This window comes from Argiope bruennichi, chromosome 7 (genome assembly GCF_947563725.1).
Source record: "Argiope bruennichi chromosome 7, qqArgBrue1.1, whole genome shotgun sequence".
NCBI lineage: Eukaryota > Metazoa > Arthropoda > Arachnida > Araneae > Araneidae > Argiope > Argiope bruennichi.
This window is the reverse complement of record NC_079157.1, coordinates 43,802,591-43,926,128: the sequence shown is the minus strand read 5'-3', so window position 1 is coordinate 43,926,128 and position 123,538 is coordinate 43,802,591. Positions and strand designations below refer to the sequence as shown.

The 123,538-nt window shown below is 29.1% G+C and overlaps 2 protein-coding genes across 4 annotated transcripts; both read right to left on the bottom strand.

Moving 5' to 3' along the window:
• Positions 1-3,355: 3,355 nt before the first annotated feature.
• Positions 3,356-43,389, bottom strand: LOC129974854 (arginine kinase). Of its 3 annotated transcripts, none has more exons than XM_056087618.1 (7): positions 43,311-43,389; positions 18,473-18,646; positions 14,598-14,857; positions 10,477-10,625; positions 9,271-9,436; positions 5,103-5,286; positions 3,356-3,719 (listed from the first exon to the last, which is right to left on the bottom strand). In XM_056087618.1, the coding sequence occupies exons 1-7, from the start codon at positions 43,372-43,374 to the stop codon at positions 3,574-3,576; spliced, it is 1,143 nt and encodes a 380-aa protein (XP_055943593.1). In that variant the 5' UTR covers positions 43,375-43,389; the 3' UTR covers positions 3,356-3,573. The 3 variants fall into 3 exon arrangements, with proteins under 3 accessions (XP_055943593.1, XP_055943595.1, XP_055943594.1); XM_056087620.1 differs by lacking the exon at positions 43,311-43,389 and adding an exon at positions 29,432-29,477; XM_056087619.1 differs by lacking the exon at positions 43,311-43,389 and adding an exon at positions 20,758-20,902.
• A 12,170-nt stretch (positions 43,390-55,559) lies between these two features.
• On the bottom strand, positions 55,560-82,313 carry LOC129976527 (uncharacterized). The gene is made up of 3 exons (XM_056090147.1): positions 81,953-82,313; positions 58,705-58,779; positions 55,560-56,461 (listed from the first exon to the last, which is right to left on the bottom strand). Exons 1-3 carry the CDS (start codon positions 82,026-82,028, stop codon positions 56,229-56,231), a joined length of 384 nt encoding a protein of 127 aa, XP_055946122.1. The 5' UTR covers positions 82,029-82,313; the 3' UTR covers positions 55,560-56,228.
• Between the last annotated feature and the right edge of the window lie 41,225 nt (positions 82,314-123,538).

The following is a 123,538-nucleotide window of genomic DNA, read 5'->3' as shown; positions in this document are numbered from 1 at the left end:
TTTCATAATAACACAATTAGGAAATGCAGTAAAGAACAATGGAAATCAGAAATAAACTCTTATAAATTATTCTTTTACTTCCGAAAGAGAAATTCGAAGGACATGGTAGTAGCGAAAACCGACGATGCAAACACTTTTGGAGATATAATTTATTCCATACATTCCTTTATTTAGCGCTCTGTTGTTATTTATGATTATATGTAATATTTCATTGAGGGAGAAAAAAATGAATGCTATTTCCGTATCTTCATCCGAATATCCATTGTGTAGCGATGAACAATAAAAAGACTAAGTTTCATTCTTCAGTTATGTGATTGGGTCTTTCGGAAATCATATTTTTATTTATGACTAGCCGCCTTTGGCGACCAGCCGGTTCGCCAATCTTAATGCTTCGTCAAAATTTTAATAATTAAATATTTTATGTAATTTCTACTTTAATAGCTTCTTCATCAAATATTTTAAAACTTCAAATTTTAATAGTCACATAATTCACTCATAATATTATAAAAGCCTTCAGCCATAACTAAATATGTATCTCTCTAATTTTCTGTTAGCTCCCGTAGAATTTATGCTTTAAATTAAAGTGGAAATGATTAATCTGCAATTAATATAATAATATTTTTTACTAAAGCAAAGAATTTTTTTTAATAATATGATTATTGAAAACAGAGTCACTAAGCATTTAAAACTTATGGGCACTAAAGAATATCTTTCTTAATTTATGTAATATCTCAAGAAATTGCCAACAAAATTTTCTCAGATTCATCATGAGCAGATCGATTAATTAACAATGTTTAAGTTTAAATGCATCAAACACGCAGAAAATAAACATGATCGTTTAAAATAGTCGGTCGAAAGCAGGTTAAAAAATTACTTAAAAAACGATGTGCTTAAAACTATAAGCATATACAAAAATATATATATATAGCTAACATAAATACAATTTAATTGCAAAAGCACACAACTAACTAACTTAAGAATAATTTAAATCAATTCAACATCCGTTGAAAATTTTTGTCAACAATCAGAACACAATGCGCAAGCTTGAATTTTCAACGCCAGTTACGCAAATGCGTGAATTTTTCTACGCCAGTTGGGGTAACCCTACGCAGATTAGAAATTTTTAATTTCCTTTATTCTGTATTATTTTAATTCAAAAGTACTTCAAAATGAATCTGAAAAATCGATTAATTAACAATGTTTCATTTTAAATGCATCAAACATTAGGAAAATAAACAGAATCGTTTGAAATAATCGGCCGAAAAATAGCCTGATTACTGTTGGAAAAAAAAAAAAAACTGAAGCCTTACTCATTTGGCGGTGGGGGAAATAAAAAGATTTTTTGGCGGGAAAGTTAGTTTTTAATTAATAATTAAAATTCTAATTAAAAATTCAAAAAAGCGACTTCAGGTGCACATTCCCGACCTCCAAGGTATACATGTACCAAATTTGGTAGCTGTAGATCAAATGGTCTGGCCTGTAGAGCGCCAAGGCACACACGCATTGAGCTTTATATAAGTGTAGAAAAGTACAGTATTCTATGATTTGTGATTATAAGATTTTTATGAACAGAATGTCTTCTTTAAGGCTCTTGCGAAAAACAGTTTAAAAAAAACTATTGAAATTCTTCAGTAATATCTTTCCAGTAGAATGCTGAGAGATAGTCGCACATGTAAATTTAAAAAATTCTAGTCACTTTCGGCGACCATCTGTTTGCTCATCAAGCTAATATTATTAATTTGGTTATGTCAAGCGACTTTTATAAGCTAAATCTTATCACACCAAATGAAATAATTATTTTAAAATATAATAAATATAGAACATTCTAATTGACTTGCTATATTTGCAAATTAGAGGAATCATTTGGTGAAATCGGTCTAATTGTTGAATATGAGGGGTTTATTAAAGTTTTATTTAGCGATATATCCAGAAAATTGAATGTCAGAGAGCAGACGAATGATAACTGTTGATGTATCTAGGGATCATGGATTTTCGAAACAAATAAAAATTGACGAAATCGGATCAGTGGTTTGGACTGGCTGCTGGTTCTATGGTTTTTATAATTATTTTAAATATGTTGATATTCATTTTTCATTTTTGTCAATGTGTTGGAATTTAAAAGGAATGTTCTTTATTGATTCTTAACTTCCGGATATTATTGCCATTGCTGAAAAAAAAAAGTCGTATTACAAATTCTTATTATTTAATTAATTAGAAAAGATCAAAGTTGTATGTATTAAATGTTATTGTGCAAACTTAATTAATTAATATGTATTAAATATTATGCGCAAACGTTTTTTAAAGACATTTTTAGAAATATGTAAACAAAAAAAAAAAAAAAGAAAAAAAAGAAGGAAATAATTTTGTGTCTTAGGACAGTTGCCCTGTATAACAACTGATGCTCTGGGTAACGGTTATCTTAGTGACCAAATCGTTTTCTCTATTGAATAAGAAAAAGCAAGAAATAGTGAGAGAGATTGACCATACATACTATTGCTATTCATTGTCGGTAACGAATAAGTTAGCAAGGGAAATCGGTGTCCGGGTAATAATATATTTTTTCATTCCCAGTCATCATTAGTGAATTAGCAAGTGCAATTGGTACCGGGAAAATTATTTTTGAACCATTTCATGATGTTTCACTCGCAAGTGGCATATGCGGGCTAATTTTTTATCTTCACAGTAGTAAGAGCATCTACGATACTCAGTTGCTTCACTACTTTTAGTCTCAGTTGCTGATCTTTGTCGATATTTTCTTAAACCGGTATTTTTTTAAAGAGAAATAAATTCGAATAGATGTAATTTAAATAAGCAGTGAAGTTTATATTTTTTTACAGCCAATTGGTAGCAAAGTCTGATAATATACTGGCATGGCCAACCTTGTTACAGTTTTAATTAAGTTCTAAATGCATTCTAAAAGAATCGATGTGTAGGGCACGGTTTAATTTTAAGCTTCAAATACTTTATCGTATAATCTAATTAAGTATTTCAATTGAAAGTTGCTTAATCTCAAACAACTTTTTGCAGAAATTTTAAAACATTTAGAAATGGCTATTTCGTTAAAAACTGTCCAGTTGTTTGCATATCGGTTGTTCAAGCAATACTGCGAAATTTGTATTTCTAGTTCTTTTGTAGATAATTTAATGTCGCATTTCAAATGTAATAATGTTAAATGATATCTCATTAGATGCTGAGAAAATAGCTACACATGTAAAAGAAAAAAGATATATATTTATTTCTCATACTTCTTTACAGAACTGGTTACATATTTTGGTAAATTGTAGTACTATATGTAAGGTGTAATAATGGCTATATAACACAATGTTTTTTTACTGCACAAAAAAATAACCACATCTGTACACAAAAAGAATCTTTATTTCCCCCCTCTTTTTTAAATATAATAAGATCTCTAAATAAATAAGTTTTTAAATAACATAAATGACTTTAGTTTTCTTTTGCCGACGGTTAAGAGTGGTTCTCTTCCCTCCTTCCCCAGAAAGAAATGTCCTTGATATGAGAGGCCGCAAATGTTTTCGTATGAAAGGTTTTTACATCGTGTGACTGATAATGAACTTAGGCAGCAGCCTTCTCCATCTTGATCATCTCGAGGATGCCGTCCTGCATCTCCTTGACGGCCTGGTACTCGGTCAGACCCATTCGCCTCTTGTTGGAGATATCATAGACACCACCCTCGCTTTCGGTGTGCTCACCACGGGTGCCTGTGGGGAGGAAAAAATACTTAATTTAGAATCATGCCATCTTGTACAAAACATGACAAAATACTTAGAACATAAATTTTATATATATAATGATATTTTAATTCTAATTTCAATTTAATTAATTTCCAAAACTTTATCTTAATTTAGCCCATTGTAACTTCATTCTAAAATATTCTCTTATTTCGTGATCCAATTCCACTTTCGGTTTAATTAATTCCTTTGTAAAAATAATGCGCCATCAGTAGTACTACGTATCAAATGAAAGTGATCTCTTCGGTGCCCTTGAAAAGGTGTCAAAGGTCATCACGTGTAATGAATTGGCGTGTGGTCGGAAATCCCATGTTATATAAGACTAGTGATCATTTGTTTCGTCCCTCTTTGCTCTTTCTTACTTCTGTTTTTGTGCCTCACTGCGTCTGCTTGTAAATAAATTGCTTTCCCGAGATGGATATTAAAGAGAGAATAAAACGAAAGTAAAAATACAATGTCTCATCTATGTCTTCAAACCTTTACTCTGCTTCAACCAAAATAATGTTATATATATATATATATATATATATATATATATATATATATATATATATATATATATATATATCAAAGGACTCCCTAAAAGAATCTCCTATTGGAAAAACTGGGGTAATCCACTTTCAGAGTTGTTAGAAAGTTGCCATTTCCTATTTCACCCTCTTTTTGATATGAAATTCTCGTTCAATGCGTCTCTCCATCTTTAACCCTCTAAGTTGCAAGTTTAAAATAAGCTTGATACTTTTAAGCTAAAAAATGCCGGCGTCCTGGCATAGGGGTAGCGTTTCTTCCCCGTGATCTGGATGTCCTGGGTTCGAGTCCCGGTTCAGGCATGGTTGTTCTTCTTCTGTTCTATCTGTGAGATGTGTAAATGTGCCCCCTGTAAAAAGGGGTTGTGCAAGTGAATGTGATGCGTGAGTAGCTAAGACGGACTCTTGGCCCTAGTTGGCGCTACTAAAAACAAGAGACGCTCCCTTGGCTTAAAATCAAGCCAAGGGAGCTTGTCCATGGCAAGTGCCATTATAAACAACAACAAGCTAAAAAATGATTGATGGTGAAGGAAACTATATTGCACAGCACAATACATTTTATCCATTTACAGATTTATTTTAAAAAAATCCACCCACTACAGTTTTAAAATCATTTTTATGATTATATATTGTTATTAAATGAACATTTATTTTTTGGAAACATTTTTCGTCATAGTAATAGTTGAGGTGTTGCACGTTGGATGAAAAGTGTACATGACTGTTTAAATCATCTGCTAGAATGAAAACCTCTTTTTTTCAATCTGTGGCAATGAATATATTAGAAAAAGTTTAATATTCTTAGAAACAGAAATAGACTTATTCTCACCTCTGACTTGGAGATTGAACTTAGCTGCGATGTCATCCAAAACCTTCTTGTCCTTGGCGAGCTTGGGCAGGGCGATATGGACTGAAGCACGGATGGTGGTTCCCAAGTTAGTGGGGCAGAAAGTCAAGTAGCCCAGACGGTCATCCCGAGAGAATGGAAGCTTGGCTTCAATAGTTTTCACAGCCTGTTGGAATACAATGTAAAATAATTGTTAAAAATGATGTAAATCAATAGTAACATAAAAATTGCTCAATAATATATAAAAACTAATTGTGGAAGGAATTTAATAAACTTCGAATTTTAAATTGATATTTACTATTAATGTTAGCAATTTAGATATCTATCTCTGTTTCGGTTAAATCTGTGAATCTCTGAATAGATCGTCTGTTATTCTACAGATTCACTTGTATGTGAGAGTAGTAATTCGAAAATTTCATTCAAGCTAGATAGTTTCCATCTGAATTGTGAATAATTTTAGACTCAAAAGGCGAAAAGGATTTATTTTTATGTCCATGCATATGTGAATATGTTTTATTTGTTAAAATTCAATGTGCTTTGTCAGTCTTTTCATTCGAAAGCTTTGTTTGGGAACAAATTAGAAAAATTAAATTTTGTATGACATTTTGGCAACAAAATTGTTGATATATATTGGATTTTCGATGCAATCGATTCATTGTTAGATGTCTAAAATGTAAGTTGGACTAAATGTAAGTTTTTACTGCAATGCGAAGTTAAAATAAAATGCACCTCATTACAAAAATGCGTGAAATACTCGAGGGAAAACAACTCCATTGAATGAATACAACACATTCCTAAATCCGCTAGCCGAAGAGTGATACAATCCCTATTAGCTCAAGATATTTTTCGGCACCTCCACGATGCTTTTCGATATTTTTAATGTTGGATATAATCGTAGAGATATCATTTTTGAGCCTTTTTGCTAATAGGGGAAAGCTGTTACAGCGTTCAATTTTTTATGTTCTCTTTTACTAAATAATTTTTATCAAATAAATTGTAAAATCTCTATTTATCTATTTAGTGAGGCTTTATAAATTGCATTTTAACATATCTGTCACCAAAGAATTTTTGCATCCATTATATTTTATTTGCCTGATACTAAAAATGTCTTCTCATTTACATCTTCGCATTGTTTCCGAAAAACTATTTCTAGAAGTGCTATGACAAAGACACAAAGTTTACAATTGAAGTTTGTGGAACAAAAGCACCTGTTCAAAATCAAAAATGAAACTCTTTCAGCAGTTGTTAGTAGTGGTATTTGGGCCATTACCTATCAAGAAAGATGGAACAGCGCTGAAATTAACTGAGATAAGGACTTAATCGCTTAGTGGGCTCGCAGCCAAAGGAACGAATGCAAGTGTCTTAGAATAGTTTTACAATGTCAAGAGAAGCACAGACACCTGATGGAGTCCGCGTTTTTGCACTGGTGTTCTTATTGGCATGATTTCAAATTCCATTGAACTTGAAGTTTCATTTTACGGTTCTGGCTTGAGATTATAAACTGAGAAATGTTAACAGCTGCTTTTTAACTAGAAAATTACTGAAAAGTTCTTTATTTAGCTTTTTTACTGGCAAAACATTTTTACACTGAATCAATTGCTCTACAAGAGTTTTATTGTTTGTATTCAAATCTAAATGAATTAATTATTTTCTAACTTTATGTTGAAGACTTCCTTTCTTTTTTAAAAACTCTTTAGTGATATATCCGTAAACTTCATTATCCATTTTTAATAGAAAAAAGGTATTAAAAAAGAGATGCTACAATAGAATCTTATTTTTATGACAAATTTGCCTGAAAGAAAAACTGATAATTCTCGAAATGTTATATGAAATTCTGCAGCTGTATCGTATTTATTGTAACACAGAATCATATTATAATAAATACGATACCATCCAGAACTGCCTGACGTTTTAATTAATTCCCAATGAATTGCAGATTAGTATCACCAGTTTTCCTTTAATATCAGCTTATATATGAAATTTTTCTTGTAACTGGATATTAAAATCCTATTTTTATATTTAAAGATACTTCATTTTAATCAGCTTATACATGGAAATTTTTCAGGTAACTAGATACTAAAAATTCTAAATAAACATAAAATCCTATTTTCATATTTAAAGATACTTCGTTTTAATCTGAATTAGTATTCTTTGCAATAATGCTTGTCCGTGTTTATACACAGGAGTGATTTGCCTTCGTTTTCAAAATCAACGCGCTCAATAATTATCTTTAAGATCTATATCCTTTTTGAGGAGGGGAAACCATGATTATGTGAATAAGAAATGGTCAGCCGGCGACCTGGCATAGGGGTAGCGCGTCTTCCCCGTGGTCTGGCGTCCTGGGTTCGAGTCCCGGTTCGGGCATGGTTGTTCTTCATCTGTTCTATCTGTGAGATGTGTGAATGTGCCCCCCGGTAAAAAGGGGGTTGTGCAAGCGAATGTGATGCATGAGTAGCTAAGATGTACTCTTGGCACTAGTTGGCGCTACTAAAGCAAGAGATGCTCCTTTGGTTTAAAATCGTTGACTTCGTCAGCGAGCTTGTCCATGGTGAGTGGACAAGCTCGTTGGACATCTGTTGTTGTTTATAATGGCAAGTGCCATTACAAACAACAAACAACAACAGAAGCTGTCGGATAATTAATCGGCTCTTTGTAAAGACTTCTCTGAAAAGTCTGGCAATAATGGTGTGGTTATGTTGAGTATATCTAGATAGCGTGTTGTAGTTTCCTACGTGGGAAGCTAGTTCACGGACTAGTGATTCTGTAATATAGCCAACCTTAGTACTGGTGTCGGCTAGTCTTTCATATGCACCAAATCGGAGGCATATTTTGATTTCATTAGGAGTCCTATTTAATATCCAACTTCAGTCTGGCCAATGTTGGACTGTATCTTTATAAAGGGACTTCAGAGAGGGAGAGGAATAAGAAATATACAGTACACTCCCGAGTATTCAGTCCAATGTGATGGATGCGGAGGCTGAAAACGAAACAAACCGGAGGTCTATGAGCTCATTTCTTTGCCCACCAATACCAAATGACAAAGTTTTTTATACCAAAACTCATATTAAGTATTTTCTCACCTCTTATTGAGTCCTCCATTAATCTCAAGACACGTAGAAAGTGAACGCAGCAGCGGCAAGGTGAATCATAGAAGCAGTTGCCGGTAACGTGTCGAGTTAAAATAGAAGGCTCTGTACTGGCAGTTTATATATTACGCTTCACATTTCAAGAATTTAATAGAGGAAAAATAAGTTAAAGGATATAAAGTGTTCACATTTTAACATAAATTCTGTAATGCCTAACTTCCATGCAGGAAAGATAAGCAAAACATTAACGTAAATATAAGAGCCAAAACTTACAGATTTTACTTATCCCCCCGGGGGCACCTCGAAATAAGGATGAGATGCTTCCGGTATGATGGTTGGATCTCGCCACCCTGGAGGGTACACTAATAGGTGGGAGATCTCACTCCTCCCATCAATGACGGGACGTATTTCCTTCGGGGAGAGTTGTACCGTGGCCGGTGATGGCCCTTAGGACTCAACCACAGTTCCCACCAGTGTTGCTGTTGCGGCGGTCCGGTCATTCAGCCTTATGGATTAAATCCGTGTGCCTTCGTGGCAGGTAGGAGAGTTAGTTGGTTGACTTACAGATTTTATTTTTTGAAAAAGTCCTTAATACATGATTGCTTCTGCATTTAAGTTCAACCTTAGGGCTAAAATGCATTGGCAACATTTCCAGGACTTTAGCAATGTTGCCAATGCCCTCCTCATTTAATTACGATAAAATAAAACGGCCGGATAATAAGGAAGCGGATAATCGCGAATCTGTTACTCGGGATTGTACTGTATAATTATTGGATAATGAAAAATAATTTATGAAGCGATTGTCGAAGAAATAAGTGGAATAAATTCCAGAGTTTCATAAGTGCTTAAAGGTGATTTTGTGTATCACTTGGTTACAAAAATAAACTAAAAAGCAAATTTTAATATCCTACTCAACCATTTTTAGTTAGAGAATATTAAAAAAAAACTTCAATTCATTTTTTTGTCAATGATAACTGGGGTGTGACGTAGAGTCACTGAAGTCATCTAGTGCCTTTTACAGAAAATCAAAGAATTGACGGAGAAGAAGTCTTGGGACAACTTACTTTGACTAGACGTTCGAATACGGCCTTGAGGTCACCTCCCTTCTGCATGGAGATGATGCGGAGATGATCCTCTTCATTGCACCAGACCAAGAAGGTCTTGGCGTCATTGTGGAAGATACCACGGCCGGTGGGCCAGTATCGGCAAGCGTTAGCAGCTTGCAAGAATCTAAAAAGAAGAGAAATTCGTTTTAGTTTTTAAGAATTTTAAATTGGCTGCATCAAAAGTAGACTCGATATGTTTAAAGAATATGCGCGTAATGTTGTCATTTACTTAAACAGGATCATATGGGAAAAGAGATCTCGAGTTTTTGTTATATATTCAGGGAAACCCTTTTTGTCATTTGATTTGATTTGTAAGAGCTTTTATTTGATAATTACAAGCATTTTAGGGAGCTTTAACTTGATTTTTGCACTCACACAGTTTTATAATATGTTGAAGAACGAGTACAAGTGTAAATAAATTAAAATGCATTTTCCATGTCTTTATATCAAGCTTCCATCTTAAAAATTACATTTTAGAAAAATTATCAAAAAAAAAAAAAATCTTTCTCAAACCAATAATTAAATGTAATTACTTTTTATTTTATTGTTAAGTGTTGCATTTCATATATTAAATGTAATTATTTGGATTTGCTCTAAAAATTATAAAATGGTACTTTAAAATTTTTTTCTAAGGGAAAAAACATAATTTTTAATTAATTATCCATAAAGATTATAATGTATTCGCTGAGAATTTGTAATGGCGGTAATGCAGAAATAAGACAACAAGGTGTGAAAGAAACGTCTATAGTGGCATTCAAAATAGGTTAATATAAGATTAAAAAATAATTGATCATGTTACTGTGAAATATTTCCATATATAAACGTTAAGCCCAATTTTTCATATTTATTAGTTATTTTTCATGTTATCCAGGCAATATTACAATTATTCAATTATCCAGACAAATATGTTATCCAGTTATTTTTCCCAATTTTTCATGTTATCCAGGCAGAACTATAGTATGACAAATATCATATACATTGTGAAGTATATAAATTCGAAAATCAAAAATTTATTTTGTTTGAGAGATTCGACAAATTGCCCAGATCTCTGGTTTATAACATAAGCTTTTTTAATCTGCTTTATTTCTTTAATTATCCATTCTTCCCTGAAATATAATTATGTTTGTATCTTTCTTTTCATTTTACACTCATTCAGATCCTTACCTGTCACCCTCCTTGAAGAGGAAGTGGTCATCAATAAGTTGTTGCTGAGTTGCCTTGTCCATGCCGGTCAAGGGGTAGTACTTGCCCTTCAGCTCACCTTCGAAAGTATTGAAGATGGCGACGACCTTCTCTTCCATTTCTTTGTAGTTCTGAAATGATAACAATTTTGCTTCATCATACACTTAATCAATATAATCTAATTTTCCCATTTATAAAAACAAAAGAATTTCATGCATGAGGATGATAAAATTAATTTCATCCTCATCATAGAATACCAATTGATTGTTTAAAATTAATTTCATCCTCATCATTGAATACTAATTGATTGTTTAAAATTAATTTCATCCTCATTAACAAACATCAATTGATCGTTTGAAACAATTAAAAGTTACTACGGAATATGAACTTATTGAAGTATCCGAAATAATATAGTCCCTTAAAGATATAAACTTAATAATTATTAAGACATCTGGAAGCAAAACTTTAATGTTGATCGTTTTGTTGCGAGACTGTATTTACAAATTAGTAAACCTTACTGAATGCAAAACTATTTTTAAATTGTGATAGATCGTGCACAGGAAAGTTTAAGCGGTCTTACACTTATTCAGGATATGTTGATAGCCATAAATATAAGAATAAATAATTGATAGATATTAATAGTCAGAAGTTAGAGTCAATGCGTACGACAATAAATATATAATTGTCAAATAATTAAACGTTTAGATAAATTTGCTTGTTTTAAAATGTTATTGTACTACTGTGAGCAAAAATTATTTAGATAATTTATTTGATTGAGTCTTTAAGATGCGATTGCTGCTTCCTAAAAATAAAATTTTCTGCGAAGACATGATTGATAGATGGCAATGCTGTAACCCATATTGACTGCCTCGAATGTTCGTAATTCATAAAAGCGTGAAAAAAAATGTAACTTTGTTGTGGTTGCAATGCGAGGGCAGAAGTCGCAACGTTAGGGTTCGTAGTCGCGTAACTTAACCACTAGACAAAAGCGATCACTTGTATTCGGAACTTGTTAACTGGCTTATGAATCTACCACCACAACTTCTCTATAATAAACATCTTTTGAATCTCTGCATTACGGGAGCCTTATTATTTAAATAAGTAAGGGCTTGAAGTAAGTGAATAAAATTTCGTCATTAATTTGTACGTTTGTAAAAGACGTACAATCCAAGTAGCACATAATATCGTATAATATAAAATCTTCAAAAGAAATATTATAAAATGTTTTTACAATATTGAAACAATGAATTTTATAATAAACAGTATTTTTTTAGTTGATATTAAACAATGTTATGTAATACTGCATAATATTACACAGTATTATATAATATTATATGATGCCGAAAATCCAAAATTTACTTAAGCGGATGGCGAATATTTGTTAAATCCGAATTTGCTTCTCTTGAATATATCACGAGATATTATTTGTCACTGGGTGGATTTGTATTATATTTATAAAGTTTTTATTGGTGTTAAAACACCTCTACGTAACATTTTATAATTCGGAATTTGTAAATATTACCTTACCAAAAAATTATTCCCAAAGTTTTCAATAAATGCTCCAATAAGTGAAAATCAATGATTCTGAGGGTAAAATATATATTATTTGTGGAAATAATTATAAAAAGAAATAGGCACGATCCCCTACAGCCGATCTAGGTGGGGCTCTGGGGTGCAGTACTAGCATTTCCTTCTTCATTGAGTTGGATCCATACTCATATCTGCTTCACTCAAGGAATTTTCACCCTCCCTACCATCTTTCTCCCGTTAAGGTCGAAGAAAAATGCAGATAAATAAAATATGCAAAACTTCTCTCAAAGTGATATTTATTTTACCGAAAATATTACGATTCATGAATAGGGACTTACTGATTAGCTCTCGAGTTTAATATTAGAAATTACCATTGCAATCAGTCTCTGTAAATCTATGTTTTTGTCTGGACCAGAAACCAGAAATCATAACAAATAAAATTTATTTACAGACGTCGAACATTTTTGTTATATTTAAATGATAAATTACATTCAGTAGTTACTGTTATTTTATAAAAATAAATGTAATCATTCCAAATGACGAAGGTGAACTAAACATAAAATGAAAAAAGATATATCGGATTTTTAAATTTCAATTCGTTTAATGTATAAACCTACATTCGAGATATTTGATAGCTCAGAGTCATAAATTCATAGCCACGTTGTATATACACAACTTGCTGCTATTCAAGAAACGCTTGGTGGCTAACTTAAAAATTTCAAAGCATATTTATTGCTTCGTGTGCACCAGACAATTGTTTCGGAGTATCGCATACCTCAGCTTTTTAGCATCTGCTGACGAGATTATTTATTCTCTATTGTCTGGTCTACAATAATACGCCGTCGTTTCAACAGCCAATGATTTCTGCACTGCCTGCCTTTCTTTAGAATGAGTTTCTACATTTTAATAAAAAACGAAACAATACGATGACAGTGATTCAACAGTCTTTCTAATTGACTTGTATGAGCATTTTGGATCATCTGTATTTCTTCGTCAGTCATTTTGTAAATTTCCTGTCAGTCACTTAGAATACACTGGAACATATAAATTCATTCCAGGAAGAATTACCTTGTATAAATCATCTTTGCAGTTTTGTTTAGGTATTTGTTTTGTTTTCTTGGAGTCCAGGAAATGTTCCGTCTGGTCATAAAAAATAGTCATAAACTTTAATGTCTCGTTGCGCCATTTTGATTTTGAATCTACTATTCATTCATCATGTCGAATTTTAATAGCTGTATAAAAAAAGTTCCAAAATGCTGATGACGATTAAGTATAATTTAATTTTTCGAAAACAAATTAAAGAAAGCAAATGCAGTGTGGAATATAAACATTTAACATGAGATCTAGATTTTATCTAGATTCTCGGGTAACTTTAATGAAAGTAATGGCGATTGTCTGTGATTTTTAACAGAGAGATACTAAATTATTTTTCTATAAAGTTAACAGGAAAAAACTTTTGGAGATAAGAGACTGTGAAACATTTTGTTTAATCGAAGATTGTGAAACATTTAAGACTTAATACATAACAAAACAATTTGTTTTGTATTATTCAAAAACTTAAAATTTTAAAAACATATTAAAGTTCAAACTCATACTGCAGCTTGAATTTGTCGTTAAATAAACTGTTTTCTTTTTTAACGTAGTTGTTCATATGCACATAATTCTGAATATGGGTTTCAAGTATGGCCTATTGATGTGGTTTATGATGATTTTTTGCCCTGACTCTGGAGGAGCTAGCATTGTGTTTCGAGACCATGGGAGTCCTAGAATCTGCTAGATGTATATCACAGTACAACGGTACAATCCAAGCCAACGGCTGATTTTAAGACATTAGAAAGGGAGGTAGGTCTGAGATCAGTTTTATATGCCTTAAGATGTCAAAGTTCTCCATTGATGTATCTTTCTCTATTACTTTCCTGAAACGGTAATGAAAAGTTGATTCCATTCTTTTCACTCATCATCTCCAGAGCTCCTCAGAGATTATTCAGAGATTTCACCCTCATCCAGAACATCGTCATCATTAGGAAATTCAAACAAAAATTATTTACAGTGATGAATTTATTGCTTTTGAATTTACATCTTGTGCTTGGATAACGAAGTTAATCAAAACTTCAGATCCAATGTTGGGACGTCACATAATTGTTGGTGGTATCTGAATATTTAATGCATGGATTCTTTGTCGATTTGCGGCACAATAGCAGGAATTTGGTTAGCGAACTTTTCAGATGACATTTGTAGCATTCAATAATGAATAAATTTATCAATTTTATACAGTGAGCTCATAAAGGTCTCAGTTATTAAAACTTATTTGTAAGAAGGCAGAGATGTGTTATTCAGTAAATATCCCCAACAAATTAAGTACTTTGAATTCTAGTTTGGATTTGTTTTAATTAAGGATTTATTGTATTACATCGGTCATAGGTGGCCTTTATTGCTACCATTCGAGTCATGGAACCCGGTTTTAATTAATCTATGGAATGAATTAAAGATATATTGTTGAAATTTCTGTTCTAAAACTTCTTAAGAACAAAATATTTGTTTCTTAAACGTTTAAACTAATATTTTTAACTTACAGCTTCGGTGAGGCAAGGGTTGAAGGCATATCCCTTCAAGCTGCGACCGCATCGCACCCTGGTGGAAACGACATATTCTCCAGTGGGGTCGACATTGACTAGAGTGTTGGTGTCACCGAAATCGGTGGGTGGATGCTTGTCAGTGGGCTTGAATCCCTCATGGTAGTCTTCGATGATGGGGTTGAAAATTGGGGCGAAAAGAGTGTAGGCTTCGGCATCAGGGGCATAGATACCGACACCACTGTCTAAGTTCTCAACACCTGGAATAAAAATTGGAGTTAAAGTTTTCGATAAAACTATTTAATCTTTTAAATGGCGGATAAAATTTGCTTAAAAGTTTTAATAAGAGATAAATATTATGTCCAAATGCATTGTTATTTTGAGCAGAGAAATAATTCAATCAGCAGAAATAGAAATAAAATAATAAAAAAAGAATCGATGGACATTTTTCTTTTCTTTCAAGGGATTCCATTCTGAAATTGAGGAGTTCGAAAGATGTGGAATAATGGAGTTTAGAATCAGAAATAATAATCAGAATACTTTTTTAAATGCCAGATTATATCATTATTTATGTTCATGAAAATAATGTGCATTGAAATAATTTTTTATTTTATTTTGTAAAACAATTAAAATTGTAAAATAAATTTTTAATGTAGATTCATTAGTTGGTACATTAGTATACATGAAAAAAAAAAATTATGGACTGCCATTTTTTAATTCGCAGATGAATATTTAATGATTATAAAAATCAGAATCGCCCCTAAAATGATTCTATTTGAAGAATGATTTCGTTTTCTTTAAATAAGAATTGTTTGTTTAAATCTCATAAAAATTAAAATATTAGTATTCTTTGTGCAGTTATTATTAGCATAAATACTGCTTTGAAGGAAGTAAATTTAGAGATTGAATAAATTTGTTTATATTTCTGATTAAGAAATGGTTGAATCTTTATCTTATAAATTAAGATATTTAATATAAATAAGGTGCCATGTTATTTAGCCTCTGACATCGTACTTAAAGAATAATTTATTAATATTTCATATTTGCTGAATAAGAAATTAAATAATGAAATATATTTTAAAAAGTTAATAAAAGTTAAAAAAAATAAATATTGTATGCTAAATACTTTATTAACTTAGAACAATTTAATACTCACAGAGGATAAATCAATTAAATTTGGAAACATTAAAAGTTAATTTATTAACTTAATCAAATTAGAATGTTTTTTGGGGATAAATTCAATGGCTAAAATATTTCAGAGTTGAAATTCTTCAAGTCCCCTGCTTTGATGGTAATCTGACAGTTTCATGTAAAATTGTTAGAAATTAGGGATCTAATATAGGTGAGAGATCTTGATAAAATGATAAATCACTGAAAATAGCAGGATATAGAAACATAAAAGAGCTTTATTAAGTATTTGGCTAACAAAAAATTCGACGAAATAATAATTTTGACTGAATACTTTAATGATAACTCTGAACTGAATTATGAGACTAGTTAATTGTCTTTCAAATTCCAGATTTGTCGTAATAAAGTTTAACTTCATATTTCTTCATTTAGCAGACAAAGTTAATATGTCATAACCTATGAATTCCAGTTAAGTTATTCATTGTAAGTTTTGTGTGTCAGTGGCCTAAATGATAAATGGCTACCAGACTAATGACTAGCGATTTTCTTCTTCTTTTTTTTTTCTTTTTCCCTTCATTGTTCGTAGAATGGGCGTTTATATAGAACACGATTTTTTTTTTTTTTGTCTTTTTAAGAAATATGTCTCATATTACTTGGATAAATGTTCCGGTTCGAAGTATGCATTGTAAAACTTCTCTTTCTAGTCAATTTAAAATTTTGTTTTTGTTAATTTGTTTAGACAGCCGATATTTTGGAAATGCTTTATTTTTACAAAAAGACAGATCTTCCTACACACATTATTTAATCTGTCACTTTCATAGTTATTTTAAAATGTGTAAAATATTTTTAATTAACTAATTAAACCAGTTACAGAAATTAGTTCAGATAGCAAACTTATTGCATTCCATTATTATTATTGATTCAATGAATCTTTTACTAAACTTTTGTATCAAAATATTTTCCATCATTCAATTTTATTAACTACATTATCCTTTTAATATTATTTTTGTTTCTTCAATATTAATTTTTTATTATATTGTCATAATGAATATGAAAAATTATTGCGAATACGTAAAGCGCCGAATTCTTGTATGCTATTTACTTTTCGATCAGGATATTTTATTTTCCTATTCATTATGCAAAAAATTTGTCATTTTTCAAAGAAAATCAGGAAACTTACTTTCTAAGAATAACGTCTTTTGTGCAAAATATAGTTTTTTTAAAAAAAAAATAATGTTTAGTCTGTTGAAAATTTGAATGCTTTAGTTCACAATCTCTGATACATTCATTTACTTGAGTGATGAAAAAAAATTAATTTCTCACATAGAAATGTTAGTGATAAAATCACTTGAAGTATTTTGGAATTGGAAAACAGAAGTTTCAAATATTGAAACTAATTTCATGCTTAGCGATAATTAAATTATTAAATAAGCACATCTCTGAATTCCAAACTAGCAAAGAAATTTCAGTTTTAATGCCCTTTCGAATAATTAAAATTACTTTTTCAACACTAAAAACATTATTAGTTGTTCATTTAACTAATAATATATGTAATATCTGTTTAGTAATTGGCAAATAAAAATAAATTAATGCAAAAAAATTTTAATGCCTTATTTCATACGTGATTCCATTTCGATTCACTTGAAGAAATATATAAGAGATATAAAGAAATATATATTATAAGAGAGGGCACATTATTTAACTAAATGAAATCAGTATCTGTAATTAGTTAAAAATTAGACCTTTGATGCTAATAAAACAATTACATCAAAAATGCATTTATTAAGTATTACAAACGTTAAATACTCTTCATTATTATATTAGTTTTTTGATAGTAGTTAGTAAAATCATTTTTTTTTCGTCATCTTTCAAATCTCTTAAGTGAGAGCATGATCTATTTCATTGACATGATAAAGAATTCAATAACTATACAAAAAGACTGCATTTTAAGAAATAAACCACAAAATCTTTTTAATCATAAAGTAATAAAGAACAACAAGAAAAATGTAAAATCAAAAAAAAGTTTTCAATTTATATCAAGATATTGACAAAAAAAAAATGTTGATTCGCAATAACTGAAAGTAACGGAATAAAGACAATAATTTTTTTTTCATAGTATGTAAGAAAAATTCAAAATATTGTGGATAAAATATCTTCTGTAAGTAATTTTTATACTGAATGGAATTTTTAAATTATAATATTAGAAATCATACTATTATAGTAAGTTTGCTTATTATTAAATATTTAATAATAAACATATATTAAATATAATAGTATTATAATAAATATTATTATATTTATTATGATGCATTAATTTGCTATATTTTTATTATAATCTATTTAGTCTACTGATCTGTATTTATTTGTTAATCGAATATCTGAAATGAAATATCATATTTAATCTGAAAATTGAATTTTAAAATTAGAAGAGATTAAAAGACTAACTTTAAGTATCTCTTTTAATAATTTCCCTTTACTTTCTGAAGTAAATGACTAACCGGCACAAAAATGATCGATCTTTTCGAAATCACTAAAACGAAACTAATACCCATCCATTAGCACCGAAGTTTCCTTATCAAAGAAGTTTTAATAAACTTTCTCCAAAACCGAACACTTTACGAACATAACATAGAATAATTATATTAGTTTATCCGTTACGGAGTATCGAAATCAATAAACCGGCGATTCAGTTCCGCTCCGACCGAAGGCGGAAGGTGAAATTTGAAGGGTAAGAATTCGATCCTTACCGGATTGGATGCAGTCCAGCAGAGTAGCTCCGAGAGCAGTCTTCTTGTTTTTGCAGGCATCGAAGACTTCTCTGGTCAGATATTTCTTCAAGAGAGACTTGCAGTCGCTGGCCTCCTGCAATTTCTTGAATCCGGCTTCCAATTTATCGAGGGTGGCTTGATCAACCATGGTGGCTAGCGAAATGAAATAGAACTAAGTTGAGAGGCACTGATGTAAAAGCTCTGGAAGTTTTGAACGCTCTTTCACCAATGGTGTCGCCTCCGAGTGTAGGGGTCTTATTTATAGACTTATTGTCTCTGGTAAGGATTTGTGGGTAAATTTTCCCAGTCGTCTCCTCTACACCTTTTTCTGAACAGAACTGCGTCAGTGGGCACTTTTTTTTTGCATTGTTTTTAGTTTGTTTTTCTAACATTGAAATTGGAAAGCGATGGGGTCTTGTCTTTTAAAATTTGCTTTTGTTTATTTCGTTCAGACAACGTAACTTCAAGAATGCTATTGAGAGTGACAGCAATTGTTCCTTGTGCGACAATTGGCAGAAGTTAATAGTTGAATTATAGGGATAAATCATATAAATTTAGATTGTTTCATTTGGATATTTATAAAAAGAAACAAATAATGAGAAAATAAAATGTTATCGTTGGTATAAAATACATTAAAATATATTGGAAATGTATCGTTTTATTCTAATTTCTTCTTTGTATGGTATTCAGTTAAAATGGAATTGTGTTTAAATTATTAATTAATTATTACTACTCACATTATTCATTTAATTAATTAATTATTGCTATTTAGAATTTAGTATTTCATGTACTTAGTACTACATGTGAGTTTGTCATTATTAATTAATTATTGCTATTTAGAATTTAGTATTTCATGTACTTAGTACTACATGTGAGTTTGTCATTATTGTTAATTTATAACATACTTTAATATACAACAATTTTTTCCTTGGTTCTTATGGGATATCTACAATAAATGTTTTGCATGGATATTATAAGCATGCCTTGAAACATGGGCCTTTCTGGGTAATAATTAAAATAAAGTTATAAGAACCAATTAGATTAAAATTAATTAATTAATCAAAATAACTTTTTAATAACGCGTTAATATATTTTACATATTTTACTTATTTCGAATCTGCAATCGAAAAAGTTTTATTACTAAATTTCGCATTTGCCAACCAAAAGTGAAATTAAGATATTATTGTTAATTAAATGAATATTTATGTCAATTAATCCAAAGAATAAATATGAACTATATAAAACATTTTTACACTCGGAGGCAAGTATAAAATAACATAATAAAACTTGAAGAAATAATATGCACAAAACTTTTTTAGCTTCTCACTATTTGCCAATTAAAGACTAATTAAAAAGTATTTACGACAGCCAGCTAAAAAAATATATAATATATATAAAACATATAAAGACATTAATATAAGAAATAACATAATTATAAAATTTGAAGTTCGAATATACTAAATTCTCCATAAAGTATAAAATAGTTCGAACCCTTTCAACATTTACAAATAAATATTTTTTGATAGGTACTATAACCCTACCCTGTCTGTTTGCCTGGAATTTTTTGACTTTTTCCCACTTACTGACTTATTAAAAATTGTAATTTTATATATAACCCATTTCTTATTTTAAAAAAAATATTTATTTTATAAAATTATTTTATTTCAAATCATTCATACTTTTATGAATATAGTTGTTACTAAACAGTAAGTCACTATAACTTCTAAAAACATATTTTGTTACTCATTCTATGACATCTTAACAAATTCTAAATGTGGACTTTCGCTCAGATTTTTGTAATCTTCAGATAGGAAAGGCCCTCTAAGTTGTAAACAAAAAAATTAAAAATATAAATTTAAAATTATTTTATTATTTACTAGATTATTATATATGAATTAATTATTATTTGCTAGATTATTAAATACTAATTATTATTTGCTTGATTATTAAAATTAATTAATTATTATTTATTAGATTATTAAATATTAATTAATTATTATTTACCAGATTATTAAATATAGATTTTAGAAGAAAATTAATTAATAAAGTTTAAAATTATTAAAGCCTTATTTGATTAATCACATAAAATTATACTTAAAAAAGATTATGTCAATGATAAGAAAAATGTATGCATGTTCTTTTGTCATTTACTTGATGGAATTACTATATAAAAGCATTCTGGAGTTAATATATTATAAGACGTATTTAATAATTGCAAATAATTAAATGTCACAAACAAAGTAATAAGATAAAGCAATTATCACCTTCATCAGATCCTTCATCTTGTAAAGAAGAAATATTAGTAGCGTAACAAGGCATATATGAAAATAAAGTTGACGAATAACCTTCCAAAGACTAGGACAGACAGAGATAAAATATGCAGAGACGGAAACAGTCAGCACATTTGCATTACATTTTATAGTACAAAGTGCAAAGATATTGCACGTGGGTGGAGCGAAGGGGAAAACCATTAACCTTTTTTTCAACAACAACAACATCAACAAAAAAATGTAACTTTTCACTTAATACAGAAGTGAAAGCAAAATCTTGCGTATGTTTATTGATGTTAAAGTCAATGCTCGAATTCGATGAATGGTTGCATCGAATGAAGGAAATGAGAAACCGCAATATTTTCAAACGCAAACCGAAACCAGAAGGCGGAACAGATGCAAAATTCCAGACCTTATATGTAATAAAAACCACTTTTATCTTTTTCATGGAAGTTTACTGGAAAAAAAATTCTAAATACGAGTTTCCTATTATTACTCAAGAAATACTTCATAATAAGACATTGGTTTGTGGCTGCTCCATTTCAATGGAAGTAATATTATATAATATGGATCTTTAATAATTACTTAGAATTACTTAAAAATTCCCCAAAAAATTTAATTTCAAAATGTTGGCTTGAACATTCGATTGTCAGGAAGAATAAATTCATTAAATTTCGAGAAGGTCGAGGGGAGATAATGAGACTCTTTCGAAAGTGATGGTGAATGAAGTATGTAACTCATACAGATCGAAAGTTCTTTAAATCGTGAAAGGTACCAATTTTGTATTCGTTTTAGCTTCTAGAATGAGCTGTTTTAAAATCGTCGAAAAATTTGAAGCTTATAAAAACAACGAACAAAGAACCACAGATAGTGAATTAGATGAAATTAGAATAAAAAGAAAAATGTTAGTTTGTGTTAAAAGCCAATTTTTCATTAAAATAACTTTTTTTTTCAAATTTCAGATTAATGGTTATCAAACTTTCCTTTTTTTTCTTCTTTATGTTGTTTATATTCTTTTTTCTTATTATTTATGTTGCTTTTTTCTGAAACGGAAATAGAGGCAGGAAGTACGATAACGTTTTTTTTCTTAGTAAAAGTTAGATATATCAATTAAAAAAAATTATCCAATTATTATCTAGTCATTCGGTTGACTAGATATGATTCTTGTAGACTCTTTTGAAATATTTTTTTTTAATGTAAAGAGAGCTGCTACTTACTTTTCAGTTTCTTACAAATCTGAGAAACATTTTATTGAGCACATTTTATTTCCAATTAAAAAAAAAATCTTGTGTCATAATTTTGGTACAGCTAAAAATTTATTTTTTTAAAATAGTGTGGTTAATATTGATCACTAAATCGAAAGAAAAATGGAATATTTCAAGCAATAGATTTATAAATACTATTGCACTGATGTACAATAGTATTACCACTGATATGCAATTTATTGGCAGTAAAAACTTAAGAAATTTAAAAGAAATTAAAAGACTTGGTTACGATTATAGCAGATAATTAACTAATTGTAAATACGTATACAAAATATTCGTTGAAAAATTATAAATAATAGTAAGAAAACCTCAAAATCATATTCAAACATTCAAGGAAGCTCTCGTTATTTTAAACATTATTTAAAAATTATAAAAATTCGCCAATTCAGACACACTTTTTATTATAACAACACTTCAAACGTAGCTTTAATTCCTATGCTGATAGATCAATTCATAAACTGATTTAAAACTTGTTTTTAAATAATGCGTTAGACTTTTTATTTAAACTTTAGTCTGGTTTAGACTTTCATTTTCTTATTAAAATGACGAGACTGGTTTCAGATGACGTATTTAAATCGATGCCAGTTTTTTTAGTGAACTCAAAGTTCATTCAGCTGTTAGCAGTTCACGAAATCTTTATTTATTTTTTTATTTTTTTGCAAACGGAATGAAACGAATTTTGAAACCCAACTCATCCGATCACTTTTATTACAGTTTTGTATTCTCAACCCTATTTATTTTCGCTTTCTTCTTCAACTATTGTATAATGTCTGACGCTCAAAGATATTACCTAGTTGAATTCACTGACCTATTTAAAATGCCTATTGTAAAAACTTGTTGGTAAAATTCATACTTTCCTTTTTCCGGATTTTATTTTCATAAGAAACCGGCACGATATTTCAAAATCTAAAACTATTTTTCCCATGACCGACTTTCTTGGGGTGAAACTATTAATGTTTGAATGGACGTTAAATAAATGGAAGAATATTATTATTACTAGTTCTTCATCTTTTGCAATCAATCCTCTTCAGTGGCATTTATTTTCTTTGTACTATTGTCTATATATTTATATATGTTAAGAATGCTGTGTATTTTGTAATTTTTTCATATTTATTTGTTTATTGGCTTCTCTTTAAATGAAGACTTTTAACAGCAAAGTAGAATTTATGCATAATAAAAGACGTTTATGCCTTTTACACATTCGTTAGCTCTAATTAATTATGATACAAATTAAGTGGCTAAATATCTATAAAAAGTGGTAGGCTAAACGATTTTGCTTTTTATTTACTTTCCATTTTAATATCAAACAATTTTAGTCTTAGATAAACTATGTTGCTTCTCAAATAAAAGTCTATAATGCAGGGTGAGAATGCAGTAATTTTCCCTGTTTGAGGGTATCTGCTATTAAAATGAGTGAACGGAATAAAATCAAAGGTAAAATACAGAAAATTGAAAGCACAAGGAAATTAATTCTATACAAAATAAGTACCAAAATTTTCATTTTATTTTATATATAGGAAAAGTAAGTTTATTGAAAATGTTGCAAAAGGTATGGTAAGAATTAAAATATCATTAATGACTGTCTCTAAGTGCTTAATATTAATTAATGTTAGATTATTTTGTGTGAGTTTCATACTAAATACGGTTCTATTATTAGCCAACAATTAATAATTTTTTTTGCATTCTTTCTAATTATTGTTAATTATTAAAGTTTTCCTCCCAATAGATCTAAAAAAATTTCCTATTGGCGACTTTTGTTTCTACTTCTTCCATTCTTTTCTTTTTTGCGGTATTTATCGCGGTTTGTATAGAAAATTAGATTTATTGTATAGAAAATTTGCTTAATAGTTTTCACGGGAAACCTGCGGATACCTCCAATAAAAAAAAGGGGAAGTTATTTAAGAGCCAACCTCTTAACTTAGAAACTCTAAAACACAACAGTGTCTAATTTATAATTTCATGCATAGTATAGTAACAAGGATGCTTTACCATCTGTTATAGAATTGACAATTCTGATTATTCTGAACACCTAAAATTCTAATTACAGTTATACTATTGCAAAGCACCTTTATTGTCATTTAAGAATCTTTTGCTATTGTCTTCATAGTTATCTGGCCGTTCTTCTTAGTCTTGTAAACTTTGCGGTTGGCTCCTCATTGTCTGCATTTTACCGCAATGATGCAATAAAGTATGGCACTTCGTTTGTCATCTTGACTTATTTTATTCGCTTATTCGCGCCATTTTGAATCACGGTATGCAGTGTTCCAAACCATAAAGTTTGATTTCAGAAAATAAAGCTGTCAAATCATAATTCCATCTCCAATTTTCCAAGGACAAAGCAAGATAATGTCGTTAGGCTCAATGAATATTTATAATTTGGAGCTACGATTCACGTGGAAAAATAAAAGATCAAATCGAAATAATAAAAAGCTATACATTTTCGAATTATGAAACATTTTACAATTTTCAACATTATATTTCTACAAAATTATGTTGGCCATTCATCTTGACTCATTTAATCGCTGTATCATTGAAGAAGTAATAAACGTAAACTTTAAAATAGATATAATACACACAGCTCTTTCTTTATACTTTAAAATCACATCTTTATACTTTAAAATGATAATGAATATAGAATGGCCAATTACCTGTAATTATATTAACATTAGCAGGTGACGTGTTTAGTAAAAAAATTTCTATATGGTATAAAAGGCATTTTGTTGGACTTACAGGTATAAAATTTAGCACGAAAGTATTTCATATGTAGCTAGTGCTTGCAAAGAAACGTTTTTCAAAATTTAAATCAGGTTTTTAATTAAAAAAATAACACAAAATTTTTAAGTTTTTCTTAGAAATTTTTAAAGAATATTAAATATTAACGCTCAAAAAATATTTCGTATCACATTAAAGTTTATTTTGAAAAAATTGTAAGTATACTTTACTACAATATTTTGTTTCATTGTTTGCACAGAAGCTTGGTGCAACTATAATATATATGATATCCCATTTTATCTCTGCGATATTATTAAAAGAAATCCAAAGATAAAATGGAGGTGGACGAATCAAGCTTAAAATATTATCATGATACTATATTTCGGACTAGAAAGTTAAATCTTTCTTAATTTAAAAATAATAAACGTTATGTCTTTCTATTTGTCGACCTGAATACAATAAATGTGAAATCATTGAGAAACATTTTCTCCGAAATTGTATTGTCTGAATATTTAAGGTCTTTCCAGCTATTCTTAATAATTTAAAGTTCAAACAACTTATTTTTTCCGAAAAAGACAATAAAAATCGATTTTCCTTAAATCAATTTATGCATTTCATTTTTTTAAATATATTTTTGTGTACAGTATAATTTGAAGATGTAACATTTATTCAAATACTGTAGGGAGGCAAATTGAATTTATGTTTTTATAGCAATCACTAGAACACTTTAAGGCATGCATTATGCACGTTATTTTGTATTATAAAATGTTTTCTATGTCTTATTTTTGCCCTATGATATGAGTTCATTTTTATTATCTAGTCATATGTGATTTTTTAAATATAATAATAAAAGACGAATTTCTAATACTATTTAATAATTTTATATTATATTCATATCTATAAAATAAATATAAACTGATAGAAATAAAATTATTCATGAGAATTCCTTAGAATGTTAGCTGTATTTTCCAATTTGATAAACGGATGTTCTATTCTATCTCCCCCCCCCACACACACACTCACCATCAAAGCGGTTTGATGGAAGAAAAGTGGACTAAATGTCACGATCTTTTACATAGAATTTTCAAACTGACAGAAAGTTATATTTTAAAATAGTATTAAAGAATTTTAAATATAATATATTTTTTTTGTCTTTCAAGATACATTTATTTCAGTGTTGAAATGAAGCGTGCATGGAATATTAAATTATTTCTTTCTAATTTTCATCATAAAATTCAAGTCTGAAACTATTCGAGAATTACTGGAAAGAAACAATTTTGAATTTTCTGAAATATCCAGGATGGTACCTAACATCATTTGTCCACTGAAAAACGAATATAAATTATGAATGCTACCAGCTTGTAATATAAGACGTTTCAGAACTGAATTTTCCACTCTACCGGCATGGCAAATCTGTTTTAGACAGCAAATGGAAATTCAAGGTTTAGCATTACAGCATACTGATCTGACTGTTTCACGCAGTCATTACCATGCCGCTGGAATCATTACCAAATTCTTTGAAATTTCAATTGAAAAAGTGCTCAGCGACACGTGTAATGACTTAGACCAAGGCCAAAAGTGCATGTTTAAATGCGGGATAAAAATTCCGAAATTGCTCGGAGTAAGCACAGCCGCGGATGGATGGGTGGAAAAGAAACAGAAAGTTCCAGCTCGGATAAAAGGGGATAAATTTAGAATCTTCCGATGTGTGCACCTCTCCTTTTTTTCCTTCCTCTTCTCTTACGACGACCTCTGGCTGATCTCCACTGAGAGAGGTACCTAAGAATGGGATCTGCACCATTCTAAAAGAAAGGAAAATTTTCCCGTTGTTAGGGCCGGCGTCTCTTTCACTGGGTTTGGAGTGGATGTCAAATGGAGAATGAAAAAAGAACAGGCTGTGTACAGACAGATTTCGGCTTGTCTTTCATTAATTGTCTCTCTTTAGATGGTATCTAAATTAGAAGAGGTAATGCTACCAGGTGATCCCAGTTGACACAGAATCTTTTATCTTTTGGATTGTTGAACAATCAGTGCGGCTTGACAGGTTTCAAGACTTTTAAAATGCATAAGAAAGTTGAAATGTGAGACTTAAGTGATAATTGAATTGAATTAATTTCATATATTAATGAATTATTTATATAGTTTTAAAAGCAAAACTTTATTTCATTCATAATTAATATATGTTTAAATAAAGTAATATTTGAATTTGATTTGCGACTGCTTTTAAGAAAATAATTTTATTTATGCTTTAAAAAATATTGAAACAAAAAACATTTGAGGATAATTTTCGTGAATTATTTAGAACTTTGCGAAACAAGTGATATTATTTTATCAGAAATTTACAAACCAAAATAATTTCTTATGATATAAAAACTTTTTATAAGGAATTATGAATCAACATTAATTATTAATACTCTTATAAGAAATTATCTTTCAACAAAATTTATAAGTATTATTTTCTGAAAAAAATCTTATGATTTTGTTTGTTTATGAGTGCTGAAAAAGTTAAGTTTTAAATTTCAGATTTCTCATAAAGATCACACCAAAAAATATTATTCTAAAAATAATTTTTAATTTTTTTGGAAGGTCTAAAATGTCAATTTATGAAAATGTCCACGTTTTCATTAGCATGGTAAAGTTATAAAAACAAATATTTTCAGATATAAACCAAAAATTTGAACACTTTTACTTATGCTGCAAAATAATGCAAAAGAGATGTTACTGGTCATCCAAAAATTTTAAATTCTCGAAAATATTTAATTAGTTAATGTTCAAAAGTCTGAGAAAAATCAAATTTGTAAAGCATCATCAGAATATTTTATGAAAAAATAATTTTTTTAAAAATATTTTTAAATTAAATAAGAGAATTTCTATAGAAACTGTGCCGTTAAAAGTTTTAGAAAATATTTATTATGTTAAATTGAGAAGTATGAATTCGAATGCTGAAAAAAAATCCCACCTGTCTTTAAGATTAAGACTCAAAATATTAGAGATAAATGAACACAGAGCATAATAATACAATGCTTAAGTAAACGAAGAGAAAAACGATGTGCAAATATGTCTTATTTTTAAAAATACCTATACGTTTCAAAATTTCAGACAAAAATGCTAAATATTTTAAATTAAACTGATATAACTAACATTTATAAATTATTGCTATTATACAGTAAAATAGAAAATATAATAGCACAAAGTAAAATTTTATAAAAATTAATTTTTTATAAAGCATTTATTTATCAAGAGAATTAAAAACTTTGCTGATGTTTCCTTTTTCGAGCTCAATATCTAAAATTTTTCGCCAATATTTTAAAAAGCTTATATTCATTTAGTTAAAAAATTGAATAATTCATTCAGTTCAGAATTTCTGATATTCGCTTAATGACAAAAAGAATATTTTTTTTTTTTATCAAGAATCAGTTATAATGCCAATCCAAAAATATTATTACAATAAAAAAGTAATAAAAACTTGCTAAATTTAAGTTAATACTTATCTTCTGAAACGCATCGCATAAAAACTGAATCTTGAAGATACTTTATGAAGAGAAATCTTCCCACAAGAACTTATTTCATCTCTTCGTGTATCATTAAAATTAAGAATTTCTATCCTTTTTTAAAGTTAACTCAAGAAAATATTTGTTATTAATAGAAATGTAAAATATGCTATCAAATATGCACGAGTGAAACTTTATTTATTGACCTGATTTAGAAAGAATTTAACTAAAATTTCAGAGTAAAAGTGTAAATACAAATATTTTGTATTAATAAACTTGCCTACATCAGTATTTATTTAAAGTATTCGAAATATTTATGATTATTATTTTATTATTATTTCAAAAAAAATGTTTTTACTTTTTCTTGAGAAATTAATAGAAAAGTATCACATATCTTAAAATCAAAGCCGAATAAAAGTTAAAAATTCTTAAAATTAATTAAAATTTTCCCAATATTAAAAAACAACGTTTCATTTTAAAATTTCAATTTGCATGTGGCATTTAAAGAATATGAAGAGGAATTTCATTCATGACTATTACAGGATACTCTTAAAAATAGTTTGAATATAGTGAAAAATGTGCCCTTTTAAACAAAAGCAAAAAATAAAAATAATTCTAATAATTTAATAACAATTTACTTGTCTTTTTTTTTCAAATCGAGAAACATGTAGTTTGCACTAATTTTTAAGACGATACATTATTTCTATTATAAAATGCAAAAAAAAAAAATTTTAATGATCATTTCATAACTAAAATCAATTTAAACAAAGTAAAAATGAACTAATATCGATAAATAAAAATAAATAATAGATGATACTTTAAAAAAATGACGATGAAATTATTTAACAGTTTTCAAGAAACATAAATGATGTTAAAAATAAAGCATAATTTATTTTTTACGGTACAGTATAAAGGAAAACGAATACACATATAAATTCTCAAAATATGAAATAATTTTATATCACAATTTAAATTAAAATATTTTTTACGTTCATTAAAATTGAAACTTATTAATATACTTAAGAACCAAAGCTGCATTTAAAAATTCATTATTCATATAGATTTATAGAACAAATTTTTTATTAATCAATAAAATTCCTAAAAAAAAGTCTAAAAATGTAAAGTATATATAAAATAATCTTTCCCAAAATTACAACATAAAAATATTTGCCAAAAAATATGCTCTCAACTTTCACTTACCATCAATATAAATATCACTTATAGACCCCATTGTAAAGCCCAGTCAGTAGGACAACGATCTTTACTCTAAAGGCAAACTCTGTATTCTAAAGCGTCCACTATATTCACGCATTTAAAGAGGAATAGACCTTTGACAAGCAAAACATGACCTGGAAAGCGAACTGGTAATTATCCGAGACTTTCATGCATAGATCTGAAGGTGAAACCGAATAGTTAGGTAACTTTAGTAATATGAAAAACCTTCACTTGCAGTATTACAAAACGAGGTAGAAAGGTAGAAAGATTAGTTACGCCCTAATAGTGCCACAAAAAAATTGTAAATAAAAAGTTTATATAAGTAGTTCAGTTAGTCATAGTTTTTGTTTGTTAACATCAACATATCTATTAGATTCTGCAGACGATTTTAAAAATTACCTGTGAACAGACGATTTTTCGCCTTACGAAGTCTCTGAGAGCGTCAGAAGAGTAAGAAGATTCATTTTGTTCAAAAATATTTCTCGAAAATATATTCCGAGTATGAATGAATAACGAATTTATGATGTTTGACATTTATTCATTTCGAAACTCGTGGGAAAATTTACAGTTCCAGGCTCTTTTTTTATCGTCTGCCTGCTGAACTAAATATTCTGATTTTTATTTGCAATGTAAAAAAGGCAGAAAAGAAAAATCTGAACAACAATTCAATACAGTTATTCTACGAATTTTACAGTGCAGTATTGTATGCATGAATGAAAGCTTCCTAAGACTCCTTTTTTATGAGGCTTTTCAAAAAACATTTTGAATTATTCCATGGTTCATAGTTCCACATGGATTGATATACGGTGCAATGTTTCTTGGAAAAGATTCAATGAATTTTACTTTTGTTTGATAAGCTTACTTCCTGCTAAATATTTTAAAATGACTAATTATATATATATTTGATAAATTTAATAGATACACTCTGATGGTATGTTCGAGATTAATTTTACAATTAATGTGTGTTTTAACTTAAGAATATTTATGTTAATTTTGTCATTCTAGCTTAAGAAATTTTTATATTACATTATATTGACGCGTAAATAATATTTTTTTTTCTATTAAAAGAAATTATTTTTGAAATAATTCATTGACAATGCAAAAGATGATTATAAATACAGTTTGCGTCGAAACATTTTATCATCAGTAAATGAAATAATGAAATAAAAATCTTCTTTGTGAAAGCGATTATTTTAAAACTTGCTAAATATTCGTAATTTTATTTTTAAAATTAATTTATATTTCAAAATTCTTTGTATTATATTTTTGTAATGTCATCAAAATTGATTTTATTTATTCCAAAATAGTTTTGATGTTGACAATAAAAAAAACTTAATAAATGGAAATAGAATTAATAAGAAGCTTTTCATAGCTTCAATAAACGTATAAGTTGCATTTACTTTTATGTATTTCCCAATTAAACAAACACGGACTTTTTTTTAAAAAAAATATTTCTCCATCTAAAGGACAATCAAATTAATTGCGAAAACGGAATTGCAGTGAGTAATATTCGGAAATTTTATTCGATAAAAAACCTATGACGGCATTGAAAAGAAAATGGAACAGTAAATATTTTTTTAATTTGTTCTGACATTAAAATCTTCAGCAAAAAAAAGTTTATAAAGGCTTGATTTTGATGAGATACTTAGCTTGGTTTTTAAAACATTTATGAAACTAGCTAAAGTAATATAAGCTAAATAGTGTAAACCATATTGTAGAGTTCTTTATAGCTCTCTTGGCAATCTAGCTAATGATAGCTAATTATGTTCTAAAAAGAAATTTCGATACAATTTTGCCAATCGCTTTGGATATGTTAAACATTTGTCATTTTTATTATACCAAAGGTATCACAAATGAAATAATATAATATAGATAAATCAATGATCTGGATGAGTTTAAATATTATTACACAAGAATTTCCTCGAATTATAATTAGGATGATAATACTCACAGATTGTAGCGTAACAAGGGGAATGGCGAGCTGGAGAAGGAATAATTTTTGATTTTTCACTCAACTTAAGTGCTAAAATTTTGCTTTAATGAAATCTACCAAGATTAGGGGAATTGACTAGTTGTGTGGTCGAATACAAGAAACTTTTTAAATTTTAAACTTCGATTTTTTTTTTTCATAACAGGTGGCATAATTTTCATACAAAGAATAAGCAAGATGTCAATAAATCAGTCTACATCGCGATACACGAGAGCAGAAGAGACCAATATGTTTCCCTTCAGTGATTTTACTATGAGATTCTGATAGGGATTTCTTTGACACTTGTCGATTTAGGGGTGGGAATCATAAGTATCTTTAAAAGAATGTTGTAAGCATTAAGGATTTTTATTCCTTCACTCGGAGCATGAGAAAATGCTGAGGCCAACAGTTTTATAGAGCGCGTGTAGAAGTATTTAAATAAAAAGTGGGAATTTGATCTGCAAATAAGATAATATTTTAGAATGAAGTTAATATAGGCTAAGTTAAGATAAAAGTTAGGAAATTAAATAGGATTTAAATTATAGATATAAATTAAAAAATTTGATAACTTCAAGTTTGTTTTTTTCAAGTTGTTGTTATTCCTCTAATTGCCCAAGGATAAAAAGTATGAAACTTCAGTGTTAACGAAATGAGTGCTCAGATTTTCATTTTCTGAGTCCCACAACTGAACGTCTTGTACGCCGTAGTATAGTAAAAAAAAGTGAATAATTATTTTGTACGACTTGTTTCTACCCGGTTGAAATGAAAGTTTGACATAACACTGCAGTTTTAGAAACAAGGTAAAGTACCAAATTTCATTTATTTGTGTTTTTGTATTATCGCTTTTACATGCACGAGAAAGTGCAAGCGAACAGATTTAGTTTAGAATTTTATAAATGTAATAAAGTGTATCAAATTTTATTCATTGAATTTTTTAAGTTTTGTAAATATCGTGTTCATTGTATTTGGATAGAAAACCAGATAGACTCACTCTGAAATTTTGGGGGTCTATCAAAATGATCAGCATCCAATTTCAAAATTCGATAGAATTTTCAAAATTTGGTTTGAAAACCATATATCATCTAATAGTTCAAAACGTTTTGTAGTCATCATGTTCACATACAGACAGACGCAGTTCCATAAGTATAATTTTTCGAACTGTGAGAGGTTTGAAACTTGGAGATTTGCCAAAATCTCGATTATAATTATTTTTTTATTATTATTAATATTGTTGCTGTTGTTTCTAGGGGCACTTGTCATAGACAAGCCCACTGACTTTAGAAGTCAGTGATTTTAAGCCAAGGGTGAGTATCTTGTTTTTCAGTAGCGCCATTTAGGGTCAAGAGTACGACTTAGCTACACACACGTCACAACCCTTTTTACGGGGCGGACTTCATTCATGCATTTCATTCACTTATCCACAGATCGTAATTTAGACCTGAATCAGGGAACGATTACCGCTCATCCAGTACCTCCAGTGGTATTACTTTCGACATGGAGGACTTTGTGACCACGACATATTTATAAGTGCGCCAGCCACCACACACACGAGGAGTCTTCGGCCGGCAGGGTTCGAACTCATTACCCAAGATATGCGTGTCAAATACCCTACCAATCAGGCTCTCCCAGCACCCTTTTTATGCTTCTTAGATTAAAAAGTGAAAATGAAACTCATTTCCTCTAAAATTATAGATTTTTTGCTGATCTTGCTCAATTTACAAATAGATTGCTTCTCCATCTATTCGCGCGCATGTGCCATAACTTTAAAAAAAGCGACAAATAATACATTGAAAATCAGATATATGATTTTATTTGTTAAAATAAAGAAATGCATAATCGAAGGCTTTGTTTGTTCATCGGGCAGGTTACTGTGATAACGAAACAGCAAACAATAACTCAAAAACACGACACGCATGATAAATTACCAAAATTTATTTGTCTTTATATCAAAGCAGTTGTTTATGCCACATTTTAGACTCAATTAATCACCTGAAAATGATCTAAAATCCACAGATAACTTTATTGAATATAATCTAATGATGCTGTATCTAAAATATGTTGACTATAGATGGTTGGTTTGTAGTGTTATAGGAATACACTAAAACTGCTGTTAAACAAAACGAGTGTTATCCTAAATGCCTCTGAAATCACAGACCGGCTTGCTATATTGCAAGGGAATAATTATTATTATAGATTATATTGTTGAACAATACAGTGAGTCAACGACTGCTGATGTCGTTCTAATGAAAAAATGGCGTGAGATTGCTATTCAGAAATGTTGGGTTTAGTTTAGTTTAGTTATATTAACGTTCCGTTTGAAGCAACACTAGGGCTATTTTGGGCCGGACCTCGTAATTTTGAACCGCGGTCAGATGACGAGGACGACACCTGAGCAGGCACCCCTCTGTCCACACCACACCACACCAGCGGGATGACGTTTAGTCAGGACGGATTTAACGTGCAACAGACCCCCTTACACGACGGTTCTTCGGTGGAATCGGGTCTCGAACCTGAAACCCTCCGGTTCCGAAGCCGAGACCTTATCACCAGGCTACCGCGGCCCTCAGAAATGTTGGGAAGGACGTAAGAAACAAATAAAAATTGCTAAATATCTTGAATAATTATATGGTATAAACTATTATTAAGTATCTATTGGTCTAATTATAAAAGGTAGTTTTAATTTTAATTACCAATATAAGTTTAGTTTGAAAAGAGAGCTTTGAATTATCTTTACACATAACAGATTACAATTACAGATTTACATACTGTAATTAGAATTAATCATAGTTTAACCAAAAAAAGTTCTTATTCAAAATATCTCTTTTCCTTTTTAATCGAGGTTGTATTTTAAAACGTTCAAGCAAGAACAATTCCGTTGGTTTCATTTATCCTTATTCAAAAAAAAAAAAAAAAAAAAAAAAAAAAATCAACGCACAGTTGAAACAACAATGAAACAGCTCTGCAAAGCCACGTGGAAGTTTACTTCAACTTTTCTTCCTATAAATATAGCCAGGCACTTCTGGAATTGTCCTAACCGGAGACACACCTCCCCTAAATTAAAAGTTCTGGCATTTCGAATCAACAGCAACGGCAGGACGAACAACAACATAATGGGAGATAGACTGTTTCGTCTTGACATTTGCATTTTTAATAAGGATCTATTTTTGAATGAGCTGTCTACTCCACTTTAAAAAGTGAACCGGAAATTTGGAGTCAAGAAAATATGCAAGGTGGTAAATTTCATAACATCTTATCTGAGAAAGAAGAATGGAACCACTGCTTGGAGGGCTGAATTGGTAAATTGGTCGCTGTCCAAATCCAGAACTCAAAGAGCAGAGAGAAATGGTGAGAACTATAAATAATGCGCGAAGTCTTGGCATCAAGCTTCTGCTGTCAAATTACATAGTAATGGAAAAGGTTCGAACTGATTGACCTCTAATTTGAATTGCAGATATTATTAGTATGACATTTACAATATATTTCTAAAATAAATCAGAGGGAGTATTTTGTCATTGATTTTGTAGTATATTTGTACTATACGTCCATTTTACGTTTAGTTTCGTCTTATAAAGTAAAGATAATATATTTTGGAATTTTTCTCCCTTCCACAAACTTAAACCAAAATTTAACACATATCTACAATTTTGATATCAACTCCACATACCAAATTTCATAAATGTTATTTTGATTCATCGCATTCGTATACACATAAAAGGTAAACAAATCGACAATATATGCTAGGTAATAAATTTAGTACAAAATCATAAAGATATCTACAATTTTAATGTAAAACACACTTGTACTTAGATACGTCCGTTTAGAATGTTGTGTTTTTGATTTATAGCGAACATGTGCACAAGAATAGATGGATAAATATATAGCCATCCTTTCATTAGATTTGGTCAGAACTTTTTTATGCGTTTTAAATTCTAATGATAAAACAAAAGATCAAATTTCATCTTTCGAACTCATTGAATTTTTGATTGAAGATGTTCATAAGCACATGGGGTGACATACACATTTGTTCAGGATGATCTCATTTTTGAATTCCACGGAAATTTACTATTTATGTGTAAAGACATAAACCAAACCCCATTTTATCTCTCAAGCTCAGTGATGTTTAAAATTACCTTATTCAAAGGCAAAAAAATTTTAAAATTCCGGAGAGGGTAAAATGTAGGCTTTATCAAAATCTTGTAGAGAAAAGAAATTGTTATCGATTAAATGATAAAAGTGTGAATTTTAAGAAGTTTTAAAAATACTTCTGAAATAATTTTCCCTGGTGTTACTGAGTAAAAAAGATTAAATGTTTGTTAATTTCTAATTTAATTAATATTAAATTAATTCAATATTAATTAATCCTTAAAATTTTTGACGATTCTAGTATTTTCTTTTTGTATACTTCATTTAAGACAAAGTTTTAGAAAACCTACCGAGAGTGGTATCTCAAAACGTTCTCGCATAATGTCTAATAAAGGTACGAGCTCTTCTCTCTCACGTATAAAATTGGGCTTAGCCGTGAACGCCATGTACCCGATGCTTCTGTCTGGCCAATAAAGAGCAGGGTAGTAAGAAATTAACGCCCAAAGAAGCACACACATCCGTCTGTTAGATTTTCATTTTATGGGCATTTTGTGTTTCGGGATATAGTATTTGGGTTGCTTTCATAGTAAATCGTTTGAAGCTAAAATTAATGCGGGACCACAGTTTTAGCATCAAGATCAAATATCAGATTTCGTTTATTATCACGTGAGAATGTTGTTTTGGTTTTGGATTTTTGAAGTACGGACCGAAAATTGACTATTAGAAAAAAATAAAAATGTTGTCACATTTGGCGACTTATTTCCAACAAAAAGTTACAACTTGGCGTTAATGTCCGCCATGTACCCGATGCTTCTGTCTGGCCAATAAAGAGCTGGGTAGTAAGAAATGAACTCCCAAAGAAGCGCGCACACACACACACACACACACACACATATCGATGCATCCGTAATCTGATAATCACGTGATTGTTTTAACACTGATTAAGGACTTAATCACCGATAATCACCAATTTAGACTGATTAAGGACTTAAATTAGTTAAAATAAACAATGACTTAAAAAAACTAATAATGTTCTCACATAAGAACTCGAAATTTGCGATAGCAGTTTTCGATTTTATATATTTTAAATTGTTGAGTTATTCCATTCACATGCATTCGAAAACACAAAATGATAGAGGGTCAAATTTTTGACAGATTTGATTGAAAATTAAATAAAATTCTACACTTTAGATATTAATACTGTGTACCAAATTTCATTTATCTAGCTCTTTATATTTGGTAGTTACTATGCTCATATATATATGATATGTAAGCATTATTTTATGTGAAGCAGAATGCAGTTTGAAGACAATGAAGATACTTTTGATTTCGTGACGTCGTTTTATTTCATTTTGAAGAAGCAGGCATATGTACAAGCGATGAGCACACAGAGCGACACAGAAAAGGAATGAGGAAAAAGCTCTTGGACATTTTATCCCTGGTCTTATATAACCTATGATTTTGATAGGGAAAATATTTCTTTACATCGCTAATATATTATTAAGATTTTGATAGGGATTTTCGTTACACACGTCGAAGAGGTAGGGGAAATACAGGGAGATTTAAAAAAAGAATTGACTCATCAGCGGTATTATGTCTCTTCACGCGGAGTGTGGGAAAGTTAGGCTTTTAGCCGATTCAGCAATTTACAAAGCTACTCTTGAATTAATTAAGTAGAGAAAGTGGAATTGGATCACGAAATAAGAGAATATTTTAGAATGAAGTTACTATGGGCTAAATCAAGATAAAACCTTGGAAATTAATTAAATTGAAATTAAAGTTTAAAATATCATTACACACACACACACACACACACATATATATATATATATATATATATATATATATATATATATATATATATATATATATATATATATATATATATATATATATATATATATATATATATATATATATATATATATATATACGATACTCAGACTTTTTCTGAATGGATATTTGATAGGTGTCTATAAATTTACTGTGAAGAGCACGCACCAAATTTCATCCACCTAGCTCAAATTGTTTTTGGGCTATCGTATTCATAGATGTACAGTAAGACATGATTTCAAAAGTGTGTTTTTTGGTCTCGTGGAGACCTGAAACATGGAGATTTGTTAGAATGTCCAGTTAAATATTTTTTTAATGATTACAGTGCTTTCGCTTTGTATGCTTCGTATACAAGAAAGTTTTTTTTAAACTTTATATTCCAAATGATTTAATGTTAGACTATAAATGTGTGTGTCGGTGTGTTCCATATTTCATACTAAACTATTGGCGGTGGTCCGTTTAGATGTTGAGTGATATGCAAAATACGTATGTCACGCGAGTGCATTTTCACATGAATCAAATTTCCATACTTATTGCTTAAGACAAAAGAAAGAATAATGTCAATTTTTCAAGTTCAAACATTAATTAAATATAAATTTAATTAAAAATTTACCGAAATTCGCCATTTTTCACGCCGTAACTTCGGGGGAAATTATTGCATGAGAAATATTTTCAAACCTTTTAAAATTTTAACATTCTATGAAAACAATTTCATTTCTGCACAATACTCTTTTCAATTATAATAATTTTAAAAAGTTAAACGCACTAAAATTAACATTAGCAATACACTACTCTATTCTTTTTTTAAATTTATGTTTTATTTCAATCTATATGTCCTTTAATGGTGATATTCTATGTAAAAATAATTTTTATGTTAAAATTGCACATTAGTGAAGGCATAAATGAAAGGCTCAAGGAACAGTGATGTGGGGTTGAATATATTTTCAATTGTCTCCATAATCATGTTTGCAGCAAAATCAAAGTTTTTAAAGAAAACAAGGATTTTTGAAAGACTTTAAGGATGAAACATAATTTGTATTATCCTGTTACATTTTCCCCCAGCTAATTAATTCGCGTATGCCACGTAAATGCATACTTTAATTAGTTAGAAGAACAGCTGTAGAGGTATTCTTATAGGTGTGGCTTAATAAAAAATGTTCTTGGAGTAGCACGTGCACTAATTCACGTATGCCATGTGAGTGAATATGTGAATGAGTGCCCTAGCTACTCCAAGAACATATTCTTGCTCTCTTTTGCAAGAAGAAAGAAATGCTAAGCTGTCTGACAACTTTTAAGGTATCGTTAATCTGCATATTGATTTGTGTTTAATCGAAGCCATCGATTTTCGGCTTATGAAATTCTTGAACGAAAGATTACGAGACAAAATATTGATTTCATTATAAGCCATGTATGCAAGTTAAACTGGGTCGTGATGATTATCATGCATTTCTAGTAATAATAAAGATAAATGTCTGTGCTTGAGTGTTTGGTGCTTCGTAGGCAAATTGGTAAGCCTAGAGCTACCAAATTCGGCATATATGTACTTTAGAATGTGGAGCTATGTACCTTAGAAAGACTTTTTGAAGTTATAATTCAATAAATATTAAGCTACATTTTGGCATTTTTTCGCGATAACTATCGAAAATATTGCAGCTTAAAAATGGATGTTGCATTATCTAAAAATTCAAAAAATTATGTTTCCATTTATATTATTTTTAAATCTTTAGTTAATTAAAAAAAATATTTAAAGCTTATTTTACAACAAAATATTTTATTGTTGAGATAAAACTTAAATTTTCATTCTGCATTTTTTCCTATTATTGATAATCTAGATAAGAAGATACTTAGTGTTGAACAAGTTTCAGTAAAATGCATATTTGAATAAAATTTTTGTTTTGTTGTATTTGCAATTTAATCAAATGCAAACCGGTAAAAATTTTTTTAAAGCTATCGATCATCGAAGATATCAAGCTTAAAATGTAAAAGTAAAGTAAAGTTTGAAAGTAACACTGTTTAAAGTTTTTAAACACTGCTACTTCTTCATGCGATACAATCGTATGTATAAAAATGTAACAGAAAATTAGGGAAATGCATAGTTTAATGAACAGAACAGCATAAAGAACATATTTATTAAAATTTGAAAATTAAAAATATTTTGCTGAAGAAGCCATTAAATTCAAATAGCTCAAAATACATAATTAAAAGTCTTATAATCATTTATCCCGGATAACCAACTGGTCGCCAGAGGCGACTAGTGTTTTAAAGCATAATAATAGTTATAGACTGGATATTATCACTAAATTATGTGATGCTACGTGATGCGATTATAAAACCAAGCCGCATGCGTAGGAAAATACAACGTTCAAAACATTAAGGCTTAATCGATCATGGCTTAAAGCTATACAATTTCGTTTAAAATTATTTCTTGGCTGATAAGGAGGATTAAGGAGGATATTTCAAAACGTAAGTAGAAATTCAATTGTTTAAAATTTAATGGATATTTTAATATTTTTCCGCGATAATTCGGGAACAAATTATCACGTAAGAAGCATTTTTACTTCAGTTTTAAGTTAAAAAAAGCTTTTTACTGTGCAGTTTTTCTTTAATTTTAATACATTTTTCATAACAATTTTTAATTACAACTTTGTAGCTATGCTTTTCCTTTATATAAACGACCTGCAACGAAATAGAATGAATGAAACTAATGATGAATGTGAATTAATTACTATTATTTAAAGATAGCTTAAATTATTTCGGAGCAGGGTAAATTTCTTAACATGATGATGTTCTCAAGATGGCATTCATTCTATAAATCAAGTGATGTGGTAATCAACAACTGGTGCAATCAAACCAATGAAATAAAAATAGAAGAATCAAATATGACACATTATTAGGCTTCAAGGTTTCGTATTAAAGGTTTGAATTCTTCTTTTTCCATTGATGTTCGTGGCCTTGCTTACAATATCAGGAATATACAGTATTTGCAATAAAAAGAACATGAAACTTACGATCATTTGCTTTTTTTCGATCGTCTTTCTTTTCTTTTACTGTAACAGACATTCTGAATCTTCAACAAATCAAGTATTCCTCGATCTTTCAAATAATAATAATATTTTCACTTCTGTGAGAAAAAAAAAATATGCGTATGACATAAAGCTAAAGCGTCTAATATAAAATTAAGATTATGCTCTAAATTTTGAAATTAGAGTTCAAAACAATAAATATTTAACTTTCTTCATTTTTGTTGTTTATAATCTACAGTCAATGGCAAGGTGGCAATGGACAGAACACATAAAGATGTATCATTATGTCTAATTATACAGTTCTAAATATGGTGCTAGTAAAGTATATAAAAGAAATTTATATTTGACTTAAAATAGGTAATTACGTTAAAAAAGTAGTGTTTTTGTTTTTTTTTAGGAAATGATGTGAAATTTTTGTGATTTAAATTTTTGGTCTCCAAATAGTTTTTTTTTTTTTTTTTATAAAACCGTTAGAATTTTGTTTCTATGTCCTTTTTATTTGGAAAATTACATAGATTTTTTTTTGTACTTTTCCGTTAGCCGGGTGCAAGCGAAAAATCGCCAAATAATGTAGAATTCCGCCAAATTTTTTACGCCAAATTCGCGTTTTGTTCACAATCTATTAGCCGGACACAAGCGAAAAATCGCCAAATAATGTAGAATTCCTCTAAATTTTTTAGGCTAAATTTGCGTTTGGTTCACAATTGGTGACATTTGCGCCCGACTAACGGAAAAGTACCATTTTTATATTTGCATTTATATATCTTTTGATATTATTTTACATCTTTAAATGTTTTTGTCACAAATTTAAATTTTGGCAGAACTTTTTTACGAAAACCCAATGAAAATTTAAATTTAATGAGTATTTTCTTTAGTTAAAATTTGATATTATAATTTCTTAATATGTTCTGCAGTTCCAGATCTACAGAATAAGTATTTTATTTATTTAGGAATATTTTATGAATGTTTTAACGCTTCACAATACAAATAAAAAGGAAAGTTCGTGTTATTTATCCGTCGAGCTCTAATATTTAAAAAGTTGATAGAAATACAGTTTATTTTTTAGTTCAGGAACTAGATAATATATTTCTTAATATATTAATTCTTCGACCTACAAAATTTTAAGCAAAACATTTGATAATCCTCTAATCTAAAAAAAAGCTATGCTTCATATTTCTTTTTAGACAAAAAAAAAAAAAAAAAAAAAAAAAACTTTTGGCATATGACTGATATATTTTGGCTCCATACATGATTTTTTCAATCTTTTTTAACGTAAAAATCCTGAAATATAACTATTTTACAACATTTGTCAAAAATTTCTTCTCGTCTTTTCTTATTACAACATTTCTAAATTTAGTTATAAATGCTAGTGTTTTTAAATGTACTAATATATACTAGATGTCATTTACCTCCTCATTCTTTACTCACAAAATATGCCCTTATTATGTGTGAAGTTCGAAGTATATTTAAGAGAACTGAATATTCATTGGAATATATTCTGAATTATTGATCCAATCTAAAATTTTATGTAGATTTGCAATATCAAGCTGAATTTACTTTGGTGTCAAGATTATTTACAAATCTTTTTCATATTTCTAATCGTTGTTTCGAACCATTGTGTTTACATACACATGAAAAGACAAACAAATCGACAATTGAGTCGTTGTTATTTTAAGTATTTGTGTTTATATATACACTAGAAGTCAAACGAACCAATACTCGAATCGGCGACTAATGTAATTCAGCATACTAAGATTAATTCACGCTTATAGAGACAAGAATAGGCAAATAGTCGGAAAATCAAGTTTTGATTGGTTTTCAAGACTTTATTCCGGTGTTCAAGTCTGATGATAAAACCATAAGCCAAATTTCATCTGTCAAGATCTTTGCAATTTTTTTTACGCAGACATCATCCCAAGTACATGGAGAGACAGATAAACGGCCTTCCTTTAAATAGGTTGTCGTCAAATTCTAACTAAAATGTTCTTCTTTGATGAGAAATATTATATCAAATCTCATCCCTTTAATTTTTTTAAATAATCCTATTCACAGAAGCACTTAAAAAATTCTAAAAATTAGTATTATCAACTGAAGAAGGTTAACAACGAGGATATCCATGCAATTTTAGATTTTTTTTTAGCAAGCAATATTTTTGTACTTCATATCCCAAAAAGTGAAGCATGAAGATCATAAGAACGTTAAATTTCAAACATGTGCATTTTAAAACTTAGAATGTAAAAATAGAAATCATTCAATTTTATCAAGTTCTTGGTATAGCCTACAAAACATTATTTAATTCGCCGTTGATTCGATAGATTGTATAATATTACATTATGTCAGCTTGACATGGCATAATATTATTTCCTTTGAAGTCTTTTTTTTTTTTTTTCACTAGATACTTTTTTTCTTGAATGTAACGCCAAATGTTACCGGCTCGAATTAATACTAGAAATCATTCCACTTCTTTTATTTGTTTTATATACTAGTTTTAGAAAGGCTGGTGTATAACATCGTAATAAATTAACTTTAAAAAAAACAACTTCTTTTAGATAAAACTAAAAGTACTACGAAAAATACTTGTTTTTTATAAACTAATAAAAAATAATAGTATTATATCGATTGTTAATTTCTTTATCCTACATTTTAAAAAAATAACAAAAATTTCAATACATTCCTTTGTTTTTAGCTTTTAAACAGTATTGTTTTCCTAGGGAACAAAATAAATTATATCACACCTAAGGGTGATTATAGATTTAGTTAATTGATCCATTTTTGAAATCTTCTATATGACTCATATGTGTTAGAAATGTTACCTTGGTGCTGAATAAATAAATAATCATAAACTTCCAGCAATATAATCCAAACAAACGATAACTATTACTTTAAAAAAAACTGTTTAAAAACTAGTCTACAGTTATTTCTCATGCAACAACATTTTTTCTCAAACAAAACCTACCAAACGATCTTCGAACGGATTTAATTGCACAGACCCTGAAAAAGAAGAATACAGACGGCAACATTTCAGGCTAGGTAGAGCCTGTCGCAGAAGTCTCCCTAAAGACGAAAATACTACCTGCCTTCTGTGTTAACTGGGCTGGAGCCAAATACCATTAAAAAATACATTTTTTTTTCTCTTCCCTAAATTTCCTTTCTTTGCAGCGTGAAATATCGTAAATTTTAAAATAAATATACAGTAATGTTTAAGAAAAGAATTGGGGAGGAAAGCATCTAAATTTAGGTCTTCTTTTTTTTTTTATTATTATTTTCTGAATTTTCATTCAGTTGCCACAGATTTTCACGGCTATAAAAAAAATGGTACAGTCTTGGTGATATTCGTAAAAAAAATAATGGCAGCTGCTTCTGTTGAAGGTGAAGGCAGGTGCAAAAGTAAAAATATTTTCATGAAGTGAATGACCTAGGATTTGTAAACATGCTACAAGGATCTATTTTTACAAATGCTAATGAATAATGTGCGAAGTCGTAATCGATTGTTTTTTATATAGCATTGCTGAAGGATAGCTACAATAACAAACAAGATCTAATTCATACAGTACAAATGTTATTGCTAGATAGACAAAAACTAATATAGTCTATAATATGTTAGTGACCCTAAATCTGAATCCACTATTCTGCTTAATGATCTATGAAATATTTCAAGGATTGGAGCTCTAGCTTTCGCAATTAAATTTTTTGAATGTAAGAAAACAAACACAAGAATAATTTTAGATATTTTGTTACAATAGCATAATTGAATCAATGATAATACAACAGCGTAGTTCAATCCATGACCCGTGTCAAATTTACAGCTCTAATTTAAGCTCAAAATCCATTGCAAGTACTATATTAGAAAAAAAAAATATGCACATATAGCTTAAAAATAATGTGAGGTTAATTAATACGTGCAGATATGTTTTTCATGTAACGTCGTCACGTGAGGTGATTCAATTATATTTTAAATCTATTAAGGTTTCCATTTTTTGCAGAAGCCTAACTTTAAAAAAATATTTTTAAAATCTTATTTTTCATAAAACTGATATAATTTTGGCCATTTAATTTTAATCACAATCTTTAGTATGATTACTGACAGTCCAGAATCTGTAATGATTAATTAATCTGTAATTTAATGCCAATAAAAATTTTAACAATTTTAGGTAATATGGTTATTTTTAATATATATGTATAATTTATTATAATGTATTAATATATTAAATTTATTAAAGTGTGGATACGTTATATTTTATTAAATTGAGGAACCCAGCATTTTGACTAATTTACCCAAGTAACATTTGACATGTTAATTTCAATATCACAGCAATTGCATTGAAAGTGGCAAAAATGTCATTAAAATGACATAAACATGGTCTTGTTCCCTATAAAATTAAAATTTAAATAAACTTTTAACAGGTAAATAGGTCAAGCAATAACTAAAATATAATTTTTCCCCAAATATTAGGAGACAATTTTATACTACTCCGTAAAGAGATATTTCCAAATGAACAATATAATAAATATCATTATCGCGAAAAAATGTTTATAAAATATACAATTTTATAATATATCAAATTTAATGATTTCAACGAAATTAATCTAATACTACAAAAAGATAATTTTAAGCTATAAATTACTTACCAAGGACAGCAAAAGATGAATATATGCTTATAAAACAATGTTCTGAGAACTATCCTTTTATAGTTTGAGAACAATTTATAATGTAATTGCAAATACACAAGAAAAAATTATGCTTATTTTGTTTATTTTTTAATACCAACTGCCAGTTGTTAATTTCCAATTCTGCTGTGATTGCAAAAGACATTTATAAAACCAGCATTCGTTGTATTGAGACGATAAAAAAAATTTAGAACAAACAAGAATGATTTTTCCATGAAAATCTTATATTGAAACGAACCATAATAGGAAGAATATTCGTTTGGTTTCTTTAAATTGCACATTTACATATAATTTTTCTGAAAAAAAAATAACAAGGTCTTTTTAAAATGGCAATAACGTCGTCATGGAATTTTAAATATTATTTCTTTTGTTTTAAATTACATATGTTCACATGAGATAATTTTATTTTTATTTAATGAATAAGCTTATTTCAGACAAATGATCTTTAATGTTCTAAAGTTATTATTGAAGCGAATAGCAATGGGGAAAATATTCGTTTACCACTTTAAATTGCACGTTTTAATATGCAAAAAAATATCAACGTTTTTTGAAAATGGCAACAACGTCAGCTTTAAATTTCAAATATTACTTTTTTGTCTTTTTGTTACATAATAAGCACATGAGATAATTTTATTTTTATTTGATGAATTGATTAATTTCAGGCAAATATTTAATTCTCTAAAATTTTGGATAGTTATAGTGAAACAGCAGTTGATAAAGCTCATAATAATCTTTTTTGCTAAATTTAATCTTTAGATGTCGAAACCTATTAAATAAGCAATACAAAACAACAGGAATTTGGACGTTGATTGCAAATTAAATGAAACTTCCTAACATTGTATCGAATGAAAATCATTGTTTTTATGTTAAGGCTATATTAATATTTTTATTGTTATAGTATTTAATTTTTTAATTATACTGCCGGTGTCCCATGTTTTACAATGTTATAACGTCATGAATTTTGATTTCGATTTAAAAAATTTAAAAAAAAAACTCTTGTTTTGCATTGATATTTTAAAATTTTTAATTTAAAAAAATTCTAATATTTCAATGCAAAATATTCTTGTCTATTCTTACTCTAATTAAATTAAAATAAAAATATTTTTGGTATTAAATAATATTTTGAATTAAAATAAAAATATTTTTGGTATTAAATAATATTTTGAATTAAAATACTATTATTTTTTGATACTATAGAACATTATTAATTCATTGCAAACGATTTACTTGTTTTATCATAATCGTTTGACTGTTTTAGATTTTAATTCGCCAATGAAATTAAAGTGGAAAATTGAGTTATTAACAAATGGCAATGTCAAATGAATATAAAAAATGGTATGCAATGCTAATTTTTTCAGTATTAACATTAAAACAAAGTTAGCAGTACTTTTAATTTTGATATAAATACTTAAATTACTTTAGAAGATTTTTTTTTAGTTTGTCAATCGATTTGAAGTGTGGAGTTTGGCTTACTGGTATTTATTTCCTCTTTGAAGGAAAGAATGTCAGTAATTTTCTTTGTATACATAATAATAGCAGAATAGACTGTTTATTACGTAAATAATGAATTTTAGAAAAGGCATCATTTGAATTTTTTTTATAATTATTTCAAAAACAGCTTTTATCGAAATGTCGTTTTATAATTTGCTCTTTATCACACAACAACTTTTCAATTAACTTTGCATTTCTCGAGAAAACGATTAAAAAAAAAGACTACAGTTCCAAGTAGTTTCCAAAATATTTGATAGAAACTGCGTCTGATATTTACTGATAAAAATACTTAAATCAAAACATGTTCAAATTTTTACTTACAGCAAATAAATTATAAACTTGATTAGTTATATGATTATAAAATTAATTTTGGATGTAATGTATTGGTAATAATCTGAGAAGATAAAAATTACCACTTAATAATTCTTTATCAAATGATGATTCACATGATATTCTTATATATGAAAGAAATATGCATTTTTTAAAATATGAATTAGATAAATTAAAAAAATTTTGTAAGTTTTGTTTTAAAATATTACAGATTTTTTTTAAAAAGATCGCTGAAAATAATTGATAGTATTTTTTTTTACAATTTTATATTTAACAAATAAAACTAACTTTAGAACTTTAAAGCTTCTGAAAGACAAAAATTCTATAATATTCTTTTATATGTACATAAACTCTGTTCCATTATAATTACTATAATATTTTATTATAATTAAATATAGATATTGTAATATTGTATTATAATTAAACAAATTATAGTAATTATAATGCGTATAGATATAATTATACATATATATACTAGATAAATAGTATTGTTATGTACATACTAGAGATGGACAGATACCTTGCAAACGGTATTGCTTACTAAATATTTTTTGAAGTAATTTTTTTTATTAGTTCGGCAACTATATACTACCTAAAATTTCTCGATTCAACAATAAATTCAAATTCAAACAAATTAAGCTATTTTCAAAATATATCTTATTTTTATACATCCAATTAAATAGCACAAAAGAGCAGTAATGTTTAAAAATGGACGCCTGTTAAAAATCTTTCATAATTAATTACTTTTGAAGTTTAATCTTAATTGTAAATAAAACTAAATTCTAAAAATTTTATAATAAGAACCCTTAAATAAAAAAAGTTGATAAATATGGGAAAATAAGCAATATTCTCATAATTTCTTCCTAAGGAATGGAAGGGAAAAAAAAATACAAGCTGAAATATTTTAGCGATTATGAAAAAAGATTTGAGTTTCATCACAATAATATAATATATTATTGTAAAATATACTTTAAATCATTTTTTCTGAAATTAAAGATAACTAAAAGTTTGTAAAACTATTCAATTTTTGTCAATGAAAAGAGAATTTTTTAAATTTTAAGGTAGTGTAAACTCTACTTTTGTATTATAATATTTTTGGCAGTTATGGAGAAAACAGCCTCAAAATTTCTTTAAATGTTAGTTAATTAAAATTCTAATTAAAAATTTAAAAAATCGCTCTCAAGTGCACATTCCTATTCTCTAGGTTCTGATCGAAATTCGGTAACTCCGCTGTCCTGTAGAATTGCAGAACAAACACTCACACACATACTTCTTTATTATTAAAAGAAATACAGAGGATTTTGAAATAAATGAAAAAATTTTTGAGTAATATTTCGCAACTTTAAATATATCGTTTGCGCTGACAAAAAAAAAAAAAAAAAAAAAAAAAGCCAAAAGATTTCTGCCATTTTTTTTCCTTCTTTTTTTCATCTTGAAACACTAGTTTGAGAAAACTTAAATTTGGAATCCGAAATTCACTGTTCTTCGGTCTATTCAGCTTTCAAAAAAGAAGGAAAGAAATTCTATTTTCGCGTTTATCTGCCATTGTTTTCAAAACGCTTCTCGTGCCGAGTTTTTTTACATTTACGCTCGCTTCGTGCGTGTTCTTGGCAGATGAAGACAAAGAGAATTTGAAATTAGCTGTCTTCGTGCGAGTTTTCAAGTCGTCTGCTAAAACGCCAAATTGTATACATGAATCCCTATCTAATTCTTTGCCAGAAATTCTTCAGCTTTAAAGTTAAATCTTTTTTTAACTCAGAAGTTCAAAGAACGATTAATTCTTAAATAGCAAGAATGCTTATTATAAATTATCACCATATTTTAAACATAACAATTTTAAAATTATTATTTTGGTAGTATAAAGCAAGAATGTGTATTAGTTTCTCATATAATACATGCACATATATAGTTTTTATAACATACTCAATATTTTTCAATTCTTACTTTTAGCAAGATCAATTACTACTATAATAAAGTGAATTTTGTTTGGCTATATAAATTGTATTTAAAACAACTTCTTTTCAAATCAATACAATTGCTATATACAGTGTTCATAATTTCAAAAAAATTGAAGATGATAATATATTTGAAATTAGAAAAAATACTTTAAATTAAGAACATATTTTTTATTCATTTATTTATTTTCTTTTTGAATTAATGAGTATATTGACGAAACAATTACGAATTCTAAATTTTTGTATAGTCTCCATGCCCTTAAATTACACTTACAGAAAATAATCTTAACAAAGTAATTTTTAATAAAAGGAACCATATTCTTTTGCTGTTAAATTTCATCAAATTCAATTTATTTTCATCAATTTTATTTATTTAGACATTTCCTACGAAGGTTTCGATGAAAATTTGAAGTTCACATAGCAAACTGTAACAAAAATGTTTCTGAATGTAGTCATAAAATTGCTATTTGTTTTAAAATTTTCTTTCGATTACTTAAATATGAAGAAATTTTGCATCGTTTTTAAAGGATATATATTTTTGTATATTCGTTGTGCGCAAACTTGTTATACAAAAATTGAATGATGAACTTTATTTTTTGGAATTTTATTTCAATCGAACAAAACGAACATCCATTTCGATTGAAATGTTCTGGACCTATGAGTGCCAGTTTATTAAAAGAGTTTAGATATTTTTATTAGAAATACAGCAACGAAAATCATCGTAATACAAGACCAATGAGGGATAAAATGCATCTTTGAATATTTTGTACAGAATGAAGGAGAGTACTTTAATTAATTCGTGTCCTATTCTTGTTCGAAGCCGTGTTGACATTTTCTCAATGCCCGAAATTTTTTCACAGGTCCATTAATTGATTATTTTAAGTAATCCGCTTCGTGATTACTTAAACTAGTCAAGAATATAGTTTCAGTATGATGGAAAATCAGAATACTCTAATATTCTTCTAAGTATTTTCGTGACTAATCCTTTTAGCAATAATATTATTGGATATATGGGATTGTGAGGGACTCCAAAATTGCCAGATTTCAAGAATAACATTTTAGGGGGGGGGGAATTCATTAAAAAAATAAAATTTACAAATATAGCATATTTTTTAAATTGTATTATTATTCGCTTCTGTGTATAGGAGAATATACAAAATATTTTTTTTCAGGGAGCCGTTTAGAACAAATATTACAGCCATAATTAAAAATTCTCTTAATCGTTGATTATGATCATTTCTTAAACGATATATTTTTTTGTAAGGAAACGATTTTGAATTTGGAGGCATTAGAGCTTCAGAAAGACCAGATCTTACTTGGAGCACGGGCAAATGATTCCTTATTATTATTATTATTTTCACTCGCAAAATTTGTCCTCGTTCTCTTTTCCGTTCTTTCTTTTTTACTTTTTTTCATTTGCTGCTTACTAGTTTCGGTTTCGATTCTATTGTCTCAACAGAGACCCATTTAGTTTATCAATTACTAATTTTCTTTTGTTAAAGCTCACTTTTCGGACAAAAGATAATTAGATAAATTTCTAAAATATTATTCAGATGACCATTTTACTGAGGAATTTATCATTATCAATTAATTGTCGCCTTTGGCGACCTACTGGTTGGCAGGGAATATTCTTTATATTTAATTTTATTTAAAACGCATAGACATAATTTCATGTTCATGAAATTATCAAACTTTAAACTCATGTTACTTTGTCTTACATACGCTTTCTTTATTGAATACATGAACCTTTCTAACGTAGATCAATCCAAAGATGTCGTAGTGCGTTAAAAATGTAAATATCCAGCTCTCCTATCTTTTAAACTTCATGCTTATATTCTTTTTATGCTGAAATGTAGCAAAGATTAATGAACTGAGATCTGAAATTTTTATTATTTTATTTTGCACTTTGCAATGCATTTTTTTTTCTATAAGTAGATTATTATTTGTTTTAAACGGATTTTAATTTTAGATTTGATCTGAGCGCTCTTGATCACTATGAATAGAAAACAACCCATTGCATAAAAACGAAACTTTTAATGGTTCTATGTATTTGCATCCAAAATTTATTTATTACCAATAATACATATATTTTTTTAATTCTTAAGCATCTGCCGAGGAACATGAGGTTTGCTACAACAACTTTAATTAATCTGTAACAATGAATTCCAAGATATTATTGGCCAGTAAATAGTTCGCCTAGATTTCCACATATAAAATTAATTTTCATGGTTCTCTTGATTTTTTGATTTGGCAAAGTAAAACATCTCCAAAATCCGTTTTCACTGCCCGAAAACCGTTGAAATGGTCTTTGAATTTGAACATTTCATTGAAAATCGATGAAAAAGTATATTTTGATTGTTCTTGTTTTGAATTAAAAATAAATGTTTAAATAATGACTTCAAAAAATTTAGGCAAAATAAATTTATAAGAATTAATAAATTTTTCGAAAGAGATGATTATTTGTAAGGATTTCTCAAAATTAAATAGATTATACCTGAGGTGCAAAGCAGACAATTGTTTGTCCTTTAAGATAATTATTTTTTAATCGTATTTTTAATTATTAAAAACGACATTATGGACTATACATGCAAAAACTCATTCAAAATAGTATAAAATATTTTTTTAAAAAATTCTACATTGAATTTTGAAATTCGGGCATTGAGTCACTATTATAATAAGTTGCCAAATGTTATGACTGTCTGGTCGATTTGTCTGCATAGCGCAGACATACGCACAAGCACAAAAATTTCCCATTTCGAATATTAATTAATTTTGCCCACAAAAGATTTTACTATCAAATGGCAGACACACACATTTCTTTTATGAATATTGATTAATTTTAAATGTGATGATTTAATTATCGTTTGCACTTTGAAAATAAACAATTAAAATTTCACTGATTTAGATATCATAAAATGTAGTAAAACACATACGAAACAATTAAATTAATTGATTCATTTTATTGTATATTTAATGGATAAAAATAATGATATAAAAACAAAATTTACACTTCTATAAGGGAGAAAAGAAAAGCACCCAAGAGTTGAAAACGAAATTTCTTACCTACTTTGTGTGATCCTGTTTAACCAAAGTTGCGTTATCATAGATATCGAAAATTTCCAGTTGCGATATTTATATTTGCCTTTAAATAAGCAAAAAACATGAAATGTTTCTTCAGAGGAAACAAATTTAATGCCATGGAAACTATATTGATCGTTTTTCTTTCGATTTTTCAAAAGCAATGCCTTGATCAATCGCACTGTAGAAATCCTATCCGACATCAAATTAAGCCTTACAGCGACTAAAATAGAAACTAAATATTTGATACTGAAACTTCTAAATAAAGTATCCAATAACTGAGGCAATAAATGACGCAGTGACTTTACGGCATCTTTCTTTAACTAGCTAATGAACAAATTCTAAATTTATAGATAGATGATGAGCCTTGAATCAGTTCGTTTTTCATTTCCTAAATCTTTATTGATCGCTAGAATTGCAGAACCTATTATTTGAAGCAAGCCGACTTTCGCGATCAGCTAGTTAGCCGAGAATATTAATTGTATTTAATTTCAATGAAATTCCTTACTTGCAAAGTAAAGAATTTTTAAGAATCTAATTGCAATATATATCAAAGCACTGTTATTTTAACAAACTTGCATTTATTCTATTTATTTTGTACATGAATCTCTCTAATTGAACCAAGTCAGATGATATTATAATACCGTAAAAAAAACGTAACTGTCTGGATCAACTATCTTCTAATTGCTCGTTGTCTTTCAAGGTGTTGTAACTTCACATTCTTATTCTTCATGCAAATTGTGCTGATTATAGAGGCAATCTTTCTTCCTTAGTTTTCAACGATGATAGATTCATAGTATTGAACATTTGATGAAACAATGAAAACTTTTCAAATATCATTGTATTAATGAAAACTATAAGAAATGTATTTTTAAAAGTGTAAAAATTAAAAAAAGAAAACGTTTAGTAATTTAATTGATTATCTTCAGGAGACAATTAATTGAATTTTTTTAAATGGTGTAAAAATCAGCTTTGTGAAATAATGTTTTTGCCCATTATCACTGAAAAATGATTCTTTTTTTAATTTAAATGTTAATTAAGGGGAAAATTTAAATTAATTAATTTTTAAAAAAATGCTTTAAGGTGAATATTCGAAATCTCCAAAGTTAATATATGCTTAATTTAGATATTCACCTGTAGAGCACCAACACACACACACACACACACACACACACACACACACACACACACACACACACACACACACATATCTTCATGATTGGGAGAGATTAAATATCACTTGATATGTTAATTAATCGATATTTTTCATTAATTCCTCTTCAGTTTTTAACTATATCACTTGATATGTTAATTAATCAATATTTTTCATTAGTTCCTCTTCAGTTTTTAACTAATTTGACGAAATCTTTTTTTTTAGATAATGGATAATTTTTAATGTTAGATTTTCTATAACTTTACTTTTATAACCTAATATGTAGAAAAAATATCGTCAACACAAAATTTCAGATGAATTTCTCTATTCTAAACATTCTTGAATTCTAAAAAGAAAATATTTTTACAGCGTTTCTTTTTGATTATGATTTTTGAGATACAGTTTAAAAAAAAAAACCCGGAAATTTAGAAAGCGAATAGTACTATGAATTAGTTGGATAAAATATGGTATGCGTACTTAAAAAAAATGAAGATTTATACGTCAAAATTTCTTTCCGATAATTATATCTAATTGTCCATCTGTATGTGTATAGAAAACAACAATTCGAAAAGTTACAAGTTAGATGGATGAAATGTGGGTGAGGTATCAATATTGTAGATCAAAATTAAAAATTTTAGTCCAAATCCATCAGCGGGTTAAATGTCTATCGATCTTATCCGTATTTATATGAATCTGGAAAAGCAACAGGTTAGATAAATGAAGTTTAGTGTGCAATTTTGTCTCAAAAATATTACATCAATAGAAGGTTTTAAAACGAGTAGATCAATGAGAAGAAATTCAAAAGTTATAACCAATTTTCTTCGTTATAATACAAAACACTAAAATCAGCCATATTATGCAATTATACGAAAGTCGAAGGAAGAACTCTTTAATTTATTTATATTTACCAGTAATTAATGTTTCATTTTCTTAGTTATAATTTTGTTTTTTACATGAAAATGAATGAGTGCTGAGAGTTGTTTTAAGTTGCTGTCTTTGCTAATAATACAGAAGAAAATATGTTGGCTTCCGACAGGACGGACGTTTGATCTAGAGAAATTAAATTCGGCATAAATATACTTTGGAGTGTGAGAATGTACAACTCGAAACTAGAATTCTGGCAATTTTTACTAATTAAATATCAAATGAGATTTTGATTTGAAATCGTTGACGCTGAAAATATTACTGCACAAGATTGGTATTTACAACATTTTAAAATTTAAATGAGAGGCCTCAATTCTTTTTACTGATATCAATTAATTACCTTTTCCTTTGAATTTCAATTTTTTTTTGCAAATATTTCTTGCATAATTTTCAACAATACATTTCATTGTTGCAAAAAAAAAAAAAAAAAAATTAAATTGTGTTCTATTTTTTATTAAATATTTTACTACATGTTTTTTTTATAGATGAAAGTTTAGTACGAAGCATTATCTCTACTAATAATAAAGATGAATGTGTGGGTCTGTATGTAATGTAGTTCGACATGTCAGTCTGTTTGACTTACAGTTATCAAATATGGCATATACCTCGGAGTGGTACCTTGGAGGTGAGAATGTAAACCTGGAAGCAATTTTTTTGAAAATCTGAATTTTGCCTTTTTTTCGTGATAATTTCAGAAAATATTTCACACAAAAATGAATTTTTTTAAAAATTATTCGTCATTCTAAAATTTAAAAAAATCTTTTTATTGATATTAATTTAATAATCATTAAAAATTTTGCTAAATTTTTTAACCTAATTTCCAATAATAAATTGCATTGTTGTCTCGAAGTTCAAATTGTTTTCAATGTTTCATCAACTATCTGATCGTGTGATTTTTTTTTCCATTGTTGAAAGTTAAAGAAAAACGTTTTATTCAATATATGTATGCAATTAATTCGAATAATTCAAAACACAATTTCTTAATTTTAAAATAGTATAAAAAGTTTAGTTTCGTCCAAAAGTATTTTCTACAGCTATAATGGAACAAATTAAAATCTCGTTAATTTTAATAATAAATTAAAAATCTAATTAAAACTTAAGAAAATATGTTAAGAATCCTGATTTCTTCACGGAACGAGTATGTCTTTCAATGGCCATAGAATTTATAATATCTAAAGTACTCTTTCAACATATAAAATGTTTTATAATATCAAAATAATGTTAAAAATTATCATGAAAAAAAATGAGTAAATTCAGTAGCAACAAGCACATGGAAAAATAAGAAATATCGCTTACAATGAATATATATATTTTTATTTTAATATATATGATCTATACAGAGACTTATGTCATGAGTTTGTAAATTTCAAGTGATGAAGAAGTATTGCTATTCCTATATTATAAATGATTTGTTATTCAGAGTTAGTTATGTAATAAATACAATCGGAATTCAATAACAAGGCACGATTGATTTTCCTCTTTTGGGATTTATTGTATCAGTGGAAACCACCGAGAAAGCATTTGTAACTTTAAATCTTAAAATTTTAAGAAATGCTTTATAAATTTATTGTTCGATAATAACAAAAAATTTCTTATTGCACTGGAAGCATGGCTGAAGACTAAAAACTCAGAACATTCCTAAAAGATTAAAGAACAAAGAATTGTTCTTTGGATCGAAGTTGTTTACTGAATGCAGTGGCTTTACAATGGGGAGACAGGAGGCAAAGAAAGCGAATATACATTGAATGGAAATCTTCGGGTTTACCCCTCAAATATAATTTAGTTTTTAGAAGCAAATATTTCAGGAGGGAGCTTAAAAATCATGGAATCCGACGCGTGTTGCGTTTAACACACGTGGCATTTTATGATTAACACAACTGGCATTAGTAACAGTTTTAAACTATATCAAAGCAACTTACAAGCTTTGAATTGAATTGAATTCCAATTAGTTCGTGATGTTAGCCCGACATTCTTGGCAGTCTGCCAGCTGAGATTCTTGGCTAGAATGGCTGAAATGCAATTTATAATAGCTAAACCAATCTCCAAAATTATTTCTTGTCTTAGATTTAGATAATTTCTCCACTAAAGCTAATTTTTTTTTATTGAAGACCGATTGTAATTATCTAAATCTGTCCTTTGACAAATAAACAATAGGACCTTAAAATGCTTTGTTAAGTGTTTCAATGAAATATCACAGACACCATCTGGAGGCACCACAGAAAACCACAAATGCTGATAACTTATGCTGGTTCATTGTCAGGTTTATGAACCGGCTTTAAAAACTTTGGTAAAATGGCGGAGGAGCATGCAGAGTCGTTGCAAGAGTCGAAGATGTTTCTGGAACAGGGTTTTTATTCAAAATCTTGTACACGTATCTCCTGGAAAGCGGCGTGGTTGGATCCCTGGATGGCTGTATTTGATCATAGATATCGCTGCCTGTATTCCCCGGCGTTATATACTTGGATGTTAACGATCTTGGACTTGTTATTGAACCCTGGGATAAAGGTTCTGTAAAATATAATAAAAGAAAAAAGAACGCATGAAAAATAAATTCACAAAGTAACACTGAAAAATAAAGGAACATAATTGAATTTAAAAGGGATTTATCGATTGTAACTTTTCAATACATATATAAATGTGTGTTGCGTGTGTGTGTGTGTGTGTGTGTGTAGTATATTTGTCCAGATTTTAGGTCGATTAGAAAACAAATTTAAAATTAACTTCAATTTATAATTCCACGAAAGGGCTTTATTTATTCACAGATATAACAATGAAAACGCACCCGATTGCACCGGGACATAAGTGAAAAAGCGTGAGAAGTTTTTCCCCTCAGAGCTTTTACTGAAAGCAACTTATTGGAATTTCTTTGACACATATCAATTCAGGAAAGGAAATCTTTGATATCTTTCCTGCGCTTGCACGGTGAGAACTGTACAGTCATCATTTTTTAGAGCGCGTTTTAGAAATAATTAAATAAAAAAAGTAGTATTTCGATTAGAAAAACAAAAACAAAAGAGAAAACTTTAGAAATTAAAATAGCATGGGCTAATTAAAGATAAAAAAAATAAGGATACATACATACATATATATATATATATATATACAGGTAGTTATCAAAATAATGGAAACACCTGTGAATAAAAATGACATTTTTGAATGCGCTTCGTAAGCATTAAAATATAATAATATCCGCCAGTTTTTTTATAAATAGAAATGTATATATTCTGGTAGTATGTGTTAACTTTATTGAAGTTCTGTAATCTTGGATTTTTTTCAGAAGCCTAAAATTTCGGACCTCTCAGATTTTTAAAGAGGCCAAATTGTAGGATCCCGTCTAGACTGAGCAAGTGTGACCGTAACATCGCAACTTTTAGGCATTTCTAGAGGTGTGTAAAGTCATGACAGCATACACGCAGCGTGGCAAGACAAGCCCGGCAAAGCAAAATAGTGGGCGAAAAAAGAAGCTCAGTGAAAGAGACCGACGGATATTGAAGCGGATTGTAATGTCTAAAGAGCGAACAACTGCAGCAAAAGTGACCGCAGAGCTCAATAACCATCTGGAATTTTTAGTGTCAGTGATTACAGTTAGAGACACATACTTCATAAACAAATTATTTATGGCAGAGCCTCAATTCCTAAGCCACGTGTCACAGATTTTAATGGTAAATATCGTCTACAGTGGTGTCACACTCACAAAACCTGATCGATTGATAAGTGAAAGAAAGCAATATGGTCTGATGAATCATGTTTCACACTTTTCCCTACAATAGGAATGGTGTATGTTTGGAGGACACCAGAACAAGCATATGATCGTGATTGTCTCCTTCCAATTGTCAAACATGGAGGTGGATCTGTCATGATATGGTAAGCCATGTCTTGGCTTTTTTGCTGGACCAATCGTAATCCTGAAAGGAAGGATCACTGGGGAGAAGTATAGAGAAATTTTAGTTGACCAGTTCCATCCTAGGATGCAAACTTCATTTACTGCAAGAGATGGAATTTTCCAGGATGATAATGCACCTATTCACGCAGCGAGACTTGTCCAATCATGGTTTGACGACCACGAGGATGAAGTTAAACATCTGCCTTGGCCCGTACAGTCATCCTAGCTCAATATAACTGAACCGTTATGGTTTATTTTAGAGCTTTCAATACGGAATCGATATCCTCCACCGGTATCTCTCCCAGAACTTTCATAATATCTACATATAGAATGGTACAATATTCCTCTAAACATTATTCGACACTTGAATGAATTGATTCCTAGGATTTATTACATGCCAAAGGCGGTCCTACACCATACTAATAAAGGATTCTTTATAAATCTAAGGTGTTTCCATTATTTTGATAACCACGAGTATATATAATTTGTCTTTCAATATTTGCTAATTATTTGAGTGGAAAAATGACTCTGCATAAATACATATATGAAAGTATGAAAGTAAGAGAAACATTTTGTTAATTGTCTCTTTTACCCTATGTCAGATATATAAAAAATATTTTTACATTTTTATTAGCAATCTTCTTAGAAGCTTATATTTTTACAATTATACACCTTATTCAAAGAAACTTTGTAACTGGAAATATATGTCTAGGTGGAATATTTAAGCACAGAAACATTAGCTCCATATTTTTAGGATATTCTGAATATAAATATAAATGAATTGCACCATTTATGAATAACATTATAGATTTCTAAATCAAATTACATGACAAGAAGTTATCATATATAGCCAAGAATATTATATCACCTGTGTGAGTCCCTGGTGTTAAGAAAGGAAAATCAGAAGGAGGTTCGAAATGCTTGTTCAAATCTACATCATTTCCTATATAAATAAATAAAAACAAAAGATAAGAAATATTGAAACACAAATAATTCAAAGGATCATCCTCTACATTATACTCATTGCTTTTTCAGGAAACGTGCATAAATTATCCGGCGCATAGATCCAACATTCCACAACCATTGTTATAAGTATCGCTCGAGTAATTTCAAATTATGTTACAAACGATCAAGTCAAATATTTTATTGCGAAGAAGCTCAACACTTCCTTCGCAATAAATTTTAGAAGAAATCGCATATCTTCTCATTAGTTTCCTTTATTTCTTAAGAGTAGTATTTGTATGTTAGGATGCAAAATATAACGATGAATGTCTATGTTTGCTATGCCTCTTTTATCCTAAATCTTATGGTTTAATATTTTTTCATTAAAGTTAAGATAAGATTTTAAAACAAAAAAAATCTTTTATAAATGTATTAAATAGAAAAAAAAAAAAAAATAATATTTTGGTAAAATCCTAGATGGGCCCACCTCTTGGCGACTTATTTATAATCTCGCCAAGTTGATTACTAATTGAATATTTGTTATTATTATTATTATTTTTCAATTAAAAAACGATACTTAAAGGCCAGAAATAATAATAAATAAAATAAAATAAAATATAATAAAAAATAAATATAATAAATAAATATAATAAATAAATATAATAAATAAATAAAATAAATAAATAAAATAAATAAAAAATAAATATAATAAATAAATAAAAATAAAATAAAATAAAAATTTTAAAAAATCCGTCTAGGTTGCCACATTGGCGACTTCATCGCCACTCGTTTGGCGAGAATTCAAAAAGACGCCAAGAGGTGGGCTGTGCTAGGATCCACCCAATATTTTTTTTATCAAAATTCTAGAAGTCAAAATAAAAGTGTTAAGATTGTGAGCCACAGATAGCTGTAGTGTGTAATTAAAGTTATAAACACATTTATATTATTATAAATTTTATATGATGAATGTTTGGAATCTTTTGTGCTTCTTATGATACTAATTGTGGTTTTACAATCTTCTTTAATTGTTTTCTGTTCCTGATTATGTTTTCGTCAGGGAAAGAAAACATTATGTATTCATGTTTTTATGATTTTTGTTTTATCCTCTAGATTTTTAAAAAAATATTTTTTCTTTATAGCACACTGATAAAAGAGTTTTTGAATTTTAAATTTATCATTTTTCAGTTTTTATACTTTATTTCTTCTTAGACATCTCAGGTGACCAGCTAGTCAGCCAAAAATAGTTGTTTATTTGATTTAGATAAATTCTTTAGACATAATTTCGTATCCCTGATTCTGCCAAATTCTCAAATATTAACGCCGTGCTAATTCTCTTATTTAGGTTTTATTTACTAATTAAGTTTTATTTTCCAAATTTCGAAATATTATTACTCAACTTTTTCATTTGCCTTGTAAACTGCACAGATATTAAACAGAATCCTTCTTTAGCTTACAACAATGGAAGAAAACCACGCGATTAAATATTTGATTAAATAAGGAAAACAAATTGAATTTCAGGGCCATAGTGTAATCTATTTCTGGGAATTAAAAAAAAAATATTTTTTTAAAAATTGCCAAAATTCAGAAAAAAAATTGCAAAACTGTTTAATTGGTCTCATTAAAAAATACTTTTTTTTTTAATTTTAAAATGATGCAAAATTTATTTTTGAATGATACAAAAATTTTTGTGTGCGATAATATTTTTGGAAGTGCCAAAAATAACAAAATTTTGCTTACTTTTAATTAATTAATTTTAAATAAACTCGTTCCTTTGTCCGCATTTCCACTCTCCAAAGCATATAAGTACCAAGTTTGGCAGTTCTAAGCCAAATGGTCTGACCTTCAAAACGTTTACCCCTCCCCCCGAATATACTTTCATAATTCTTATTAATAAAGAGAGACGACATTCTTTACGCTTCAAGGAAGAAAAATAATTAAATACCTAAGCCTTATTTTGGAATTGAATTCAAACTATTATGCAAAATCGACAGGATTTTTTTTCATAAATGTTAATTGTGAAGGAATTACCTTCTATTATATTACAGACTTTTAAGGATAAACATTCTAGTTCGTACATAATCTATATTTATTATTCTATTAGAACAATAAATATTTTAGAACTCATTTGTGATATTCTTCTTCTAAGAACAAATATTTTAATTCATAGATTCTTATAATATTCTTAATTCCTTAGCATTAAGATTATTAATCTATTTTATCGTCATCGGGATCTAATAACTGAGCAAAATTTTCAGAACTCAAAGATATAAACAAGTGAGTAAAAAAAAAAAAAAAAAAAAAAAAACGATTTCAATATTCTGGTAACATTGAATAAAAGTATTTTAAAAAGATAATACACCGAAGTCGAACGAGATATCGTATGAAGTTAATTTTTATCTGCAATAATTTTCACTGTAACATATGACAAGATTCTACTTATTATTTAATATATAATATCCCTTTAAGTTTTATACATATATAATGTACCTACTTAATAGAAGTTGTCAAAATCTGATATATGCAAAGTCGTCAACAACAACAACAATAACAAAAAAAAAAAAAAAAAAAAAAATGAAACACCTCTGTAATTTTTTAAAATTTATTATCGCAATTTCACAAATTTGGTGTCGATGGAAATGACTCTAGGGTACAGGTTTCTTGAGATAGACAAACTGATTCACCGAGTTAATTAAGATAGTTGATTAACTATTTTCTCTAAATTTTTCTATTACGGATATCATTTTTTTTCACTGAATCGATTTTTCGACATAAAATCAAACTCTCAATAAAATTTTATGGAATTTTGATGATAATTTTGAGAGTTACATGGTTTTGAAAATGTTAAATGTATCTTATAAACTTTCGATGATATTTCGGAAGCTATTAAATGTTTCCCAATTTTTTTTCTCTCATTTAAAGCAAATTATCATATTTCATAAAATCGTGAAAAAAAATGCAGAAATAATGCAAATGTGACATTTTTTGTGAATTTTTAAATGTAAATGTGAAAAAAAGTGTATTATAACATAGTAAATTTTTTTAATATGAGCAAAGCTGACATGGTGAAATGCTGGAATTCAAAAAATTGTGTGCCTATTTCAACTAGTTTTCGAAATATTCGCAATAATTATAAAACTCTCGCAGTCTGTTTGAAATGCTTACTTTTTAAAGCACCGCGTATATCAAATTTATTTGTATTGATGGATCTAATTTTTATGAAGCGCAAGCTTCAACGGCAATTATTATATCGCAGTTAGTTAAATAATAAATTTATTTTCTGATCAGACTGTTTTATTTTAACATGAAATTTGTTTTTAAAAATGTATGTTTTTTGTTTGTTTTTTTCACTTAGACGATATAAAATTTGATTGCAGGACAGATTAGCAGTAACAATGTTTAATTAATTTTTCACTTTACCGGCAGTTATTAAAAAACTGAGAGTTACTTAATAATATGGCTTCCAGTCGGTTGGCTCTTTTTGAGTGGAGTTTTTAAGATAACAAAATTAAGTATGTTTCAAGAAATGCTGAGAATTTTGGATCAAAATTTGATACACATACATAAAAAGGCCTGCTAAATCAAATTATTAAAAAATGTTTTTTTTTCACTCAGACGGTATAAAATTTGATTGCAGGATAGATTAGCAGTAAGACTGTTTAATTAATTTTTCACTTTACCGGCAGTTATTAAAAAATTGAGAGTTACTTAATAATATGGTCCCCAGTCGGTTGGCTCTTTTTGAGTGAGTTTTTAGATAACAAAATTAAATATGTTTCAAGAAATGCTGAGAATTTTGGATCAAAATTTGATACACATGCATAAAAAGGCCTGCTAAATCAAATTATTAAAAAATTTTGATTACCGTAATGGAAAAATTTTGGGATAGTAATTAATTAACTATGTTAATTAACTCGGTTTATAGTTTGTCTACCACAAAAAAACTTGTCCCTTTAAGCCATTTCTATGTATACCAATTCTGTGGAAATTCGATTGTAAATAACAAGGTTGCAGATGGTTCCATTTTTTGTTGTTTTTGATTACTGTACCACTAGTATTGCATTGTTTCCGGCGGTGCTTTTTTACAAAAGAAACTTAAAGAATGTTCAAAATGATTGCAAAATATTGTCTTTTTAAATATTTTGTTTTAATATTTATTGCTTTGATACAAATGAATTTCTTTTATTTCTTTCGTCCCCCGTCCCTAATTAAATGAATGGCATGGCTTCCCCTAAATTGGCGCTGTAATCGATCTCGCAATTTAGTGCATGGTCATTTTACTATACCCGGTACCAAGAATATGGCAATAACTATTGCCTTTTATTGGCTAATGTGGAGTACGTAGTAGAAAGACAAATGCACAGGTCTTTTTGCGTGTGCATTTGAATACGAGCACGATAATCAAGAATACTATAAGCTAAATGAATGAAATTCGGCATTTAGTATTTGCATCACATTCGTAGATCTCTGTAATAAAACTGGTTCAATCCATCAATAGATAGATTGCCCTCTAAAATTATGTCCTTATGAATGAGAAAATAATATATCTTAAATAGAATGGGTTAAATGAATGTAAATGTAGTCATCGAATCAAAATTATAGATTTATTTCAAATTAAGGAATGATTTGGTGAAGAGGAACTTCTCTAATCTGGTTCCCCAAAATTTAAGCCTAAAACTTCATATCGTGGGAGTGTAAGAGACAATCCAGGGGGAAATTCTCTCGAGGTTCTATCAGTGTATCAAAGCCTGTCACATTTCAAACACTAGTGACTGTGACCAATCAAATAAAAAAGTTAATAGCCTTTATTTCTAGAAGATACTCATAAGAATGATATTAATATTAGTGTCACCATTACCGATAACAAAATTTTAGAAAATACCCCTTCATTCGAAAAATCTCAAAAGTTTCTTGATAATATCTTACTCATAATCAATATAGGTATTACATATGATATCCCTTAGTATTGTACCCTTAAAAAGAAATCGAAACTTGACAAATCTATTGATTGTGATGATCAATGAATATGTATACTGGGATATTTCAGTAATTTCAGGGCTCATTTCTGATTCTGGCATCCTCAGTCATATAAATGAAACATTCAAGTATAATAATTTCAGTGAAAAATAATTTTCTTTTATTGTTATTCGCTCCACCAAATTTATAAATTTATCCGCTTATTTTTCCAAGCACGATATTTATATTTGTATACAGTTTTCAAAATATTAAACAAATTTTAAAATATGAATAAATAAATAATTATGACCCCATGGAATTCTAGGTATATAATCCGGCCGTGCGTTGTTGTAAGCGTAGGTCTTTAATTAATCGGTTAATTTTGATAAAATATAATCCGAGTGATGGATACAAATTTCGGATTATATAAACCTCCAATTTGAAAGTTAGAAAACAGTCGAATCACTTAAAAGATAATGCCGATAAGTCATTTTTTTAAATTCATATTTTAACTTTTAATAATTAATTATTAATTTTTAGGCAAACTGAAAATTATTTATCCTAAAACCTTATTTTTACTAGTGTCGTTTTATAATATTTCTGACAAGTTGGCATATGGTTTATAGCAAAATTACGGATTCGTTGAAAAAAATCTGCCTTTTCTATAAGATTATAACATATATAAATGGATAAAAAAATTCTCATATGAGCTGAAAAAAAATATTTTTCTGGACTTCCTAGTGAATATCTTTATTCTATTTCGCTAGTAAATAAGAGAAAATTACAGAACAGTCAAAAACCTTTTATTCCTTATTATATTTTTACAGAAATATTTTTTTAAATTAGATTTCTATAAAGTAAAGTAATGATGGTGTAAAACATTTGTAATATTATATTTATCTTAAATACCTTAATCTTAATACCTTAAATACCTTATATCTTAATAATTATATTTATTTTAAATAAATAAATAATAATAATAGATAAAAATATATTTATCTTAAATAATATGCTTTAAAAGTCATTTTAAAAATAAAATTACTTGATAAATTACTCTATGATCCTAAAATAATTTCCGAGTAATTTGCCTTGTTTAAATCATTTTATAGTATTTGCATTGCTTTTCAAAATGAAGATTTTTTTAAAAAAATTCAGTCACTGCAACTACGAATTTTCTAGACGCTGTTCTTGCATATGAATAGTATCTGTGAAGGAAAATTCCTAAATGATTTGATAGATCTTTCAATAAAAGTAAATATGAAAAATAACCAAAAACAATTTAATTTCAATAATGTTTTTATATCACACAGCAAGCATTTTCGGAATATTTTATGTATTATGCATTTATGTATATAAATGCATAATACATAACATGTCTCTAAATATTAAAATGCATGTACATAATAAAATGCATGTACATAATATGTCTCTAAATATTTCAGCGATAAAATTTCAGAAAAAACAAAGAAATCCATATAATTTAAAATTCGAATGTAATCGTTCTAAGTAACATGCAATAAATATTGTTTCCTAGCAAATTTCGATTGTTTCGATCAAAAACAACCGCAAAAAACACAAATTTATTCAATGGAAGAATGGAACTACTGAACACTAGAATTGTTTATTAAATGCAATTGTATATTGCTCCACACATTCATTCTGACTCAACCTTTTCAACACGAATGCAGCATATTACGTCACAGCAAAATCATTTCCCAGCGCAGACGACTTTTTGCTTCACTGAGCACAATCGCAAATGCTGATGAAAGCAGTTAAGGAGATAACGATCTTTGCAAATTGAATTCGGATTGGTCTGATATTTTTCGTCTGTTTTTTTTTTTATTGCCGCTAGTGAATTAAATCGTCGTGAAAACTCTAGAAAATAAAACAACTTTCGATAAAAATTTTGATTTTAAACAGTAATTTCAGACACTTTAAATGAGATTCTTCAAGATCCAGTTTTGCAATAAAAAGGAATATAAAGCTGTTATTCGTTATATAAGGTTATTATGCCAAAGAAGATCGGTGCTAACCGCAATACCATGCTGTGGGCATTCGTTTTCATCTGATTACCCAATTAAGTCGGGTGCGGTCAGTATTTGAGAAAACACAACATGGAACAATCTGCATTATTAGACTGACCCAATGTCCTTTCGCAAACGGAAAAGTGTTTGAAAAATAATTAAATTATTTTAAGAGGTAAGAACTTCAGGATAAGAACCATTTTTGATATACCTAGTAGTGGATTTAGGCATTTTGAGACTTTAGGCAAAGTACATTACGCAGCTACCTTGCTTTAATGAATTGATTAATTTAATGACCAATTAATGATTTATATTAATTTGATTTTTTATTCTAGTATCTTTGTAAAAAATGGTTATGTTTTTATTTATTTAACATTTTCTCCTGGCGACCAATTGGTTCGCCAGAATTAAGTTTCTAAAAATTTCAATTGTATCCTCAGCAAAATATTTTTAAATTTCAAATTTTGATATACATATAACTTACATTACTTAAATTATTAATTACATCCTTACACAGTTCTGTTCATTGGATTTTGCATTTCATTAATTTTCTGTCTGTATCTTTATACATTCTACAATTTCATAGAAAAGAGCAGCGGTATTTTAAGATGGAGACATTTTAAAATTGTTCCACAATTGCCTGATTTTGAATTTGAACTTAATTATAAATACAACAAGTACTTAAATAAGAACTCAGTATAAGACATTCTTTTTAAAAATTTATTAAAAGCTGGCCATACACTTAAAACTTCTCAATATAAAAAAATAAACCAAATTTTCATATCTTGATCACAGTTTTGGAAAAATGGTAGAATGAAATATTAATAGCAACAATGCGAATGATTTGAGTTTCACTTAAACAACTAAATATACTGTTCTAAATTCAAAATATTTTTAAGTTAACTAACAAAACACAGAAAAAAAATCTTACATGAAAAAATATTTGGTATCGTTAAAAAGATAATTTTTCAAAATTTTAATATCCTACAAAAGTCAATTTACCTACTGTAATATTTTCGAATTATTTGTAGAAATTTTATAAAAGCACAGAATCATATATATTGAAGAAGGTACTTTATTTTTTCACATAAAGTCTTTTACTTGATATGGAAGTAGTGATATTGTGCATACACAAATAGACACTAAAATTCTAAAAAGTTCCATTGCCATACAATTCAAGGTCGTGGCGTCTTAGTCCACACATTTTGATTAATCTCAGCACATCGGAACTATTTCACGAACTATTTACTATTACACGAATGGCAACAATTTTATGAAACACCACAAACAATTCAACTGAATCGTTAATTAAAACGATATCCATCTTGATTATCATTTGCCAGGTTTTTTGTTATAGTTTCAACGTAGGATCAAGGAAACCAAATTTGGCTATACCCATAACTAAGTACAGCCACCCATAAACTTATAAATATATTTTTTTTAAGTTAAAGCTTATTTTTTTAAGAATATCTTCCGATATATTTCATCGGTCGAGGTACTCAAAGATAATTTAAAGTGTAAGGCCCCCACCTGAGTTTAAAAATGCATTAAATATTTTCGAAATGTATTACATAATCAAGATTCCAAATTTTAATTGCCTGAGAAAGAGGATTTTTGACATAATTATTGTCTACAAAAATTATAAAAAAATAAAGCCTGTTTGCTGTTAACGGGATACAGTAAAATTAAGATTCCAAAATTAATGCAAATAAGTTTTTAAGTTCAATACCATAAGAATTGTGATTTTTGAATGATATAAGATTTATTTTTAAATTAATTGAAATCTAAATAGAATTTCAGAAAACTCTCTCCGAGAGGCAGAATCTCACCCTCCAAAATATAGTTTTTCAAATTTGGAGGCTGTAATTCAGGTTGTTTCCTCTGTGAAGTTCCGACAGAGGTATTTATTCGTTTTCGTTGTTATTAAGGACACCTGACTACTGTTGAGATCAGATATAATTAGAAGGGAAAAATAATTTAAATAGTTATTTTTCACGTTAATGAATAATAATACGAATAATACAATAAATTTTTTTTATTAAAAATATTTTTTTAAATTTTAATTGAAGTTGTTATATTGTTGTTAAATAAGACCACTTTCATTGCTAGAGATCGTATTTTTGACAAATCAAAAGGAACGAAAAACAAGCCTTTTTAAAACCAGCTGAATGAATAACGGCTTTTAAACTTTCACTAATTAAAATTAATACTCATAAAACTTTTATATTTATTGCAAAGACTCAAATCACTGAAGTACTGAAAAGAAAGTAGATATTGTAATTTTTTGAATTGATATTGAAGTACTGAAAGAAGATATTGTAATTTTTCCCCCCATTATTGCCAGATTTTGGAGGGGAAAAAATTCCTATAAACTTTTTAGAATTTTCATATAGTTTTAATTATGTTTAACTATTCTAATGTCGAGTTTAAAAAGAAGATTTTAAATATATTTCAAGAGAAAAGTATTTTAAAAGAAGATAAATTAACTTCGATAAGATTGATAATTATGCCCCCCCCCCATTATTACCAGATTTTGGAGGAAAAAAAACAATTCTATAAACTTATTATAATTTTCATGTAATTTTAATTATGCTTACCCATTCTAATGTCGAGTTTAAAAAGAAAACTTCAAATATATTTCAAGAGAAAAGTATTTTAAAAGAAGATAAATTAACTTCGATAAGATTGATAATTATGTTAAAAAAATAATAATGCTTTTCAAAAGTAACCGTAAATATAAACAACAGATGGCAGCACATCTATCTGAAAAAAAAAATTTGCACAAAGCTTGGGCCACGACCTGGTCGTGGCTTGGGGTAAAAAATTGCTTTGTTTTACTTATTATTTTTTTGCTTTTTATCGCAAACTTATTTCCGTTATTATTATTTACTTCTAACATTGTTTTTTCTTTTACTTTCGTTTTTTTTTGTATTTATATTATACTTCCATTCGTTCAATTTTAAAACACTTCCTGATATCTCATTTTCCCCCCCTAATTATTTGCTTCGCAGTGTATTTTTCTTTCAAAAATTTTCTCCATAATTTTTCATAACAGATTTTTTTATGATAATTCATTTATTTATTCGTGGAAAATCGATTTTATTTATTATATTAGCATAATTTGTACGTTGCTCATTTTTCTCTGAAACTCACCATTCCATTTACACCACTTTTTCCCGTACTTGTTTAATGACGACATTTGTATTGTTAAATGGAATCAATTGATGTGATATACTAAAGTATCACTTCTCTGGTAAAATAGTGTAAGATACCTTCTCAATTTTGTTCGATATTGTGAATGCTGCACATTATCTTGAAGGCACCATAGCAATATTTTTGTGTCAATAAGGAATCTTCATACGCTTGTCCTTCAACTAGTCAGTCATTAATTCCTGGTTCTAATAAAGTTGCTTTTAAAAAATAAATTCTTTTTAATGAACTGATTTGAAGAAGATCGGAAGTGTTCGCCCCTTGATTTGTTCGAATACTTTACCTTATTTTGGGAAAGTTTATTTCGTTGTAGAGGCATGTGGTCTAAAATTTTATTCAAATCTTCAATGTACAAAGCACGCAAGCCAAATTTTACTGTTCAAGCACTTTGTGATTTTGGGATATTATTTTTACATTCATACTTATAGACATTAGTCTAACTATACTTATAGACATTAGTCTAGCTATACTTATAGACATTAGTCTAGCTATACTTATAGACATTAGTCTAGCTATACTTATAGACATTAGTCTAGCTACTTCTAACTATACTTATACACATAAATCTAGCTACTTCTAACTATACTTATAGACATTAGTCTAGCTACTTCTAACTATACTTATACACATAAATCTAGCTACTTCTAACTATACTTATAGACATTAGTCTAGTTATACTTATAGACATTATTCTAGTTATACTTATAGACATTAGTTTAGCTACTTCTAGCTATATTTATAGACATTAGTCTAGCTACTTCTAGCTATACTTATAGACATTAGTCTAGCTATATTTATAGACATTAGTCTACTATACTTATAGACATTAGTCTTATACCCATCCAGAATTTTTAAAGTAAGACCATAGGTCAAAATTCTTTCATCTGGCCCATTGCCTTCATCCTTATCATCATTTTTTTGCACCATTTTCAATAAACATTAGCAGACAACCTTCCTCTAATTGGCGAATTTTATGAAAATTTTTACCGACTTATGATTTTGGTATAAAGAATGCATACCGAATCTCATCGATATAGCTTGCACTTTTTTTTGAATTATTGTCTTCACATGCACGCAAGCGGAAACGAAGATATATATTTTTTTTGTCTTACTTAGGAAGACCTAAAGCTAAAGGTCCTTTCACAAAGAGAAACATTTAGCTTCCAGATGTTTGGAACCCCTTTCTCTTTGAAGTTACTATCAATACCACTTGGACGAGGAATTCCACATGTGGTCTTTCACTGTAGTCGCTAATGAACAGATGCGAGACCACCCAGGTGAAAAGATCCCCCATCTGGCTATCTCGAGGAGTTTAGTAAGTAACAGCGACGACACAGCTGGCTGTAAATGCCTTATCAGTACTGGGAAATGGGGGATGTTACAATATCTTTTTTTTTCCATGTACGAGGAAAAAAATTGTAGTAATTAATAAAACACATTCGTAACTAAGTTTTTCTATAACATGGTTACGAATAATAACCAAATGCTAATCTAATAAATAAAATCGATTTTAAACAAATGCATAGATGAATTACTATAAAAAATTATTATGAAAAATTACGGAGAAAATTTTTTAAAGAAAAACACCCTGCGAAGCAAGTATTTAGGAAAAAAAGAAAAAAAAAATATGAGACGCTAGGAAGAATTTTAAAATCGAAGGAATGAAAGTATAATATAAATGCAACAAAAAATCGAATAAGAAAAAATAGTAAGTTATAATAAAGTAAAAAATAGCGTAACGAATCAAAACCACGTAATTCGTCAGTCTATAGTTTCTTTTCTAAAGTGAAAAAATCTTCTCGAATAATTCTACTTCGTATTTTTGTAATACTGTGAACTAACATTCAAATTAATTAATTTTCTTGTCTTCAAGCCGTCATTTACTATTATTATTATTATTAAGGACATAAAACATTACCATTTTTTTAAAACTCGAGTCCATAAATTCAACAGTTTCGATGTAAATATTATGAACGATATGAAAAATAAATAAAATAAAATGGGTAAACGAATCAGTCTTTTTTTTTTTTTTTTTTGAAAAACTAAATTATATACTAAAAATTTATGAATGCAAACGTAAAAGCAAATCCTTTTGAATAAAATTCAAATTTAGGTTTCAAAAATTTCTAGGGGAAAAAAACGGATGAAGAAACTTTTAAAGAACGAAATTTGATTGCATATCAAAATAGCAGGAACTTCTTTGTCTTACATGCAAATAATAGCATAAACAAATGCCTTTATTCACACAGTTTGTAGGGCATGTGAATTTACAATGACAATTGCGTGTTGCAATGGATTAAAAAAGAGGGCGCATGCCAATCGAGACTGAAAGGTTGTTTTGTTACTAGTATAAAGTAGAAAAATGCTAATTAATGAAAACTACTGAATAATTTAAAACAGAGTTCTCTAATTAAAGGAACAGAATGATTTTTGTTTCATCCCCCAGATTTTTAAAAAAAAATTATCTTTCATTTTCAATACACAGAAAAAAACTTTTTTTAAATTTTAAATTTATTATTTTCCACTTTTTAGCCTTTATTTCGTTTCTTACTGATCTCAGGCAACGAGACCATTTGTTATAATTGATTCAGATAAATAATTTAGGTATAACTTCATATCCATGATTCCGCAAATTGTCTGACATTAACGCTATGTTATATTAATTGTCTTTATTTAGTTCAAATGTTCTGAACCCTTCCGTGAATGGAAGAGGGACAATGCCTTTTGTTGGGACTTATGGAATTTTACATGCCCCGCCGACAGTTATCGGTCAGAGATTTAAGCCGAGTGAGGGTCTCTTGTTTTTTCAGTAGCACCAAAAATATGACATAACTCCTTCATGCGTCACATTCACTTGTACAACCTCTTTTTACAGAGGGAGGGGGCGCATTTACACACCTCACATATAAAACACAGAAGAACAACTATACCCAGACCAGGACTCGAACGCGTGACGCCCAAATCACGGGGAAGACGCTCTTCCACTATGACAGGACGCCTGCTTTATGAAGTATATTTAGGATAAGTTGGCTTATAGAATTTTAATGTTAGTCTAGCAACAAATTAACATGGAAGTTTAAAATAATGAAAGTAAATATTCTCTTCTGTTAAGTTCTGGATTTAATCGGAAATTAGACACAGATCTAAAATTTTTACGATAAAATCAGATTTTGTTAATAACTGATAAATGTGATATGTGATAAATGTGATTTAAAATGTGATATGTTAACATTTATCTATCTATCTGCCAGACATTTGCGTTTTTTAGCTATGTCGTGTATTTAAGGGCACGTAAACAGATCGATGAGCAGTCAATTCTTTGACAGATTCAGTCCCAAATTTGATAAAAATTTAAAATTCTAAATAAAATTTAAATACTAATAAATGAATGGATCAAAATTCATATATCTGGATTGTTGCATTTTTCTACTGTCACATTTCCGTGTACACTTACTGATAAATAAATAGACTTTCCAATTATGGATTCTCTCTAATATTTGATAAAAGATTCATCAAAACATCGATGTTGAAGTTTTGTTATTATTAAAATATTTACTCATTTTTCTTATTCATTAACTAGCCGCTTTTGGCGACCAGCCGGTTCGTCAATCTTAATGCACGTTAAAATTTTAATAATTAAATATTTTATGGAACTCCCATTTTAATTGCTCCTTCATTAAAATGTTTTAAAACTTCGAATTTTAATAGTCATATAATTCACTCATAATATTATAAAGGCCTTCAGCCTTAACTTAATATGTAGCTCTCTCATTTTCTGTTAGCTCCCGTAGAATTTATGCTTTAAATTAAAGTGGAAATGATTAAACTGCAATAAATATAATAATATTTTTTTTACTGAAACAAAGCATTTTTTTTTTAAATATGAGTGCTAAAAACAGAGTCGCTGAGTATTTAACCTTATGGGCACTAAAGAATATCTTTCTTAATTTATGTAATATCTCAAGAATTTGTCAACAACATTTTCTCAGATTCATCATGAACAGATCGATTCATTAACAATGTTTAGTTTTAAATGCATCAAACACTAAAAAAATAAACAGAATCGTTTGAAATAATCTGTCGAAAACATATTAAGCCTTCAAAACCAAGTCCGTATCCGTTGAAAATAGTTGTCAACAATCAGAACACAATGCGCATGGGTGAATTTTCAACACCAATTATGGTAACGCAAATGCGTGAATTTTCTACTCCAGTTAGGGTAACGCTATGCAGATTTGAAATTTTTAATTTCCTTTATTCCGTTTTATTTTTATTCAGAATGAATCTGAAAGATCGATTCATTAACAATGTTTAATTTTAAATGCATCAAACATTAAGAAAATAAACAGAATCGTTTGAAATAAGCAGCCGAAAGTTTGTTAAGCCTATCCTCTTTAGCATGGGAAAAAAAACTGAAGCCTTACTCATTTGGCGGTGAGGAAATGAAAAGATTTTTTTGGCCGGAAAGTTAGTTTTTAATTAATAATTAAAATCCTAATTAAAAATTCAAAAAAGGGACCCTAGGTGCACATTGACGACCTCCAAGGTATGCATGTGCCAAATTTGGTAGCTGTAGGTCGAACGGTCTGGCTTGTAGAGCGCCAACACACACACACACATTGAGTTTTATATAAGTATAGATGAGAAAGGAATGGATGAATAATGTCACGGCAAAACGAAAGATAATCTTAATTTAAATGAATTATATTTATTATACGATTATGAAATCATGTCGATTTATTCCGTTTCTTAGCATAAAATGTTTTCTTTAATTAATGTTTATCTGTAATTAATTTCTTAAAAACATCACTCTGTGCTTTTGATAATTAAAATAAAGGAAATGAGCTTTCATTATTTTCTTTTATTCTAAGAAAATCCTTTTAAATAAATAATAAAAAAACATTTTATGAACAATAATTATACGAACCAAAATTTACATTTTTCACAAGTTCCATGAATCTATGTAAGCGCATAGAAAATAATGAATGTAGAAAAAAAATTCTGAAAAATTAAATTTAAAACAATTTTACCCAAAATTTACTAATTAAAAACATTATTTAAAAAATTTGTTACCAAAAAGTATATTATAATAAATAATTTTATAAATCAATTTTTGAATGATTAAAATTTAAATTTAAAAAATTAAATATTCAGAACAAAATAACAGTTGTAATGCAAATATAAATCATTAAATATAGCAAAAAAAAAAAAAAAATTAAAATTCGGAACAAAATATTTGTATTCATTAAATATAAATCTTTGAATACAGAAAGGTTGACGACTCGTAGTATTTTCAATCCATTTGTTTTACTTTCAATAAATAAACTTAATGAATATAAATTGAAGGAAAACATTTACACGATTGCCAATTCAGAATTCTCTTTTGCCTCCTACTGGTTTAATTGAGAAACATTAAAAGAGCAAACAATTTGATGCAATTGAAAATAAATACATTAAAACATTTAGTAATTACTTTCAATCGTGAAAATCAATTTAGTATACAAATAATTTATAATGTTAAAAACAAACAAGATAGTTTGTTATTATTAGTTTGTGAAAATATACAGAAATACGCCTAATATTTTCTAGAGCGAGTATTCTAAAAATAATTTTTGTGGAATTCCACTCCAAGCAAACGTTATTTTGAGAAACAGAATTTATTGCGTGTTAAAAGTGAAATGAACTCACTAAAACGGTTCTAAAAAAACCATTCGTTTCGTGAAATCGGTATGCATAAAATATTAGCTGGCTATTTTCAGATGGATTGTTCGTGATTTAAGTCTTTGAAACTTTATTTTAATAATAAAATGAGTATTTTAAAATTTTAAGAAGATATGATAAAACCTATTTCAAAAATAAAATCTTATAACATAAAAGGCCATTTTGAAAATAATTTATTCATACTTTTTTCTACGATTCAATGTTATGATTTCCATAAATTAAATTTGAGAAAAGTTAATTTACAAAAATCAATTTAAAATTAAAATTTTTAAAATTTATTTCTAATTTTTTTCTTTTTTTTTCAAACATTAATTAGCATTTAAATTTGTATTTCAAAAGTGAATTGCTATGTACGGAATAAATATATGAAATGTGATTCAAACGCAATTTTTCTAAACAGTTAAATTTATCACTTTTTTCCCCATAATAGTGACAAGCAAAATTTTAAAGTATATTTATAAATCTGTTATCGATTCCGTTTTGATTAAATAGTAATATAAATAAATTCATCGTTTAATATGAGTATTATATTTCATTTTACAAATGATATCAAAGTAACGTAATAGAGTAATTTAAATCTCAATGCTAAACAGAAACTTGAATTTCCAGTTAATTTCTATATATAATTTGTTATTCTTAAATTTATTACGAAAATTTAGTACCTTTTAAAAGATATTTCCTAAAGAGCCACATTTTTTGCTTGAGCTATAAACAAAAATTTAAAATATTTCGTAAAAAATAATGTAAATTTCATGAAATTTCGAAATGCAGACGATAATTGGGTAACATTTTTATCATTCGTACAGACGAATTTAACTAAATATATTTAAATTTCCTTAAGTAAGTTCAATATGTGATATTTTAAGAAAAGAAAACTTCAGAAATGAATTCGCTAAATTACATCAATTTAAGTTAAGAGACAATTATTTTTACAGGACATCTTGAAAAAATTCTTTAAGTGTTAAAAATATAAAATCAAAGTGTACTCAGCTAATAATAAAATTCCACTGTTATTTAAATAAAATATTAGATCAGCATTTTAATGAAGTATTTAAAAAAATTTTGGTATCGTATATTTTGATAAAGAAAAACTGATTTTTGTAAAAAGTACCATTTTCAAGCTTTCTAACAAAATTGAAAGCGATATTTGCAAAACGTAAGAACTCCGTCTATTTATTTAGTACAAAATTAAAAAATAGAGCTAGTTTAAAGCCTTTAGATAATATTGTTTATCTTGGATCAATAAAGTAAATTGAGAAAATGTTTCTTAATAACAATCTGATACAGCATTTTTTTCCTTATTCTTTTAGGTAAAAGAAGTGTAATAAATAGCCATATCATGAATCACATTTCTTTGGTTAAAGCAGTGGGAAATGGAGAGAAATTTACAATGCTCTTCTGGTGAAATGAGAGCTTTTTACTGCCACTTTTAATTAGAAAAATTTAAATATAAATTTTAATTTTACTTTAAATAGATAATAAATTTAATTCATTTTCCAAAAAGAATATTTTCTTATAAGGAATGATTGAAAATTCAAATTTTCTCATGAAATACAATGAATAAATAAGGATTTTAAATTAATGGAAGAAAAGGATTCATCTTACAAGACTATAAAGAAACTATCTTTAAGTTGAGAAAAAAGTTGGTTAACAATTAATAATAATTATGGTCACATAAATTAATGCGATTCGCTCAAGTTAATTTAGTATTCGCATTTTAGCAATTTTGGGGACAATTTAGAAAAAATTTAAAAGTCACACATATTTGTAATTTAGGTAAGAAATTGTTCCGATGAATGTTACAAAATGACTCGAAGCTGTTTTGGAATACTTGAGATAATAGATTTATTCATAAACAAGAACTTCCTGAAGAAGTTCGCTTGAAATGTGGGACAAATTTTGGAATTATTTGGCTGAAATAATCTTGGGCATGATCTACTAAAAGTTTAACTTTATGAATGTTAAAACCTCCAAACTGGGAAAGCTTGGAAGAATTTTCATTAGTTGCTAATTTTGAAGCTGTTATGATTCATGTAATCTCGTCATACCTACTGACCCCAAATGGGGAGACACTGAGTAAAGCTGACTAAATGGTAGATCTATAAAAGGAAAGTTTATGCTTGATTGCTAGTTAATTTTTCTGAGCCATCAGTTGTTGCAGATGAATGCATATTACTTTGGATTTATTGATGGTCGCTTTAAAGTCTACTTGTCTAATAACTATCCCAAGTGTCAAACGAGCCAAGAAAAAAGGTTGAGAAATATTTAGATTTGGTTTGATGGTTTGTTATTTGTATAAATTTTAATACTTTATTCGACGTGCCAGTGTTATAAATAGGAGTAATCATTTTGTAGTCTTTAGTCAAAAAAATATTTTAACTATTTCTCAAGAGGGAAACAATTTATGTAGAGCTACATATATACGAAAAACACAGACACACATATCAACTGGTTACTCATTATTTTACAGCTTTTCTCGTGCAAACTACTTATTGAAGTTTTAAATTATGAACATGTAAACATGAATTAAATCCATTGAAAAATAAAATAAATAGCTCTGTCTATACTATATATAAGCTATTACAGCAACCTTAACAGCTATGAAGTGGTATAAGGTAAAATAAGTCAAATTTGCAATGTTTATAGTATCTAGAGTAGAAAGATATTTTCAGAACATTCAAACCTGTGAGTCTAAAAACCAACTAGTATAATAGTTAAAATAAAATGGGAATGAAAAAAAATTCTAAAGAATTTTTTGAAATCTTTAATATTAAATACTTTTGAACAGAATTATTTAACTTATTTATGTTAAAGTGCTTTTTTTCCTGACGAAAATGTTCCGTTTGTTTATTGCCCTTCGCAAGCGAAGATAAATGGTAAACATTCTAAAATGATTAATTTTTCAAGAAAGTTAAAGCATTTTCAAAAATAGTTATTTTTTTCAAAAGCTTTTTAAACGATGTAATGCTTCAAAAACTATTTATAATGAATAACTGTCAAAACTATTTGTAATAAGAGTAACGAAAAAAACCAGAAGTAGTATTTTAAAATACATTTTTTTAAAGTTAAATTTTTCTCTGGTTTTCTATATGTTATAACTTCCAGTAATTGTAATATTGAAGGTAAATTTTTATTAATATCAACAACATCACTAATTATTTCTTAATTATGAATTTTGTTTGGAATCTGGCAGGAGATATTAAAATTTTTAAAAATTAAAAAATTCATGTTTTATTATGTGTACAAATATATTTCACTGAAAGCAGACGATTTATTTGTGATGAATATGATGTTGTTCAATAAATAATAATTTGTATAATAAAATATATTTATTATTTTATTTGTATAATAAAATATAAAATTAATAATAATAAAAAATAATAATAAATGAATAATTTGTTTATTTTGTAGTGAATATAATGAATGTAGTTCTATATAAATTTGGAATAGGTTAAAATCAAACTCTCTGTAACGAATTTATTGAAGTCATTAAATATTAATATTTAGCTCAAATAAATTTTATTTATTAAAATATTATTCAATTTTACTTTACATTTTTTTGCATCCAAATTAGAAATATAGAGGCCTTTCCAACATCTTTTGAATGTTTTAATGAAACTTCCAACATAGAGAAGCAAAAAAGACAAATACAGGAAAGGCTTTTTGCTCTTCATATGTTACAACTTATAACAGTATAGATAAATAGGATACAAAATTTACATATAATAAGTGAGAAGTTAGAAACTACGAACTTTACAATCATGACAGAATTTTGAAAAGATAAAATATATGGAACTTAAAAGTAATGGCAGGTTTAAATAGCCAAAAATAGAAATAAGAAAGTCAAATGTAAACTAACAAACATAATATAAGATACAAAATAATGATAATAAAAGTATAAGATCAATAGAAATGGAAAATATAAAATGAATATTACAATAAAAGTAAAGAATAAGATAATAGTATAAATAAAATATATAAGAAGAATATTAAGAAGATAATAATAAGAAGAAGTAACACACACACAATTAATATATGATAAACTTAGCAAAGCATAACGCTGCTCATTGTTCTTAATCTCAATTTTTCCAGTCTTGTGCTGAACCAATTCTAAAATACCCATAGTTCTATAACTGCTCGAGAAGAATTTTTTCAAAATTCATATGTACTTTGATCCAAAAATGTAATGTCCGATGTTTTCTTCATCAGTAACACAGTCACAATCTTACGATTTTTCCAAAGAAACATTTGATATGCCGCTAAACAATTATGAGCAATTAAAATTTGATTATTGTTAAAATCGCATTGATTTCTTTTAGAATTCACTGGAGATATCAAAGCAAAACCTTCAATTATTAAATAATTACCATAAAGTTTGCCATTTCTGCATTGCTGAATAATGTTTTAATTTCAAATTTAATCTTGACTTAAGAATTTTAAAATGGAAATCCATTGTTTCTCTTTCAGTTACCTTTTTATGTAGAGGATTTTCATATTCGCTCTACAACATGGGCCTATACTCAATGAAGTTTTGTATTTGGTTTCTATTGTAGATTCCTTTAACCTTAAAAATAATTGGGTAATCAGTTTAATGGAATATATAAAGTCGTCTTTTGGTTTAAAAACGTTTTGTTTCCTGGGATCAGGTTTACATTATCGTTTACATTATGTAAATTTTTTTAATTACAAAACTGTAAATAACTCATGATAAGACACTAGGTTTTCCTTTTTATCAAATGTAAATATTCGAATTGTGTTACTCTAAAAAAAATGTAAAATGCGGAATCAGTGCAAATGTTAATAATAAATTAAAAGAAAAACATATGAAAATTTACATTCTATTGAGAAAAAAAAAACTCCAAGATAATATCTTTAAATAAAGAATGGGCTGTGTATTTTTCAAAATCTACAGCTTTAACTTGAAATTATAAAGTCAGCCAACACAAAGTGTTGTTGTGAAATCAGTAAGCAGCATAGTTTCGATTATACTTAAAATAATAAAATAAAATCTTAAAAATGAAACAAAAAAAACATAGCTTCTATTGTCCGTCTCTAAAACTTGTAACCAAATGTGGAGTTCGATGCAAAATTATATATGGGAAACATTTTTTTACAGAAAACGGAGAAAAAAAATGTTATAATTGCAGATGAATCGGAGATATACATATGGGTCAAGAAAAAAGGACTCCCAAAACAAAAGGAGAATATTGGAGAACCATTAAATTTTTTTAAAAAATAAAAAAACATATCTTTTGCTATCGTATAACATATCGAATTATGGCTCTTGTCACTTTCACGATTAATCCAAAATTAAAAATTAAACGGGGTGGAGAAAATGAAGAAATTCCCTTTCTCATATTATAAAAGTAACATTTTATTGCCCTTATTTAAAGAAGAAATATTCAGTTTGATACTACAGATAATTTTTTTTAAATAAATCCCTCAAGCAAGTGAACAACTACAAGAAAAGGAAGTAATTGTTATCTAAATATATTATTAAATTCTAGGAAACAAAGTTAAGCCGGTCTCAATTCAATAATTTTAATTGACATTTCAATTTAAATTACCAGGTATATAATACATATTCATCATTTAGACTTCTGAAAACAACAATGAAAAATCATACACTATAAACTATTAATGGAATGTTGAAAACTGAGGGAAACCCTATCTTTATAACTTACAAAAATTATTACCACGGAAATCAAGAAGTATAAAGATAAATAAAAAAAAGTCAATAATATTTTTTCAAAAAATCACGAATTTTTTACAAAAAAACCCCCTGCTATTATGACAAATAAATTTAAAAGACGTGTGAACAGTATTCAAATATTATGTTGTACTTTAAAAGAAATAATTACTTATGTTACTTTTATACAGTTTTTTTTTCTTTAAGAAAGAAGAAAGACGCAATTTAATGGTTCACGGTTTTATAAGAATGTCTACCTCACTTTATAATATTGTGGACTGTGGAACTATTATTTGTGAATTTGCGTCTCATTTTTTCGAACTCATCATTTTGCAAGAAAAAAAAATCGCAGTGGAATTTTTTCCGCTATGTTTTTTTAAAACGTATTTCAAAATGATTTTAAAGATGGTTTCCCATATATAACTTTTTTCATCGGTGTTCAGAAGTTGGTTTTCTGAACATTACGGATACGTTTTTTAGAAGTTTTCTTTCCCTTTTTACAATCAGAGCTGCAAAATAAAATTTTATACTTTAAGGCAATGATATTTTAATTGCGGATAAATTAAATTCCCCGATTTTGAAAGACTGTTGAAGAAAATGAGATTGAAGTATAGTATTAAAAAATAACTTTGACAAGCTTCGATTTCGTAACATTCTACTGAAATAAAAACAAATGAACTTTGTTCTTACATTTTGTTAAATATCTTTACTCATTTTTAGGATGTACAAGACAATGAAGCTTTTGGAATGCCTTTTTTTCTTTAGTAAATATTTATAATAAGAATAATTATTTATTGACAGATAAATAATTATTCTTAATAAAAAAAGATTATAAATGTCCCCGGCGAATTTCATTCGGACTTTTAAAGATTAATTTTAATCGGTTAATGTTTGTAAAACTTCGGCAAGCGATTTTTTTTTATTTCTGTTGAAGAAAACTTTATTTTTATTTATTTTTTATTTGAAATTCTGGAATTTTAATAAGAATACTGGATATTTGTGCTCATTAAAGCGAATATCGATTTAAGTTTTCAAGCTAATTGTGATATTTTCTTATAAGTTTATTTTTCAGAGTGAGCGTAGTAAAAAGAATCAACATTATGCAATATTTTAATGAGATATCGCTGAACTATTAAAATGTTCACAATTTATCAGTTATTAACAAAATATGATTTTATCGTAATATGTAATAACTGATATCTTATAAATCATTAGTATTTAACCTTATATTTGTTACAAAAGTTTTAGCTTTTTATTTAAGTTTTTTTTTTTTTATTTTTTTTTTTTATTTATTTGGACGAGCAATACTTAAATTTAAAGACTAGTTCAGAAAAACTTAATATGTATTTCTGGAATATATAAATTTCAGTTAACTACTGATATGAATGCATATGTCTAAAACTGTTATTTAGGAAAATTTATTCTTTAAGACAACTGAAAAAAAAAATAATTGTAAAATTTTTTAATTAGACAAATTTTTATAATTCCTTTCATCATTTATAGAATTAATTAAAAAATTATTATTTTCGTAAAAACTAATTACTTTACTTTAGAAAAAGAATTGTAGTAGTACTTACCAGTTACCGTTAACATCATCCATAAGCTGCAAATTAAAATATCAAACAACAAAACTGAAATTCTTTTTATCGCCATTATTCTAATAAGGCGCAGACTTTCATTTAAATATTCACTAACTTCAAAAACTTTCTACCCGCGAAATAGGATCTTCGTAAAGATTCACTCACTTGACCCACTGATTACCGCGTTCTAGCGACTTCAGAACAATTTTGACACTAACCCTTATTTTTTATTTCTTCTCTTTTAAGAAATCGTTTGCTCGAAATATGTTCACGTCGAGGAAGGTTTAGAGGATCACGAACGACCAAACGATAGTCGATTCTGTTCTCATTCTACAAGGAATATCGTCATAAATGGATGAATTCGAGATCGTCATCTTCGGCGCTTCTTTCTGAAAAGTATTCGAGCAGGATCATAAACCAAACAAGAGGAAAAGAAAAGGCCTTAACCTTGATTGCACTGGACCGTACGAAAGATGCGTGATTTCGTCCGCTAAACGTTAGCACGCTTAATTGTTCCCTTCTTTTTATATTTTTCTTTCTTTTTCTTTTTTTTTTTTTTTTTTTTTTTTCGTTTTTCCTAATAGTGCATTTTCAGTAATGAAAAGATTTTTTTCCTTTATGTCATTTAAATAATTAGAATGATTGTGAGATTTAGTTCAACGTTTGTCTACACGAAAAAGGTGAATTTGGCGAGCGTGTAAACATTGTGCCCTGTGAACGAACACACAGAACCTTTTGTTCCGAATAGAATATTTATTCCATTTGTTTTTGTGCCCCACTAATTCGAAAATAATTTTATAGGCTAACGGATTTTATAGAGAATATTATATCTCATTATTGTATTGGATTTAATTGGTGTTATTCAATATAATATATAATATATCAAATGACTTAACTGAAAATTCTTATTTTGAAGTTTTCGAATCAAACCACCCACTTTGATAATATTTTCTTGTAAAAAAACTCACAGCGCTTAACATAAAAATACAATACAACTCGAGCTATCCGATTATCAGACATCCGGGTAATGGAAGAATGGATATGAAAAATGTTAAATTTTAGAAAAAAATATTCAAATATTGCTTATAACACATAACTACAATGACTGCAAAAACAATATTTATAATTTGCATAACTACATACTGCATTAAAATATCAATAAAAGTCAGTTATATTTTTATTTTCACCCATTTTCAGTCTAAAATCATTTATTCGCATATTTCTTTTTTACTATCGTAAGGTCACCTGAATAATCCTAATTGGGGTAATGTGATTTCTACTATATTCGTTTTTTCGTGATTTTATTATTAAGGAAAATTCATTTCACCATATATAGACGACTGCACTACGACAAATTCAAATTCAACAGAATGGAACAAAAGTATAGAAAAAGTTATTAAAGAAAAAGATAAAGTTTTAACTAAATTGAATTGTTCAGGTATTTTTTTCTATCTTAAAAAAGCTGCATTCTATTGAAGGAAATATAATCTCAAGCAATATTGGAACCACCTACAGAGTATTATTTTACAGAGGGTATTTTCGTATTTTGAAATATATCAAAATAACAATAATCCAAGATGAATAAGATAGGTATTCAGATCATTTTGGTATATTTCATATATTATCACACTCAGAATGGCATCAACTCATGTGACGTCTCAGTCATATCACCGACGAAACTGTATCTATAAAACTTTGGTTTCAATAAAGCTAAAGAAGGTAACTCGAAAGACTTCGAACAGCTACCAATCTTGGAGCATATATACTTCGGAAATATGCCCTTCGGAGCTTTTTTAAAATTTTAATTAACATTCTACTTAAAAATTAAGCAACATTCTGGATTTTTTTTTATATAACTTCCGGAAATATTACAGTACAAAAGTAACTTTTACACCGTCTTAAAATTCAAAGCATTATCTTTTTACTTATATCAACTGTTTTGTATAATTTTTTTTTCTATATTTAATCAATTATAAAAAACTTTTAAGGATATTTTTCAGCAAGGATTCAAAGATAAGTAAGAATTCTGAACAAATATTAAACATATCACGAATGTTAATAAAAAAAACTTAAGAATTTTGGAAGAACATCAAAGTTATTCATAAAAGTCACAATTAAAGTTGTAGTTTTTTTTTCAATCCAAATAATTATGGTTATTAACTTAAAAAATAATGAAACTTGCAAAATCGTCAAATCAAACTTGTGCCCGTAACACAGATTATTATTGGCAAAGCAGATTTCAGAAAAGTAAGTGTAATATTTACTTAATTCCGAGAAGAATCTATAATAGATTTAAATTTATTTTTATGAAGCATTTTAGCTTGAAGAAAAAGACGAAAGTTTTCATTGTTTTAGATAGAAATAAAATTATATTGCCAAAGGGTCAGAAATAGCATTGAGTATCAATTTTTCACATATTTTGGAAAAGCAGACAGAAAATATGAAAAATACATATTTAAACGAACAGAATGACGTAAGGATTCTAAAATAGCACGAGTTGTGTGACTGTCAAAATTTGAAACTTAAAAATATTTTGCTGAGGAAGCTATTTAATTGAAAATTTTAACGACCATTCATTCCGGTAAATCAGCTGGTTGCTAATGGGGCAAGAAAGTAGTTGAGATGAAATTGCGATGCTAATGAACATGATGCTGTGATTCTGTAATTGCAACTTACACAAACAATTAAATGTATATCACTGTGACAATATTATTATTAATCTAATATATAAAATTCTCGTGTCACAGTTTTCGTTGCCATACTCCTCCGAAACGGCTTGACCGATTTTGATGAAATTTTTTGTGCTTATCCGGTATCTATGAGAATCGGCCAACATCTATTTTTCATCCCCCTAAATGTTAGGGGTAGTCAATTATTAATTAAAAACTAACTTTCCCGCCAAAAAAATCTTCCATTTTTCCCAACGCCAACTTTTCCGCCAAAAAAATCTTCAATTTTCCCCAACGCCAAATGATTTAGGCTTTAGTTCTTTTTTTCTCCCAACAGTAATGAGGCTAGGGTTAAGATTTTTCGGCGGATTATTTCAAACGATTCTGTTTATTTTCTTAATGTTTTATGCATTTAAAATTAAACATTGTTAATGAATCCATGTTTCAGATTCATTCTGAAGTACTTTTGAATTAAAATAGCACAGAATAAAGGAAATTAAAAATGTCTAATCTTCATAGCGTTACCCCAACTGGCGTAGAAAAATTCACGCATTTGCGTTACGTAAAAGGCGAAGAAAATTCACGCATGCGCACTGTGTTCTGATCGTTGGCATGGCAACCATTATCAACGGACGATTTAAATTACTTTTAGGTTAGTTGTATGCTTTTGTAAGTAAATTGTATTTATGTTATATATTTTTTGTATATGCTTATAGTTTTAAGTACATCGTTTTTTAAGTAGTTTTTTTTAACCTGTTTACAATGATTTAAATTATTTTTAGGTTAGTTGCATGCTTTTGTAATTAAATTGTATTTATGTTAGTTATATATATATTTTTTATATATGCTTATAGTTTTAAGTACGTCGTTTTTTAAGTAGTTTTTTTTAACCTGTTTTCAATGATTTAAATTATTTTTAGGTTAGTTGCATGCTTTTGTAATTAAATTGTATTTATGTTAGTTATATATATTTTTTATATATGCTTATAGTTTTAAGTACATCGTTTTTTAAGTAGTTTTTTTAAACCTGTTTTCGACAAATTATTTTAAACGATTCATTTTATTTTCTGAGTGTTTGATGCATTTAAAATGAAACATTGTTAATGAATCGATCCATTCATGATGAATCTGAGAAAATTTTGTTGACAAATGCTTGAGATATTACATAAATTAAGAAAGATATTCTTTAGTGCCCATAAAGTTTAAACGCTCAGTGACTCTATTATCAGTAATCATATTATTAAAAAAATGCTTTGTTTCAGTAAAAAATATTGTTATATTAATTGCAGATGAATCCTTTACACTTTAATTTAAAGCATAAATTCTACGAGGGGTAACAGAAAATGAGAGAGATACATATCACGTTATGACTGAAAGCCTTTATAATATTATGAGTGAATTATATGACTATCAAAATTTGAAGTTTTAAAATATTTTGCTGAAGAATAAAATATTTTGCTGAAGAAGTTGGAATTGCATAAAATATTTAATTATTAAAATTTTAACGAACACTAAGATTGGCGAACCGGCTGGTCGCCAAAGGCGGCTAGTACTGACTATAAATGCTATTCTTTAGTGCAAGTCAAAGTAAAAAGTAGAAAAGTGAGAATCTTCGATTTTTTTTTTTAATATAAATGCACAGCATTATAATTTTTTCTTTAGTTAAATGCAGACATTTCCAAGGCTGATTATTGAAAGGAAATGATAATTTGATAAATTTAATTTGGATTTTTTTTTTTTTTTTTTTTTTTTTTTTGGATCAGTGGGATTGGTCTTCCTAAAAATTTTTCGCGTGTTCCTTAAAAAATATATTATCTGACTTGTTGGAATAAAAATTGGAGGATGGGGTGGAAGGAAATGCACGTCATAAGTATTCATAGTTTTATTTTGAAAGTCCCCAAACTGAACGGTTTTTATTAACACATTGAAGAAAACGGAGTAGCCGGCGTCCTTGCATAGGGGTAGAGCATCTTCCTCATGATCTGGGCTTCCCGGGTGCGAATCCCGGTTCGGGCATGGTTGTTCTTCATCTGCGTTCTCTCTGTGAGGTGTGTGAATGTGCCCCCCCCCCTGTAAAAAAGGGTTGTGCAAGCGAATGTGTGAGTTTCATCTTCATATGAGCTAGAAATCAGACTTCTGTCCTCGAGTACTCAGGGGTCTTTACCCTCAGAAGCTACTGCACCCCCTTTCCTTGGTAACACGGACAAGACATCATCATCATCAAGAAAAGCGAGTATGGCATTTCGAAATCTCTTTTTTTCCCCGACTATTTAAAATAAAATGTTCATTTAGAACTGATATTTTGGTAAAAAAAATCACATACCAAATTTCATTTATCTAATTCATTTCATTTTTTTTTATTATTTATAGCGTTTGCATATAAGGAAAAGTATAGCTTGACAGATGGTAAACCCCTTAATGGAAACCCCTTAATTTCAAAATTTGAAACGGATTTATATTTCAGATGTTAAAACTATAGATTGAAATTCCTATCTAATATTTTACATTTAAGTTGTTATTATGTTTATTTGAAATCGGATAGCTAGATAGATAACATTTTTGTGAATGGATTTTGTTCAAAATTTGATAGAAAATTTGTTGCAAAGACGTGCACCAAATTTCATTCTTCTAACTCAGATCATATTAGAGTTATCGTGTTGACAGATAACTAATGGTAAGGAAGAGAAACAGACAGACAAACATAATTGTGAACATAACATAAGGCAGAGAATGTCTTGCATAGCACTGGTGTATAATACTTGCAAAAATAATCACTGTAAAGAATTTGACCGGAAAATTGCCAGAAGATAGATGGCAGCACCGTATTGATGTAGATCAAAAATGTGATGACATCACACCGGTAGTACGTTTGGCAGACGGAGATTTTTTTTTTTTTTTTTTTTTTTTTTTTGGCGGGAGTCAGCGTGGTGTTGTGCTATGTGATGTTGCGTTACGTTAGGTGGTGTTGAAAGTAAAAGGCATTGATGCCTGGTGATGGTGTTTTATCTTGTGGATTAAGAGAATGGTCGTGGGAATGGATTTACAAATATTGTAATGTATGAATTTCCTGTTGTTTAAATGTTGTGAATGTTTTTTATGTTATGTGTTTTATGTTGTGTGTTTTGTCGGACTGTGATGTTATAAATAAACAAATTTAAAAGACAAATTTGTCCTATTCACTGGGCTGTATTTTCATGACATCACATCACTTTTGGAGTAAATTTCATATTTTTATTGAATCTGTCACGTAATCGTTGGCACCTTTGACAGCGACAAATCCCTTGCATGCTGTTAATAGTATAAAAAAAATCGAATTTATGGTTTAGACGAGTTTTGTCCAAGGGGGTGAAACCAAAATTTGAAACATAACTACAATTGTAGTCACAAAATTTCATATCAAATTTGATAAATTTCGGTTATTGCGTTTTTTTAGTTATCGTTTTATACAACGTACACTGATTTGTACTGTTTACTGACGGATACTATTTCTGAAAGTACAGACAGACAGATGGCCAACTCCTTGCTGTATTTGACACAAAATTCGATGAGTGCCTACGCTATAGATGATAAATTTGTGTACCAAATTTTATTCATCTAGCTGTTTTCGTTTTGTAATTATTGTCTTTACTTATATTTGATAAGCCGGAAAGACAGACTTTGCCTGTATGGATTTTGGTTAAAATTCGATAGAAATCTACAACTTTGTTGCAAAGATCATATACCAAATTTCATCCGTTTAGATCAAAGTGTTTTTGAGTTATCTTTATCACAGACAGATGGACATAGAGACAAATGTAATGAAAAAAATGTGTTTTCTGAACTCTAAATGGAAACTGAAACATGAAGATGGATCAAAATCTTGAATTCGAATTTTTGTGACAATTACGATACTTTTACTTTATACATTGTTAACCAAAAAGTAATAAAAAAAGTATATTTGATTTATATTATATGTTTATATAATATATTTGATTCATAAAAATCTGACTTTAATAAAATTTGAAAATTTTGTTCGGAATGGAGGCAGATAAAACTAGCATATTAATGTAATGTATTTGATTAGCTATCTGATGGAACTAACCGGCACAGATTTACACAAAGAAATAAAATGTTTATTCAGTGCGTAAAATCTTTCGATTATATTTATTGGCAACTGGTTAAGTTTGAACAATTATCGACGTTATAATAAAAAAGCATTTAGTTTATTATCAAACAGAGATAAGGGCATGGAACTTTAACTTATTAATATTGCACATCTGACTGAAGATGCTTAAAATGACGATATAGACTGATGTAGAATGAGTTTTGGTTGGTTGATCTAATAAATTAATTTTCCGCTTAAGTAATTTTTTTTTACGTAGTATATCTCTGACCGGTAAAAAATGTTATAGGAATAATTTCCGCATTCAATCATATGCAAGAAAAGAAGAATGATTATAAAAATATTAAATCTATCGGATAATTAATTAATTTGTATTGAGTCATTTCCGAATTTATTTTTTGCGTGCTTTCTAGTATATTAGGTATAGATAAATAATGTAATCATAAAAAAAAATGAACACGAGACTTTGAATAAGCTTCTTATTTTAGATCTCCGAGAGTTCGAAAAACAAATTATTGGAAAATGTCTATCTGTCTGTGTTTAAGATAATACAAAACACTTTGAGCTAGATGAATGAAATTTAATATACGGTCTTTACATCAAATTTGCCGATTTTATCAAATTTTGAGCAGAATCAGAATATGTCTGTCTATTCTGCTGTTCGGATATAAGTTAACACTATAACTACAAAACGAAGAGAGCTAGATAGATAAAATTCGGTAACACAAATTTAATATTCATAATGTATCAAATTATGAGTCAAATCCGATGAAGGGTTGATCGTCTGTCGGTCTGTATTTTCAGAAACATGTACACGAGATTACTCAAATTCATCATGATTTAAATATATCAAATTTAGTACGGATTTTTGTGACTACAAGTTTAGTTCTGTGTCAAATTTTTATTTCAATCAATTAGAAAAAACCCCGCCTAAAACACAATTTTCGTATACTATTAACTGCATGCCTGAGATTAATAGCCAAAAAGCTCGCCAAAGATAAAAATTCAATGAAAATGCTGAAATCATGCCAAAGTTTAATATTTTGTGACTATTGTACGCCAATGTCAAGCTCATTAGTAAAAAGAATATTTTAAATTAATCGACGGTTATGTAAATATATTTTTTTAGAGAAACGTAAAAGAAAGGACGTGATTTCATAACACAGCATAAAACAAATTAAAGAATTGATTCCATTTATTTTCTAGTACTACTTATACGTGCAGAATCGAGATTAAGAAATATAACCCGAAATGAAATATTTATATTACCTAAGTTGGATATAAAAAAATAATTTATACAAAATCAAGCCATGATAAAAAAAGGGGGAAAAATAAATAAAAAATATTTGTTTAAATTAAATTTTATGAACATGTTATAAGTCAATATTTTTAATATAGTTGATATTTATAAATGAAAAAAAAATATTTAACTAAGCTAACATTTTGTTAATAATACATGCAAAACAAAGATTCATTTAAGAATTGTTTCAAGGTTTTTTTTTTTTTTTTTTTTTTGCTTGTTGTAATTAAATATTTAATTGATACTTCACGACTAAATTTTAAAAGATTAAAAACACTTAAAAAATAAATATTATTCGTTATTATGTTGTTCATATCTAAATGAGTCACGATTTCTGAATAAAAAAAACTTGAATGCTGTACGATTGATAATTTTTTATTACCTCTAAAAGAATTTTATATTTTATTAAGAATATATAATATATTAAGAATATATAAGAATATATCAGAATTTTATAGAATATAACCACTAAAAGAATTTTGAATTTTTTAAGAACAAATATTCCTATCTATGTAGTGCTAACTGATATACCCAGACTTACTCAAAATAAAGTAATTACATGGCTAGTATTTTTTAATGTAAAAAAAAACTACTTTACTTTATTTTACGAAATATAATATTAGATTCCTTTTTAACGACTGAACTACTTGCGGGCACCATTGCAAAGAATCTCGCTTATACCAAGTCGACAAGCTTTGGAAATATGTAGAATTGAAATAATATTTCACGAAAGGTGTTTAAATGTGATTATACATTTTCGAGTATTTCTCCATATATTTGTTTAAATACTACTTTAAAATGGAAAAAAATAAAATACACTGAAAAAATGTACCTTGAAATTGAAAGTAGCAATGATGAATTTGATTTTCAATCTTAGAACACTGATTTTGATGTAGAAAGTGATAGCGGTTATTTTGAAACTATTTATTTTAGAAACTTTGACAGTGACGTAATTCCAGTAAAACAACGAGCGACGTAATGAAAAATGTTCATTTAAATGTCCAGTTATAATCTACAATAAGTATGGCAACTATGAATAAATTCAATACGATCGCCAAATGTGAAATTTAGAATTACAATCCAATCAATTGATTTAAAAAAAACACCCACCGTTGGCTGAATCCCTTCTTAAACTATTTATATTTATTATTTAAATACTTCATATTTTGTCCACAAATGCTGAAATATAAGAAAAGTTTTGCCTTTAGATAATTAATTTAATAGTCAATTTTTTATTAATAAAAAATATGGAAATAAACGAAATCATTAATTGTTCTTTATATAAATTGTAAATCGTCTGCTTTTAAAATTTTCCTTTAATGTTTCTCTAAAATTCTGTTAATGTGTTCGATCATTTTCTTATGTATTCCTGTTATACAACAATAAAAAATATTTTTACATATTGCATATGAAATTAATTTTTAAAATTTGCTAAAATAGGACACAAAAAAACTGAAATTTTGCCAATGAAAAAAAAATGAAATTTATGTCAGTGAAAGAAATTTTTTAAATTTAATATGGTGCAAAAATACTTTTTGTGAGATAACATTTTTTGAAAGCATCACGGAAAAATGCAAATATAAAACAGTAAAATGGTTTGAATTTAATTCTTACAAGCTGAATTTAAACTGAATTTTGAAGGATTTATTAAAATTAGAAAAAAAATGTACTATACTGCTATAGTATTATTAAAAAAAATTTATTGTTTTTTACAATGGAGCAAAAATAATTTTTCTGAGAAATAGTTTCGAAGTTATTTATGAAATACGGTGAAAATTATCTTAATTTTCTCCTTGATATTTAATTAAATATCTCAAGAATTTATAAATTTAAAAAATTAAAAATTGAACAATTGGCCTAGAAATGTACGTGCGAATTTTCACGTAGCTACCCTTCACCGTTTAGTAGGACTACTGTAACCGGTAGACAAATGCATACATTTTTTTTTCTTTATATTATAGAATTTTTCAAGTTATCCATCATACGAGAGAGAGATAGAATTTAACTAGGACACCGACAGGTCACATTAGTCAGACAATTATAAATAAAACTAGCATTAAACACGTTTTTCAATTTTCATTTTGAACTACTTTCAAGATTAATTCAACCGTGCGAGATTTTTTTCAGAGGGGGAAAAAGAAAAGTGAAATAAAAGTGTTTTGAGGCTTATTCTAAAGCTCCTAGTTATTCTCAACTTAATATTATAGATATCTATGAGCCGTGTGAGAATTTTCTTCGCGCATTTGATGCATGAAAATTGCTCGCATCATTTAATTTAGAGAAACACCCAGAATTTTATTTTTTATCTCATTAAATATGTAAATAAGGTTTGTTTTGCCATAGAAGTTAGTTGAATTCTAGTCAGTGAACTAAAAGCGTTTAAAGGAAATTTTAATTATTCTAATTCGAAAAATTGCAACATAATAATGCTTTAAGTTTGATTTGTAAAATTCTATTTTTTTTTTATGTATACATTTGTTTTTAATTATTTAGCAATGATAAAACAAAAAAAAAGCATTTAATATTGTTGTAACGCACATGAGTTTAAATAATTAAAACAATCAAAATTATTGTTGCAAATTGTATTTAAATATGCTTTATAAAATGTATTTAGTGAAAATTTTTTATTAAAATAATCTCGCATCACTGAGATGCTTTATTTATTTATTTTTTAGTATTATTACAGCTATCATTTTCGGATTTTAAAATGATTTGCATTTAGTTTTTTATTCGATAATATGCTCGGAATTAATAGAATACAAAGCTTAAAATTTCGATTAATTTTTGATTAAAAGTATAAATAAATTTTAATGTCTTTTTTTATTTAATTTTTTTGTAATTCTTTTGTAATTTATTATTTAAGAAGTAGAAGCATGCTAAATAAGTAGCCATATATCCAATGAACTATTCTAGAGCATTTTGAGAGATTTTTCATCATACTCATAAGATGAAAAATGATTCCACATATGAAAAAGACAAAAAACTAACATTATCAAGAATCCGAATCGCTATTAATTATTACACTGTTCAATTAATGTATATAATCAAATTTTAACTCGCATTGCTATATATAATCTAATTTAATATACCCTTTTTTATATTTATTTTGATAAATACTCGCATTCTCAAAATTGGGTATCAAAATGGGCCATTTCACTTATTACTATTTGGGCAATCATGATTAAAATTATGGCATTTATTTAATGGTTGTATTTAATAAATATGATCACTTAATTAAAATAACGCTTATATAAAACAACAGGAATAGTCTTCATGAAATTGTTGCCCATACTGTCTGATAAAAGTGTCATCCCCTCTCATGCTCACACTTCTCATGTCACTTTCATGCTCACATGAAATTATATGCTTGTTTATGCTCGTGAATACCAAGAGTGCTCAGATTTTTATTTTTAAAGTGCTCAGATTTTAGATTTGGTTTAGTTTATTTATATCAACGTCCAGTTTTAAAGCAACACTAGGTCTACTTTGGGACCGACCTCGTAATTTTGAACCGCGGTCAGATGATGATGACGACACCTGGGCTGGCCCTTCCCTCTCTAAATTTCCACGCCACACCAGCGGGGTCCTACACATAGGAATTTTGGGCTTATCAGTATGGTTAAGAAAACCAAATATGCATTTCGGATATCTTTTCTTTAAAAATTGACCGAACTTAAAATTTTTAACATAATTACAATTTTAGTACATATCAGATTTCTATTAATTATGTTGGAATTATGTTGGATCATTCACAAGCCTGCAAAAGAATAAACAGCAGATGGTCAACTATAAAATGATCAAAAACCTGAAAAAGATCAGCATTGAAATTGCTACAATCACATACCAAATTTTATTTATTCAAAAATTATACTTGTTGAAGCATCGGATTTATGTACATTAGAAACTGCAGAACGACAGATTGTCAATTCTTCGCTAAATTTAGTATCAAAATATGAAATGACTCGACACATTTAATGTTAAAACAGTACACTAAATCTCATTTAATTAAGTTGTTGATTTTTTTTAGTTCTCATGCTCATATTCGTGAAAAAACACAGACCCACAGACGGTCAATACATTAACGAATTTATTGACCATCTTCGAGATCTGATGCGGGTCGTGGTGGCTTGGTGTTAAGGTCTCGGCTTCGCAACAGGTGGGTTTTAGATTCGAGATCAAATTCCACCGAAGATCCGTTCGTGTAAGCGGGTCTGGTGCACGTTAAAACCGTCGGGGTCAAATGTCCTCCTGTTGGTGCTATGTAGAAGCTCGGAGAGGGGTTTGCCAGCTCGGGTGTCGTCCTCGTCATCTGACTGCGGCTTAAAATTAGGAGGTCGTTCCAAAATAGCCCTAGTGTTGCTTTAAAATAGGACGTTAATATAGTTAAGGTAAACAAATTTGATGCAGATGTACTTTTCAGATGTTAAATCTGTGTAACAAATTTTATCTATCTTGTCTCTTTATATTTTGTAATTACTGTGTTTACTTCTTTTGAACAGTTCCTATAATTGCATTTCAATTGAAATTAGAAATTTATGTATTTTGGTGTAAAGGCTGCAGGCCATATTTCAGTCCCCTAGCTAAAAATGGTTTTGCGTTATCGTGTTAACGGACAGACATGGTTGCAAAAATGTATTGTAATTCTCAATTTCAAATCTTTTTTTTTTCTTTCTTTTTTTTTCGTTTACAGTACGTTCTTTTTGAATACTTCATATACGAAAAAGTAAAAATAAAGTATTACACAAATAACGCTTGCGTTTTTTTATTTATCTCGGTACGTATCTACTGGCAGAAGAACATTCTAGTACATAGAGGCTTCAAATAAAAGGCACCAGCTAAGAATCAGTGGTTGTGGAACCGAAAATTTCTTTTTAGAATGTAGTGAGAAATATTTCAGAGTATACATAAAAATAGAATAGTATGAGATTTAAAAAATGATTCAACTGAAGAAGGTTTCAAAAGCATTTGGAAAATTTCTTCCACAGATTAAATCGAAATACAATAGAATTGGCCTGAGATAGTTTTTTGAAAATTATCTTGAAGTGTTTCGATGGATACCATCATACTATTCCAAGATAAAATTCAGTTCAATTATCTGGATTTTTTTTATCAATGATTTCAAACTGTGGGGCTTCTGTCATATTATCAGTCGAATCTGCACAATACGATTCTCAAATTTATAATCATAGTATTCGTCCAAGAAATCCGCATTGGCAAACAATAAACAGAAGATTTTTGTCAGCCAATTTCAATTCCATTTTTTGCACTCTTTGTTATATATATAATATATTCTCTGTCAAATTCAGAATAAACAAGCTGCCTTATGTGACCAGCTATTCGCCCATTATATATGTATTAAATATTTGGCAAAACCAAAGAACTAGTCTTCATAATAACAACCTCGGTACTGACTTCTTCATTTTTATATAAAATATGAAATCATATGACCCCTTCAAGGGTCATCTGCCTCTTGCACCCCAGTTTTCGAGAGATGTTGCAAAATAAAATTTAAATAGATCCTCCAATTTCAACAATCAGATGGGTTTTGCCAATTTTAACCGCTATTAATTTCCCAGTTTGAAAGCATTTTTAATTTGGCCCTTAAAGTATACTCAATCATCTTAATGCAATCGTAATTTTAACTAATACTCTCTATTGCTTTGATAAGAAGGAATTTCCTCAAAATAGATCGGCTTGACTGTATATTAACACCATTTATTTAATCTATATTAATCATTTATATATAATTTACTAAAAATACTTAATAGTTTAATTAAAGGTAATTTTTTTTGGATTTCTGCTTTTAAAGTTTAAAATTCAATCTATACAGACGTAAAAGTAAGAATTCTTTTCAGTATAAAAACGTCTGTAAAATATTTTTATAAATTAAAATTCTAAGATTAGATTTATCATTAAAATTGTAAGTTTGTAAAAAATTTGGATGCAATCAGTCAAAGAATTAACCATGAATCGGTCTGTACATTTGCGAGTATTTGAAAATTCAACGATTTTGACAAATGAAATTTTGAATTTTATCTTATCAGCAATGTTGAAGACCTACATTAGTTTCAATAATCAATTTTAATGTCAAATTTTTTTCTTTCCATGGTAGAAAATATAAAATCTTTATTCAGTTTTCGTCATCTCACCGTGATGTTTAAAGTGATATCACCCTTTGTCTCTATATCTTTCACAGTTTATGTTCGAGTACAGTATATTCAAGATGTTCCCATATTGTACGAGTAGTACATGAAAAGATCCAAGAGAGAACATTCCTTAATTTCAGACATAAACATTAATTTTCATATAATTTTTTTGCCCATTTAAAGCAGTAGCTACACTGAGAAAAAGTGTGAGTAGTCACCTCAAAACTTTCTCGCATCACTCTAATAAAAATGTTATTCCAGAGAATGCTTTGCATAGCATTGGCATATAGTAATTATGAAATACTAACATTTGGCGTGAATTTAGCATTTCTTCTGAATCTATCGTGTTATCCTTGGCGATATCCTTGGTGATTTTGGCTGTTGTTTATTTGGTATATTTTGGTGTTATCCGTGACAAGTGTTATGGTGATTTTAACACTGGCATGAGGTTAATAGAATATAAAAATCGAATTTGGGGTTTAGACGTGTTTTTCCTAATCGATAGAAACAAAGATTTGTCAAAAAAAACAACACTTGTAGTCGCAAAATCCAGTACCAAATTTGGCACATTTGGCGTTTTTTTAATTATCGCGTTTACATGTTTCTGAAAATGCAGAGCAATAGAAGGTCTACTCCTTGTTACATTTGGATCAAAATTCGATAAGTGTCTATACTATCGATGTTAAATTTATGCACCGAACATTATTCATCTATCTATCTTTGTTTTGTCGTTATCATCTTTGCTAATATTCGAAAAACCAGCCAGACAGACTTCCTCCGAACGAATTTTGCTCAAGATTTTATAGAAAGCTACACATTTGATTTTAAGCTTGCACACCAAATTTCATCCGTCTAGCTGAAATCGTTTTTGATTTATCTTTGTCACAAACAGACGTTCAAATAGATAGACCGATATTTTCCAAAAATGTGTGTATTGAATTATGTGAGATCTAGAACGTGCTGATTCATCAAAATCTCCAGTTCAAATTTTTTGAACGATTACTATATTTTATAATACGCATACGAAAGAGTAAAGAAGTCAATTTTTGGTGAAAGTATCGAATAAAATATTCGATACTTAATTAGAAGTTTTCTTTATAAAGCTATTTGACTTTATTTCTTCATTAATTTTGTGGAAAAGTTCATTAATCTTTATATTTGCGTAATGAACCTTTTAATGCCACTTTAACTGCAATTAGCTCAGATTCTAACCTAACTTACGAAAAACCTCGGTAACTTAAATCTAATACTTATTTTCATCTCATATTTGGTTTAATGATTTCTCAATATGCATTTATTATTATATTTGCACAAAGAACTTTTTAATGCTATTTTACACTTTTCAGTGTTGTTTTCTTTAATTCTAATTTTGATATAATATTATTACGAAAAAGCACATAAATTAAAATCCAAAAGTGTATATTTGTTTAATTAGCATTAGTATAATATTTCCCATTATGTTCTGTAGCACCAGATGCGTAGAATAAACAATCTGAACATTAAAAAAATATTTTACAGACGTTTTAATGCTTCATAATGTGAAAAAAATGAAAATTTCATATTATTTATCACTTGAACCTACAATATTTAAAGACTGGACAGAAATACATTTTATTTATTGTTCGGGAACAAGGTAATATTTTTCTTAAGTTTTCGAAACTTCAAACAAATCATATGATAAATTTCTAAATAAAGACCTTTTTTTATCTGTTTTTCAGTGCCCTCTCAAAAACTGCTGGGTGTCTTTTTCAATTTTTCTAAATACATTTCATTTCTAAGTAATGTATTTTTGTTTTTAAAAAATGTATTTTATAAAATTTCAACAGTACAGTCATTAAGTGTTTTTAAAAAGTCATTCCGAATCCAGTCACATTCTCAAATATTTTACGAATCCAATAAAGAGACCTTGAACAACTTTCTTGTCACGATATTGTTCTTTTTTTGCAAAGAATTCCTGTTACATCACCGAAAGACTTTCGGTTCTTTTAAAATCAAATTCACGATTATAAACATATAATTGACTAAAAGTGAAAAATATATGTAAAAAAATAACATAATTCTATTGTTTTGTGTCTTTCATTCTTAACAGCCATCATCCCCTCCCTCCCCCATTCATCCATTTGTCTTTCCTATACTAAAGAATCAACTTATTCTCCAAAAATGCTAACACTGAGATCGTCCGTCAAAAAATTCAAGCGTATCTTTCAACTCCCTTCGGACCTTGGTAAGATACCTTCGACAAAACAAAAGAATGACAATTTATCTGCGCCCATGTGTCTTTGAAATCTTTAGATACAAAGTTCGCCCTTCCAGAACGATTTGAGTAATGGGTGTATGTGTCTCCATTCACGGAGGAAACTATTATTTAAGCTAAGGTAGCCCATCGCTTGACCTTTAGCTTACAAAAAGAATTCTAGACACGGTTTTTGATTGAGGGTCAATCCAAACTGTAGAAATCTCAAATGATGACAGCTTGGTAACTTCTCGCATACAAAGAGAAAGTATTATAATCGTCGGAAAAAAAAATCATATTTTGGAAAATCTCCCTGTTTTAGATCTCTCTGAGGTTCGGAAAACACTTTTTTTTAACTATGTCCATTTTGTCGTTCTATGTATATTTATTTTCACCATAATTTTCATGTTTGCAAACTGGATTCATTTGTATTTTTTTAAGTTATTTTTTCTCGTATACGGAGCATATAAAGAGAAAATATCAAACGTTTCTTACTTGATATTTTGACATATTCAATCGTTTAATTATTCTAAATTTGATTACAGCAGATCTATTACATAAAGAAATGGATTGAAGTGAAGTCATTGTCGCATGAAGAGCTTAATTACGATTGTCAATTTACTGTATACCGAGTTAAGCTGTGAAATGGCAAGAATTCTTTTTTACTTCTCGTATGCAAAGTATAGAGGAAGTATTGTAAACGTCAAAAAATTCGAACTCAATATTTCAATGGATTTCTATGTTTCAGTCCTTCGTAAATTCTGAAATCAGCTTTTTTGAAATTATATTTGTCTTTGAATATGATAACACAAAAGAGCTTAGCTTTGAGCTTGATGATAACGAATGAAATTTGTTATTTGATCCATATACCAACTCATAGACTTCGGTCAAATTATGATTGAGAGAAATTCGGCAAAAGAGTTTAGCTTTGAGCTAGATGATAACGAATGAAATTTGTTATTTGATCCATATACCAACTCATAGACTTCGGTCAAATTATGATTGAGAGAAATTCGGCAAAAGAGCTTAGCTTCGAGCTGGATGATAACGAATGAAATTTGTTATTTGATCCATATACCAACTTATAGACTTCGGTCAAATTATGATTGAGAGAAATTCGGCAAAAGAGCTTAGCTTCGAGCTGGATGATAACGAATGAAATTTGTTATTTGATCCATATACCAACTCATAGACTTCGGTCAAATTATGATTGAGAGAAATTCGGCAAAAGAGCTTAGCTTTGAGCTAGATGATAACGAATGAAATTTGTTATTTGATCAATATACCAACTTATAGACTTCGGTCAAATTATGATTGAGAGAAATTCGGCAAATGTTTCATAGCACTTGGGAGGATTAAATACGTCTTTAAAACATTTAAAGAGAATAAAAAATTGATTAAAATGGTTTTAGATTTGTTCGCTATAATCTCGGAGCATATCATCATACAAAAAAAATTTCATAGCGTCTAAAAATTAAAAAAAAATAGCTTTACAGCTTTATTAATATCATTTCCATATAGTTTTTTAAATCTTTTTATTAAACTGTATATGCGAAAGTTCTAGAATAATGGTTAATTAGCAATCATAATAAATCTTTAGAGTCTTGTAGCATGTTAGGGAGTTAAACATTGTACAGTGAAAATGGTACCTGTGTTTTCTCATTCTTCCACCCACGCAAAATCGAAAATCACTGATGGTTAATATGTATACTAGTAGTATATGTATAATCAGCCATCTGACTCTCCAACCCGCAGCGGAGGCACACGGATTTAAACCATAAAACTGAATGACCGGACCGCCGCAACAGCAACACTGGCGGGAACTGTGGTAGAGTCCTAAGGGCCATCACCGGCCACGGAACAACCCTCCCCGAAGGAAGTACGTTCCATCATCGATGGGAGGAGTCAGATCCCCCATCTATTAGTGTACCCTCCAGGGTGGCGAGATCCAACCACCATGCCGGAAGCATCTCATTCTCATTTCGAGGTGCCCCCCGGGGGTCGTAGTATATGTATAAATCAAACACTTAGCTTAATATCTTTTAACATGATATTGTTTATAAACTACATAATATTTATAAATTGTATCATAAAAATATCTTACCAATAATATATAATAACCAGGGGGACTAGTCTCCCTAAAACTTTCTCGCATACCTCGCAATAAAGTTTTATTCCAGTGAAATCTTTGAAGGCATTGGCGTACAATAGTTGAGAAATACTAACCTTTGGCGTGAATTAAGCATTTTTACTGAATCTATCGTGCCATCCTTGGCGAGTGTTATGGCGATTAATTCCTGGCATGAGTTTCATAGAATCCGAAAAATGAATTTGAGTTTTAAAGGATTTTTTCTCAATCGATTCAAACAAAAATTTGACATTGAACTACATTTGTAGCCACAAAATGACATACCAAATTTGCTATATTCAAGTCATCACGTTTTTGAGTTATCGCCATAACATGTTTCTGAGAGCACAGACCGACAGACGGTCAACCCCAAGTTGGATTTCGCCCACAATTCGGTAAGCGTTTGCATTAAACATATTAAATCTGTGTACCTAATTTTATCTATCTAGCTTTCTTTATTTTATAGTTATAGTGTAAACTTATATTTGAACATCCGGACAGAAAGACTTCCTCTGAACAAATTTTGCTCAAAATTTGATAGAAATCTATAAATTTGGTTTTGAGTCTGTATACCAAATTTCATCCCTCTAGCTCAAAAAGTTTCTGAATTGTCTTTATCACAGACAGACGGACATTTTCCAAAAATGTGTTTTTCGAACTGAAGAAATTCCAAAACTTAGATTTTCTTCAAAATCTCGAGTCCGAATTTTCTGCCGATTAGTATACTTTATGTATACTTTGAATTCGAGAAAGTAAAAATATTATAAAAGCAATTGTAAAGTTTAGTTTAGTTATATTAACGTCCCGTTTGAAGCAACACTAGGGCTATTTTGGAACGGACCTCGTAATTCTAAACCGCGGTCGGATCACGAGGACGACACCTGAGCTGGCAACCCCCTCTCCACACCACACCAGCGGGAGGACGTATGATCAGGACGGATTTAACGTGCAACACAGCCCCTTACACGATGGTTCTTCGGTGGAATCGGGTCTCGAACCTGAAACCCTCCGGTTCCGAAGCCGAAACCTTACCACCCGCCAAGTAATTGAAAAAAAAAAAAAAAAATCGTTCAAAATATTTTTAAGGTAAAATGATAAAACGACAAAATTCAAAGCGCTTCCTAACGAATTAAATGCAAATTATAAAACGATTTTCCAAAATATTAATATTAGATTTTTAATTAAAAATCATTTGAAGTTTTATTTTTCTCTGCAATATCATCACGGCATAAATTGTAAATAAATAACTTTTCTGCACATCAAAATGCAAAAGAATTAAATTTTTAGTGATATCAATTTTATTTTTTGAACAATTTTTTTTCTCTAATTTTAATAAATTCTTTTAAATTACTTTTAAACATATTTTAACACACTACTTCTCATTCTTTTAGTTTCAGCATTTATTCTCACGCTCATTGTAACGAATTTAAATGCGTTTTTGTACGCTCATTATCATTGTTATAACTAAGAGAATAGTTTAAAAATAATCGATTTTAAAATATCATCATACTAAGAAGTTTCGAATCTCATTTAATTTATCATCATCATCATTAATTTCATTAATATTTAAATCATTAATTTGCAAAAATATCTATATCTAAAACTACGTATTTTCAAATGGGTCCTCTATTCTATAATTGTGGCAATAATCAACGGTCTGTAGCAACACAAATCAAATCAATTTTCAAACTTAAAAATAATTTATTAATTGAAATTTTCCGAGGGATCCCATTAAAAATGAGCTTCAAAGTCGGTCCATATAAAAGCTGGAAGAGGAAATAATAAAATATAATATTGAATTATTTATGCCCAATTATTTATTTATCAGAAGGAAATATTTGTGATTTAGAAATATTTTGGAGAGGGAAAGCTTAATGGCCAGACATAAGGTAATTGATAGTTTTTCTTTAGAATGAAAGTTCGAGGAAAAACGAATGGCATAAATATTCAATCATTAGCTGCCTTTGGCGCTTGCTATTTCGTCGTCATTCGCCAGGAATATCACGAATGCAAAATATGTTATATTTGATTTTAATTAAATTTTATGTATAATTTGAACCTCAAGATTTCGTCAACTCAGTATTCTGAGAAACATATTTTGATTAGCGTTGAAGCATGGTTTAGAAGTCTTGCGTCGCTTTTGTTTATTTTGAATAAGAGCTTTCTTAATGAAGTCATATTTCATAACATCAAAGCATCATTTGAAACCTAACTAATCGTATAATCTATTTTCTAGTTTTCCTTCTGTTTTTCGAGTTACTGTAACTTCATTTCTTCACATAAACAGTGCAGATTTTTTTAGTCTTTTGTTTCGTTAAATTTTTAACAATGAAAGCAAATCACGAAATTTTGAAAAAATATATGCCGTAACAGTTGAATTTCATCATAACAAAAAAAAAGCTAGAAGAAAATTATGCATAATAAGTAAACAAGATTGTCAAGTCCCTGCGTTATTGAATTACCTGTTTTACGAATTTCTGAATGTACAGACCGACAACCATTCAATCCTTTGTTGGACTTGACTCAACATTTGATTGGTGTCTAAATTATACATGCTAAATCAATGTACCGAATTTTATCTAACTTATATTTGAACAGACGGACAGATGGACTTCCTTTGAAGAGATTTTACTCAAAATTTGATAGAAATCTGGAAATTTGGCCTAAAGATCGCATACCAAATTTCACCCATATAGCTAAAACCATTTCTGAGTTATCTTTGTCACAGACAGACGGACATTTTCCAAAAATATGTTTTTCGAACTGAGGAATGTATAAAACGTGTAATCGTCAAAATCTGATCTTCGATTTTTTTTTTTTTTTTTGACGGTTATGATACTTTCTCTATGCGTCATATGAGAAAGTAAAAACATAACGGCTTAAATAATCTAGTAACTCCATACTTGCTGGCGTCATGGCCTAGGAGTAGCGCGGCTTCCCCGTGTTCTAGGCGTCACGGGTTCGAGTTCTGGCTCGGCCATGGTTGTTCTTTACCGTTTGTTTTATCTGTGAGGTGTGTAAAAGATCCCCTTGTAAAAAGGGCTTGTGTGAGTGCCATCTTCATATGAGCCAGATGTCAGCCCTCGGGTGCTCAGGGGCCTTTAGCCCCAGAAGCTCATGCCCAAACTTGACTTAAATCGCAGATTTCGACAGCGGGTTTGTCTATGACAAGTGTCATAAGTAACAACAATACGACTCCATACTTTTTTTCAAACTATCGATAACAATTTTCAGTTTATTAATTTCACGATGTTAGCTGAGTCATAGTTGTTGACTGATAAATCAGTGATGATGATACTGATGTCGTGTCTGCGTTACCACGGAAAGGGGGTGCAGTAGCTTCTAAGGGTAAAGACCCCTGAGCACCCGAGGGCAGAAGTCTGACTTCTAGCTCATGAAACTCACACACATTCGCTTGCACAACCCCTTATTACAGGGGGCACATTCACACACCTCACAGATAGAACACAGATGAAGAACAACCAATCCCAGGACGCCCAGATCACGAGGAAGACGCGCTACCCCTATGCCAGGACGCTGGCTGATGAATCAGTAAGAAAAATAAAAGAAAAATTGGATTACACTAGTTTTCAAAAGAATTTATGAATACAAAAAAAATCGTAAGATTAATATTACGAAATTTCAACAATCCTTGATTTAATTTAAATATGCTCGAGCACAAGGCCACTGTCAATCAAAATTACGGTATCCTGAAAAAATATATATAAACTCATCGGGAGTGGTCTCCGTAAAACTTTCTCGCATGCTCTCTAATAAACGTGTCATATCAGACAACCCCTTACTTGTCAATGACGTACAACAATTACGAACTATTTATTATTAACTTTTGTCGTGAATGTAGCATTTTTACTGAATCTACCGTATCATCCTTGGCGAATTATTTGGCGATTAATCCTTACCATGTGTTAATAGCATTGTAATATGGTAGCGTGGATTATTCCAAAGAAACAGGCCGATTTTTAAACCGAATTGGTTTATTTCTTTTTTGACACATAGGGACGATCACTACATTACACAACTTTACAAAGACTAACATTTAAACATGAAACATTTTAAATTTTAATAAACTATTCCGTCCGATGTTCCTTTTTCACGCACACCACATCATTCCGCTCCACGCTTCTTTTTTACACGTTGCCACTCGGCACCAACTAAATTTAGTTTCTGTCGCCATCTCACCAAAGTGTCTAGTACTTCAGTACTTTACAATATCCAAAAATCGAATTTGGGTTTTAGACACATTTTTCTCAACCAATTGAAACAAAGAATTGAAACAAAACTGCACTTTTAGTCACAAAATCCCATAGCTAATTTTGACATATTTAAATCATTGCATTTTTGAATGATTGAGTTTACATGTTTCTGAATGTATAAACCGACAGACAGTCAACCCGCCAGCTGGACAGAGCTGAAAGTTTGACAGATATCTACATTATAGATGTTGAATCCGTGTACCGAATTTTATCTCTCTAGCTTTCTTCGCTTTGTTTTTATGATGTTAACTTATATTTGAAAAGTTTTTACTCAAAATTTGATAGAAACCAGCAAATTTAATGCAAAGACCGTATATGAAATTTCAACCGTTTAACTCAAAGTATTTTTGAATCATCTTTGTCATAGACAGTCAGACGGACGGACATTTTCTCGATCTCAGGGAGGTCTAAAACGCAGAGATTCGTCAAAATCTCGAGTTCGAATTTTTTGACGATTACCATACAGGGTGGTCAAAAAAAAACTTCCCCTATATATGAAACCCTAGCGGCCTATCCGCTCAACCAATCGAACCAAAATTTCAGACATGGTAGTTTGAAGGTATGCGCTCGAGATTCTGATGATTCTAAACAATGCAAAACTCACGGTTACGGTTACAGTGAGAGAATTTTGAAATTTTCGAATGGCAACACCCACTTTTTCCTTGCGCAAATTGATCAGCGTATTGAAAAACCACAAATAGCGTTGGAACGATTAGTGTGTGACGAAAATTGCTGCCGTAAAGCATTTGCAAAGAAGAGCTTTATGAAGGACTAATGACAACACAGAGAGGAAAAAGAAAAAAAAAGTTTTTATTGGAATTGAAAGTTATGATTCCAGGTTTTCAAAGTGTTCATCTTCGCAGGCGACAACGCATTGCATTCGAGAGATTGTGGACAACAATGCCGAACGTAACATGAAAGGAGGAATTTGCATAACTTCACGTGTTATCGCATCTTGCAATTCTGACACAGTTGCAGAATTCCGTTATTCCTGAATTGCAGCAACGAAATGTCATTAGGGACATTGTATGGATACAAGATTGGGCTCCTCCACACGTCGCCCAATGTGTTCGACCACTTTTACAACAACACTTTGGTGATAGTGTCATCTGTAGTAATTTTGCAGTTTCGTGGCCACCGCGATCCCCCGACTCACTCCTATGGATTTCTGGTTCTGGGGTTATCTGAAATCTAAGGTGTACACGTCTGGTCCACGAGATGTATCAGAATTGCAAGATGCCATAACACGTGAAGTTATGTAGATTCCTCCTTTCATGTTACGTTCGGCATTTTTGTCCACAATTTCTCGAATGCAATGCATTGTCGCCTGCGAAGATGAACACTTTGAAAACCTGGAATTATAACTTTCAATTCCAATAAAAACTTTTTTTTTTCTCTTTCCTCTCTGTGTTGTCATTAGTCCTTCATAAAGTTCTTCTTTGCAAATGCTTTACGGCAGCAATTTTCGTCACACACTAATCGTTCCAACGCTATTTGTGGTTTTTCAATACGCTGATCAATTTGCGCAAGGGAAAAATGGGTGTTGCCATTCGAAAATTTCAAAATTCTCTCACTGTAACCGTAACCGTGAGTTCTGCATTGTTTAGAATCATCACAATCTCGAGCGCATACCTTCAAACAACCATGTCTGAAATTTTGGTTCGATTGGTTGAGTGGATAGGCCGCTAGGGTCTCATATATAGGGGAAGTTTGTTTTTTTTTGACCACCCTGTATTTCCTCTATACTACGTATACGAGAAAATAAAAATTCGTGTATCTCCCAAAGTTGTTGGAATTCTAGACAGTTATCAGCTTGATAAGTTGGTTTCACCTTATACTACATGAGGATTCACTTCCTACAGCACCGTTTTGAGATTTTTAAAACGAACCATTTCTATTTATATAAAATGCCTAAATAGCATTATTCCCAATATTATCTTGTATACGGTATCTCTATCGAACATCAAGGAAATATCCTGAAATATTTTGTATTAATAGGATTGTTTGTTTGTAGCAATATAGCTTTTCCGAACACTAACAAAAACATTTTCAGATAGTATTTACATTCAGTATTTATAAAAATTTAGACAATTATTATTCATTTCTCTTTCCATAAAATATCACCAGTAGACTCCCTTCTGATTGCTTAGCGCGTTGATAAATAAAATCATGATATTTCCGGTTCAGAGAACAAGCATTCGTGCTGCCATCTACTGTGCAGTTATGATTTTACATAAATTTCATCCGTACAACTTTGTTTTAATTGAAACTATCAAATCCAAAAATAATCAATATGAAAATTCCCCTATATAATATTTCCTGAATCTATATAATAAAAAATACATTTCCTGAATCTATATAATAAAATATACATTGTATTTAGAGAGCAAATAATTAAACTTTAAAATAATTAAGCTTAGTAATTACCATTCTAATTTAAACTCTAAAATTTTCAAAAATTTGATATTCTCACAATTTAACAGGATTAAAAAAAATTGTAATAATAAAATTTCTTATATTTTAGCAACAAACAATAGCATTAAAAACTTAACTACTAATGAATTTCTCCAAAACTTTTGCAATATAGAAATTTTGATAAGAGAAAGTTTATCTAATTTCTGACTTCCTCCAATTTATTCACTTTGAATTTTAACTCAATAGATGGCGCTTCAATTATGATGACGATGCATTATGACGAAACGTGGTAGGCGTATATAGCTTTAAACGCGGAAAAATTAAATTTAGTTTAATTTAACGAAGTGCAATTGCACTAACAAGTTTTTTTTTTGTCTCATACTGTCTTTTGGAATTGTACTTTCAATTGGCAAGTGTTTTGCTTTCTTATTTAAATGAATTTGGTTAAATTTCCATGGTCTTTTGTTGTTTGATTTGGTGTGTTCTTGCTTGGATTAAAACATTTGGAAATGATTTTACTTGTTATTGTATAATTATCTTTAATTTTGTGATACTAATTTAATCTCCAAACCCTCAAATTTTTGGGATTTTCGGTTCACGAGGGATTAGTTTATTGGACGAAAGTCAGACCCCTCAGAGAAAAAATCTCTGGTTTGCATCCTTGCCTGAGGGTGACCCTTGAAAAAGTCTTTAGGCCGGATTCATTATTTCTTTCTTTTTAAACTTAATATTTATTTCTAATAATTCTTCTAATTTGGTTTGTTTTAATTGATAATTTATTCCTTGTGTTTAAACATTATTCCAAAAGAGTTTTCTTTTCTGGATCCATTCATATTTGAAGAGTGGAAATGTATGGAATATCCCGATGCCAAATTCTTGGCTATTACATTCTTGCAGATGTAAAAGAGGGGGAGGGGAGAAAGAAAGAAACAAACAGATGAGTATCATATGTTTACTTAGTGCCATAAACAATTTTATCACCGATTGTTATTTATTTAAAATTTTATTCCAGAATCATCAATGCTTTCCATTCTAATACACAATATCATTTGTTTATGGAAAGATTCTAACACACAAATACAAAACAATTGAATTAAAATTCGTGACTATGTTTTTATGGCGATGGCACGGTGCATGAGTGATAGATTATGGCCATAGACAAAAACAATATTAATAAAACCTGGATGCATTTAAACTTTATTAGTAACGACTTAACAACCAATAAGATTTCGCCATTCAAAGAAAGTCATTGTTTCATATGAACAAAGCTGAAGAATAATAAAAACATTTTAGCATGATTTAAAAATTTTTTTAATGCATCATAACACTGTTAATTATACGAAATTAAATTTTAATACTAGAAGATGCTTCATTTACTGCGAAATACAAATATATTGCGATATATTTTTATAGAAGATTGGCCATCTTTAGTGACCATCTCATTAGAAGGGAATATTAGTGTGTTACTTTAAATCTCTCACTTTTTCTCTTTATGTTTGTTTTAAATCTTTTATGCATAATTTCATATTCATGATTCTCTCAAAAGATATTTTTTAAGGAAATGTGTCAGACATTAAAGCCATGTTAGTTTAATAGCTTTACTCATATTCTGTTCATTGTTTAGATGAACCAACTTAATTAATTCCAATCCTACGACATCATAGCGTTATGTTGTTGTTATTGCTTATAGCACTTGTCATGGACAAGTCCGCCGAGGAAGCCAGCGATGTTAAGTCGATCTTTAGTGTCTCTTGTTTCAGTAGCGCCATCTAGGGTTCAAGAGTACATTTTAGCTTCCCATGCGTCACAGCCCTTTTCACGAGGTGCACTTCATTCATACATTTCATTCACTCATCCACAGGTCGTAATTTAGACATGAATCAGAGAACGATCATCTCAGATCCAGTACCCCCAGTGGTACTGTCTCGACTTGGAGGACTTTGTGGCTACGACTGATTTATACGTGCATCAGCCACCATGTACATGGAGAGACGTCGGTCGGCAGGGTTCGAAATTACAACCCAAGCGATGCAAATCCAACGCCCTACCAACCAGCCCATAGCGTTAAAATGCAATTGTTCGGGTCACCTATTTTCTAAGTTTCTTATTCATCATATAAGCTATACAAATACTGAAGAGAATCTCGCCTTTTTAACTTTTAATAATGAAAGACAATCATGCGATTAAAATTAAATAATAAATTTATGACATAATGAAAATGTTTTGAATTTCAGAGCAACGATATAATTTATTTCGAATTTTTTATACTGCCAAAATTCAGGAAAAATTTACATGATTATTAAATTGTATAATTAAAAAAAAAATTTAATTTTAAAATGGAATAAAAATTAGTTCTGTACAGTAATATTTTCAAAAATTATTGTAGGAAAAAAAATTAGATTTTTGCATAATTTTTAATTAATTAAAAATTTAAATTTAATTTCTAATTTTAAAAAAGTCGCTCCAAGATTCAAACTGCCACTCTACAAAACATATCTGTACCAAATTTGGTTCTAGTTCAAACGATCTGTCTTGTAGAGCACCAACAGATCCATTCTCCTTTAAGAGTAGTAGAGATTCAGGCTCAGTTTTTATATTGCTTTTAAAAATGTGCTATAATTATTTAAAAATGATGATGTACACCCGCGCAATAAAAGAAAAAAAAAGTAATTTATATCATTTTAACACACTTGAGTATATAAGCAGTGATAAAATAATGAAAAGTGTTATGGTAAGATGTACGCAAAAATATTTTTTAAGTTTAGTTATATTAACGTCCCGTTTTTAAAGCAACACTAGGGCTATTTTGGGACGGATTTCGTACTTTTGAACAGTGGTCAGATGACGAGGACGACACCTGTGCCTGCACCTCCTTCCCCAAGCTTCCGTATCACACCAGCGGGAGGACGTTTGGCCCCATCGGATTTAACGGGCACCAAACCCGCTTACACGACAGTTCTTTGGTGGAAATAGGGTCTCGAACCTGAAGCCCTCAGGTTCCGAAGCTGAGACCTTATCAGTTCACTGCAGACCGCAATTTTTTTTTTAAATGATTAAAATTAGATGCTCCAAAATTATTGAAAGACATTAACATTTAGATTATTTGTTTATTAAAATTTTTGAAAAACCTTTTCTTGTTGAGCATGTATTGCATAGTGATTACCCTAAGATATAATTACATCGTGAACTGTGAATCAGCGAATTACATTGTGATTCAGCCATCTGCAGGTAGAACGTTTGGGAGACAAGAAATCTTTGGCAACATTACATCATGAAATTTACAGGTAGTATGCGAGCCAATAAACATCATCATGCTAAAAAAATAGTCAGATAATCATTTGGCTTATAAAAACCCACACTTATGTATACGTGTAAAAATATGTTCTAGATGTAACTTCAAAGCAATGCTATTTCAAGAGGGACAAGAATTATAAAGGTACTAGAGGTTAAGCTCCTTAAAACCTGTTAACTCTCGCCAATTCCCGAAGACTGCATTGCAATCCTGGCAGATTTCCTATGCAACATTGCTCGCTACAATGAGAACACTGTATCTTAGTCCAGCCATTTGATTGAACTTAATTCATTTGCTTATAATGCATTAATTCAAATCAGTATTTTGTTCATGAAAAGGTGTTTTAAGAAAAGTTATAAGTTATTTAGAAGACGATTGAATCTTATAATGAAAACTTTGAAAATGTAAAAATAAAGCAGAAAAACTTTCAAAGTTATTTAAAGATAACCCTAAAAATAAATGATTTAGGTTTAACAAATAAGAACTTGTTACGGGACATCATAGCACATTTATTAAAATCCAATTTTGTGAATTCATAAAAAAAATTTTGATTTCTTTTTTATATTTTCACTTTCATCAACGCAAAATTTTAAAAAAGTGGCCTTGAAAAGGGCTGTTTTTATTTTTTAAAAATATTGCAAAAAAAAAAAAAAAAAAAATCAACACATCAATGAAACTATCTAAGAGCCGGCGTCCTGGAATAGGGGTAGCGCGTCTTCCCCGTGATCTGGGCTTCCCGGGTTCGAGTCCCGGTTTGGGCATGGTTGTTCTTCTGTTGTTCTATCTGTGAGATGTGTGAATGTGCCCTCCTGTAAAAAGGGGTTGTGCAAGCGAATGAATGATGCGTGAAGTGGCAAAGTCGTACTCTTGGCCCTAGTTGGCGCTGCTATAAAAAATAAGAGACGTCCCCCTCAGGCTTAGTGCCATAAGAAACAAACAAACTATCTAAGAAAACTACTAAAGTGTAAGAATAAAATGTACAGCTGATTAACAGATGAACAACATGCTCGTGGTTATTTAAATAATCGATGCACTGACACTCTTCGAATTTTCTATTAACTGATAGACAATTAGAAATTAATACAGTCACAGGTCAAAATATACACTATATATTAAGCATTTGCACAGTTTTCAATTGATTTGGCTTTTGCTAAATCAATTGAAAACAGACTTTAGCAGACTAAATAGACTTTAGCAAAAGTCTGTTTCCGAGTTTTATTTACTGCAATTTAAAATGCCAATGCATAGGGAACTGATTTCTTTTAAATTTAAGATGAATATTACTGTCTGATGGAATGTTTCTTTTGAACATGATTCGATCATTTCTACGTTAATAATGTCATGCTTAGCATCTACATAGTGCTGGCTTTACTGGAATCGAACTCATAAAACTGACCATCTAACTTGGTTTTGCTGTAGAAAGGTGAAACTTGGTGGCATATTTGACCATGAATTTTGAAGCAATAAAGTCAAATTTACTCGCAATTAGAGAATTATGCCCCAGCTGGTTCGGCTCACCAACTCCCAAGAAATATGTTGTCATTCTTTTGGGATCACCACATGATCGCAGCTCGATGGACATATAATTAAACATTTTTTCTAGTAATAAGAAATTACAAACACATTCTATATTAAAAGTAAATTTAAATTACACCAAATTTTATGATTGCTAACATTAATTATAAATGAATTAGTTAGTTTAGTTATATTAACGTCCCGTTTTAAAGCAATACTAGGGCTATTTTGGAACACTCCTCATAATTTTGAACCGCGGTCAGATGACCAGGGAGAGCTGGCACTCCCCTCTCCAAGCTTCCACATCACACCAGTAGGAGGATGTTTGGCCCCTACCGATTTAGCGTGCATCAGACCCGCTTACCCGATGGTTCTTCAGTGAAATTGGGTAGCGAACCTGAATCCTCTGGTTGTTCCGAAGCCGAAAACTTACCACCAAGCCACCGCAGCACTAATTTTCCATCAGTTCTGCTAACATAGAAGCAAAAGCTAAAGCAGTTATATCTCTCATATAATTTCTATATGTATTTTGTATTCGAGTGAATAACTAGTTAATAAATCCTTCAAAGCTTCCGATGGATTCAGTATATTTTCTAAAACACCCCCCCCCTTAATTGTAGCAATATTTTGTGCAGTTTTCACTTAGTTTTATTTCTTTTTCTCAGAAACGTGCCTGACAAAGAACAACGTCCTGTCATAGTCCCACAACTACGCTCCTATACCCTGGAAGTTTCACTCTTACACAAAACCCCTTCGCAACCCTATTTCCTTCATTTCAACTAGAAATTATGAATAATTCTTCACCACCTTCAATTGCCCTAATTTCCCATTTTAGAAAATTTCGATTTATGCTTGCATCTGTTCGATTTTCCATATTATTTCACTCAAAAAAAAAAAAAAAAAAAAAAAAAAACATTATCTCAGACTTTTACCGAGGTAAGCATGAAAACAATCCGAACGTTCAGGTGTTGTCAAATGCTGGTCAACAAATTCTGCTTTATTTTGCGTTTGCACAAGCGTTTCATATTTATAAATACTTGTTTCGGTTCCCATACACACGAAGGCTAATGCAGCATTGCGTTCGCGATTATGTAGTCGTTATAGGATTCAGGTGAATCGAAACATAAAAGCTCCTTTATCAGTTCGAAACAATACTCAAGTTTGGTTTAATTTAGTTATATTAACGTCCCGATGTAAAGCAACGCTAGGGCTATTTTGAGGACCGACCTCGTAATTTTGAACCGCGGTCAGTTGCCGAGGACGGCACCTTAGCTGGCATCTCTCTCTTCACACTACGCCACACCAGTAGGAGGACGTTTGGCACTGCCGGATTTAACGTGCAACAGACCCCCTTACACGACGGTCATTCGGTGGAATCGGGTCTCGAACCTGAAACTTTACGGCTCACGAGCCGAGATCTTAGTACCAGGCCATCGCGGCCCGAAACAATGTGCTAACGATGGCAAATACACCTTGCCATCGTTGCAGTATTCTGCATATTTAATGAAAGTATTTATTCATTTCCTTTTTTTTTTTCCCCTTCAAAAATATGCCCCACAAAATCCATACATTTCTGCAATTGTTCCAATAAAGTTATCTTTCACATCACCGCTTAGATAATTCATACTTGCAAAACTTTCTTCAAATGATTCATTTTTCGTTGAATTAGACTTCTTTCATTGTTTTGATAATATTTCACAGCACAGCTGTGATTAATGATTACTGAGTGTTATGGTTTCATGTTTAAGTAATGAAGGTAAACTGTCGAAATAAGGCCCGCATTGAAATGTTAGTAACAATAGCAAAGAACAAATTCATGGGTGCCTTTAACCGAAATTCGTTTAAATGATCAAAAAGATTGAAACTGGATGAAAAAGCAGATCTATATATTTATAAAAAGTTATTTTATATACAATGCAAAAACAGCTTTTATATTCTAAAACGCTTTACTTTCTCAAAAAAAGAATTCTTTACAGAACTAGATTTCTACCAGAATATATTACATTAATTTAATAAATGTTTGCGTTCTGATCATAGAGCTGATATATAAATGGAGGAAGCTAGTCGCTTGTTTCTAGTCTAAACAAATGTACGCAACATGAGCCATGTGACTTTGCCTTTTTTGGTGCCATATCGCAAATCTTGGTATACTCAAAAACTGCTGCGCAAAAAAACTCAAAAACTTGCTTCCCGGCATTGGGCCCGGTCGGTTTTCATTTCCAGTAAATATTTCCTAAATATATATATATATTCTTTAAAAATTAAGCAAATTGGTTTCGAAAATGTTTTTTTTTACATCAGTAGCCGAGTTTTTTGATTTAAATTATGTTTAGTTTTTTACTTTGTTTTTGTGCATTAATTAAAAGTGATTATTTTTCTTCTTTTCCTTACCTAAAAACATCTTATCATTTTACATTACATGTTCAAATACTTTCTATCATTATCTCAAACAGATAACTTATAAAAACCGATTATAAAAGCGACATAAATCTTTTTTTTTTCCCAAGATACTGTGCATATGCAATATCAATATTATCCATATTATTGGAAATTATAGAATCTTAAACTATATATTGAAGACGTCTTTTACAATTTTATTTATTATTGCAGTTATTTTTTAAAGTTTAAAACTGGTAGGAAACCTTTTCTAAAAGCATTTATCTGTTGATTCTTTGTATAAAAAGAAATACCCGTAAAAACTATTTTAGTATCCCAGTTAAAAAAATAAAAGGAAGCAGAGATTACTTAATTATTTTCGAAAAGAGATAAAATCCTTAATTATCATAATTCTAAATATTTATTCTGCAGAATGTTCATTTTAGTAATTTTAGTGAATGTAGCCATGCAACAAAGTATGCAAGCCAATAAACATCATCATGCTAAAAAAAAAAAAAAAAAAAAAAAAAAAAAAAATAGCCAGATAATCATTTGGCTTATAAATACCCACACTTATGTATACGTGTAAAAATATGTTCTAGAGATAACTTCAAAGCGATGCTATCAGATTTCAAGAGGGACAAGAATTATAAAGGTACTAGAGGGTTAAGCTCCTTAAAACTCGTTAACTCTCGCCAATTCCCGAAGACTGCATTGCAATCCTGGCAGATTTAATATGCAACATTGCTAGCTACAATGAGAACACTGTGTCTTAGTCAAGTCATTTTAAAGTACAACTGATTGAACTTAATTCATTTACTTATAATGCGTTAATTCAAATCAGTATTTTGTCCTTGAAAAGATCTTTTAATATTATATTTAGAAGACGATTGAATCTTATAATGAAAACTTTGAAAATGTAAAAATAAAGCAGAAAAACTTTCAAAGTTATTTAAAGATAACCCTAAAAACAAATGATTTAGATTTAACAAATCAGAACTTGTTACGGAACATTATAGCATATTTATTAAAATCCAATTTTGTGAATTCATAAAAAAATTTTAATTTCTTTTTTATATCTTCACTTTTATCAACGCAAAATTTTAAAAAAGTGGCCTTGAAAAGCGCTATTTTTATTTTTAAAAATATTGCAAAAAAAAAAAAAAATCAACACATCAATGAAACTATCTAAGAAAACTACTAAAGTGTAAGAATAAAATGTACAGCTGATTCCCAGATGAACAATATGCAAGCGGTTATTTAAATAATCGATGCATTGACATCTCTTCGAATTTTCTATTAAATGATAGACAATTCGAAATTAATACAGTCACTACATATTAAGCTTTTGCACAGTTTTCAATTGATTTGGATTTTGCTAAATCAATTGAAAACAGACTTTAGCAGACTAAATAGACTTTAGCAAAAGTCTGTTTCCGAGTTTTATTTACTGCCATTTAAAAAGCCAATGCATAGGGAACTGATTTCTTTTAATTTTAAGATGCATATTACTATCTCGTGGAAGGTTTCTTTTGAGCATGATTCGATCATTTTTACGTTAATAATGTCATGCTTGATATCTACATAGTGTTGACTTCACTGGAATCGAATACATAAAACTTACCATCTAACTGGGTTTTACTATAGAAAGGTGAAACTTGGTGGCATATTTGACCATGAATTGAAGCAACAAAGTCAAATTTACTCGCAATTAGAGGGTTATGTCCCAGCTGGTTCGGCTCAATAAATCCCAAGAAACATCTCATTCTTTGGGGATCACATGATCACAGCTCAATGGATATATAATTAAACATTTCCTCTAGTAATAAGAAATTATAAACACATTCTATATTAAAAATAAATCTAAATTACACCAAATTTTATGACTGCTAACATTAATTTTAAATCAGTTAGTTAATTTAGTTATATTAACGTCCCGTTTTAAAGCAACACTAGGGCTATTCTGCGACGAACCTCTTAATTTTGAACCGCGGTCAGATGATCAGGACGAGCGGGCTCTCCAAACTTCCACATCACACCAGTGGAAGGATGTTTGGCCTCTACGGATTTAGCGTGCACCAGACCCTTCAGTGAAATTGGGTGAATTTGGGATGCTGAACTCTCTAGTTCCGAAGCTGAAATCTTACCACAAACCACCGCGACCCTAATTTTCTATCAATTCTGCTAACATAGAAGCAAAAGCTAAAGGAATTATATTCTCTCATATGATTGCTATGTATTTTGTATTCGAGTAAATCCCTAGTTAATAACGTTTACGTTATCCCTAGTTAATAACGCAGTTAATCCCTAGTTAATAACGCAGGACGTTTGGCCCTGACGGATTTAACATACCACAGACCCCCTTACACGACAGTCCTTCTGTGGAATCGGGTCTCGAACCTGAAACTCTACGGCTCACGAGCCGAGATCTTACCACCAGGCCACCGCGGCTCGAAACAATGTGCTAACGATGGCAAATACACCTTGCCACCTTTGCAGTTTTCTGCATATTTAATGAAAATATTTATTCATTTCCTTTCCTTTTCTTTTTCCTTCAAAAATATGCCCCACAAAATCCATACATTTCTGCAATTGTTCCAATAAAGTTATCTTTCACATCACCGCTTAGATAATTCATACTTGCAAAACTTTCTTCAAATGATTCATTTTTCGTTGAATTAGACTTCTTTCATTGTTTTGATAATATTTCACAGCACAGCTGTGATTAATGATTACTGAGTGTTATGGTTTCATGTTTAAGTAATGAAGGTAAACAGTCGAAATAAGGCCCACATTGAAATGTTAGTAACAGTAGCAAAGAACAAATTCATGGGTGCCTTTAACCGAAATTCGTTTAAATGATCAAAAAGATTGAAACTGAATGAAAAAGGAGATCTATATATTTATAAAAAGTTATTTTATATACAATACAAAAGCAGCTTTTGTATTCTAAAACGCTTTACTTTCTCAAAAAAAAAAAAGAATTCTTTACAGAATTAGATTTCTACCAGAATATATTACATTCCTTTAATAATTGTTTGCGTTCTGATCATAGAGCTGATATATAAATGGAGGAAGCTAGTCGCTTGTTTCTAGTCTAAACAAGTGTACGCAACATGAGCCATGTGACTTGTGAGAAATTTGTCCTTTTTTGGCGCCATATCGCAAATCTTAGCCTACTCAAAAACTGCCGCGCAACATTTTGCTTCCCGGCATTGGGCCCGGTCGGTTTTCATTTCCTAAACAATATATATAAGCATTATTTTATGTGAAGCAGAATGCAGTTTGAGGCCAGTGAAGTTACTTTTGATTTCGTGACGTCGTTTTATTTCATTTTGAAGAAGCAGGCATATGTACAAGCGATGAGCACACAGAACGACACAGAAAGGAAAATGAGGAAAAAGCTCTTGAACATTTTATCCCTGGTCTTTTATAACCTGAGATTTTGATAGGGAAAATATTTCTTTACAGTGCTAATATATTATTAAGATTTCGATAGGGATTTTCGTTACACGCGTCAAAAAGGTAGTGGAGACACAGGGAGATTTTAAAAAAGAATTTGTCTCATCAGCGGTATTCTGTCCTTTCACGCGGAGTGTGGGAAAGTTAGGTTTTTAGTCGATTCAGCAATTTTACATAGCTTCTCTTGAATTAATTACATTGAGACAGTGGAATTGGATCACGAAATAAGAGAATATTTTAGAATGACGTTACTATGGGCTAAATTAAGATAAAACCTTGGAAATTAATTAAATTGAAATTAAAGTTTAATATATATATATATATATATATATATATATATATATATATATATATATATATATATTCTTTGAAAACTAAGCAAACTGGTTTCGAAAATAATGTTTTCTTTCTTACATAAGTAGCCGAGTTTGTTGATTTAAATTATGTTTAGTTTTTTACTTTGTTTTTGTGCATTAATTAAAAGTGGTTATTTTTCTTCTTTAAGTAAACATTTTATTTCCTTTCCTTATCTAAAAACATCTTAACATTTTACATTACATGTTCAAATACTTTCTATCATTATCTCAAACAGATAAAAAAAACTTTTATAAAAACAGATTATAAAAGTGACATAAGTCTTTTTTTTTTTTTTTTCAAGATACTGTGCATATGCATATATCAATATTATCCATGTTATTGGAAATTATAGAATCTTACACTATATATTATAGACGTCTTTTACAATTTTATTTATTATTGCAGTTATTTTTTAAAGTTTAAAACTGGTAGGAAACCTTTTCTAAAAGTATTTATCTGTTTCGTATAAAAAGAAATACCCGTAAAAACTATTTTTGTATCCCAGCTAAAAAAAATAAAAGAATTGAGCAGAGATTACTTAATTATTTTCGAAAAGAGATAAAATCCTTAATTATCCTTAATTATCATAATTCTAGATATTTATTCTGAAGAATGTTCATTTTAGTAATTTCAGTAAATGGAGCCATGCAACAATTTTTTTTAAAAAGAAATTCAATTAATCTTTTGTTAATCTAACTCGGTAAAAGCTACTTTGTTGTAATTTATTATTTGTATGAAGATGTAAATCTAATTTTAGGCGGTTATTTTTATAAAAATTAAAATTAGTTAACAATTGTAAATATATTTTTGTAAATTTATAAACATCTGGGTGAGTAAAATATTTAAATTAATTTCTTTAAAAATCAAAAATTACAATTCTTGCCCAATAGATTTTTATTAAAACAATTTCTGATGAAAACAATTAAACGATTTTCTATTTTTTATTCTATTTTCTTTACAGAATAAAAAAAAATAGCTTAGGGCATAGATGAGCAATAAAGTTTGTATCAAATAGCAGAATCTTGACTCTTATTTTGTCAAGGTTTTACATTCATTGGAAAATGGTATATAATTCTAAATTACAATATAAACATTAGACAAAAACATATATTATCAAATTAAAGTACAAAAATGTTAAATTAAAAAAATACAGCGTATTTGGTGTGACCCATAAACAAATTTTCTGAGATTGAATAAAGCTTATGGATATAGTAGAGAAAATTTTTATTTTAATAAAAAGAACCACAAATTATCACACTAAATCATTGTTAATAAAACATAAAGAAAATATTTTGTTTTAAATTCTCCACAAATAATGACTTACGATACAAACATAAATGATTCAAATATTTACATTCAAATTAGGAGCATTATTTAAAACAATAATTAAGAGCTGCCCTGAAAAAGGAAATAGATTCCAACAAAAGATTTTTAAAAACTATAATTAATATCGACAATTTCACTGGAAAAAAACAATAAATTCCAGCTGAAATAAGTGATAACAATATTAAAATTTAAATATTTATTGTCCTTTAAATAAAAAAGCTTTTGTATTAATGCTACGGCACTTGTTTTTTTGTAATTCTTGTGTCTTAACTTTTCCAATATGGTACAGGCGTATTTTGAAATATTCGAACAAAATAGATTTCAAGAGCAAAATTTTGTGATTATCTAAAGGATTTTGATTTTGCGCATGTTTGTTCAAAGCATTAAATATTCCCTCTGAATTAGCTGAGCTTAAAAAGATCAAACTGGACAGTATGAGCCTATTCATAATATTTCTGGATCTTAATTTGATTGAAATGTGGCGCACCCTACTTTCCTTCTCAGCTATATGGCAGAGTTTCAAAACATCTTCAAAGGGATAAATTAAGCCCCCTCTATCTTTCCTCTGTGACAGCCTGCTCTCGTACTTACGTTTCCCTGCTGAAAGATCAAGCCGGGAATCCACTTGTAGAGTTTATTATCAATACTGTGATACATTGCGAGCATTTCACAGTTTTAGCTCATTTTCGAATCACAAATCCAGCAATGTGAGATGAAACGTCACATACGTAAGGATTTAATAGTATTTCTCTAATATTATCATCTCCGTCTTCCTCCTCTAAATTTACATCATCATTGAGAGATTCCCTCTACACATTAACAGCAGATGAAATTTTTAGTATAGACCTATCATCCAGAGCAATACAGTTTTCATTCCCGCCACTTATTATATTCAAATGGCACTAAAGCTTTAGATACGCAGCCAGAAACTGTTTGCAAGTGGGATTGTTATTTTAGCCCCCTTTACTTCTGATGGCAGAAAAAAACATTTCCAGGTGGTCGTGTGAAAACTTATGTCATCAAAAAACTCATTGCACCATTAGGTACTTTAATTAAATTTTTAAAGAGTGAGGAAATGCTATGTAAACAAATAAAAAAAACAAAAACAAGAAAGCCAGTTCTCCGGTTACTTTCCAGGATTGGAGGTCCATTAGGAGCAGTTTTCAGTTCTTCTATGTACAGCACCACCTTTTCCATAAAGACAGAGAACTCTGCTTGAGTGTTTAGCGATGGAGGTCTCTTAAAACCTCTTTCTAGTAAATTTCTTGAGTTGAAAAGATCAAAGATGTCATTAAAAAACCTCAAACACTTTGCTGTGGCCTCAGCGTCTTGAAAGCCTGGATGCTTCAGATCCTTTTCACAGTATTCCAGAGCATCGGCAACACTGTTGCTTAATGTTTGGGCTGCAAGACGCACCTTCATTTCTCGTCTGTGCCATTCTATATGGGCTCTTCGGAGTTTCGTACCTACCAATATGTTGTGCTCATTTTGAAGTTTTTCTAATCTTTCAATAAATTTCCACTCTATGAATCCATCCGTTGGATGCCAGATTGATTTCTTTGATACAAGCGTATTTCTTATTAGTTTCAGCATATGACTTGGATCAAGCAAAATAATCATTTTTTGTAACAGGATGCGGAAATGAAGGCCGCATATTCGCAACATCCAGATCCGCACCTAGTATCTTTACCATGGCTAAATTTACATTGGTCCCATCAAAAGTCAAACTTGCAACTTTCACACCATTATCTTCAACGAATTCAAGACTTTTTTTTATATTAAATTTGCTCTTTTAGCAGAATTTACCAGTCTATAAAAAAATACTCGATCGGTGTTTTCCAGTTAACATAAAAACCAAAGCTTCCTTAGCTTCTGGAAGCTCATCACTATCAAGGCCAGTTCCATAATCTACGTAATCACAAAATTTATGGCCATCCCGTTCTATATGTTTTCTAATTAACATCTCGTCAATAATGAGTCCGCAAACTGGGGCAGATGTTTTTTTTCCTGCTTCATCGGCTTTTATTTTTAAGACATTTAATGCAGCTTTAGTAAAACCAGGCGAGTAATCTTCTACAGCTAGATACCATATTTATAAGCTTTCACTGAATAGAATTGCAAAGTTAAAGCAAAGCTTCTTAGCTCTGGACTATATTTGTTGGTGGAAGTTTGGTTCCTCTCGACACGTTTCAATAGTTCTGCTGTGGGTCCTGGCAATGTTAACTATAAGAGATTATTAAATAACATTTAGTACTCAAATTTGCCAGTTTAAAAAAAAATATTTCAGAACTATTTTCTACAATAAATAAAAATACTTCTAATTAATATATATATATATAAATCAAATTTAACACACAAAACTTATTATAAAAAACAAGTTTGTTTTTAAATATCCAAGAAAAAGTAATTTTTTAAAATTTCAATTTTTATTTCCTAAATTTATGATATGATTATGTTTCTTTTAGAAATGTAAATTTAAATAAAAATGCCAAAAAAGAGAACTTTAAAAAAAGTTAAAACGAAAGGAAAAAGATCGTGTGAAAGTTAAATTTTTTTACCTCTAATATATCACTTGCTGACTGAGATATCAAAGCTTTCTTTCTCATTTCTTTCAATATCTCTTGTAGGATACAGATTTTTTTGCAATTTTTGATTTTTATTGCTTAATTTTTTTACCTTAAGCCGATTACTTTTTTTGTAATTCTTTGCCATATTTAAAACATAACAAGCCTTAGCTGGAGAAGTCATGTCCTTCTCCTGAAAATCTCCAATATAATATTTACGTTTCTTGCCTAAAAAAAAGTTAGTATTTATAAAATAGCATTTACTATTTCAAAACTTTAAGTAAAAATTTAAAAAAAAAAAAAAAAAAAAAAAAAACCTTTTGTAAGTAAGAATTTTATTTTACAGTAATTAAAAAAAGAATAAATAATATTTATAAATTTAAAAATACGGATTTAAAATATTAAAATGATATATAATTAATATTACGATTGGGTATTTTGCATAAGATTGAATTCTTAGCCCGCAAATTTATTTACGAAGAAAATCACTAAAACAAAAAAACCCGATAAAAACTACAAATCTTATGTCAATCATTATGTATATTTGTAATTAAACAGTAAAATTTTATTGTACGCGTTTTTTTTTTTTTTTGATAAAGCATTGTAAAGGAAAATTGTTCTATAAGGTAAACATGCCATAAAAAATTGTTTTGCAAAATTTAGATTGGATTTAATATCGTTCACGATATAATACAATCCAAATATTTATGGTAAAAAAGGAACAACATATTGGAAATAATAAGGAACTTTATTTGCAATAAAATAAATACACAATTATTAATCGGTCAATAATGTTTATGTAAACACTTGTATTGGCGAGAAAAAAATCACGCCAAGCTTGCAGCCAAGCACTTGCAACACATTCGATATTAAAATAAAACAAGTAGCAAAATATGATGCAGTCACATCAGTTTAAATGAAGCTTAGTAACAAATTATATAAATTTAATACAATAACTAAACCAAACTATGAAATATTATTCAGTTACAACACCAAAATAACTGAGTGATCGAGGTTACGAAATTTTAAATTGACTTAAAATGGATATAAACAGAATATGTTTATTGTACATACCTGTGAAATGATACAGGGCTATCCTTAGAAGCTTTTTCTTTGCATCCAATTGCACAGCAATAGTTAACCATGGCTTAAATAAGCTTTAAAATCCAACAGTTAAAAGCAAGAAAAAATCTGCCATTGAAATATAATGGGGAATGGAGAATGCAGTTACAGTGAATACAAATTCTATCCCCAGGTCATGCGATTTTATCTTGTCCTACACCAAAGTAGGGTTGCACTCCCTCTATCTCAGCTCTATGGTTCTGATAGGGGAAAAAAGCTGCTTATTAAGTTAAAAATCAAGAAAATGTGCATGCAGTAGGTATTTCAAAAGTTTATATCTAGAATAATTTAATAAAAACGAA

Coding starts and splice junctions, on each gene's coding strand:
- LOC129974854 (XM_056087618.1), bottom strand. CDS start 43,374: ATGTTGCCGTCTGTATTCTTCTTTTTCAGGGTCTGTGCAATTAAATCC. Junction 9,437..10,476: donor CTCTTCAAGGAGGGTGACAG/GTAAGGATCTGA, acceptor TCTTCTTTTTAG/ATTCTTGCAAGCTGCTAACG. Junction 3,720..5,102: donor GTTCAATCTCCAAGTCAGAG/GTGAGAATAAGT, acceptor TCCTCCCCACAG/GCACCCGTGGTGAGCACACC.
- LOC129976527 (XM_056090147.1), bottom strand. CDS start 82,028: ATGGCGATAAAAAGAATTTCAGTTTTGTTGTTTGATATTTTAATTTGC. Junction 58,780..81,952: donor GATGATGTTAACGGTAACTG/GTAAGTACTACT, acceptor TTATTTATATAG/GAAATGATGTAGATTTGAAC. Junction 56,462..58,704: donor AACACCAGGGACTCACACAG/GTGATATAATAT, acceptor TATATTTTACAG/AACCTTTATCCCAGGGTTCA.